Source organism: Panthera leo, chromosome B4, assembly GCF_018350215.1.
Source record: "Panthera leo isolate Ple1 chromosome B4, P.leo_Ple1_pat1.1, whole genome shotgun sequence".
Lineage (NCBI taxonomy): Eukaryota > Metazoa > Chordata > Mammalia > Carnivora > Felidae > Panthera > Panthera leo.
The window spans coordinates 47,807,436-47,951,614 of NC_056685.1; the positions used below are offsets into that span (position 1 = coordinate 47,807,436).

General features: G+C 37.9%; 1 protein-coding gene across 1 annotated transcript; it reads right to left on the reverse strand.

The window, feature by feature from the left end:
• Positions 1-13,106: 13,106 nt before the first annotated feature.
• GUCY2C (guanylate cyclase 2C) lies at positions 13,107-81,792 on the reverse strand. Its single transcript, XM_042945866.1, has 27 exons — positions 81,576-81,792; positions 74,998-75,110; positions 73,573-73,637; positions 70,798-71,013; positions 69,584-69,705; positions 67,801-67,897; positions 65,658-65,775; positions 63,334-63,469; positions 56,675-56,760; positions 54,135-54,246; positions 47,331-47,412; positions 44,135-44,240; positions 41,210-41,272; positions 40,566-40,637; positions 39,995-40,099; positions 35,343-35,429; positions 34,134-34,266; positions 31,949-32,086; positions 31,097-31,185; positions 29,316-29,407; positions 26,415-26,573; positions 22,292-22,484; positions 20,627-20,801; positions 18,050-18,148; positions 16,305-16,399; positions 14,790-14,866; positions 13,107-13,689 (listed from the first exon to the last, which is right to left on the reverse strand). Exons 1-27 carry the CDS (start codon positions 81,790-81,792, stop codon positions 13,515-13,517), a joined length of 3,222 nt encoding a protein of 1,073 aa, XP_042801800.1. The 3' UTR covers positions 13,107-13,514.
• Positions 81,793-144,179: the final 62,387 nt, after the last annotated feature.

The following is a 144,179-nucleotide window of genomic DNA, read 5'->3' on the forward strand; positions in this document are numbered from 1 at the left end:
CTCTTTCTCTCCTCTGCTCTTGTCCTCTGCTTGCAATCTCTCTCTAAAAAACAAAACAAAAAACCCCACAAAAAACAAAACAAAACATGATTTGTAGTGATACCTCTGATCCAATCTAGCTCTTCAAGGTTAATTCTAACATTCCCTCCTCATTTCTAACTTCTTTCTCTGAATGTGAAACCTGTTGTTCATATCTAAAATATATTTCCTTGTTTATTTAACCTCAGTATCCTTCAAAGGAGTTTCAAAATTTCTTGCCCATGCTTTTCTAGGGAAAGACTGATCAATTAGACTACAATGTTTTGTACAATCTTTTTGTTTTTAGCCTTAGAATATCCATTCAAAACATTGTTTTCTGAAGTTACTCATGTAAGCTCCTTCATTTACCACCTTCTTTAGTGAGATTATGCCATTCTGTGTAACAGATTCGTTTGTCTCAGTCTGCATTCACATATGGTTGCTTTTTAAAAAATTGCTCATAATAAAAGTCTTTCCTTTGTGCAACATAGTCCTAGGGTTTTGACAAATGCATAGAGTCATGTATTTACCACCACAGTAGCAAATAGGACAGTTACATCACCCTCGCCTTCACTCCAGTTCATTTGTTCTATCTCTTTGTGGTCAAATTCCCTCTCCACACAATTGACAATCACTGATCTGGTTTCTATCCCTGTAATAGTCTCTTTGTGGGGCACCTGGGTGGCTCAGTCGGTTAAGCGTCCAACTTCAGCTCAGGTCATGTCCTCACGATTTGTGAGTTCAAGCCCCGCTCCGGGTTCTGTGCTGACAGCTCAGAGCCTGGATTCCACTTCGGATTCTGTATCTCCCTCTCTCTCTGTTCCTCCTCCAGTCTAACTCTGTCTCACTGTCTCTCTCTGTGAAAAATAAATAAAGAATAAAAAAATTTAAAAATAGTCTCTTTGCCAGAATATCATATGAATGAAATCATATAATAGTCTTTTGGATCTAGTTTCTTTCACTTAAAAAGTTGCACTTTAAATTCATCCATGTTGTTATGTGAAATAGTAGTTCATTATTTCTTATTGCTGGGTGCTATTTCATTGAATGGCTTTTCCATAGTTTCTTAATCAATCCACCTATTGAACAAATCTCAGTTGTTTCCAGTTTTGATACTTATGAATAAAGCTAATAAAAACATTCAGAAACATGTATTTGTGTGAATGTAGTTTTCATTTCATTGGTATAATTATAAATTACGAGTGGGATAGTTGGACCCTATGGTAAATATTTAACATTATAAAACCTGACAAACTGTTTTCCAAAGTTTCTGTACCATTTTACATTGTTTCCAATGTGTGAGAGTTATATTTGTTCTGAGTCTTTGTCAGCACTTGACATTGTCATATTTTTAATTTTAGACATTTTAATAAGTGTGTAGGGTTATTTCATTGTGACTTTAAGTAGCTTTTACTAACGACTAATGATGTTGAATATCTTTGCATATACTTTTTAATTTATATATTTCCTTCAGTGAAAAGTCAAAAAGCAAATCAAAACAAAGTGGCAATTTTTCTAAATCTGTGCTATCCAATAGATCCAACAGAAAACTGAAAACAGAAGGTAAATACAAGAGTTTTAAAACAATTAAAAATAGGAAAAAAATTATGTACTTTTATATATTGCATTTCCAATACTCCTCATTTCTTTTTGAAGATCCAAGTTTCTATCTGGTATCATATTCATCTAACATGTATTGTAGAGGAGAAGAGTTTGGATGGTGGAGTAGTAAGCGGATCCTGGACTTGTTTTGTCCCTCAGACCCAGCTAGACCAACATCAAACCATTTTGAACACCTAGGAAATAGATCTGAGGATTAACAGAACAATCTGCATAATTTAAGGGAGAGAACATGGTAGGTATGTGGTGTGGAGAGGTAAACTGGGGGAGAGAAGAGCTGCAGTGCTGCAGAGGGGAGGGAGCCATTTTCACAGAGAGTAGAAAGAGTTGGGGGGAGAGAGAGCAGTATATCAGGTTTGTGCAAGAAAGCACCCCTCCTGAAAGCAGATAGAGAGAAAGAGTGAAAACATGCACAGGGGACTGACTGCACAAGAAAACTGATCCCCAAAACCATTGATGCAGAAAAAGGAGAGGGTTTCAATACTGCCAGGTTTTTATAAACAGTGGAACACAGAGTTGAAGTTTTAGAAGTCAGCCTCTGGTGGTGCTCTGGCAAGGAAGCAGGGCCAAGCCCCCCCGGAGTGGGCAGCATGGTCTGAAGATCTCCTGGGGCATATGGGGAGAAGCGCTTCCCCTGCTTGGAGGGCATTTGGTAGAGGTGATATGGCCTCTCTACAGGCAAAAGACCCAGCAGGTGCCATCAAGCCACCCATATAGGAACAAAGACACCAGCTAAGGGCAGCAAACCCTGGTGCCGGCTGTGTGTTGCAATTTACCATAAACTCGGAGCTGTTGCTGCTATGTGATGGTAAGACTGGTTACTGGAACAAGCCAGCCACAGTGAGGCAAAATCCTCCACCAGATCACTGTGGGTCTAAACTGCAAGACTGTCTGAAGTGTGAGGTTTTGAAACACAGCCGTACCTGAGATAAAACTATGGAGAAAGGCGCTCCCTGGTAGGCAGATAGCTCAGACACAGATGGGGAAGACAGGGAGCTGATGGAAGTTGGGGACACAGGAGGAGTGATTGGGCATCTGTGAGGGTATGAACTTCCTGCTCTGGAGACTAGAGAGCAAGGTGAAGCCATTTTCACTATTAGCCCAGCAACATTGACTGACCCCAGTGAGCTAAACAGCACCACCAAGTGGAGAATGGAATCCTTATTATACCAAAGCCTTCCCCCCCCCTCCTCCCCCCCCCCCCCCCCCCCCCCGCTATTTCCAAGAGGGAAAGTCTCCTGGGAATCAGAGCAGCAGGCCACTTCCTCAGCCAACCGGTACAAATCCCTTCTGCTGGCTTAGTCTAATGATCATAGAGTTGCTGCAAAGTTTCAGTTCTAGGGGAAACTGGATCTAGTTTTATTTGGGTTTTTGTTCATTTGTTTTTTGTTGTTGCTTCTGTTTTGTTTTGCTGTTATTGATTTTTTGTTTGTTTCTTGGATACAGAAAGAGCAAATTTTTAATTTCATTTAATTTATTATTTATTTTTAATTTTTAATTTTTTTCTCTTCTTTTCTCTTTTTTCTATCCAGGTTCTCTTAACAAGAAGACCAAAACACACCTAGGATCTGGCTTCCTTTATTTAATTTTTAAAATTTTTTTAAATTTTTATTTCATTCTATTATCATTATTGTTGGATTTGTTTTTTGTTCCTCCAAAATGACAAGATGGAAGAATTCACCTCAAAAGAAAGAACAAGAAAAAATGACAGTCAAGGATTTAGTCAATGCATATATAAGTAAGATGTCTGAACTAGAATTTAAAACAACAATTATAAGGATACTAGCTGGGCTTGAAAGACAGTATGGAAGACACCAGAGAATCCCCTTCTGCAAAGATAAAAGAACTAAAATCTAGTCAGGGCAAAATTAAGAATATTATAACCAAATGCCATAAAAACAAGGATAAATGAGGCAGAGGAGTGAATTAGTAATATAGAAGATAAAATTATGGAAAATATGAAGCTGAAAAGGAGGGAAACAAAGATCGGGGATATGAAAGCAGACTTAGGGAACTCATTGATTTACTAAAACATAGTAACAATTGCACCATAGGAATCCCGGAAGATGAAGAGAGAGATAGAAGGGGCAGACGGTTTATGTGAGCAAATTATAGCTGAAAACTTCTCTAAACTGGGGAAGGGCCTGGTCATCAAAATCCATGAAACACACACAACTCCCATTAAATTCAGTAAAAGCTAGCCATCGCCAAGATATATCATAGTCAAATTCACAAAATACACAGACAAGGAAAGATTCCTGAAAGCAGCAAGGAAAAAAAAAATCCTTAACCTACAAGGGAAGACAGATCAGGTTCACAGCAGATCTGTTCACAGAAACTTGGCAGGCCAGAAAGGAGTGGCAAGATATATTCTACATGTTGAATGGAAAAAATATGCAGCCAAGAATACTCTATCCAGCAAGGCAGTCACTCAAAATAGAAGGAGAGATAAAGAGTTTCCCAGACAAACAAAACCTAAAGGAGTTTGTGACCACTAAACCAGCCCTACAAGAATTTTAAGGGGGACTCTGGAGGAAAAAAAAAAAAAAGACCAAAAGCAACAAAGACTAGAAAGGACCATAAAGCATCACCAGAAACACCAACTCTACAGTTAACACAATGGCACTAAATTCGTATCTTTCAATAATCACTGTGAATGTAAATGGACTAAATGCTCCAATCAAAAGACATAAGGTATCAGTATGGATAAAAGAAAAAGATCCATCTATATGCTGCCTACAAGAGATTCATTTTAGACCTAAAGACACCTGCAGATTGAATGTGAAAGGATGAGAAACCATCTATCACGCTAATGGATGTCAAAAGAAAGTCAGAGTAGCCATATTTATATCAGACAAACTAAATTTTAAAAGAAAGACTATAACAAGAGATGAAGAGGGCATTGTGTCATAATGAATACTTCAAGAAAAGCTAAGAATTGTAAATATTTATGCCTTCCCCACTTGGGACACCCAAATATATAAATCAATTAATGACAAATATAAATAAATTCATTGATAATAATACAATAGTACTAGGGGACTTTAATACCCCACTTACAACAATGGACAGATCACCTAAAGCAGAAAATCAACAAGGAAGCAATGACTTTGAATGACACACTGGACCAGATGGACTGAACAGATATATTCAGAACATTTCATCCCAAAGCAGCAGAATACACATTCTTTTTAAGTGCACATGGGACATTCTCCAGAATAGATCACATACTTGGCCACAAATCAGCCCTCAACAAGTACAAAAAGATTGAGATCATACCATGCATATTTTCAGATCACAACGTGATGAAACTTGAAATAAACTACAAGAAAAAATTTGGACAGCTCTCAAATACATGGAGGTTAAAGAACATCCTACTAAAGAATGAATGGGTTAAAGAAATTAACAAATTAAAAAAGAAATTAAAAAACTCCCTGGAAGTATATTTAAATGAAAACACGACAGTCCAAAACCTTTGGGATGCAGCAAAGGCAGTCCTAAGGGGGAAGTATATTGCAATTTAGCCCTATCTCAGGAAGCAAGAAAGGTTTCAAATACACAACCTAATCTTACAGCTAAAGGAGCTAGAAAAGGAACAGAAAGTAAAGCCTAAAGCCAGTAGAAGAAGGGAAAGGAGCTAGAAAAGGAACAGAAAGTAAAGCCTAAAGCCAGTAGAAGAAGGGAAATAATAAAGATTAGAGCAGAAATAAATGATATAGAAACAAACAAACAACAAACAAAACCCCAGGAGAACAGCTCAATGAAACTAAGAACTCGTTCCTTGAAAGAATTAACAAATTGATAACCCCCTAGCCAGACTTATTAAAAAGAAAAGAGAAAGGACCCAAATAGATAAAATCATGAATGAAAGACGATAGATTACAACCAAAACAACAAAAATACAATTACAAGAGAATCCTATGAAAAATTATATGTCAATAAACTGGGCAATCTGGAAAAAATGGACAAATTTCTAGAAAGTCACAGACTACCAAAACTGAAACAGGGAGAGATACAAAATTTGAACAAGCCCACAGCCAGCCAAAAAAATTGAATCAGTAATTAAAAATCTCCCAAGAAACAAGAGTCCTGGGCCAGATGGCTTTCCAGAAGAATTCTACCAGACATTTAAAAAGAGTTATTACCTATTCTTTTCAAACTGTTCCAAGAAAATAGAAATAGAAGGAAAACTTCCAAACTCATTCTATGAAGTCAGTATTACCTTGATTCCAAAACCAGACAAAGACCCCACTAAAAAGGAGAATTACAGGCCAATGTCCTTGATAAAACTGGATGCAAAAATTCTCAACAAGATTACAAAATCCAATTCAACAGTATATTAAGAGAATTATTCATCACCATCAAGTGGGATTTATTCCTGGCCTGCAGGGATGGTTCAATATTTGGAAATCAATCAGTGTGATGCACCATGTTAATAAAAGAAAGGATAAGAACCATATGAGCCTGTCAAAGATGCAGACAAGGCATTTGACAAATTACAGCATCCATTCTTGATAAAAACCCTCAACAAAGTAGACATAGAGGGAACATAACTCAACATCATAAAGGCCATATATGAAAAACACACAGCTAATACCATCCTTGATGGAGAAAAGCTGAGAGCTTTTCCACTATGGACAGGAATAAGACAGGGATGTCCACTCTCACCATTGTTATTTAACATGGTACTGGAAGTCCTAGCCTCAGCAATCAGATCACAGAAAGAAATAAAAGGCACCTAGATTGGAAAAGAAGAAGTCAAACTTTCACTATTTGCAGATGACATGATACTCTATTTAGAAAACCCAAAAACGCCACCAAAAATTGGTAGAACTAATCTATGAATTCAGCAAAGTCACAGGATGTAAAATAAATGTACAGAAATATGTTGCATTTCTATACCCCAATAATGAAGCAGCAGAAAAAGAAATCAAGGAATTGATCCCATTTACAACTGCACCAAAACCCATAAGATACCCAGGAATAAACCTAACTAAAGAAGTAAAAGATCTATAATCTGAAAACTATAGAACACTTAAGAAAAAAATGGAAGAGGACACAAAGAAATGAAAAAGCATTCTATGCTCATGGATTGGAAGAACACACATTGTTAAAATGTCTATACTACCCAAAGCAATCTACACATTTAATTCAATCCCTATCAAAATACCAGCAGCATTTTTCTCAGAGCTAGAACAAACAATCTTAAAATTTTTATGGAACCACAAAATATCCTGAATATCCAAAGCAATCCTGAAAAAGAAAAACAAACTGGAGGCATCATGATTCTGGATTTCAAGCTATGTTACAAAGCAAGAGTCATCAAGACAGTATGGTACTGGCCAAAACACACAGATCAATGGAACAGATTAGAAAATCCATAAATGGACCCACAACCATATGGCCAACTAATCTTTGACAAAGCAGGAAAGAATATCCAATGGAAAAAAGTCTTTTCAACAAATAGTGTAGGGAAAACTGGACAGCCACACACAGAAGAATGAACATGGACCTCTTTCTTACACCATACACAAAAATAAACTCAAAATGGATAAAAGACCATTTGACCCCAGAACAACGACCTCTTTAACCTCAGCCACAGCAACTTCTTACTTGACATGTTGCTGAAAGCAAGGGAAATAAAAGCAAACATGAACTATTGAGACTTCATCAAGATAAAAAGCTTCTGCACAGAGAAGGAAACAATCAATGAAACTCAAAAGCAGCCTACAGAATGGGAAAACATATTTGCAAGTGACATATCTGATAAAGGGTTAGTATCCAAAATCTATAAAGAACTTACCAAACTCAACACTCAAAGAACAACCCAGTTAAGAAATGGGGAGAAGACTTGAATATATACTCTTTCAAAAAAGACATCCAGATGGCTAACAGACACATAAAAAATGCTCAACCATCAAGGAAATACAAATCAAAACTATGATGAGATACCAACTCACAATTATCAGAATAGCTAAAATTAACATTACAAGAAAAAACAGGTGTTGGCAAGGATGCAGAGAAAGAGAACCCTCTTGCACTGTTAGTGGGAATGCAAACTGGGGCAGCAATCCTGGAGAACAGTGTGGAGAGTCCTCAAGAAACTAAAAATAGAACTACCTTATGGTCCAGCAATTGCACTATTAGGTATTTACCCAAAGGATACAAAAATACAGATTTGAAGGGGTACGTGAACCCCAATGTTTATAGAAGTATTACCGACAATAACCCAATTATGGCGAGAGCTCAAATATCCACTGATTGATGAATTGATAAAGAAGATGTGGTATATATTATACAATGGAATATTACTCAGCCAATAAAAAGAATGAAATCTTGTCATTTGTAATGACATGGATGGAGCTAGAATGTATTATGCTAAGTGAAATAAGTCAACCAGAGAAAGATAAATACCATCTGATTTCATTCATATATGGAATTTAAAAAACAAGACAGATGAACATATGGGATAGGGGAGGAAAGAAGAGAGGGGAAACAAACACAAGAGACTCTTAATGATAGAGGAAAGCTGTGATAGAACAAACTGTGGGTGGATGGAGAGAGGTGGGTAGGAGATAGGCTGGATGGGTAATGGCTACTACGGAGGGCACTTGTAATGAACACTGGGTATTGTATGCAAGTGACGAATCACTAAATTCTATTTTGTGAAACCAGTATTATACTGTATGTTAACTAAAATTAAAAAAAAAAGAAAAAAGAAATCTGTAATGTAGAGTAGGACTACTGGCAATAAATTTTCACATTCTTTTTTTTAGAAAGTCTATTTTTTATTCACTTTTGAGTTTTGGGGGGGTACAGAATGCTATTTTTCTTCCTTCGACACTTTAAAGATGCCATTTTATTGTCTTTTAGTTCATGTAGTTTCAGAAGAAAAGCAGGTTGTATGTTTAAACTTTGTTCTTCCGTGTGTCATGTGTGTTCCCACCTCCACCAACCACAGGCTATTTTTACAATTTTTTCTTTATTTTCAGCAGTTTGAATGTAAGTGTAGTTTTGAGCATTTATCCTGTTTGATGTTCTTTGATATTCTTGGATCTGTAACTTGGTGTCTGTCATTACATTTGATCGATTTTTCGTCATTATTTTTTCAAATGTTTCTTCTGCATTGTTCTATAACTGGAATTTTACTTACATACCTGAGGCTATTTGATATTGTCCCCCAGTTTTTAGTAGTTCTATTTCAGTTTATATACTTCTTTTTCTAGTTTGCATGATTTCTTTAGTGCTACAAGTACACTGATTCTTTCTTCAGCAAGTCTAATTATGAGATATTAGGCATTCTTCCTCTCTGTCACTATGCTTCTTATTTGTAGTATTTCCATTTGATTATTTCCTTTTGTTTCCGACAGTATGCTGAATTGCCCATCTGAAACATGTTACCCATGTTTTCCTTCAGAACTTTTATTTTTTTTTTAATTTTTAACGTTTATTTATTTTTGAGAGACAGAGAATGAGTGGGGGATGGGCAGAGAGAGAAGGAGACACAGAATTTAAGCAGGCTCCGAGCTGTCAGGACAGAGGCTGGCACGGGGCTCGAACCCACAAACTGTGAGATCATGACCTGAGCCGAAGTCAGACGCTTAACCGACTGAGCCACCCAGGCGCCCCTTCCTTTAGAGCTTTTTATATACTAGTTACAGTTGTCTAAATTTCCCCATTATGTAGTTTCAACACATATGTCATGTGTGTATCTGGTTGTCTCTTAAGAGAGTGAACAAATCCTCTTACTCCCTCTCTTAATCTATAATTTCCTTTCCCTTCTTTGAAAAAGAATATCCTCCAGTTTGTGGCATTCTAAAGTGGTGCTGCCCAATTAGTAATGACTAGTGGTATGTGACTATTAAGCACTCTAAATATGACTAGTTTGAATTGAGATGTTCTGTAACTATAAAATATAGACTGTTTTTAAAGACTTACCACAAAAAATGAAAAATATCTAATAATTTTATATTGATTTCACGCAGCAATGATAACACTGGTTTACACTGGTTTAATTAAATATATTATTAAAGTAAGTTACCTGTTTCTTTTTACTTTTTAAAAATATAACTATTAGGACATTTAAATTGCATATGTAAAAGGAGAAATAAATAAATGGCAAGATATACCATGTTCATAAACTGGAAGACTCAACATAGCCAAGATGTCAATTCTCCCCAAATTGACATATTGGTTTGATGCAAATTATATCAAAAACCCTAGCAAGTTTTTTTAAAATTTTTTTTTTCAACGTTTTTAATTTATTTTTGGGACAGAGAGAGACAGAGCATGAACGGGCGAGGGGCAGAGAGAGAGGGAGACACAGAATCGGAAACAGGCTGCAGGCTCCGAGCCATCAGCCCAGAGCCTGACGCGGGGCTCGAACTCACGGACCGCGAGATCGTGACCTGGCTGAAGTCGGCCGCTTAACCGACTGCGCCACCCAGGCGCCCCCCCTAGCAAGTTTTATTATAGCTATATACAAGCTTATTCTAAAACTTATACGAAGAGGCAAAAAACTGTAATGGATGAAACAATTTTGTAAAAGAAGAATAAAGTGGGATGAAGCACTCCACCCGATTTTAAGATTGATTATATAGCTACAATAATCAAGACTATGTGACATGGGAGGAGGGATAAATGCCTGGATCAATGGCATAAAATAGAGAACCCAGAAGTAGAATCAGCCATGTATGGACAGCTGATTTTGACAAAGTTGCAAAGTAGTTTTGTTGATTGGTTAAAAGTCTAAAAATGCTGGGCCTGGCTTGCCTCATTTTGTTGGGTAGAGGGAAGCAAGACACTCTGTGGCAATGTTGTTCTGTCAGTCTTGATGTCCCTAACAAGTCTGTTTTCCTCTTCCCATCCTACTGGGTTCTCCTTTGATTGTGACTTGCATTATATTACGGATTTACATAACATTTAGAGAGGACATTTACATGTATTTAGAGAGGAAGATCAGGGAGAAATGTGTCTATGCCATCTTGTACTGTCTCTTGTACTATTTTTGCAACTTCCTATGAATCTGTTATTTTTTTTCAAAATAAAAATCTAAGAAATGTACATGTGAGGCTGACATATTTCTATTAGACTGCACTGAATGTTTCCATTGAATGGTTAATGTAATTCATATCTGAGCCTTTTAAAATTGCTACGGAAATGATTGTCTCCCCCTCCCTCCTTCCTCTGCTTCACTTCTGGCATCTCCTTCCAGTGGAATGGAAGGTCTTCAACATAGTTGAAGTTGAAGATCTTATGTCAACATAATTTCTATTTTCTCTGCCATTCTGAAGCTTTCAAATATTTAGGGTCATTTCCTGCTTGTTGGCCTAGATCTGTCTTGAGATCAGCCTTTTAGGATGTAATGTTAACTTTGAGGGAAATCTCTTTCCTGCTTGAGGTCTTGAGGAAGTAAGAGCTGGCTCAAGGTTTCTCCCTTATTTTTTTCCAGATGACAGTTATTGAACAGGTATGCATTTATGTGTTATATATTTTAAAATTGCTCATCTTTAATTGAAATTGAAGTTTAAAATCTTGAGTATTTCTTGCTTCTTTAGTTGTCTCCTCTATAGTCTGTTATTTTCATTGTTTTCTAGGGGGTTATAAAAAAGGAGAATAAGGTAAAATTGCCTTTCTCACTTAAATCCTAATTACTTTTTTGATACTGGATAGCTGGTACTAAACAGACAAAATGGATAGCTAATTGATTTAGTTGTATTATTATTTCAATACTTGTAAGTCCTATCTTTAGTTTTTAAGAGGAGTATACATCAAAGGTATAAAAGCATTGATTTTAGCATTTCCTGTATTCCTCTTGAATTTCTTTCCTGTTTAACAGAGTACTTCCTTTTGTACTTTTTTTCACATGGAATTCATGGATGGCAAACTTTCTGAACTATCTTGCATGTATGAGAATTCTTGCTTTACAAGCATACTTTTTTGTAATTGTAAAGCCAATGAGGTAGAGTGCTGAGACACAAGTTGTAAAACTCCAGATTCCAGGTTAAGGACCCATGCTACATATGAAGTGCTAAACATATAAATCAGAAGACTATATATTTTACTATTTTTGGTTTTATGTTTTTCCAGGTGATGGAGAAGACATAACATGTTTCCTAATCTCTGGAGTGGTTTTTGTGGTAGAGGCTGGGGTAGGAGTAATATGGTCGAAGCACCTGATTTCTGAAGGTTAAGTGGCAGAAGTGTTACATACTTGTTCTTGCCTTTGCCGATTCTACTCTACTCAACACCAGCTGTCTTTTGTCTTTCCCCCCGAGATTTTAAGCAAATGAGTCATGTTGGGGTGCCAGGAAAAGGGGGGAGAAGATGGCTGCTGGATGGCAGGAAGGGGATAGTTGCAGAGTTTAAAGTACAGTAAAACTTTGGTTTGCAAGCATAATTCGTTCTGGAAACACACTTGTAATCCAAAGCACTTGTATATCAAAGAGAATTTCCCCATAAGAAATAATGGAAACTCAGATGATTCGTTCCACAACCCAAAAATATTCATATAAAAATGATTACAATACTGTAATATAATACAATAAAGAAAATACAAAATATAAATAAACTTAAATTAACCTGTTCTTACCTTTGAAAACCTTCGTGGCTGGTATGAGGGAGACAAGATAGAGAAAGCCGATTGTGTAGGACGATTTTCACTATCAATAATGGATTCACTGCTATCTATTGGCTCAATGGAATCTTTTTCTTTGTATGTAACTTTAACAAGAAACCTATCCAATGACCTAGAATAAAGCAAAGCATTCCTAAGTTTACTCTTGTATGGAAAAGCAAAGGACTGTCCAAAGGTGCTTTGAAGTGACAAAAAAATATACTAGTGCCAGTTGTGGGCACCTTCCAATGTTCTGAAAAAGTCACTGATTTCTGCCAAACACTGAGCCCTGAGACTGAGCATCCAAGCATGGGGGACGGTCACCCACAATCCTGCAATGAGAGAGAGAGAGAAAAGAACCGTTGGCTCAGTTGTGATCAGGTGACATTGGGTGTCACGTACTACTTGTATTGCAAGATATCTCTTGTTTATCAAGTTAAAACTTATTAGAAATGCTTGCTCATCTGGTAGAACACATGCAGAACAAGTTAGTCACAATCCAAGGTTTTACTGGACTTTGTGTTTACCGGGAAGTAACATTTGATCTTTGTCTCAGACCGGAGACAACTGTAGGTCCCGCCTCCCGTGGTAGAAGGCTAGATGTAAAATCACCTCATGTGGAGCAGGTGATACTAACATCAAGGTTTTTGGCCCCGAGCAACAGTGCTGGTTTTGCCTGACTTCAGTGCTGGGGAATTTAGCAAGCACAGTTTTTCAGCAAGCACAAGACGATGGCTGTAGCATTTCAGGGAAATGGCTGGAGCAGGTGGAAACACATTCACAGACTCAGTAAATTTTTAACTTTTATTCCTGCCTAACATGTAGCATACTTTCTGCAAAAATTATGAGTTAAATATAGTTTAATGGAGAAAAGTTATTTAAGATATAATTGTGACAATTTAAAAAACTTCTCTCATGAATACAGAAGGAAAATGAGTCAGTAAACAAAACAAAAACGAAAACAAAACAGATGAAGAACACAATCTCTTCAACCTAGAGATAGTACATCCATTCCTCTTCTTTCCCAGGTGGAAGCTCCCTGGAGTCACTGTTGAGGTCAGACTCCAGAGTAAAAGGTAATTTTTGTGCTGAGAGCGCACATCTGATTCATAGAGGCAAGTCTGTGTTCCAGACAGGGCAGCCAAGGTGAAGCAGAGTGTAGTATCTAAGTCTTCTATTGCATTAGGTCTCTGGGACACTTGAGGCCGCTGTCTAAGTGAGGCTGTACTTAATTTGCGGAGTCCTGGGACTTCATTTTGGTTTAAAAATGGGTGCTCTCCTTGTCTGTTGTGTTCAGCTGCAAGTATTCCAGAGTGCCTTTTTTGTAGCTGGCCACCCGTGTTGGTTTTCGGCTTCTTATCCCCGCCGCCTGTCTTTTCTGCAAAGAGTTGGCAATCATGTCGGAAAATTCGGCTTGCAAGCGCTGCTGATTCTCCCTGGAAAGAGAGTGGGGAGAAAAAATGGCACTTCTCAGCAATTCACACAGAATATTCCTTAGCTCCAGAACAATCAGTTCAGTTTACACAAAAGAATGCTTATTTTATCGAATTCTTATTCGGAATGCTTATTCTGCACCAAACACCGGGAGTCCGGAGAATACAGAATGAGCCTTGCTTTTGACAAGTTTAAAAGAGCTGCCATCCCTGCTCTGTGTAATTGGAGAAAGAGCAGAATATATTTTGAGCGGAAAATTATATTTCAACTTCAAACTGAAACAACACGCTGCTTGATTTGGAAGTGCAGTGAGGTTTACGCAAGCCACCGCAGGGAGGAGAAAAGAAGCCACGACAATGCAAGGCCCCTGCAACATAAGCCTGAGGACTTGGTCCCACACATCCTGGAGCGTGGCTCTTGTCTGAGGAAGGCTTAGAAGGGATGGTGGGTTTCAAGACTTTGAAATGGACCTGGGGCCCAGAAAAGATCTGGGTTGTTTTGGCTTCTCTTCAGGCTGGCCGTCTATGTGGGTCCAGCATCTAGGGGTCTGCAAGACAGAGTCTCTGTGCCATAGCAAAAGCCACAGTAACAGCTGTATGACTTATTGCAGCAACGAAATGTGCAATTGGATGGTCATTTGAGTCATCTTCAAGGGAACTGAAACCTGTTCGTTAGACCTGAAACCTCATCTTCCTCCTCTCTGGGAGAACCCAAGCTCCACCTGAAAACGCAGAACTGCAGTCCTGGGGCTGGGAGAGGGCCCGTTTCCAGCAGCCCAGCAGAGAGCCGTTGGCAGCCGTAGAGAATAGGGTGCCTCTTTGCCCCAGCAATGCTCCACTCATGCCTGAACCTGTCATGCAGGAGGTGAGCGGTCAACTACCCTCTGTTCTGAGCATGCCTGAAACACCCCATTTCTGGCAGCCAGAGGGGGAGGTTTCTAAACTTCTCGTGTATGTAGTCCCTGGCCTCTTGTTCAATAGATCATTGCCACTAGCCAAGCTTTTTGCCCACAGTGAAATTCCTTGTATGTGGCACAGCTGTCAAAGCCAAGACTTCCACTCGCCTGTCCCCTCCCCACCACACCCACCCCCCAGCAGCTTACACAGTAGGAGGTGTTGGCAGGTTGTACTCCCGGTCCTTCACCCCCGTCAGCCAGTAGGTAGTCTCGGTTCCTCTTCCCTAGGGAGGCAAGCAAGGTGAGTGCCACAGAGGCCAGGGAGACAGGTCAGTTCCAGCCCACCATTCTGACAAATAGTCATTTCCAAGAGACCTTTCCCTTCCATGTTTCTTATCACTGCCTACATTTCAGCACAGCACATGTTCCTGATGTGATTCTCATCCTCTCTAGACAGATCTTCATTTCCAAGTGCCTTTTTGAAAATAAGCCTCTCACCCCCTAGACATGTTTGTTTTTTCCAAAGAAGAGTTCTCTTTTTTTCCCAAAGACATTTCAAAATGTCACTACAGGAACATCTTAAGAAGTCTAAATTAAAAAAGAAGGAAATTGAGGTACAATCCTGCTTCACCAAGAAATTCAACTGGTTTTCATCACCTACATTTTCTTCTAGCCCTTTTCGCCACAAGATTTTGTCACAAAAACTAGCCCTTTGCTAGTTACCCACCTTAAGCTTAAAAAAAATTAAAAATCACTCGTCTTTCAAGCCAGTAGTTTGCTGGCTGTGTTTGGACCACAGTAATCTAGACACCGCTTCTACTTGGGTGGCAATGTTCTGTATAGAAAGTGTATTTACGGAGGACTCAAAAAGTAAGTGTGATATTAGGACACGTCTACACGAAAGGAGGCTTTTCCAAGTTGCAGTCACAGTGTAAAGGCCAGAAGCACTGGGGCTCCTGGAGACAGATCATTTTAGAGTTGGTAGTTGGCTTCAGACCAATCGTGAAAAGATTCTAAGGACCTTTGAAAAGTGGCCTGAGAGCCAAGTGGAGACATCTGGTGGCTCTGGAGGGCAGCTGTTCTGAATGTGAGGAACATCGTGGAGAGGAGAGACCGGTGGTTCTCAAACTTTGGCGTACGACCGGATCACTGAGCACACTCATTAAAAATACAGATTCCTGATCTACATCCGCAGAGGGCCTTCCGCAGCAAGCCTGGTGGAGAGTCTGGGCATCTATATTTTAGAAAGCACCCAGATGACACTGGATCAGAAGTCTGGGGACCACAGCTGGTCCCCAGCTTCAGAATGGTGAAGCAATTCCTGGAGAGGTGGTTTTAGAGAGAAGCAGCATCTTGCAGTGAAAGCCTGGAAGTGAGTGAGGAGATGGGGGCTTTGACTTAAGTTAAATAAGTCCCGTCCCACACCTTAGCTCTCGGCTTTGCAGGAGGACTTGGGGACAAAACTTGGATGCATGTGGAAGAAATGATGGTGACATTTTATAACATATTGGCCCTAGTTCAAAATATTTAAAGGGTTCTGAGTTCACATTCTTTGGTGGTGGCTTCTCCTGCAGGGGATCATGGGTGATCACTCTGGGGAGGGCAGAAAAGGATTCTTCATCTTCATTGAAGATGACATTATTGACCACTGGATGTCCATTCTCCAAGGAGGTGGGCCAAAGTGAGTGCTTTTTCTGGGTCTTCTGCCTGCGGATCCCTTACCTTTAAATATGTTTCCCCTCTCACTTCATATAGGAACTGGCATTCAGTTCTCTTCAGGATGGCTATTGTGGAGCCGCTCACATGAATTCTCAAGGCTGGAAATGCAAAACTGATCAATGAAAATCTCAACCATTTTAAAGAATATTATACAAACACATTTGTTTCCACTTGATTCAGGACATTTGTTACAGATGTTCTTGACAGCTGAGATGGTTTAGTGAAAGAACACTTAAAAATACAATCAGTGAGATAAGTATCACACATGGGATGAAAGAGGGTCTGGCACTGCTTTTTGGGGTGCTGAGTGACAGGGTTCCTCAGGTTGTGCTCCACAGGTTCTCACTCTAGCACAGAGAGGTAGCCCCTGCACCTTGTCTTGGGTTTAGTTTGTGGTACGGAACTTGACAGCTGGAATTTGGTTTTGGGTCCCTGTGTATAAGTTCTAATAAGCAGCTTAAGTGTGGGCAGCAAGGTAGAGACTCAGGAGGGAGTTAGAGGGTCATGATTTTCTTAAGTTTTACCCTTTGAGGATACTATTATCCTTCTCATAAATAGTTGGTGAAGACATTCCCCGTTGTGGTCCACCATTGGTGCAGCACTTTCCCTCAATGGGTGCCACAGACAATGACAATAGTACGAATAATCACAATCCTATGTTGTCTGCCATGTATCAGAGGCTTAGCATACATCACATCAACTCCTTCCAGAAACCCTTCCAGCAAGCTTGGTATCCCATCCTCGATTTATTTCTTCAGCCTTCCGATGCCTAGAAAGATGAGGTAGATTCCTCCCCAGCTTAGATAATGACTTCTGTCATTATAATTATAACCAAATCCGTCTGGCCCCAACCTTATTCTTTCCTTTACACCATGATTTTCTAGTACAAATCAGTAGCAGGCTGTCGGTGGACTGCCCAAATACCACTCTACCACCTGTGTTTTTGTAAGTTCCACCCACGCCTATCAAAGCTTTCTTTCTCTCTTTTTTTAAATTGTATTTTTGAATACTTATTTATTTTTGAGAGAGAGCATGAGTGGGGGAGGGGCAGAGAGAGAAGGAGACACAGAATCTGAAGCAGGCTCCAGGCTCCGAGCTGTCAGCCCAGAGCCCGACGTGGGGCTCGAACCCATGAACCGTGAGATCATGACCTGAACCAAAGTCGGATGCATAACTGACTGAGCCATCCGGGTACCCCTCTTTCTCTCTTCTATATATTTCTGTTACTATCGCTGTCACCAATATTTATGGAGCATCTACTGCATGTAGCTCATGGTGTCTCTGCCCTGCCAGGCAAATGCATTATAGGCTTTTGCATATAATAAATACTTACATTTTTCTTTACGAAAACCAATTCTTGGGAAAACTAAATTGGAATAGGAAAGTGAACCAGTGTATGCTCCATATCTAGCCCATTGAATCTTTTTTTTTTAACTTGCATGGATCTATGCTAACTTTCATAACTATTCCAAGTAGCGCATACCTGAATGCATTTCAAATGAACCAAAACTAATGAAATAGCCTACCACTTAGCTAAAAAGTAAGAATACAATAATTCTCAGTAAATGGTAACAACAAAAGCAAATGCAGCAAGGACCGTATTGACACAGGCTCACGTCCAGTCATTGTGAAAGGTCATTCCTTCATCTCCCTTGTACTTTGTATGTCCCTATTGTGCATTTTATTTTGTAATTCCCCTCTGCTGGAAGCCACAAGCTTCCTCTAAGAAAAGCAATCTCCTTTCTTACGGAGGCCAGTGGATTCCATCCTAGAGGCTGTGTTGACGGTATCTCCAAATAGGCAATAACGAGGCATCTTGATTCCCACAACTCCAGCAGCACAGGGACCTGAAATGCACAGAAAGCAGGAAGTGGAAACGGCAGAAATCACAGTGTGGAGTTAAGGTGGATAAGCCTCTTTCTCAGGCACAGTGCCGAATCCTTCATTTTACATAGAAGTCGATGGCAGTATGAAAAAGGAGCTGTGGCTTTTGTTTTAAATGGATGTATTCAATGAGGAAAATATGGTTGGAACAAGACAAGCTTCTAGAAGGTGTTCTGCCCTAGCACAGAAAAGTACATTTGCACAAAACAAGAAGATATCCAGAGATCCACGCTGCAAATGTGGGAAGTTGTTTTTAGTATTTTCAATAGAAGGCTCTCAGGAAGAATGGAGACTCTCCCATACCACACTTCCCTGAGCTCTGAAATGCTGGAGGGCCTGGTACACTGGAAGGCTCAATGGCCAAATTTTGTTTTAGTTTATTTTTATTTACTCAGAGTAGCATTTCTTGGCCTGGTGAGCCAATGATGGAGAACCCGGAAGACAAGGACTTGGCATAATCATCTCTGAGCACTTCACACGTCACGTGAAATGCAGTGGGATGGGGGTGGGGAGGGCTGTGGCACAAGGGCATCCTGACAAGAACAGAACCCAAGGCAAGACTGGGCACAGCAGGATGTTAGGCAGGGAAGAAGGGTTGTTCATGAAGCATTTGTGTGAAATGACTGAATGCAAGGAGTTACACATTTTAGAAGTTCAAGATGAATCTAGAAACCGCAAAACTGGATTTTTGGATAACGGTAGCTATTGATTTTCTAGTTGGCTTATTGGGTTTTGATCTGTATGAGTTCCTTTGTAGATTTATCCTACAAATTCTCTGACCACACACATTGAAAAAGAATAAAAATACTGGATCTTCCTTTGAGTGCCGAGCCCTTCTTTGAGGTTCAATGCAAAACAGCACAAAATAGCCAACCGAAAAACAAACAAAAACACACAAAAACAGAACAACCTACAGAAGGCAAGGAGCAATAGAGGCTGCGACTTGGTCAGGAGATCTCTGATCTGTGCCTTCGGTGTGCTAGGTCTAATTACAGGTGACTCTTCACTTCAGAAATGGAGTAGATAAAGCTGGGGAAGGGCCTGGTAGCAGGAAATTCCTGCAGATATTAAGTCTTGTTTTCAATTATCAGTATTTAACCGCAACCTCCTAATTTCTTAGGCCTAAACCTCTCCAGGTATGTGTGCCTAATATCTATTATCATTCCAGCCCAATGTGGTGGCATGTGGGCCCAGGCGCTGAGCTCAGACATTGAGTTGGTCACAGGGGAAAAGAGATTGGGCCAGGAACCAGACTTGGTTGACTTGGTTCAGTCAGCCTCCTTGACTTGATTCAGTCAGCCTCCTTGACTTGGTTCAGTCAGCCCTGCTGCTGTCCCTCAGGCCTGGCATTTGTGATGGGTCAGAAAAGGGACCCCGTGCTGTTGCTGGCTAGGGAAATGCTCGAGAAGTCCCCTCCTGTGTACACAGAAACATCCCTAATACATGGTTGTGGACATGATTGGGGAAGAGTGAACATGGCAGAAATTTTTAACTTCCATTTACTGTTACTTTGAGAATATCACTGGTTCATTACTAAATCAAGAAATATTTACTGCCAGGCTCTGTGCTAGGCACTGTGGATACAGGATGACATTCGCAAATGCAGTGGTCTGGTTCTTGCCACAGAGTCTGGAGTGATCTTGGGTTTTCTGTAATTTGAGTCTTCTGTGAGCCTTGGAGGGCAGAAAAAAAGCAATGGCAAGAAAGTATAGGGAGGTGTGATTTAACACAAGGAAAGACTGTTAATCATTTTAACTATTTAATGATGGAGTGAGTTGGCTTTGGAAACTGAGTTTTGAGGGACTCCTGGGATTATTCTAAAAGTAGCGGTATTATTACTTGTCTTGGAATGTATAAAGATAATTTGTGCCCAATAAAAGATTAATCCAGATGACTTCTGAGTCCTCTCCAACTATATTTTTCTATAACATTTATAGCTCATGTTCTCAAATCTCTACATTCTTGGCTGAGTATCTTTCATGGTCTTTGAAGTGATCCATGTACTTTCAGTACTACTGAGGGGGTTGAGGCAGACACAAATGCCTTTCATTATAGGAATTTTACCAGCTATTTTTTCCCCTGTAGATAATCTAATCCATGAAAGATACTCTAAAAGTTTAGTGGGAAAAAAATGTGCAGAAGTTGGGGGCAGGAGACGGAAGGGATGGGGAGGAAATAAATAATATATATGAGGACTTAGGAAGAAATCTGGAGGCTGTTACTTCAGTCTGTGGTTGGTGTTTAGCATTCCAGGAGTCAGAGGTGCTGTAAAAGGTGGTGTTCCCTAGAACACTCAAAGGATTGTCTCATTATATCGGGATATGTAATGGGATGAACTTCATGTGAAAATCAATCACATCTTAAGACCCTTTATCCTTTCTTATTTAGTTGGTGCACAGAGGTTTATATGTTCCCATTTGCTACAATGCTTAACTCCATACCAGAATGAACGCCAATGCGAATCCATATTGGGAGACCGGGAAGATGCTCCAGCTCGAAGGTCCCCATGAAGCTGAGGATATCCAAGGCCATCTTGGCAATGTCTATTGCGTGCCTATTGCCATTCCTCTTAGGCAAACCACTGGCCACCATGTAGGCATCACCAATGGTTTCCACCTGTGGAAATAGTTTCTCATTAGTGATTCTATCCCTTCAAAAGGCACAAGAAATTAAAAACAAGTAGTTGACTACGTATCAAAACAAAAGCTTTTGAGAACCCAGTCGGAGCATAGCCCTGTACACTTTTTCTGGGACTAGTTCAAGACCAGATCTATGCAAATTTCTTCACGGTTTTATAGTCTAGTTAAATGAATGATAAGTAATTTTGACCATATGAGAGTACTTTATAATAACATAAGTAATCTAGATGTGGTAACAATTCTATAAAGTTTACATTATAATCTGAATGATGGCGTATAACATTTAATTACCAGAAAAGTCACCTTTAGCACTTAACATTTTATTTTTGATATCCTTTTGGACAAAAAAAAAATTAATTGTAGGTTCCTCCAAGATGTAATGCACATTCTTATAGCATGGTGATTCTAAACACTTTTCTTGTAATAAGCAAATTTGTATCAGCAGTATCCTACCAACATTATTCTTTGTAAATGACCTCTCTTTTAATGTTATTGTCATGGTCATATAGTTCACATTTGTTGACTAGTTAACTTCTCTTTGCCAACCGTCTCTGCAAGGCATAACCATTTTCTATCCAACAAGAACTGTTGTTAATATGGCTTTCTGGCCTACATAGGGTGAAGATGGGGCTAGGACAGATCCTAAAAGGGACACCCTCTATGTGGGTAATAACCATTATGACAGACTGTCACATGAGTGACCTTTAAACTTTACTTGTAAGGATACAGTATTTCAGGCATATGGTTTATTTCAATAGTCTTCACAATAACCCACTGAGTTCGGTGTTAGTATCATCCCGTTTTACAGATAGGTAAAATTAAATGTATTTTATGAGGTCGCAGTTAGGTAGGGCCAAGAGGGATTTGAATGAAGAGCTCTATTTCTAAAGTTATTTGCTCCATATGCTCTGCTACTTTTCCAACATGAAAATGGGGGAATTCAATTGTCCTTTACTCTTCTGACTCAGGCAGTATTAGCCCGAAACTGGTCAGCCCACTAGTCAGGTGACAGATCCAGTTCTGAACTTACAGGGTGTTCTCCCTGTTTTCCTTTAATCTTCTTTGAATGATGCTTGTTCTTTCAACAACAGCAACAACAACAACAACAAAAACAGATTCCTATTCTACTTGTTGTAACTCCAGTGTCTTCTCCGCTTCATTTGCAATCAGTCTAAACACTGTCCATTTCTTTAAAAGGTGATTTGAGAATACTAAATTTATTAGCTAAAATTCATTCCTGATGACCTTTATGTTGTTTCCTTCACAGTGCTTCTTAAAGTCATGTGGGCATTTTGACTTCTGACCCTTCTTATTCTTTCACTTCCCTTCACTTTTAGCTCGTGTTCAACCACAAATTCATTAAACCTTAGAGAGGATAAGAGCTGAGTAATAATAGGAACCAATCAACTCGGGCTCTGCTGACATGGGGTGGTACAATCATTTCAGCCTGGGAGGTCATGTGGTTACCTTGTACACATCGTGGTGATCAAGAATGTGGTCAAAACTCTTATAGATGTCATTGAGCATGTCCACCACTTCCATGGGGGTGCTGTATTTGCAGATGGTGGTAAAACCTACAATGTCACTGAAGTAGATTGTAACTTCCTCATACAATTCAGGCTCCACAATGCCTTTCTCCTTCAGAGACTTGACCACCAGCCTAGATGAGAAAGGGAAAAAAATGCCTTCAACTTCAGTAATTTTTTTTCTTATCTCGCATAAATCTGTGAGACAGTAGTAATTGTCCACAAAGCATCCTAGGACTTGGGATTTCCACTGAAAGGAGTGACTAGGAAGCAAAGATAGGCTGCACATACTGAATATAGGAATAGAATATATACATACACATATGATACATGTATTTGAACTCAGATGTATATATGCAGGTTTAGCATTAACTTAGTACTTGGCTATTAACCCTTATATGCATGTACATATAACTCTAGTACCTATGTAACCCTCATATGTATACATACTTGTCCACTTTTTACCACTTTGTTGATTGTCAGCTTCTTCTAGATGTTGCTCTACATCCAGAAGCTGAGGAGAGTGTGTCGTTAATGTAAGAGCTTAAATCACTACAGCTGTCAGATCTGGCTTTTTCATCAGAGCCAAGGGTTTTGCATCCCAAGCATATTTAACATGGTATTGTTTCATATCACTATAAAGGAACAATGCACTTAAAAATTAACTTTGATATGTTCTGAATGAGAACTTCTTTGATATATTTTTGGGTCCTTTAAAAAGCAAAGTCAGTCACCATGTAAACACATGTTAAAATTATGGCAAAACTGCAGAAGTCAAATAAAGCAACTTAGAATACCTCTGTTGCAGAGATAGAAGGAATGGTATATCAGACTCAGAATTAAGACAGAACCATAAGAAGGAACTGCACTTCCTTGATGTGCCAATTGCCTTTTCACTGAGAAAATGGAGTAGGACCGACATGAGGCTGGGTGCTCCCTGTCTGCCCTTGGGATGGCTCTGTAAAGGACTCAAGTATGGAACCATTAGAATAGAACATGGCTGCTGGGAGGTGCCATAGAGGTCACTGATAACCCTGAGGCTTAAAAAGTATGACTTTCACAAGGTCCCACAGCCAGTAATGGCAGAAGCAGTATTAGAACTCAGCAACATCCTCCCGCCTTTCAGTCTTTTTATTGCACGGCATCTCCTCCACGACCCAGACCTTGGATATTCATGGAGATGGGGATGATCTGGAAGCATGCCAATTGTGTCCAAATAGCAATGTCTTCCATTCCCCCAGAAAACAGCTCGTTAACCACAAGGACAGGCAACATTCCTTTTGAGAACCTCCAAAGCATCAAGGGAATTTTTTTCTATTGGTGTGATGACAAAGCCTGGGACCTTTAAGAAACACCCCTTTGGTGTGGCTGATTGGATTCTCAGAGGTCACTTCTGGGGTGGTTTTTCTTGACATGCCCAATATAAGGGTGCAAATTTTTTGAAGGATACATGAATGTAATCATAAAATTGGATATTTCACCGTTTTTGCTCTTCATATTACTGCTTATATCTGAAAAGTCATATAAGCTTGGGAAATAGTACGCAAAGAGAGGAACGAATGTTGGTAGATAAATGAAGGGCTGTGACTTAACACAGTGAGCTTTGGTAACAAGCTGTTGCTGACACAGATTAGCGAACACAGTAAATGTCTTAGAAAGGCCTCCCACAAGAAGAAAAAACTTCTATTTTAACATCTCAAAAGCCAAGAGGCACTGTTTAAGTAAGCAGTTAAGTAGAATCTGGTTCCTACATGCAGTCTTAGTTTATTGACAATCTTGCTGTAAATATTTCTTTTTGATTCTTCTAGGTATTGTTCATGTACATTTTAATTTTCTTTTACAAATATATTTTTACATAAATTACCAGACAGTTGCACTGGAATCATGGTGTACTGCAGCTATTGAAGAGATCTGTGTTATATAACCTGTGGCAATCCGATAAAACATCTACCCCTGGAGATGAAAAGTAGAGCATAGTGAATATAGTCAATCCTATCGTAACAATATGTCTACGGCCATACCACCCTGAACGCGCCCAATCTCGTCTGATCTCGGAAGCTAAGCAGGGTCGGGCCTGGTTAGTACGTGGATGGGAGACCTCTCGTGACAATAACGCTGTATGGTGACAGGTGGTAACTTCGCTTACTGTGGTGAGCACGGAGTACTACACAGAATCTCAAATCACTCTGTCCTACACCTGACGCTGGTATAACATTGTACGTCAACTATACTCAAAAGTTAAAACTACCATCTAGTGATCAAAGTGGCACATTACAGCAAAGGTGAGATAAAAATCTGAGGCAGCGAGCCAGCCGTTTCAAATCATTTGAGTAACAGTATTGGTTAAAACCACGGATGATGACACCCTGGGAAAGGCAGCCAGATTGTCTGGATGTTGTTTTTGTTACAACTCAGCACTGAAGGCCAGGCAAGGAATTATGCATCTTAAACCTAGCATTTATGAAGCTCTGACAGAAATTGCAATCTCTGATGGGAATATTAAGGGCTCCAGCCTATTACCAGGGCACCATTTCCAGGCTATTCTTTGGCATTCTGAGGGCACACAGGTCCTGCAGTAGGCCTCCTTCAGGCACAGATGACTGAACAGAGCATGTTGGTAACTCCTACCCTCGTCACTCGGGTTTGTCAAAGAGAAACTGTTCTATTGAGAGAACAGCTCATACAATCTCAAAATCATCCTTTTACTAACATAGAGCTGATACTCTAAATGAAGCATGGGTTCAAAATAAAACAATAATGAACACAAGTTATATTTAAAAGTCATGGCTATTATGTATGATAATAACAGCCATGGACATTCCAGACTCTGGGCTAAGTACTTTATATCCTGAGCACTATTTCAGGAAATTCTTAGGGCTAGCCTGTGAGGTACAAAAGAAACTGAGGCTTAGATCATGTAGGTAATTGTCCAAGACTGTACATTGGTAGTCAGTGGTGGGAACACAGTTTGAATTCAGGCCTAGCTGACCTCAGCTTCCATGATTTCACCCAATGCTGGACTGTCTAGCTTAGGCTTCCTCTAACAAAAGTTTATTCTACTTGAACGAGAAGAGAACATTACCGCTCACTTGTGACAGTTAAGGGCCCCTTGGCCAAAGTCTGTTTTCTAGCTCCATATTTTAACTTCTTGCTTCTCTTAACATTTCTTTGTTATTATCTGAGTACTAACACTCACAAAACTTTAAGCTGTATAGGGATTTCAACCTTACTTCCTTTCTCTTTATGTCATGGCTGTGATACTGTTTCACAAAACAGACGCCAGCCCACAGATGCCTCTGTGATGAGGCATCTGATATGTGGCCCCCACCTCCTCCACTAATGACTGTTCCTACTCCTTGTAATTTGGCTTCTACTTTGAGGTGAAAAGAAGAAAAGAAATGGGTAGTTAGTGCCTACAAGTGCCTTATGGCTCACAGAATCCAGAGGAAAATTTTAATTTCCATTTTGAGATTAGGGAGAGACAGACAGTGACCTGCCACAGGTCCCAGACTTAGTAAAAGTGGCAAAGTGTTAGAACCTTGGCCGTGCTAACTCCACTGCCCATGCTCTTTCTGGGGCAACACACAGCCGCTTGCAAATAACTTTTTTTGGGGCGCCTGTGTGGCTCAGTGGGTTGAGTGTCCAACTTTGGCTCAGGTCACGTCATGGGTTTGTGGGTTCGAGCCCTGCGTCAGGCTCTGTGCTGACAGCTCAAGAGCCTGAAGCCTGCTTCAGATTCTGTATCTCCCTCTCCCTCTGCCCCTCTCCTGCTCACACCCTCTCTCTCAAAAATCAATAAACGTTAAAAACAAAATTTAAATTTAAAATAAAATAATCTTTTTCTTCTAGATATTTACAGTACAAACCAGAACAAGTCTTAGCAAGGTATGTGTATTTTTTTTAACCGAATAATCTGTTGAAGAATGTGCAAAAGGGAACAATCTTATGTAGATACAAGGGAAACAAAACAATACTAGAAGAAAATGCTGACGCTTTCAGCTATAAGAAAGAAGGCATGGCTGTGGAATCATGAGAAACTACACCAGCAAGAGGACCTGCCTTACCTTGGAAGCAACATAAAATTGAGTCTGTCAGCTCTGTCCCTCTCTGCCTTGTACAGCTGCGTCCTTTCCTCCACCAGATGTTCCAGGTTTCGAGAATACAGCTGTAGACGTCGGATCAAGGTGTCCATATAACTTTCATTTTTTTTGTCGTGAAATAGGCTGTAGGTAGTAATAAAGAGTTGCTACAAATTATTAAAGCATAAACATCCAGTAAAATAGTGGACAAATGTGATTAAAAAGTTATAAAGCAAAAAATAAAATAAAAACGGTCAACACACGTTAAAAAAAAATTAGCCTCAGGAGAAATTAAAGAAATAGAAAGAGACATAAGATATATTTTTAAAGTTTATTTATTTATTTTGAGAGAGAGAGAATCCCAAGAAGGCTCTGTGCTGTCAATGAGGAGCCAGATGCGGGGCTCAATCTCATAAACCGTGAGATCACTACCTGAGCTGAAACCAAGTCGGTCACTTAACCGACTGAGCCGCCAAGGCGCCCCTAGAAATAGACACAAGATTTTTAAAAAAGAAAACCAAATGTTAGAGTAATGGTAATAGTGGAGGTAAGGAGGAAAAACATCCACTATGATCTTCCTGGAGGGCAGTGTGGCAAAATGTGTCACAAGCTTTAAAAGTACACACACTGATCAGTTCACCAGCACTTCTTCTAGGAACTAGCCACAGGAAACCACAAGAATGTGCTGAAAGGTAACTTCAGAAAAGTCACAGCAGTCTCTATAACAGCAAGTGTTTGAAAGTAACCCAAACGAGTAACAAAACGTAACGAAAATATTACGACACGAGGGAATATTCATGCGTTGTATAAAATACAAATTAGAACAGTTAAAGATACAGAAAGACGCTACCTCTATATTAAGTAGAAAAGTTGATAAAACAGCAAAAATTATAATTTTAATTTTTGAAAACCAGTAGCCATCTATTGATAAATAGGTGATGTTTTTCCTTTGTTTGCTTATTCCTATTTTCTAAAATTAAAAAATTTTAATAACGATTTACAATAAAGGGAGAATCTTTTTTTTTTTAAGGCGCTAGAGGTGATAAATACAAGTATAAGAGAAGGACTGAGAAAAGCAAAGCTGAGCCTTCTGTTTTCTCCTTAGAACAGAAAGCTTGGGTCCTCTGCTTTGGATTCTGTGTCTCCCTCTGCCAATCCCCCTCTCACATTCTCTTTCTCTCAAAAATAAACAAACATTAAAAAAAAAGAAAAAAGAAATGAAAAGAAAAAAAAAAAAAAGAAAGACTGGGTCCTAAAGCACAAAACCTAACTCTGGATGATCTTGTTAGGCCAAGGACACTTCGACAAGATGCAAGCTTTCTTCGACGCTGGGACACATTGCAAGCCTTGGTGCAGAGCTCAGTCAGGAGGTACATTGTCTGTCTGTAAGGTTGTTCAGTATCGAGATAATGTTTATACCATCTACAGCACCATAGAAGGGGTTGAATAAATACTACTATTGCATTATTACAACAACGATTTAAGTTACCACTTCTGCCCTCAAGGAGAAGGAGGTGGGGAGGGATGTTTGTTAAAATTTCAATACAATTCTGAGTCTACCTCAGACCTACAGAACTGGAAACCGCTAGGTCTGGGATTATGAAACAGTATTTTTTAACAAGTTCCCCAGGGAGTTCTCCTTGAAGCCACCAGTATAGAGTCTAGTTGGGTGAGGGAGCAGGTGTAAGGAATAAAGATAGATGATCTCCCTTTGTGATGAATTGATTCAATTAAAACAGTTTTCTCAACCCTGACTGCATATTCTAATCACCCAAGGAGCTATTATCAACCCCTATGCCAGCCTGCACCCCAGACCAATTACATCAGACTCTCTGGGGCAGGACTCAGGCACTGTTGTTGTTTTTTTTAACATTCCTGCCCCACCCCCTGCTGCCTGGTGATCTCAATGGGCAGCCAAGTTTGAGAACCACCCTATTAAAGGCTATGTATCAGGGGCCCAGTTTATCTTCATGAGTTTACATTTCACTTATCACATATACAGTCTCATCGGATCTTAGTAAAATGTCTGTGAAAAAATAAAAAAATGAGCAAGAATTACATCATTTGTTATTTTCTGCTCCTTCCACACAAATGACAGATTAGATGTACCCTTCAATGACCACTTTCATGATTTCACTTGACCTCATCTCAGCCCTGGGCTTTTAGGTTCAATAAGTATCTGAATCTTTGACTTAATGAGAAGTATGGAAAATAAGAGCTGGAAGGAATTGCAGAAATCATCCTATTCAAGTCCAGTTTTAATAAAAAGAAAATTGACATCCAGTTAGGGTAAGCACTTTGCCCAATGTCCTACAGCAAGCTATTATCAGACCCTCGTCTAGAAGCTGGATCTCCTGATCTCTTCACTGTTATTTTTTTCACTCTAACTGAAAACACGGAAAATCTAGAATTCAACCTTACTGGATAACTGTGTGCTTTTTTTGTTTTTTTTTTAAATTTTGGAAGCTGAATTAAAATCTGATTCATGGCACAAGGCTTAAGCACCTAGGGCCAAAGTTTCTGATTTTAAGAGCTTCTTGATCTTAAGAATGATCTAGTGGCTTTGCAAATACTCAGGACTCGTGCTAGACTTCTAATTACCTCCAGAAGGGTCAGGGAACTAGATTTTTAACAGACATATTTATGATCAGCCAGAGTTTATATATTAATCAGGCAAGTTTTGCCCTTGACTATTTAACTTTTCAAGTGATTATTCCCTGAGAAAATGGTCTGTTGGTCTCCATCTCATTTTAATTTTTTTGAGACAGGGGTTGCAGTCTGGGGTTTTTCATTAGAACAGGCATTCCATTCTGAGGTGCCACTGGATGTCAACTATTAATAGAAAAATCTGAAATAAGTGAGGAAAAGCAAAAATTTCAGCAATACCCAAATATCTTGGCCAACGTAGACTCAATTTTCTTGAAATCTGGTCTCTTCTCTGGATCTTCCTCCCAGCAGTTTTTTACAAGTAGATAGACCTGGAAGAAAGAAGGGGTTTGCTCAGGGGGTGGTATCCTCTCCTATTCTCTACCCTTGATGGGAGTAATTGAGGCAGGGACTATTTTTTTTTTTAAGTTTTTTTTTACTTTGAGAGAGTGAGAGCCTGAATCCAGGGTGAGGGGCAGAGAGAGAGAGAGAGATGGGAGAAGAGAATGTGAAGCAGGTTCTACACTGTCCGTGAGGAGCCCCACGCAGGTCCGAAACCAAGAGTAGGCCACTTAACCCGCAGAGCCACCCAGGCGCCCCGAGGTAGGGAGTATTTTTAAAACATCTCAACTCTGACAATGAGGCTGAGATTGCTTAGTTCCCCTCAGTCTGTCTCCACACCACCTTGCCTCACCCGTCCCTTGGGCCCTAAATTAATGAAAAATGTGATATGGGTTTGGATGGGGCTGGACTGTCGGCAGAAAATGCTTTACAGAAGTTTGCAGGGTTTATGTGCAATGGGTATGAGGCAGTGACTCTAATGTGAATCTCTTCCGCAAGGGCTTCCAACCACAGCGACCAGCGGAATCACCCCGAGAGGTTTCCAGTTTCCTGTGCTCACGCTCCACCCCAGAAGATTCCAATTCCCAGCAGTCCCGACTTGTCTGAGTCAACCATGGTCTGGAATCAAACGATCCTACTGCTGACAAATCGTCAGAAGGTCCATAGTAACCTAGTGAAACCTCACAAGGCCTGTGCGTGTGTCATTCACCTCACTTCATCTCGTCACGTGAGCACTTGATCATCTCACATCATCACAAGAAGGATGAGCACAGTACAAAAGGATATTTTGAGAATGAGACCATGTTCACATAACTTCTATTACAGTATATTGTTATATTGTTACAGTTGTTCTAGTTTATTATTAGTTATTCTTGTCAGTCTCTGACTGTGCCTAATTTAGAAATTAAACTCTCTCAAAGGTATGTATGTCTAGGAAAAAGCCTAGTATATAGAGGGTTCAGTACTATCTGCAGTTTCAGGTATCCACCGGGGGTCTTGGAATGTATCCCCTGTAGATAAGGGGGGACGACTATATACTTTTCTATTATTTTCAGATGTGGGCATATTCATTTTTTAATCAGTAGGTGGTATTTATAAGCCTAAGAAGTATATGACATGGACATCTTGATCTTTTAGCTCCTAAAAATTGAGAGGGCGATATGTGCTTCAGAAGCCAGATCTTGAGTTGGGAGAGGTGGAAAAGGACATGGGGCTGATGATGGTGCCCAAAGAGAATGTCTGAGTCCTGGCCCCTGGATCCAGTGCATGTCACCTTATTTGGAAAAGAGGTTTGTGCAGATGTGATTCAGTAAAGGACCTTGCAATGGGAACATTATTGTGGACCACCTTGGTAGGCTCAGTGTAGTCTCATGAATCCTCATACAGGAGGGAGGTAGAGGGAGAATAGACAGAAAAGATGAAAATGGAACCATGGAGGCAGAGATTGGAGTGTTGTGGCCACAAATCAAGGGAAGTCAGTAGCCATCAGAAGCTTCTGGAAGAAGCAAGAAATGGATTCTCCCCTAGAGCCTCTGAAGGAAGCATGACCTTGTTGACAACTTATTTCAGACTTCTGGCCTCCAGAACTATAAGGCATAAATTTCTGTTGTTTCAATCCACCAAGTTGCTGGCAATTTGTTATGGCAACACACAAAACTCATGTAGGGAAATGCACTCACTTCCAGTTCTTTCTCCTCTGCCGTTTCCAAGAACAGATCTGGGCGGAAGGGTTTTACTCCATTGGAATTCTCTACTCTGAAAATCTTCTCTGATGGGATGAGAATTATGCAAATTACAAGAAAGAATACAGCATGAACAAATTTTAGCAGCAGCCAGACCCTGAATTGGTTCACCCACCCTGGATGGGTACCCAGTGAGAATACGGCAGAGAACAGGCAAGCACTCAAAGAATGAATGACCACCAGGCGAGGGGTCTTATACCCACTTATACCCAGGGGGTTATTAGCTTAAGTTAAGGTTACTAAGTCTCTGAAACTTAACTCGAATACCACTACCTTTAGTACTTTTCCTCCAAGAGTCTAGCCTGCCCTCTTTACATCCCTTAGACCCCCACCGTCCAGAGAGTTAAGACCTGGGACATAATAATTACACAGTAAGCAAGGGTTGGATGAATGGAAGGAAGCATTTCCCCCTTGAGAAGACCTGTGACAAAAACTTCTCTCAGTAAGAACTAAAATACAGATGTTGTGCCACTAGAGTGATGTAGCTCAGGTGTTAAACAGACACACATCTTTTCTTAGAATCAGAAAGGAAGGGGGGAGACCGTAAGGCAAGAGTCTTCAACCGACAATAACACTGACAGTAACGACACCTGGTATGTAATATGCTTTTCAGAGCATTCTAACATTCTTACTGTCAACCCCTCCAATACCCCTGTGTGACGTGCAGTGGAGATATGCCATTACTTCTGCAGATGAGGGGACTGAGCTGTGGTCACAAAGAGATGAGGGTCTTGGTCAGCCTAGAATGCAGGCTCCCAGAGAGGGCAGATGGTTGAGTCCAACTCTTACCATTCTCATCCCGGCAGCTCAACGTGTAGAAGGTTTCTCTCCGCAGGATGATCTCCTGGGCAATGATCCCGTAGCTGTACACATCTCCTTTCTGGGAGATGCTGGCCTGGCGGAGGTGCTCCGGGGCTGTCCACAGGTCTGTGAGTTCAGCATTGAGATTGCAAAGTTGAGGGAGCTGAGTGGCTCGTAGGTCTCCAACCTGTTTTTGTTCTTTAAGTCCCTATCCCATGCACCCTGAATATGAGTGGCCCTGAACTTAAACGTCCCAAACTTTTGAGGGGTTTATGCTAATGCTGGTGATAGGGAGAGAATGCACACTTGCCTCTTGAGCTGACTATATAATGCCAGGATTTGGGTGAGGTCACATGGCAATGTGGTCCCTAAAACTTCTAGAATCATAGTCCTGAAAACCCTCGAGCCTACCTAGAATAGCACTTGGTGTATAGGAGTGCTCAGCAAATATTTGTAGAACGACTACAGTAGAATATGAAAGGCTGAGGATTTAATAGCTTGTGGTACATATGGCATAAACCTACGAAAGCCTTCATAAATAAAAAATACATAAATTTATATTTTTATTATAAAATGTAAAATACGTATACTATATGTATATTATGCAATATGGAACATATTATGTATAACATATATGCATACCCATTGAAACACATTTAAACAAAGAGCCTATCAGTGATATTTTGCAGGTTGGACATACTCACAGCCTCCAAATCAGCTATTGGCCACAGATGTGTTTTCTTGTGTTCCCACAGTATTCTTGAAAAAATAATGCATACAGTTTTCTCGCATTTTACTCTGTGCCTGCTACTCATTAATGCTTCACACAAGTGAAGTGCTCCTGTGTTCTGTGCTTGGTTCCTATAGACACTTGGGTTTTGGACCCTATCACCTAACTTAAATAGTAACACCAAGGGCATACATTCAATTTCTCTCCATCCCTTGCAAGTTTTCTAGGATCACCTAACTCCTTCTAAACTTTCTGAGATTTTCTTTTTCAATGAAAAAAATCTTTAAATTCATGTTTGAGGTATGATACACTTATGCTGAGGCACATTTCCCTTGTTTGGTTTTCCATCCAAATGTTCATTGCCTTTTTGAATTTATGTCTTGTTAATTTGTGTGATTTGTGATTCATATACAATTGATCCTTGTTGGTTTGGGGTAGAGGACAGGTAAGTGGATGAGCTTACGTTAAAACTTCAGGTAACTGACAGCACAGATTCGTAGGTATAACTGAGTGATGTTTAAGAGGATAGCATTTGATCGGCAATTTATCTGATTTTGTGTCGTGGTGAGTCATCTATTAAAGGAGACTTGTCCCACCACAGATGAACCATGCTTGACACATGGTAGGTCTTCATCAAGCACTTATTGGATTGAGTCCAATGTCATCCTACGCTTGATGTGACTGAAGAAGTAGGGGCGGAATTGTAATTTTACTTTTATTGAGAGAAAATGAAAGGATTGCAAAGTAGAATTAGAAATTGAATTTAGGTTTTTGGATCTAGGTGGTATTTTGAGGCTTTGTGGGAGTGCTAGATTTCTGAGGCTGTTTAACCCCGAGTTATAGTAAAGAATGGGTAAATGTTCAACATGAAAAGCTCTTTATACAAGATAAATCACTTTTCTTTGTGTTTCTCTTTTGGCCCTTATAACAATCCAGAAAGGGATATGTAAGAATATATTTTACTAATAAGAGTGTTTTTTTTTCCCATTATCATAATCACAGATAAATGAATGACAATTTGGAAATAGGTCTTCTGCCTTGTATTCTATCTTCTTGGGCAAATATCAGCCTCTGAGCCTCAATTCTGACTTATACAAAGGAAGAGAGTTAGACTAGATGATTTCTAAGGTCTCTCACTACCCTCACCTTCTCTATTTTTTCACCCTGTTCTGCTTCCACAGCCAGTAAGTTCTTCATGATTTCCTCACTGATATCAAGAAACAAATGGATGAAGGAAACCCACAGAAGAGATTTGTTCAACTCAAGAAGCACTTGTTGAAAACTGACAAAAACTGACAAGGGTGTAGTGCTGGAGAATGAGCCAGCTGTTTCCTCTTGTGGCTCCAAGTGTTCATTTTCTGATCAGTATCACCACTCCCTGACCACTTGTGAGAATTTTTTTTTTTAAGTGGGGAACTAGTAGAAATGTCATTCCTTACAGACCTTTTGTTGGAGGCAAAATGGAACTGCAGCCAAAATCAGTGATCTTTACCACCATTCTACTGTCTACCACACAGTTGGTGGATTTCAGACGGCCATGGACTTCGGTCTTACTGGAATGCAGGTATGACATGCCCTGTAATTTTTCAGATGGCAGGGAAACAAAGAGATATGACACTCTTCAGCTGCTTGATTATTTTAAAGAAAGTAATAACATTTTGAAAGCATTTCAGCATGCAGACAGGATCACACCACTAGAATTTAAATTTAGTTCCATTAATTCTACTTTTAAAATATTGTTAATGCCCTAATACTTGCCTAAGCACTGCATCTTAAAAGGCAATTGTCTAAAGACTCTGGTTAAACAGTTATGCAGAATATGAAACAAAGGGTTGATTCTAATTTTTTAAAAAGTGTTTCTGCTTACCACTTAGTCTGTGATCTTGGGTGTATTTCTGGTTTTCTACCTCAATAAAAATACAGACTTGCCCTTCTGAAGGAAGGGGTAATTGAATTACGAAAGGGCAAGCCTCCCCAACCCCGACCCTTTTTTTTTGGTGTGGGGGGGGTGGGGTGTGGTGCTGCTGTGCTTCCCTCTGGTGGCCAGAGGTGTCACTGCAGAAATTGGTCTTCAGCCTGGATCACAGGAGTGAAAAGTGGCAAAGAGGGTGGGTATCGTACAATACTTTTTAAAACCGATTCTGGTCCTAGATGACTTTCAGGCTATTTAAGGCTGTATCAAACAGCTCAATCTTGGGATTGACTTGTCTTCGTTCTTGAATGAGGCCGCTGGCAGCCACTTCCTTTTTCATATACTATCTGGGAATACACATGTCCAAATTCATTAGTGCCTTGAGCAAGAGGGTTGCCTGTCCTGAACTTTTTCTCTTAAAAAGATTGTTGTCTTGCCTGAAGCGTAATATGATTTTGATTTCCAGCAAGTCTATGAAAATGTGTACCCCAAGCTCAGAGCAGGAAAAACATAATAATAAAAAGTAATAGCTTGGATATCGAACATTTATTTATACCAAATATCACATGAAGTACGTGCATTATTTATGAAATCCTCACAACAACCCTCTGACATAGGTACTATTTTTATTATCATTTTATGGATAAAGAAACCAATGCTCAGAGAGGTTGAAAACTTGCTAGACCTGTTTTCCTATGTTTAATTTTCATAAATGTCTCTTTTGTTTGTAGGTCTCTTACCTTAGCAATGTCATACAAGACCGAGATCTTAAACTCCCAATCCATGAATGTACCATCAGGGTAGGAGATGGTGTCATTTAAAACTTCCTGAACAGCAGAAAAAGAAAAGGAAGAAATTGTTGGAAGGAAGGATCCTGTGGAGATTGTTATAGGCTAATAATGATCTTCTAATCATGAGGCCTGGGGCTCAGAAACAAACTGAAATGCCATTGTCCTCTTTTTCCTGAGCATGTATTTCTTTCCTTTCCTATGAAACATCAGGTGGCTGTCACCATAATAAAATGAGCAGGAGATACTCATCGTATTCCAAATCCTGGTTCTTCCGCCAGACAGGGGGAAAGGAATGAGCAGACACCTGCCTGGAGAATGGGCTATCACAGGTTGTGGGCTGCAGGTTCTGTTTCTCCGAAATCACACTGGTGATTAGCAGGAATTGCTATTAGGGAATCTCGTCCTCTTTTTTCCCTCACGGGATCAATTGCGTCCATTGGCTGACAGCTCTGAGTTTTCTTTACATTTACCAAGTACTCTGTCAATAAGAGCGAGTTCTTGGATTTTGTGTGAATTGTACCACCTAGAAATTTGAACTTACTATTTTAACACGATGATGGTTCTATGAAGATGCAGGGTTGTAGCTAAGCAATAACTATTCTTCACAGTAAAACTCTAATAACCTAATAATAGTTTCCTGTTTGGGGAAAAAGCCCAATTTGACCTTTAGTTTTAACTCAGGAACTGTATTAATGATTTCCAGTGAAGGGCGTGTAGTCATTAATCATTTCAGATAAGGCTGGTTTAGCTGCGGCTATCAGGCCCGGTTAAGGGAGGGAAATTATGGGCAGACAGTCTCTGAAGTAATTCTTTCCCTTAGCACATGATATATTTTATATTTTTATTTATTATCTCTTCTCCCTATGGAAATGTAAACTCTGTGATACTTTTTGTTCTGTATCTTCAATACCTAGTACAGTATCTAGCATATCTAGATGTTTCATGAGTATTTGTTGCATAAATGAATCAATTGTTCCTAAACAAGGTTAGCCAAGGTTGTTATATATTTATAAGATGGGAAGCATATTGTCTTTTATCTAGGGAAACACTTGCCTATTTGTTTCCTTACAATAGTAGGTTCTAATGGGATTTGCCAGGGACTGAAGCCTGGGGGCAGGAGGGGGATGGGACTGTAAAGTTTGCCCTGGCACAGCCTTTGCTTTGAGATTCAAGACACAAAGGAGCAGTTTCCTGTAGAAGCTTCTGTCCAACATGATGCTAGAAAGGGGCCCCAGAGCACTCAGATAAATGAAGTTTCCTGTCTTACACCAGAGAGCCCAAAACACTATCTAAACATTGACTGGGCATGTTAGGGATTAAAAGGCCATGTGAAACCCTTTGACCAGGCCCTATTAATTGGTATTCTAAAATTTCCTTTCACTGAAATCGAATGATCAGATTTGGTCTAGGCTTCATATGAAAAACATTTCTTTTTGTTGTTGTTGGTTGTTTTAAAGTTTATTGATTTTGAGAGAGAGAGAGAGAGAGAGAGAGAGAGAGCGCACGTGTGCACATGTAAGCAGGGGAGGGGCAGAAAGAGAGGGAGAGAGAATCCCAAGCAGGCTCTGCACGGTCAATGTGGAGCCCAAGGCAGGCCTCAGTCTGCAATCATGACCTGTGCTGAAATCAAGAGCTGGACACTCAACCAGCTGAGCCACCCAGATGCCCTGCCCGGAAAAACATTTCTATAGATGGCTGCTGACTTATGATGGCTTGACTTGCATTTTTTTTTTAACTTTACAATGGTGTGAAAATGATATGCATCAGTAGAGATAATACTTCAAATTTTGAATTGGTATCTTTTCCCAGGGCTGGCAATTATGATGCTGGGTGGGCAGTGAGGCTCAGCTCCCAGTGAGCCACTGGATCAGGAGGGTAAACAACCAATATACTTACAACCATTCTGTGTCCAAACAACCACCCTGTTTTTTACTTTCAGTACAGCGTTCAGTAAGTTACATGAGATATTCAACACTGTTGTAAATAGGCTTTGTGTTAAAAGATTTTGCCCAACTGTAAGCTAATGTAAGTGTTCTGAGTGTGTTTAAGGTAGGCCAGGCTAAACTCTGCTGTTTGGTAGGTTAGGGGGATTAAATGCATTTTTGACTTAAAGATTTTTTTAACTTATGGCTTTATGGGGACATAAGCCCATTGTAAATTGAGGAAGATCTGTAATTTTGAAAGAGTTGAGATTTTTATTATTAGGAATGTGTGTTTATTTTATATCAGCACCAATTTGAATGATAATTTTCAGCATCAATTACAATGACTATGAGTTTTCTATGACCTTTTGATATGATGCATTATAGTAATATTTTTTCCTTTCATAGAATTAATCCTATATGATTATATTATGGTTTTTATATACAACTGGCTTAGAGTTACTAGTATTTTATTTATATTTTTTCCATGTAATTTCATAAATGTAGTTAGTCTTTAATCATATTTTACTATCAACTTTATGCTACCTTGTTGAATGCTAAATGAATTTAGAAGATGTTCATTTTTCATTTAACATTGCAATAGTATTTACGTAGACAGTAAGGATTATTTTTTGAGGCTTAAAACAATTAAGCTGATCTGGTATTATCTGTAATGGAAATTATAATTTCTTGTATCATTATTGTCCTATTTAAGTTTTTGGTTTTTGAGTCAAATTTTCATGATTATATTGCCTCTGAAAATATTCCTTTTTTAAGATTTTATAATTTAAGTCAAATGAAGTATTCTTTTACAACTGAAAATATCTTTTTCACAGCTTTATTTTTTATTCTCACTTTTTTGTATTTTTGTTTTAAAAGTTTTAATTAGAAGTATGAGAGGCTTTTATTTTGTATTTTAAAAACCTAATGAATGCACCTTAAAATTCTACATTTTTAAAAAAAATTTTTTTTCATGTTTTTATTTATTTTTGAGGCAGAGAGAGACAGAGAATGAGCAGGGGAGAGGCAGAGAGAGAGGGAGACACAGAATCCGAAACAGGCTCCAGGCTCTGAGCTGTCAGCACAGAGCCCCACGCGGGGCTCGAACTCACGGACCACGAGGTCACGACCTGAGCCGAAGTAGGACGCTTAACCGACTGAGGCACCCAGGCGTCCCTACATTTTTTAATAATAATTAATTTTATAAATTTCCTTTCGTTAGGCCATCGTTATTCTTTTAAATTTTGGCATTGAATACTTAAATTATTTTTTTTTAAGAGAAAATAGCACTTAGAGCTAGTATTTTTTTTCCCCTGGAGGATACATTTGAGTTTATGCCGTACATTTTGAAAGCTACTATTCTTTTAATTGAAGGCTATTGAAAAAAAATCTAAGTGATTAATTTAAAATTTTTATTATTTTAAAATTTTATTGTATTATGAATATTTAGATTTTTGAAGTTGCTACTGCACCCAAACTTGGTAGTTTGGCTTTGTTATAGGGAGGATATGGAGGTGATTAAGAAATACTGGGTCTGAAAGTAGCCCAAAGGCAGAGTGACCACACATCCTTCTTGATTGGATCCAATTGCTTTCTATATCTGCTATTCTGACCTAATTGTTACAGTACCCCTTTCCTTCTCAAAATATTGTGATAAATTATATGCTCATTTCAAGGCATTTCAAGGACCAAAAGCTCTCATAACATATGCCCAGACAGTGCACAAGGTGAGGTGCAAACATTTCAATGCTCTTTGAAGCAGTTGCCCTGGACTCCTTTCTGCTCCTGCCCATTTCCCATTTCTAGTCCTGTTTCTGCTTGAAACCTCACTTTGTTTCTTGTACTTAATGGTTCTGTGTATGCCTGCACTTCTGGATGACCCAGTGATTTGATATTCCTAGCTTGATGCTTGGTTCTCCCTAAGAACTCATCCCTATCTTACTTTCTCTTTCTGCTGGACTTGCTCAGCCAGAATGCCCGGCCACATCTGGCAACACCTGGGCCAGTCTCAGTCTCTCCCAAGGGAGAGAAGGGCAGGAATTTAGAATGTAGCAGAACCAGGACTATGGACAAGTCTCTAATGCTTATTTGGTGCTATCATAAGGACTATCCATTTTTCTTTTAATGTTTATTTATTTTGAGAAAGAGAGGGAGAGTGTGTGTGAGGGGCAGAAGGGCAGAGCAAAGGAGAGAGAGAGAGAGTGAGGGAGAGAGAGAGAGAGAGAGAGAGAGAGAGAGAGAGAATCCTAAGAAGACTCCATACTGTCAGCGCAGAGCCTGACATGGGGCTCGAGCTCACGAACTGTGAGATCATGACCTGAGCCGAAATCAAGAGTCGGGTGCTCAACTGACTGAACCACCGGGTGCCCCTCCATTTTTCCCTTAACACAAAAAGAAGTGTGCGAGTAAAATAAAGTGAATTTAGAAGTTATCACTCACTTTTCCACATCTGTTCTCTGTTTTTTCAAGTCTATGCTCTTGACTATTTTTGTGTTGTTTTTTTTTTGTAAAATTGTAGTTAAGTTTGGTTGACAAAATCTAAGTGATCTAGTTAGTAAGCATATGGACATAATAATTCTCTGATGTTGTTTCACGGGTAAACATTTAAAATTTCTATGAAATCTTTTTTTTCCCATACGGTGACCAGTTAGGAAATTGGAAATGATCATGGCTCCTTACCCGGAGGGATCCTCTCTCACAGTACTCGATCACCCCAAAGATCATGGTATCAAGCTTCACGGTGCCGTAGAACTTGGTTAGGTTGTAATAGTCCATCTGAAGCAACTAAGATAACATGTTTATTTACAAAGCAAGTCAGGCAGGACGGAGCCCCACAGTACAATTAATATGCTAATAAAACACGTCATGTTTTAGGTCTTTGGGAAGATGTATTGTTCTTGTTACATTTGAATGTCAGTACATTTCTTACTGACGCTACATCGTACTCAACAGTTTTGCTTTTTTCAGCGAGGAGACTGGAATATGAACCTTTGACTATGCTCAAATCCTATCAGGGCCATTTTCCAGGACATGCTAATAGATTTCTAATATGTTTTACGCCATCAAACACCATTCTTCCACTTCTGCTGGTAGAATTTTCAACCAAGAGTAGTATAGTCACCCATTTCTTGGTCTGAGGGCTTATTTATCACCATCCCCAATAACATCTTGCGCCACTGGAGACTTTGGTGCTTAGGCAAGATGGAGTGAGCTATTTCTCATTTAAGGATTTCAAGTAGGAGACACATACCTTGTTCAATTCTATCTTCTGTTTCTCAGTGAAATTGCCATCATTGTGCTTCAGATCCTTTAGAATCACTCGCTACAAAGATCAATTGAATTAAGGAGATAATGTTGTAGCATGACCACCAATATGCATATTATAATAATTTGCTGTGGGTCTATCTTCCCAGCATACTGTAAGCTCTTGGGAGCAGTGACTATTTTATTGATATTTATATCTCAGGTGCCCAGTGCCTGCCTTAGGCTCAGGTTTGAATGTTTCTTTAAGAATAACTAAATGAAAAGGGAGGGAGGGAGAAAGGGAAGAAAGAAGATACAGAAGTCCCACATGGGACTGTTGTATTCCCACTGCAATGCGCCAAAGTAGAACACTAGGGTAGTTTGGACTGGTCTGAACTCTTCTATTTTTTTCTTTTCCTTCTTACACTCTACCACCTCTTAAAAATTCTATCTGTCTTTCAATTTTCCCACCATGGTGAGTTTGGTACCCTTGAAGCAGAGCCTTGCCCATCCCTGTGATAAGCTCCAAGAAGAGCCCCTCGGGCCAGCCCCCACCATTGCACTGCTACCATCTGGAGCCAGGGGAATGCTGGGCAGCAGGCCTGGAACATAGCCTATTGAGAGTTCAGAGAAGCAGAGGAGACTAGTCACCTTCTTGTCGTATTTGCACTGTCGGAGTCTCTGAATTGTGTCTCGTCTCTTGTCATCATCGATCTGGCACAAGAAAAGGCTAATTATTATGGAAACTTCGTATCTTGTCCCATCTACTACCAAAGGCAAAGTGACTCTACCAGGTGGGCCCTATCTATTGGTTCACAGCATCCTGGACAGGCTCCCTGTCACTACTCACATTCACTCTCCAACAGGGTCTTCTTTCCAGGGATCTGCTTCTCAAGCTTAACTCTGGGTCCTCCACCCTTTACCTCCCTGCTTGTGGCCTACTGCAGCCAGGGATTTCCTTTGCTTCCTTCTCTTCTGGCCCATTCTACTGGGAATCTTGGCCTGTAGCTATAGACAGGTGCTCTTAGAGAAGTGTGTTGTGCACTTGAGTTGCAAACTCGTGCCTCAGGCCCAATTAGCAATGCAAGTGAGGACGCTGGGCTGGGGGTCTAAGGAGGGCAGCTATGGGTTCAGCCTAGAGTTGCCAGATCATCTGATTTGTCAAAAGAAGCTGGTAATGTGGATTTTCTGTCCCATTCCAAAATTTTTATATTTGGAAACTAATTTGAAAAGATGTTAAATATTAAATGAAACACACACACACACACACACACACACACACACACACCCCTACAGGCTAGATATGGCTCTTGATCTGCCAGACTTCTGGTCCAAGGGCAGAAAAAAGATTGAAAACTATTGCCTCTTTCAATTTGGTTTGCATAAAAACCTGTGATGTATTATAATATTGGTTACAACCTATCTCATAGGACCTTTTGAAATGTGAGTGAAATAAAGTACATCAAATTCCAAGCATGATGGCTGGCACAATGCAGATTAACAAATGTCAGTTGTCTTCTCTTCCTCTTCTTATTTTACAAATGAGCTACATAAGGGTTAAATGGCACTAAGTGTCACATACGGACAGACAGCAGTATGTGAGCTTGCTGTCTGGTGTCATATTCTTTTTACTGAGCCCTTGATTAGGTCGCTTAAACTATTTGAACCTTAGTAACTTATCTGGGAAATCCTAACTGACAGGGATACTGGGTATCAAATGCAATAAAGTTCGTGAAATTGTCTTACAAGCTTAAGTGTTTTATCCTCAAATGAATTATCATCATCTTCATCTTTTTTTTTTTCATCTGTTACTCATCCCTTTGACTTTCCTGATTTCTCTTTTTGTCTGGCTACTTTGGTTTTCTCTTCCTTTCTGTTTTAGTACAGGAATGTGCTCTTTCTCATCCCATCCCTTGGTCTTGTTTCCTTATCCCTGCCTTCAGCGCATATACAGGATTTGAACCACTGCCTGTGTGGTGGTGTGGCATTTTCCTCTCTTGCTGACTTTGGCTGACCACCTGGGGCTTTCTCCCTGCTTCACATGACTCACGGCACTGGAAGACCTCTCCTTACAGCCAGTTCCTGGCCGCCTGCTCCCCAGCCTTCCTGAAATTCAGAGTGACTCTGACTCCCCATGCCCTGAATCACCTCTATTCTGTCCCAAAGACTTACTGTCCCAAAGACTTACTCCTTAGCCAGATGAGTGGGCTAATCTGATTGAATTAACACATAAAAAATTCTGTAATGTCTGATGAGGGATGGATGGGTTATATTTCTAGGAATACTTACGCCTCAAGAAGACAGACACGATATTTTAGGCTTCGTCAAAAAGAACAAACATGAAGCGTGGGGTTTGAGACAGTGGGGGAGGCTTGTGAGGAGTGGAGGCATGGCTGGATGTGTGCAGAGGTGGGCCACGTGGCAGCCTGTGCTGGTGTCATGAGAAGCAGAGGAGTACTCACTCCTTCTAGAGGTCTCCTCTCCCCTCCGGGGGTCCTGCCAATTAGTCATTTAGGTCCAAAAATTCTCTCTTGGGAAGCCCAATAGTCTTATGATCGTCTGTACCTTTCTGTGAATTACTGCAAGGTGGATTTTATCCTGACACTTGCCTGCGACAGAGTGGTCTTTGCGAATAGAAGTTTTATGTGTGAACTTCTGAATGCAACAGGAAGGATGTTCAGAGAAGGAGCATTACTGGAGGCAAGGGAGACCTAGTCCTCGTATAGTGTGAGGGGGTCCTAGCTCTCAGAGACAACATGCAGGAGCTGGGTGGAGTGACAAGAGCTGGTAGGGTGGCTCCAAGGACAAACCTGACCTGGCCCAAGGCTGAGGGACCCCACTCATCTCTTCACGTGGAGGTTCTGGGTCTCCTTCTTCTCTTAGTATGCTTTGGTATAAAAACTCTGATAAAAATACGGTCAAAGATAGGTTTTAGGATCTCAGCCTTCACAGTGAGATAGACTAGGTTCAAACTGTGGCCATGTTCCTGAAGTTAACCTGTTAACCTCACAAGACTCGGGCGAAGATGAAACGGGTCAATGCATCTGGCACAGGAGAAGTGCTCAGCGTCAGCTCTTATTGGCAGTAATCCTGCTCATTAGCTGTGTGTGTTCTTGCACCTGTTTCCTAACCCCACATCGTTCAGTTCCCTCATCAGCAAAGTTATGATAAAGTTTAACTCTTGAGTTCCTTGTCAGAAACACTGTGGATGAGATAATATGGATCCAGCATTGACAGCACTCAAGGGGGGCATTATTACTGGCTGCTGTGATATTTCCTGGCTGAGGGAGAGGGCAGGCAAATATCAGCAGAGGCCTCATTCTTCAGCAATGAGCAAGATAAGCCATACATCCTTAAGATGGGCAGAGTAGTAGCCAAGGTTACGTGGAACTCAAATTCTCTATCCTGACGTCTATGTTAGGGCAATGGAGGATCAATGAAAACATGGGAAGCTGAGAATTCGAAAATGTCTAAGTTCTAGACTCTCCAACAAATGATCCCTGCTTGGCCCATTTCTTACCACACTACCAGTCTTGTCAAATATCTGGCAGGTTGCACTAGCTCTAGCTTTCATACCTTCAGGCTAACATGGTTGGTTTCATTGGTCTCCAGAGGAAAGATATTTTCAGGAGGAATGTGGGACCATTTTTTCTGACGAAGTTCATATTCTTTCTTATATTTTCTGTGAAAGGAATAGAACCAGTCAATAGGTTTTTTATTAACATTCATGCCATTTAGCTTCTGAACACTAAGAGAAATTTAGAACACTGATATTCTCAGGTAGATATGCAGTGAGACAGGTTAGCCCCATGGTGTGACTCCATATTCTTTAGAGTGGTGAATTCTGGCTATTAGTGGAGCTATAAGGATTTCTGATGTGTTTCTCCCTTCCCTTCCCTTCCCTTCCCTTCCCTTCCCCATTGCCCCTTCCCCATCTTCCCTTCCCCACCTCCCCTTCCCTTCTCTCCTCTTCCCTCCCCTCCTCTCCCCTCTCCTCAGGTCCTTCACTAAGGCAGCTCTTCACTATAATGAAGAATCTGAACTGATGATATGGAAACAGTAAGGAAAAACCAAAAAAAAAAAAAAAATTAAGCTTGAAAAGCAAAAATGGTAATTTTTAAGCCACCAGAGAATATACTAGATTCCTAAACAAGCCAGTTCCTCTTATGCATTTGTGCCTTTAAAAAATAAATGTATAAAGAAAATAGAAAATCATAGAGAAAATGCAACACGCATTTCAGCATTCAAAATGTCACCTTTTTAAAGTGTTTCTCCCAGACAGTATAGATAAAGCAGAATTCTTGGGTTATAGGAAACACAACTTTTTGTAGATATTGACAAATTATTTCCCAAAGTGGTTACACCAGCTGACCCACCCATCATTAGAATTCCTGTTTCCTCCATATTCTTAACATTTGGTATTATTAAACTTTTTTTTTTTTTTTTACCATTATGATGTATGTGAAATGGTATTTAATTGTTGCTTTGTGCTTCATTTTTTCAAAATATAAGCTTTTCTTTTTAGAAAAAAAGGTGTTTATTTAATTTGAGAGAGAGAGCACATGCACACATGTAATCAGGGGAGGCATAGACAGGGAGAGAGAGAATCCCAAGGAGACTCTGTGCTGTCAGCATAGAGCCTGATGTGGGGCTCAAACTCACAAACCATGAGATCATGATGTGAGCTGAAATCAAGAGTTGGACGCTTACTGACTGAGCCACCCAGGAATTCCCATTTTTTTTGATTACTAGAGAGATTCAATGTCTTTTCAAACACTAGTTTATTGCTTATTTTAACTTTGTTGTATAGAAAGTTTAGTTTTCATTATGGCCACATTCATTTTTTTTCTTCTGTAACTTACCTTAACTGAGAAATATTTTCCTAGTTGAGATCACAAAGTCATATTCTATTAATTTCTTCTAAGTTTTGAAGTTTGAGTTTCACATTTAGGTCTTTATTCCATTTATAATCCATATGGAATGAACTCTATATTTGTGTATAGTTTCAGGTAGGATTTTAATTTCATTTTTTTTAGGATTTTAATTTCATTTTTTCCATGTTGCAAGCCTACTGTGCCAGTATCATTTCCCAATTGACTTGTAATATCACCTCTATCGTATTCCAAGTTCCATTGCTTGCTGTGTCTGATTCTAGAATCTGAATTTTTTCCATTGAGCTATTTGTCCTTGAGTTTGTCTTTGCTTGTGGTCATTTGACAAACTTCTACTCACCTTCTTAACCTCATCCGTGTGCCCTTATTAATGTCCCTTAAGCAGAAATGATTATTTTCTCCCTATGCTTTTCTGAGTATTCCTCTATTAAGTACATATAAAATAGTATATTACTGACCAATGATTATGATCCTAAGACCTGGAGGCAAAGTAGTCTTATAGCCTTGAAGGCTCTCATCTCTGCATTCCCAAAGACTCTTGGGACCCAAGAGAGCCAACTGTCATCCATATTGAATCAGAGGATGCCATAAATCATTCACTACTTTTCTTGTATAGGCAGCTGTAATGGAGAACTATGTGAATAACATCTGTCTACCAGATCTCATTTGGACACATCACTGCTCTGGCCATTGGGAAACCCTATCTCTGCCTCCTGTGTTTAAAGAAAATGGAAAATGCCTGTTCTGCACGTTATTGTCTCTTACCTTGTGATTTACCCCTATCTTAAGCTGACAATCATTTGGACTTGGTTTCTGAAGGACAACTGCCACATTGTGACCTTGCTATTGACTGGATTTATTATCCTCAAATTGTGGTTTCTGGTTACCTTCAACTAAATGACCGCAATACACTGTATATGTGTATATACATCTCAAATTTGGGGTAATGCAGTTACAGGACTCAAATTCTGCCTTCAGACTGAACAGAGAAATCTACTTCCTTTCCTGGAGAAAACTTTAACTGATATGGAACAGTTTGGATGCTCTCATAAGAAAGTATAGTGACACACAGATCAACACGTGTGATACACAGAGAAAAATTGTTATCTGGTTCAGTTGGGAAATGGGGATGATTCTGACAATATAATATGATAGAAAGTTTTGTGTGTTTAACATACACCAATTAAGAGGTAGTGTGATATTCACTCATTCATTTATATGTTCAACAAATATTTCTGAGTATACATTATGCCTCTGTCACTGTGCGAGGCAATCCATATGTCCAAATTGAGTAGAAAAACCAGGGAACTGATGGTCAGAAGGCCTGGCTGCTAGGCTTGGCCCTACACACTACCTGGTGGTATGATTAAAGACGAGCCATTAGGTTTTCTGGGTCCCTTTCCCCATGCGAAAACAGGAGGAGGTAGATGATTTCAAAGGACTCTTCCAGACTGAACATATAGAGACTTTGAAATTTCCCACAAAACGCCAATAAACAGCAGAATAGCTGTCTCTACCTATAGAGTGCCCATTATATGGTTGTCACTATACACACCTTATTTCAACTTCTCATAACAGGTCAGATGAGGATACCGAAGCTAAGTAACACATCATAATGCACTCAAAATCACACAACTAGTAAGTCACAGAACTGAGCTAGATAGGAGTTCAGGTCCCTCTGACACCAAGCTGTAAGTGATCTATTCAGTACCATTCTGCCCGTGATGTGGTCTTTGATGCAGAATGCCTTCATGATCTTCGATCTGTCTAGAAACCTTCTTGTGAATGTACATTATCATTGATGGCATCAGACTTCTCCCTCTCCCGCTCCCTCCCTCTCTGGATGGTGAGCACAGTGAGACAAAGAGGGTGACAGGTACCTCAGCACCAGAAGAGCGATGAGGAGGAGCAGAACCACAGCTCCTGTGAGGGTGAAGACCGCAATCAACAGGGCTTGAGGGCCTGTGGCAGAAAAGGCAGTGAAAAAATGCATTAGTAAGGATCTTTGAAGAGCGAATAAAAACATTTCAAAGACTCTAGTTGTATAATCTGATTTGAGGAAAGGGAAAGGAGAAACTTTTAAAAAATATTGATCTTTTATTAATCTCTTCATTGGTAGTTCAGGTCCTGCATCTGTGGTCTCTGAAGAAAATTATCTGGAATGTGCCAGGGGAAGTGGTTTAATTCCAGCTATCCTTATAATCTGCTCACTGTACTTCTTATGGGAATCACCAAATGTTACAAGAACATAAAATAGTTTTCAGTGCAGAGATAATTTTGGTAGGAAGCCCACCTAATCTCCTTGGAACTCCTATACCTAAGGAGGACTCATAGAGAAAGAGACAACTATTTTTTAAGAACAAGCACAAATCAGAAGAAAAGTCAGTCACTGTAGAATACCAAGTGACAGTGTTGCCTGCTGGTCCTTCCCAAGCACTACCAGGTCATTGAGGGAAGTCACTGAAGAATGTAAGTGACTTTATTTATTAGAACACTAGTTGTAGGTGGAGCTGTAAGGATGGAGGGATTTAAGAGACTCACAGAAGGGTAAGTGAAACCCAGGAAAATGTGGATCTAACCCAAGGAAGCATTGAAGCAGAATCTGAATCTACAAAGGAACAAGGCTTTATTGAGAAGGACAGCAGCAATAGTAAAACTGTGCAAGAAAGTCATGGTTCATATATGCCACAATGGATTCAGTTCAAGAAGGGGAAATGGAATGGATTCTAACCAATAGACAGAGTGCTATTTAGCTTTATATAAATAATGATGAAAATGTTTACTAATTTTCAACTTTTAGAATCAAATTGTAGGTAAATGGCAGAGGGCTTCATAGAGGTACAAAACAGATATTATCAACTATGAAAAATCAAAGAGAAATACAGGAGACTCTGGGAGATAAGAAGGAGGTAGAAGGAAGGATAGGGTCACTAGTTGGGAAGCAAGAAGTTTTGTATATAGTTGATAGAATAATACTAGAGGGGCGCCTGGGTGGCGCAGTCGGTTGAGCGGCCGACTTCAGCCAGGTAACGATCTCACGGTCCGTGAGTTCGAGCCCCGCGTCGGGCTCTGGGCTGATGGCTCGGAGCCTGGAGCCTGTTTCCGATTCTGTGTCTCCCTCTTTCTCTGTCCCTCCCCCGTTCATGCTCTGTCTCTCTCTGTCCCAAAAATAAATAAAAAAATTAAAAAAAAAAATAGAATAATACTAGAAACTTACGTGTATTAATTAAAACTACAAAGGCATCCAATAAATGAATTGACAAAAAATATATAGCTATATTGAGAAAAGGTTAGAAAAAAGTAGGGCTGGTGAAGATGAACCAAATCTTTCATCAGTACAAGAAATAAACAGATAACCTCTAATATTTATAAATCAAGAAAGATATTCATATTACTTAGAAATATGCAACAAACTAAAGTCAGAAGTGATTGAGAGACCAAAGTTGACAGAGACGGGACCAGGCACACTCACTTTCCACTATGAATATCTCTACTATTGGGTTTAAAAATCACATGAATGAATTTTTCGTCACTAAAATTTTCTCCGTGCTTTTTATAAGGGGTGGTGTTGAAGAATTTATGCTTTGCTGCTAATGTAGGATGTTGCCTCTGCTTGTTATCTTGTTTTCTGCTAAGGGAAAACCTACAACAAGTGAAAATTTGAGCGCTGGATTTCTGTTCTCATCAGGGAAGAAACTGATTAGTACTCTGGATTTGGAGTTGCAGTATGGGCATGTTTGACTGTGTGAATTCTGCTTATTACTGTGATCATCACTTCCCTCACCTAGCCACCACTGCCATTGCCATCACTCTCCAATTCCACACAAAAAACGAAGTCAACACAAGAAATACAATTCTACTCATCAATGATTCTACTCATCAGTCTACTAAGATTACACATTCCCCTAGACTAGAACATGAATTGGAGGGACTAGGGGGAGCTTCCGCTGGGTCATTGCCCATCTCAATTCCTATATGCCCCCTACAGTATGAACATCTCACTGCACCATATTTAAATATACTATATACTATTTAACTATAGCAGTTGTTAATTCAACATACTTTTCAGTTTTGCTTAAGTTAGTCAAGTCACAGTATTACATTAGTTCAAAGGTCAAGCTTCTGCTGCTGTGGTTATCACATTCTATTTAATTCCATTTACAGTGAAGGTAGAATGATTTTATAAGCCCACAGTCATATGATAGTTACAAAGAATCTTAGAGTTAGTTAACAGATGTCCTGATTTGAAGGAGGAAGAAACTAACACTTGGAGAAGTAAATTGACTGAAATTAACACAGGGTGGATTAGTGCTGAGTAGAAATGAATTTATAGTTATCTCATATTGTTCCTTCTTCCTTCCTTCCTTCCTTCCTTCCTTCCTTCCTTCCTTCCTTCCCTCCCTCCCTCCCTCCCTCTCCTCCCTTCCTCCCTCCCTTCCTCCCTCCATCTCTTCTAAGGCACTAAGTTGGGCAAGCAGACATGAATAAAGAATAGACCCTACACTCACACAGTATATGGTTTAAAAAGATGTGTAAACCAATAAGTGTGATATAAATTCTATGCTAGAAGTCTGGTGGGATTTGGGAAAGATCAATGGGAAGCTAAGAAAAAGCTTAGAAAAGATGAAATTCAAATTAAATGTTGAAGATGAGTGGCTGCTTACCAGTTGTATGGAGGAGTGATACATTTTAATCAGAGCGAGTAGCATCACTGAAGACACAAGGGCACGAGGTTGCAAGACCACCTCCCACTATTTTTTTAAGGAAATAGGAGGAAGTTGAGGGAGTAGGGAAGGGATTTCAGGCAAGATGAAAGAAAGATAAGTATGGAGAAGTAAGAAGATAAATGGACATTTTGTGCTGTAATAAGTCATTTAGACTTTATTCCATGGGTAAGGTAGAGCTGCCAATTGAGTGTTAGCAATAATGCAACAATATGACTGGATCCATGCTTTCATTCTGGTGGCACTGTTGGTTAGACTAGAGGTGGGCAGGAAGCAGGACTGAAGCAGGAAGTCAGGTGGATGTTATTGTAACCCAGGAGGCAGATGATGATGGTTTAGAACATTCCCTGGCATTAAGTAAATCTTTGTAGAATGAATGAAACCATAGTGATAGTGTTATCTCAGTTGAAACATTCTGACACTTAGTTGGCAGTTGTGTACCCAGATAAAAGACCAGATGAAATCTCTTTTACTATTTGAAAGATTGAATTACTTTATTTATAAAGTTTGAAGTTAAATGTAGTAACAGTTGAGTAATGAAAAGTTCTGGCTAACTGAATTTTCTGGCTAAATGAGGATGAAGTGAAGTTGCCCAGGATGATACAATGTCCCTGTAATATGAATATTTAATGTGATGTCTCTTAGGTAAATAATGAGAGTTCTCTCAAAAATTACTTTTTGAGAAGTTGAGCATTTTATAAAGCATAGATCCTTCTATTGAATAACCCAAATACCCCAAAACTCTTAAAGAAATATATTAAAAATACAAGCTGACATTGTTACCACAGGCTATAATTAAGGGAAAAGAAAAAATAGTTGTAACTCAAAAAGTTACAAAGGAAGGAAGTAAAGAGTTGCAAAAATCCATGAGAAAAGACATACATTTTAAAAGTTAAGTGTGGTTAAACCTAGGAAGCTTGCAGATGGTTCTAGAGATAATTTTAAAAAGCTTGCTCATGAAAAGAAATCAACTTTAAAAAGCAATGATAGTATGGTTTTACTTTTTCAAGATTGCTTTGGGTATATGGGGTCTTTTCTGCTTCCACACAAATTTTAACATTGTTTGGCCTACCTCTGTAAAAAAAGCTGTTGGTATTTTGACAGCGACTGCATTAAATGTATAGACTGCTTTGGGTAGTAAAGACATTTTAACAGTATTTGTTCTTCTAATCCATGAGCATGAAATGTCTTTCCATTTCTTTGTGTCATCTTGAATTTTGTCATCAGTATTTTAGAATTTTCAGAGTACAGATCTTTCACCTCTTTGGTTAAGTTTATTCCTAGGTATCTTATCTTATTATTTTGGGTAGGATTAAAGACCTAAATGTGAGACCGGAAACCACAAGAATCCTAGAAGAGAACTCAAGCAGTAACTTCTTTGACATCAGTCATAGCAACTTCTTTCTAGATATATCTCCTGAGGCAAGGGAAACAAAAGCAAAAATAATCTATTGGGACTATATGAAAATAAAAAGCTTCTGCACAGTGAAGAAAACAATCGACAAAACTAAAAGGCAACCCTACAGAATGGGGGGTGAGTATCCAAAATATATAAAGAACTTATAAAACACCCAAAAAACAATTAATCCAATTAAAACTGGACAGAAGACACAAACAGATATTTCTCCAAAGAAGACATCCAGACGGCCAACAGACACATGAAAAGATGCTCATCATTACTTATTATCAGGGAAATGCAAATCAAAACTATAATAAGATATCACTTCACATCTGTCAGAATGACTCAAGTCAAGAGCACAAGAAACAACAAATGTTGGTGAGGATGCGGAGAAAAAGGAACACTGATGCACTGTTGGTGGGAACGCAAACAGTATGAAAACAGTATGGAGGTTCCTCAAAAAGTTAAAAATAGGACTACTTTATGATCCAGCAATCACTTTACTGGGTGTTTACCCCCCAAAATATAAGAACACTAATTCAGAGGGATACATGCAGCCTTATGTTTATTGCACCATTATTTATAAGAGCCAAGATATGAAAGCAGCCCAAATGTCCATCAATTGATGAATGGATAAAGAAGTGGTATTTTACAAAGGAATATTTAGCCATCAAAAAGAATGAAATCTTGCCATTTCAATAACATGAATGAGGCTGGAGAGTATCATGCTAAATGAAATAAGTTAAGAAAAACAAATGTCATATGCTTTCACACATATGTAGAATTTAAGAAACAAAATGAAAAAGCAAAGGGAAAAAATGAGAGAGAGAGAGAGAGAGAGAGAGAGAGAGAGAAAGAAAGAAAGAAAGAAAGAAAGAAAGAAAGAAAGAAAGAGACTCTTACTTATAGAGAATGATCTGATGGTTACCAGAGGGGAGAGACTGGGGATGGGTGAAATAGGTGATGGGGATTAAGGACAGCCCTTGTCATGATGAGCACAGGGTGATGTTGGAAGTGTGGAATTATTATACGGCACACCTGAAACTAATATAACACCGTATATTAACTGGAATCAAAATAAAAACTTTAAAAAAGAGCAATGATAACAGTAAATCTGAAGTCAGTTCGGGATTATTGTTTAGAAGAATGGGATCCCCACTTCCCACATCCTTCTTTGCTTTAGTCAACTGCATATGGCTACTGAATAAAAACACAGGGATCATTTTTAACCATATACGACTCATGGAACACAAGAGGACTAAAAATATAGCAAGAACTTTAACACAAGCAAGTGCATCAAAACACAACTTTTCTCTTTAAGTCCTATTGACCTCAGTTTCTGGTTATTAGAACAGGGCTGCGAGACAAATATTTATAGTTTATTCTTTAGTATTTAAAAATGGTAAATTAATACAGAGTCATGGGAAAAATTGGAAAATTAAGAAAAACATAAAATGGCCAAAAAAAAATTCTCCTAGGATCCTACTATTCAGAAGCTATCACTGTTAACATTTTAGCATATTTCTTTACAGTCTATTTCTAACATAGTTTTACAAAGAATAGAATCTTATTAAATAAAAATTTGTTCACTTTCCTGTTAATTTACCTTGTGAGTTTTCCCATGTCATTTAAAATTCTTTGTAAATATTTTAATTGGTTTATGATGTACCATTTATGAATGTATCACTTTTTTCTAAATTATTTTATACATTTATGAATGTATCACTTTTTCTAAATTATTTTATTAATTTTATTAATTCTAAATTATTATTATATTAATAATAAATTTAATAAAAAAATTTATTATTATTATTATTTTTTGCATCTTGGGCATAAATATTTGTCCAAATTTAAACTTTTTTCCCTAAAAATAGATTAGTAATGTGAAATTACTTACTATTTATTGTAGTAATCCTTGGCTAAGCCAGACTGTCCTGAGACTTTGTTGCCCAGGAGATACTTAGCTGACCCTATACAGTGATGCCCAATGTTATATGGTCACATCGGAAGTTGCACGGGTGAAGTTATAGTCATGTTAGGGCTTTCCATGATATTATAGGATCTCATCTTAAGTAGATGGGTAATCATCATTATAACCCAAGTATATATCCTGTGAGGAAATGGGGGGAGACTTTTGAAGCCATGCTCACTGATGACTGACGGCTGCTGGCATCATGTGTTTCTTGCTGAAATATGTATACTTTGAGTTTATTGCAGTAAAACGGAGTAAGTGGCATTAAGAATATATGTCTTTGTGTTCACTTTGCCAGTTGTTGCAACTAATTTTCTATAGGTTAATTTTTGTCAGTGATTAGGTAGGACACATATTAAAGAGAGGTATAGCTAAATTAGAATAGGGATAGCTTCAGCATTTAATTAGAACTGTAATATCATTCATTGGGAAGGGAAGTCCACATTTTACAAGCCTAGCAAATCTAATTCAGACAACAGACAAAATAAACAAAAAAATAAAAGCAGGCTAATTGTATAAACCATAGAATGTGCTTACCTTACCAGAAAACCCATTTCAGGGAAAGAAAATTCACCAAAGGATATCTTACCCTCGCCTGGGATATCATTAGGAAGTTTGTGGTTCTTCCAGATGAATGTGGGGGTTTCTTCCTTTGGAGTAGTCCTATTTACATGGGTGTCATAGGTCAATAGAACGTTGTACTGTGCCAGGGCATGAAAAAGAAGAAGGATGAACAGAAAAAGACATTTTAGAATGACTTCTGATGAGACTGTCCTGCCCATTGACATTTGAATTTCATAGTAACACTTCTCAATGAAACAAGGTAATGTTTTGCAGCCAGGAGCTTAGCTAGGTAGCATCCACTTATTGGTTCACAGCATGAAGGTAGCTTTAAGCCCCATGTGGGTCAATTATTTTGTTTCTTTATGATCATACATCGTATGAGTAACTCCTACCCAATATAGAATCTTTGCATCTTTAGAGAATTAGTTCAAGCCTCTCATTTTACGAATGTTAAAAGAGAGACCAAAAGAAATTAATGGCTAACTCTAAGTCACATGACAAGTGAAGCACCAATGTTTTCCACAATATTAAGTTGCTTTGAAAACAATATATTGAGAAAATGCACCACAGGTAAAATCCATTATCTATTTTGATATAGGTCAAGGGGCTCTGAAATAATGCTACATTTAAATTCTATCAATTACATAATTTTCAAATATCTTCTATCCTTTTGCTCTAATATGCTGTCTTGTACATGATACTAATTAGACTTCTAAAAGAAAAGGTTTTTTTTTTCAAGCAATCCACCAATGGGATATATTAATATATCCTTACAATATTGCTGCATATATTGAGTCGGTTTTGTAAAAGACATCTGAAAAATGACCATCTTTCTAAATTCAACACCATTCCCTCAAAACTTTCTGGACAAAAGTTTTATATCTTTAGAAATATACTTTTAATTTTTTTAATGTTTATTTATTTTTGACAGAGAGAGAGACAGAGCATGAGCAGTAGAAATATACTTTTAACTTGAAAGTATGATCTATAATTGCATATATTGAGGATAGTAAATATCCTAACATTTGGGTACAGTACATTGACTTTCTATTGAGGCTTTCTCTGGATATAGAATAGCTTATCTATATCTCTGTGTTTTGAGAATTAATCCCTGGTTGCCTGTATATACATATTATACAGCACAACTGCTGGCACTAGATTATTGGAAAATTCAACTAGATTTACCTTTATTGAAAAATTCAGCTAGATTTTCCTTCAGAGAGAGTAAGTGTACAGAATATTTTTTATACTGAAGAGCAGTTATGAGGATGATATAGGATCGTCATGTATTTGCTTCTCTCCAAAGGAATCATTAGGTGCAAATGACTTAGAGGGGAGTATAGTTATCTTTGTAGTTACTATAATAACTGGAGCATTGGTGACACTTTTCTAAAGGTACTCCCATGAAATGTATGTGAAATATAGCATTATATTAAAGGTTTATATAGTAACTGTAAACTATGGAGTAGTTTTCTGAAATGCCGCCCTCAAATTTCTGGTTTAACTTTCTCAATCTGGACATCTTTTCTCTAGCTTTCCATATTTCCCATTACAGATATCTTTTACAAGGGGGGGGGTCAACATATATGCCAAATGTATGACTTAAAGATGCCATAATGATCACATTGTAAAATTACATGAAAAAATGAATAACTCTTTGTCTTAGATTCCTAGTTATGTGAGGACACAATGTCTTAAAGAAAAATACTTTCTACTGACCATTTGGTTGGCTAGAACAGTGGCTTTCATAGTTTGCGATGGGCACAATTTTGGGTGACATACAGATAGGTGTTTTGATTTTAAATTAAATGCTGATCAGCCATTAATTATATTCCAGATAAGAAGCTAAGCAAGCACTGGAAACATGGAAAAGTAAGACCCATTCCCTTTCTTTAAAGAACCTACATGGGGGTGCCTGGGTGGCTCAGTTGGTTAAGCTTCTCACTCTTGATTTTGGCTCAGGTCATGATCTCATGGTTTGTGAGACTGAGCCCTATGCTGTGCTGACAGGGTGGAGCCTGTTTGAGATTCTTTCTATGAATCTCTCTGCTCCTTCCTCTGCTCCCTTTCAAAACAAATAAACTTTAAAAAATAAAGAACCTATATGTAGGTGAGGAGAAAAGATACATGTAATGTGAATAAAAACATGACATTATAGGATGGCTTGTGCCAGAAATATTGCACAATTAGTGATTTTTATGAGTTCAGATGGAGAGAACAGGGAATGTTTCATTGAAATTTTTAGCTGTGTAAATGAATAAACAATTCTTAGGACAGAAGTGTCATCCTATCATTGATATCCCATCAACAGTCTGGTATTTATATCAATATATTCTGGCTAAGTATCTTATATAGAGTCAATAGAGTATGGATATTCTAAATAAGGTCTATCGGTCAAAATGCTTAAAGAATAGTCTCAAGTAGGGCATAATTGTGAATTTGAAAAAAATAACTTGCAGATTTTTAAACACAACTTCTCTAATTCCTTTTCTATCACTTGCCTTGTAGTTATCCTTCCTCACCTAGTCACTTCACCCCAAATTCCTGATAAGAAGTCAGACATACTTTGTTGGTATCCACGGAGGTATACAGAAGCATCATAGTGTTGTCAATATCCCCACAGTTGTCCAAAGTCACAGGACCTGCATGCCCTAGGGTAAAATCAGGAAAAGTTAGAGGTTATTTTTGACTTTTTGACAGAAGGTATGAAATAGGTTCAAATTGCTCTATTTTACTGAAAGATTGTCTTAATGAGCTAATCAGAAGGAATCTCCATTGGCTCCTAGCCCTGAGATCTCTGATGGATATTTATTTTAATGTTTATTGATTTGAGAGAGAGAGAGAGGTGGGGGAGGGGGAGAGAGAAAGAAAGCATGAGCAGAGGAGGGGCAGAGAAAGAGAACCCCAGGCAGGCTCCATGCTGTCAGCACAGAGCCCAATGTGGTGCATGAACTCAAAAACCATGCGATCATGACCTGAGCTGAAATCAAGAGTTGGATGCTTAACCGACTGAGCCACCCAGGCACCCCTCTCTGATGGATATTTTTGAGAGAAATGCTAATTAGTATTTAGTTAGAAGGGAATTTTTTTTCATTGCATTTAGGATGAAATAAAATATAATCAGCCAATAAATCCTTCTAATTATTAGTGAAAAGCTTTTGCTAAGAATATTTACTAAAGTAGTGAAAATTTCTCATATACCATGTGATTTCCTGTATTATCACATTATTAACTTCACATGTCCAGTTTTCAACAAAAATATCACAAGGCATAGTAGGAAACTGAAAAGTGTGGCCCAAATCAAAAGAAAAAATAAATAAGCCAGCAGAAACTAACTCTGAAAAAGACCTGATGGTGGATTTAATAGACAAATGCTTTAAAACACTTGTCTTAAAGATGTTCAAAGAATTTAAGGAAGAGATACATAAATCCAGGAGAATAATGTATGAACAAAATGGAAATAGCAATAAAGAGAAGGAAAACCTAAAAAGGAAACCAAAAGCAAATCCCAAAACTGAAAAGTACAATCACTGTAATGAAAAATTCACTAAGGAAATTCAAATGCAGATCTGAGCAGGTAGAAGAAAGAATCAGTGAACTTGAAGACAGGACAATGAAAATTATTAAGTCTACAGAACAGAAAAAAAAATTGAAATGAACAGAGCCTAAGGGACCTGTGCAACACCATCAAACAGACCACCATATGCATTGTGGAAGTGCCAGAAGAAGAAGAAGAGAGAGAAAGGGGTAGAGAAAGGGGTAGAGTCTAATCAAACTGACAAAAGCCAAAGACAGAATTTTGAAAGCAGCAAGAGAGAAGTGATTTATCACATCCAAGAGATACTCAATAAGGTTTTTAGCAGACTTCTCATTAGATGCTTTGAAGGCCAGAAGGTAGTGGGCTGATCAAAATGCCAAAAGAAAACCTTTCATCCAAGAATCCTTTATCCAATGAATCTGTCTGTCAAAAGTGAGGGTGAAAGTAAGACATCCCAAGATAAACAAAAGAGTTTGTAACCACTAGAACTTGATCTGCAAGAAATGTTAAAGGGAGTCCCATAGGTTGAAATGAAAGGACACTGTACAATAACTCAAAGCCATATGAAGAAATAAAGATCTCAATAAATGCAAATGCATGGGCAATTATAACATTTAGCATTATTATAACAATGGTGTGTAATTCCACTTTTTATTTTCTACATGATTTAAGGGATGAATGTGTTTTTAAAAATTAGTCCCCAAACTAGCATTATTATAACTGGTTTATAACGCTACATTTTGTTTTTGACATAATTTAGGACACTAATGCTTAAAATATCCACAGTTTATATTTTTGGACACACATGTATAAAGATGTAATTTTGCAACATCAATGTCTGAAAAAGGTGGGGATGGAAGTATTAAAGCTATAGAGTTTTTTTCAAACTTTATGTATTTATTTTTAGAGAGAGAGAGAGAGAGAGAGAGCACTCAAGCTGGAGAGGGGCAGAAAGAGAGGGAGAGAGAGAATTCCAAGCAGGCTCTGTGCTGTCAGCACAGAGCCCGATGTGGGGCTCGACCCTACAAACTGTCAGATCATGACCCAAGCCGAAATCAAGAGTTAGATGCTTAACTGACTGAGCCACCCAGGTACCCCTAAAACTGTAGAGTTTTTTAAAAATGTGATTGAAGTTAAACTGGTATAAAGTCAAATTAGAATGTAATAATCTTAGAGTGTTAACCATAATACCTATGGCAACCACAAAGGAAATAGTTAAAGAATATAAATAAAAAAATAAGACAGGAATTCAAACATTTCACTACAAAATAAATCAACTAAACACAGAAGAAGAAAATAATGCAGAAAATGAGAAACAAAAAAAAAAAAAAACAAATGAGAAACAAAAAAACAAACAAATCTCTTCTTCTCAGTAATTACTTTAAATATAAAATAGATTTTATTTTGATTGGAGAATCAAAGATAGAGATTTGAAGACTGTATTTTTAAAAAAATGATTCTATATGATATCTATAAAAGACTCATTTTAGATCCAAAAACATAAATAGTTTGAAAGAGAAACAATGGAAAAGGATATTCTATGCAAATAGTAACTGAAAGAGAGTGGCGGTGGATATACTAATATCAGACAAAATAGACTTTAAGTTAAAAATTTTATAAGAGAAAAAGGATAGTGTATATTAATAAAGGTTTCAATACAGCAAGAAGATATAACAATTATAAACATCTATGCACTTAATAACAGACTACCAATATACATGAAGCAAAAATTGGCAGAATTGAACAAAGAAATGGACAGTTCTACAATAATAGTTGAAAATTTCAATACTCCACTTTTTAAAAAATTTGTTTATTTTGAGAGAGAGGGAAGGAGGGGCAGAGATAGAGGGAGAAAGAGAATCCCAAGCAGGCTCTGCACTGTCATCACAGAGCCCAGTGTAGGGCTTGGACACACAAACTGTGAGATCATGAACTGAAGTGAAATCAAAAGTCAGACGCTTAACTGACTGAGCCACCCAGGTGCCCCTCAATATTCCACTTTCAATGGTGGATAGAATAACAAGACAAAAGAAGTTTGGAAATAGAAGACTTGAACAAATACATCAACTAGATCCAATAGACAAACACAGAACAATATAATACACATTGTCTACCCGACAATAGAATACACATTATTCTTAAATGCACATAAGGCATTTTCCAGGATAGATCATATGTTAGGCCACGATTAAGTCTGAATAGATTTAAAGCGATAGATGTTTTACAAAATATCTTCTCTGACCATAAAGTCAGACTTCAATAATAGAAGGAAAGCTGGAAAATTCACCAATTTGTGGACATAAAAAAATCACTCTCTTAAACAATTAATGGATCAAAGAAGAAATCACAAAGGAAAAGTTTGAAAACCTAAAGACAAATACAAATGAAAACATAAAATACCAAAGCTATGGGACACAGCAAGAGCAGTGCTAAGGGGGGAATTTATAGATGTAAATGTTCACACTAAAAAACAAAAACATATGCAAATCAAAAATCTAACTTTACAACTTAAGAAACCAGAAAAAGAAGAACAAACTTAACCCAAAGCTAGCAGAAGGAAGGAAATTATAAAGATTAAAGTAGAGGTAAATGAAATGCAGAAGAGAAAAACAACAGAAAAAAGTCAATGAAACTAAAAGTTGGTTCTTCAAAAACAGCAACAAAATTGACAAACTTTTAGCTAAGTAGATAAGAAAATGACTCAAATTACGAAAATAAAACATGAAAGTTGGGGACCTTATCAATTCTACAAAAAAAAAATTATTATAAGCAATTCTATAGCAACAAATTGGATACCTTAGATTAAATGGGCAAATTTCTAGAAACATAAAACTTACCATGACTAAACCATGAAGAAATAGAAAATTTGAATAGATCTATAAGTAGTAAGGAGATTGAATCAGTAATCAAAAATCTCCTGACCAAACAGAAAAAAAAAAATCTGGATCTAATTGCTTTATTGATCAATTCTACAAACATTTAAAGAATAATTAACACCAATACTTCTCAAATTCAAACTTAAAAAAAAAAAACCTGAAGAGGAGGAAACATTCCCTAACTCATTCTATATGGCCAGATATCTGATATCAAAGCCAGAAAATGACACTAAGAAAAGAAAACTATATCAATATTCCTAATAAACACTGATTTAAAAGTCCTCAACAAAATACTGGCAAACAGAATTCAGCAGCATATTAAAAGAAATATACACTAGGACCAAGTAAGATTTATTCCTTGAATGCAAGGATAGCTCAACATATAAAAGTTGAGAAAGTTGATATATTATATTGATAATATACCACAAATAACAGAATGAAGGAAAAAATGCATGACCTTATCAATCTGATGAAAAGAAAGCATTTTACAAAATTAAATACTTTTCATGATAAAACATAACAAACTAGGAATAGAAGGAAACTATCTCAACATAATAAAATCCATCTATGAAGAACCTATAACCACATCATACTTGATGGTGACAGACTGAAAGCTTTTCCTGTAAGATCAGGAACAAAGCAAGGATTCCCATTCTTGCCACTTTTATTAAACGTAGTACTAGAATACCTAGCCAGAGCACTTAGGCAAGAAAGAAAGAAATATAAGTATCCAAATTGGAAAGGAAGAAGTGAAGTTATCTCTAATCACAGATGATAAGACCTTATATGTTGAAAATTTTCAATATTCCACAAAAAACTGTTAAAACTAATAAAAGAGCAAAGTAGCAGGATAAAAAGTCAACAGTCAAAACTCAGTTGCATTTTTATACAGTAACAATGAACATTCAGAAAAGGATATTAAGAATACAATTCCAGTGGCAGTTACAGGCTTCCATTTATGGAATGAATAGGTCATACCGAAAAACGATACAGGAAATATAGTCAATGTATAGTCAAAGGTATAGAGAATATGGTCATTGGTACTGTAATAGCGTTGTATGGTAACAGATGGTAGGCATACTTGTGGCAAGCATAGCATAAAGTATAGACTTGTGGAATCACCATGTTATATGGCTGAAACTAAGGTAACATTGTGTGTCAACTATACTTCAATAAAAAAGAATACAATTCCATTTATGATAGTATCAAAAAGAATAAAATACTTAAGAATTTACTTAACCAAGGTGAAAGACTTGTACAAAAAAAAACCTCCAAAACATTTCTGCAAAAAATTAAATATAAATAAATGGAAACTTCCCATGTTTATGTAATAGAAGAATTAATATCATTAAGAAATCGGTATTACCCAAAGCAGCCTATAAATTTAATGCAATCCCTGTCAAAATCTCAATAATTTTTTTTGCAGAAATAGGAAAAGCCATCTTAAAATTCATATGGAATTTCAAGAGATGCTAAATAGCCAAAACAATTGAAAAAGAAGAACAAAGCTGAAGGACTCACGTCTTAATGTCAAAACTTACTACAAAGCTACAGTAATCAATAGTATGGTATTGGCATAAACTCGGATGTATACACAAATGGAATGGAATAGGATGTTCAGAAATAAACCCTTACATATATGGTCAAATAATTTTCACTAAGGGTGACAAGACCATTCAATGGGGGGAAAGAGTCTTTTCAGCAAATGGTGCTGGGAAAATTAGATATCCACATAGCTCAAAATCCATCCTGACTTAAATGTAAGGCCTACAACTATAAAACTTAGAAGAAAACACAGAGCAAAAGTTTCATGACATTAGATTTGGCAGTGATTTCTTAGATATGATACCAAAGGCAAAGGCAACCAGTGAAAAATTAGGCACACTGGACTTCATGAAGATTTAAAAACTTTGTGCATGAAGACATTATCAACAGAGTAAAAAGGCAACTCACAATATAGGAGAAAATATTTGCAAATCATATATCTGATTCACTATTAATAGCTAGACAAAAAAAAAACAATTCAAAAAGGAGCAAAAAGACTGAAGAGACAATTTCTAAAGAACATATGCAAACATACACATTATCAACAGAGTAAAAAGGCATCTCACAAAATAGGAGAAAATATTTGCAAATCATACATCTGATTAGCTATTAATATCCAGACAAAAAACCCAAACAATTCAATTCAAAAAGGGGCAAAGGACTGAAGACACATTTTCTAAAGAACATATACAAATGGCCAATAAGGCCAATAAGCACATGAAAAGGTGCTTGATATTGCTAATCATTAGGGAAATGTAAATCAAAATTACAATAAGATGCTACTTCACACTCAGGAACATGTGTTGGGAGCTTTGGGATGGTGTTGTTATGAGAGGTTATGGTAGTTTGAGTGGTGACACAGGGTCCCAGATCCCTAAATGATAGAAAGGAGATATGGAAGGACCAAAATCAAATGGCAGAGATTTCTCTTCTCCCTAGTCTCTAAGCATTTTCGGGACATCACTGCCCAAAATGCCCTGTGATGAGCCTGTTATAAATACAAAGTCCAAGCCATTTGCCCTTTCTTTGGGATTGAAAAATTCTGAAATCCTAAAGCATCACCTGGGGTCCAAGATATTGAGAACAGCAACCCCAAAATTTATGCAGTGATGTTTGCCTCCAAGTTCAAAGTTATTTAGCTGTTGATCCATCTATTGCCAAACCCCCTCTTTGTTTCCCTAAGTCCATCCACAAAGCCCATATTTCTCCAGCTTTCTGTAAAGTGTAAGTTTTGTTGCTGTTGTTTGCTCTTAGGAGACCAGTACCTTCAAAAGTGAGGTTCTTGAAGGCATGAGCAAATTTGGGGGTGGTAATAGCTTCTCCATTTTCAAGAAATATCTTCAGCATGTGTCCAAAGAGCAAGATTCCATTCAAGTAGGCAAGAGCAAAGCCATTTTTTGCCTGAATGAGAAAGAAAAATCTTTTGAGTCCCAAAAAAGAGATTCTGGTCTTGAACCTGGAACAAAACATTCTTGGGGTCAGCAGAGTAACCGGAAAGGTAAAGGCATATTAGGAGAATTATAGGGATGGTAGTAAAAGTAATCTTTTGGAAAATATGTCCTTGAACCAGGGTTCTTTTATTATCCTTGTGTCAAAATTTTGCATTTCCTTGGGATCAATAAACCTGAAACACTTCCTTTAGGGAGGTACTTCCTTCCCATGATGGTGAAATCTATTATTTCAACCAGGAAGAAAAACAGACAACATTTTCATAATTCTTATGGGATTTTATACAGAAAAAAATGCTTGCTTGTACTTTAATGTTTTCACAGAGAGTAAAAGAGAACAACAGTAAAAACAATTCCCTGCCCTTCAGTACCCTGAATAGAACAGGAAGAGTTTTGATTGGATACCAATGAACCTGCTTTGGAAACGATTCTCGACAGTTGCAATCTTCACAGAGTTGGGCTATGGATTAAAAGTCTTGTGCCCCCTGAGACTAAGTGAATTCTGTCAGCTTGGGCATTTTGGACTGTCCACCTGTTAAGAATCACACTTTCAACAGAGCCTAGAAGCTGCGTGAGTGATATCTGAATATTACACACAGAAGTGCATTTGCTGGAAAATATAAAGAGAAAAAATAAAACGCCTCTCATTGGTTTCAGTGTCTTTTGCTGAAATCATCATTTGATGAGATAAAAAGAATCCAGTTAAGACCCAATCCCCGGGGGGTCTGGGTGGCTCAGTAGGTTAAGCATCCGACTTTGGCTCAGGTTATGATCTCGTGGTCCATGAGTTCAAGCCCTGCATCAGGCTCTGTGTTGACAGCTCAGAGTCTGGAGCCTGCTTCAGATTCTGTGTCTCCCTCTCTCTCTTCTCCCCACTCTGCTTATGCTCTGTCTCTGTCTCTCTCAAAAATTAAAATAAAGATTAAAAAAAATTTAAAAAAACCCCCAACTTCCAAAGTGGTTGCAGCTCCAAATTTTTGCAGCATTGTGAAAAAGAGGGTTTAGAATTTCTAGTCTAGGAAAAAACCGTTGTACTCCCCAAGGTACCCAACTTCCCTTATAGCTCTTCAGGTCTGGCCCATGGCTTGCCATCCCAAGGTTGTTCAGGGTCCTCGGGACTGCTTCTTCCCTCTTCTTCCCAGTCCTAACCTGCTCTCAACTGACTCTGAGGGCAGAATACATTTGATGAATTTAATCAAGCTAAGGTATAGTGACTGACAAGGCCTAATGGAGTATTAGGGTCAGGGGCCCCTGTATTATAATAAGGTGGCCATGATTTAATGTCCAATTGGAGGTTTTCTTTTCTTTTTTTCTTCCTTTCTTTCTTTCTTTCTCTCTTTCTTTCTTTCTTTCTTTCTTGCTTTCTTGCTTTCTTTCTTTCTTTTTTTTCTGGAATCAGTGCTAAACCAGATGAAATGCTGGATAAGAGGAATAAACATGACTCTCCTGGACAAATTTAAACAATGGCCAACTTAATTATAATAGAGGACAATGTCTTAACCTAGGAATATATATCTTTAAAGGTAGAATTTTGATATCGGCCCCAGCGGAAAGTTGCTTTAGGTACATTGTTTAGTTTCTACCTTCCCTAAGTTAGTGGGGCTTCTTCCTGTCTTCCCACATTGTCACTTCCATTCCAATATTACAGAGTGTGCATTGTTGTGCTGGTCCAAAGCCCAGCACAGTGACCTATAGTAAGAGAGGTTTTTGTTTGTTTGTTTGTTTGTTTGTTTGTTTTAATTAAAAAAATTTTTTTAAATGTTTTTATTTATTTTTGAGACAGAGAGAGGCAGAGCATGAGCAAGGGAGGGGCAGAGAGAGAGGGAGACACAGAATCCGAAGCAGGCTCCAGGCTCTGCGCTGTCAGCACAGAGCCCAACGCGGGGCTTGAACTCACAGACTGTGAGATCATGACCTGAGCCGAAGCCGGACGCTTAACCGACTGAGCCACCCAGGCGCCCCTATAGTAAGAGTTTTAATATCAGTAATCCTGCTATTGCATGTAGTTGGTCTCAGTTAATATCTGTTGAGTGAATGAGAGTAAAAAAAAAAATTGCTTACTTTAGAATTTGGGTCCTACATAGGAGAATAATATATTACCCTTGACAAAGAAAAGAATAGTATATACCCATGAAACTTACCCATGATAAACTTTTGGAGAAAGAGCTATTTGAGGTGGAATTCTCAGGATGCAATGTCAGGACAAGGACATTTTTCATATAGTCTGGGGCGGTGACATTATCCGCAAAGTATACGTTACTGTATTAAGAAGCACAAGTTCCTCATGAAAATTAGGTTCCTCCAAAACCAGATATGGAGCTTCCACAATTCCCACAAACTATAGCATCAGCCTAGAAATAGTTTAAAACATTTTTTTCCAGTAGCCTGAAAAACTTTCTGCTTTCCCCCAGATAGGTTTATTTTCTCCTAACATGCTAAGTTGAGTAAGAGGGCTTAGGCAGCTGTCATTCACATACACAAGTGGAAAGGAAGATCAGAACACAGATACCTCTTTGAAGGAGTTTTTTAGGCTCTGGACATGCGAGCTAGGGCTCACTTTCAAGGCTTACTGACCTTTGGTTTATGTGTGGAGTCTTTCTTTTCTTTAAGAAAGACTAAACATTTTCTCTAACACTGTCAGCTCCTTGATAATAGTGTATTGATCCTCGTATCCTCAGCTCCTAGGTGATATTTGGCACATTGTGGACCCTCAATACTGTCTGAGATTGTGCTGCAAGTCGTATGGTTTCTAAGCTTCCAAATCATTTGAATGTTTTAATATGCAAAGAATCTAACATGTTGGAACTGCTATAACTAAGATGACCATCATTTACTATTCAAACGGTAGGTGAACACATCTATGCACTGAGGACTAGGTTGAATATTTTCCTCATATTATCACATCTAATCCTAAGAGCACTCCTATGAAGTGAGTATCTTTATTCTCAGTTTACAAATGAGAAGATTTAATCTCAAGATTAAGTAATACCCAAGAGTCAAATGAACCACAAGTGTCAGAATTAGAATTTGAGACCAAGTTATGTCTATTTTCAAATGAAGCTCATGATCTACCAAAAACATAGCCAGGTGTCCTTAAAGACCAGTGACAAAGGAAGGCCTACACTTTTGCCCTGGGTTGAGGATTCGCTGATAGTAAAATCACACCAGCTTGGCTACATTGAGAACTCCTACCACAGAGCAAAGCAACTGCCAGAGCAGCTGTCGATGTGGTTGTAGGAGTGAAATGTTGATAACTTTGTCCTCTTTCCTGTATTTTGCAACTAAAAGGCTAAGTTGATTGATAAGACTATCTTAGTGAACAAATAGTAGTCAAACAGACCTGCAGTCCCTATGTTTCCTTCCTCTTAACACTGTGACACGTACATTTAGTGTGGGTGAAATGACTAGGCAAATATGGGAAATATGCAGTGCAGTAACATTGTCTAGGCTAAGTACAGACAGGTAATGATTAATGGTGCAGGCAGATAAGTGATGTCATACGATCTAGCTGATGGGGCAAGAAGCACAGGTGTACCGGTGACAACTTCTATAAGTTTAATCTGACTCAGATACTACCTTGGCAAGGTTTGTAGGGTCTCCAACCATATTAGAAGATGAGTGGTAAAATATAACACTGCATATTATTTATATTTGAATTTAAAAAATAAAAATTGAGAAAGAAAGAAAGAAAGAAAGAACAGTATCTCTGTACTACATTTATGTTTTAAAGAAAAAAGAAAGAAAGAAAGTATCTATCCTCCAGAATTTTCTCTCCTTTGCTCTAGAGAATTACAGAGAATAAAATTGCCACCCATGACTAAACCACACAGGGCAGAGAAGCAGTCATTTAATTGGAACTTTCCTCTTACAAAGGTGGCAAAGGATAAGTCATCTAGGATCAAAGGCCATTAGCAAAAGAAAGCAGAGATATGTCCCACATTCCTGAAAATAATGCTATTGGATTGGGTTATTAGTTGATTTATCACGGCCTGGAAAGACCTTAAAATCAGGCTGGGGACCAAGATCCTTGTAGATGAATGGACATGTAGATTTAACGGGTCATGAAATTTCTGTATTTAGACATGATAGTGATATCAAAGATATGCATATCTGCTAAGGTTACAATCAATTAAACAAAAATGAGGCTGTGATGCAAGAATGAAACTTGATCATACCGAATCCCATGTAAGTCAGTGCAAAACCAGAGAAAAGAGAATGTCTCTTCTGGAAATCCTGGGAGTATTTCCTTTCTGAAAAGAGAATTCTTTCCAATATTACACCTACTTGAATAGATCCACTAGAATAATCACAATATCTTCAGCCACTGCCCGGTCACCCTTGAGGGAGTTGATCGTGTCTGGTGTACCACACACAACAATCACTAGAGAAGAGACAGCAAAACAAGGAGAGAAATACACAATGGTCTACATTCAAACACATGGGAACCAGGCGCCTGAATCTGAACCCAGTAAGTCTGTGCTACATTTATGTTTCAAGGTTAACACCAATTCCTCAATTACTCTCTCCCTTGCTTTTTTCCGTTTACAGTCATAGAGTCTGAGTAGAGCTGCATGGAATCTTAAAAAGAATCCTCTAGTCCATTCCCTTAACTTTATTGATTTAAAGAGCCTGGAAGACAAGATGTTAAAGGGTTAAAGAACTAGTAGATGGCAGAGCCCTAATATGCAAGTTTATGAATCCAGCTCAGTGTTTATTCCATTATACCAGGTTACAGGAGTTACATAAACTATTTTCATTGATAAGTGCACCTCACCAATTGTTAAGTGCTTCAAAAAGTTATAGAAAAATTAATGGGTGAATTTATGTCATGTTCCTGAACAAGCCCATGTTCCTTGGGCTTTGCTTGTAGCTTCTTAACTCAGAACTCAGTCTTAGTGATTTCAGTGGCAGGGTTCAATCTGTTCTGTGAGCTCTCGTACTCATTGGAATCAGATTTCCCAAATGCATGACTCTATGAGAAAGAGGAGTTGGGGTACATTGGATTTTTTTATATACTATGTTGTCCAATAAACTCCTTAGAGACATGAATACTTCTTTTTAGGGACATCTATACTTCTTTCTCCCCACATCTTGCCAATGATTTGTACATGGAGGGTTCTGATTATGGCAAATACTTAAATAATGACAGTAGATGATGATTTGAGTGATGCTAGGAATTCTTACCACACAAGCACGTTCCCTCATAAGAAATGTCCATAGTTGATCCCTTTGCTTCTGATTTATTCTTATTTGTAAAGAGAATTCTTGGAAAGTGAAACAAATCACCTCACAGCTTAGTGAGCATGATTTTATCCCACATTTGACCTGTCACTGGGAGATCACTAGGCATGTGGGATATACATTAGAGGAAAATGAGATGATATGCTAACCTTGTAGTTTTGCTTTAGGCCAGATAATCAGTAAACATATCCTCTTGGTCATCAGGGGACCAGGGTTCAGAATGTGTGAGGATTAGTCATAAATCCAATAATAGATTAGATTGAGGTGAATTTAAAAAGCAGTTTATCGGGGCACCTGGGTGGCTCAGTCTGTTAAGCGTCCGACTTCAGCTCAGGTCATGATCTCACAGTCCGTGAGTTTGAGCCCCTCATCGGGCTCTGTGCTGATGGCTCAGAGCCTGGAGACTGCTCCAGATTCTGTGTCTCCCTCCCTCTCTCTCTGCCCCTCCCCTGCTCATGCTCTCTCTCTGTCTCAAAAATAAATTTAAAAAAACATTAAAAAATAAATAAATAAAAAGCAGTTTATCGATGGTGGGTCATGATATCATTTTGGTTTATACAAGCTAGACTTTAGCATCATTATTACTTTCATGATGCTAATGTATTTATTCAACACTACTTTTCTCCTTTCTCTCATAGGAAAAGGTTTTAATTGGCAGAAGGACCAATATAATGGAGTTGCATGCAACTGCCGATCTCCCCAGATAAACAAAATATATAGAGGTAATGATGATAACTCTGTACTCGTAGATTTGGCAAAATGACTCTTAAAGATGTAGTAGTTGTGAGGAAGAAGTTGGCAAAAAATTATCTCCATGTCCCCTTACCATTGCTTTTCCTGTTCTGGTTCATTAAGATATCCTGAAACTGGTCATTTCCCCTCAACATATCCTTGAAGCTAAGTTCCTGAGAAAAATAGGAAACTCCAGCCTCCAGAGCATTGAGGTACCTAGAACAGAGAAAAGAGAAACTCTAAGAAACAAGTTTGGTTTCTGCATGACCTTCCATGTTGTTTGCTCATTGTTTACAGATCTGTTGTGGGACTTGTTCATCTAAACTTCATTTCCACAATCAACGCAACCGATGATACACATCATGATATCAATAGTTTGGATGGTGGGATCTAGTTTGGTAAAGATATAAGGATAAGTTTTAGGGCATCTTCATGTATATATACAAATAGGAGACATTTGGTGGGTTGTTTATAATAGCTTCCTGCTATCTGCAGAAGGAAGGCTACTTTGTTCTATAAACCCCATTATCACAGATAAGTTGAAACCTTTGAGTCGACAGTGCAAAAATTCAGAGTTGATAGGAATCATTTATCTTCCCAATGAAATGGACCTTTATGGGCTCTAAGCTTACCTCGAAATTTCCAGGATGAGGCCTTAAGGTTGACTTTTTAGGTCCCTAGATGTGCATTCCCAGTGGTACCCTTACTATTCCACATACTTCGGTGGAGAGAGACTGCAGAAGCAAGCACCATCGTGGTGGTGTAGACAGTAACACAACCAAAAGATTCCTTCTGCCACCTGTGCTGGAGTTGTGTGAACCTTGTAATTTTATTTTAGCAATGGTGCCTGATATCCTGCTCTCCTCCCGCTCCACTTATTCCTCTGAGCGATCGTGAGACAAATTATTTCTAACTAGCTGTAGGTATTGGCAGAATGCATATTCTCTGGTATCACATCTTTCACAGTAATGTGAAAGCAGTAACCATTGTTTTTCACTTTCCTTATCTGTAAAATGGAACTTGTACTTGTTTTCCTTTCTTTAGAGGATTTACTATAGGGGATCAATAAAAGTAATGTGAAAGTACTTTGAAAGCTAGAGTGCTGCAAATGTGATACATGTTGATTGTATTTATACCATGTTTCCTTTGGCCCTTTTGCGTTTATTTGTGTGTTAGAAAGTGGGCTGGTGTCCATTCCCAGTGCTGCTTCAGATGGAAGGTGCATCTGATAATAACCGGATGGCCTGCCAGGATTCTGTGGCCTCTCTCTATGGCAAGTACCAGAAGCATATTAATGGTCCTGCTCACCAGAAACAGTCCTCAGTCTCGGTGCCATTTTTGAAAACATACGCAGTGTTCCAAGAAAAATTTTTGAATGGCAAATTATTGGCCTTCCAAAAGTTAACCAAGAAGTATATCAGCTTCCTAGCTGGAGACAGCAGCCTGGTTAAAGTCTCTTTGTAGTCACAAGATAATCCAAAACTCCCAGCTGAAATCATGGGATAGTTCAAATCTGTGTCAAGGCTATGCCAAGAAGTGAGAAAGAAACAAACATCAGGATTAACTTCAGTAGCACAAATACAATCCCTCTTTAAACTGTTTCAAACTGTTTCCTGTGGTTGGTTATAAGCGGTAAGAATGAAATAGGGTCACTCAAGCAGGTTTCTAATTTAAATAGGTGTCCCTCCCACACAGGTAAATTTTAAAACGTTTATTGAGCATATGTTATGTTTTAAGATACTCTGCATATTTTCATGTATAATGTGGCTTGGTTCCAATTTATTCTAAAAGGAGGGGGTGGTCATAACATCGGGGCTGGGACATATGGCCTTTGGGGAGTAGGGCTAAGAAAACAGAGGATGGGCCATCATCAGGGCCTTGACATATGCCAGAAATGCTGGTCCCCTTGGCTCTTTGCCTGGCTGACTCTCATTCATGCATCGGGTCCTGGATTAAAGATCCCTTCAGCCATCAGAAAAACCTTTCACTGACACCTGCGACCAGGTAATTTTTGGGTCAGTATGTGTTTACTATCTGCCTCCTCCACTAGACTGCAAGCTCCATGAAGGCACAGATCACGTCTGGCTTATGCACCTCCATATCTCCAGTCTGCCTGGGTCATATGTGCACCGTCAATGTGCACTTGATAAAGGAAGGAAAACAAAACCTCCCTTTCATCTTGAGCGCTAGGTGTCCTGCTTGCACTTAAACTCCCTATGTTCACAGTCAAATGTATCTTTTCTTTTCATTTTTCAAAACCATTCTTCATTTCTTTTAGTGTTTTTTGAACACTTTCCATCCCTCACTCTGACATCCAATCAGGTATCAAATCAGTTGTCAGTTATTCTACCCTTAAATATCTTTAAAGGTTCTCCTTCCTTTCCAGGTCAACTGTTTGCATGCTAATTCAGCTCTCCTCCTCCCCTGATGACTTTCCCCATCAGTGTCTCCTGTGTGCTCTAGTCTTTCCTGTACACTGTTATCACTTATTCTTCCCGAAGTTGAGCTGCTTCTTATGGCACTTCCCCGCACCATCTAAGTTGTTTCTGATGCAAATCTAATTAAATCTGCTTCCCTCGCCTGGAACTCGTGACCTCCCCAATAGAGCCCTACTTAATTTTTCTAGTTTTATCTGTTATCCCCCTACTCATCTCTTGCACACTGGTTGATACTGACTTTCACAAAATGTCTACACTTCTCTGCTTCTTTGCTTTTACACCCACTTACCCTCTGCCTGGCTGGGATCCTTAACTCCTCATCTCTACTCATTAAAATCTCATCTATGCTTCAACACTCAACTCGTATTCCATCTCCTTCAAGAAATCCTTCCCCTCTTGAGCTAAACTCTTCCAACCAGAGGGAGCTCCTTTCTTCTCTGAACCCCACAGCTTCTTGTTTGTGTTTCTTCAATTGAGCTTATTATACTCTGCCTTGTACTGGTTACCAATGCTCTTGTTGTCTTCTCTATTTTACTGGGCAGGGGGCTGTGTTTTACTTAATTTCTCTACTCAGACAAAACCAAAGTGCTTCTTTGCACACAAAAGGTTTCATAAATAGTCAATCAATTTTCCTACTCCTCCTTTCCTTCTGAGCACATTCTATGGCAAAGCAACAAGTGGTCAGATTAGATGACGACTGGGAATGAATGGAAGAAGAATCTGTATTTGCCTGTATTTTAGTAGGGAAGATGAGCTGAGAAAGTGCTTCCGTGGCATGCAGTGGGTGTGAACATCTCAGAGTATTTGTACAGCTGGTAGGAGGTGTCAGAGGCAGACTTTGCAACAGAAATTTCAGAAATTTAATGTGACCTTCCAAAATCTGTTGCATGGGGGTCCTTTAGTGTAGTTTTCTCTGTGTAGACAAAGGTGATCCTTGATTCAGGGGAAGACTGAACAGATGAAACACAGGCAAAGAAGAGGGCTTTAGATTTAGGGAAGGTGTGATCCGGCAGAACAAAATGTTTCATGGTGGCGAGAATTACACTGAGTAAAATGAATGGAAGAATGAGGGTGATTTTCGCCAAGGCAGAAAAATGTTTTTATTATAGAATATATTGGAAGTGTTTTTTTTTCCCTAAGCTGAAAAAGGCACTGTGCAAGGTACTTTAATATGTTAATTATATAATCCTCAGTGCTGTGAATTGAGTACCTTTCTACTTCCCTTATTCTGAGGACCTAAGGATAGAACCAAGCCCTGCTAATGCCCAGGGTGTTGTACTTTCCTGTGTGTTTCCTCTGCTCATACTTTAGTAAAGATTTCCTTCATTAACTCCTCAAATTATCCAAGTTAATTGTCTTCTCTGTTCCCTGTCAGGACTCTTTTTACCTATACCATGTTGCCTCTCAGGCTCAGATGTTAGTAACTGGATGTGAATAGCTACTGTCCTTCACCTCATGGTAAGCAAAGGTAGAGCTACCTGGACAAGGGAATGACACTTACAGAGAAGTAGAAAAATGTGAGGGTTCCAACACCTCTGATTGTGTTGCCTTGACTAGACTTCTGTTTGATAAATCATTTAAATAGTGATACCATGTCCTGACTTCAACTTACGGTGGCATTAAAACAACAAACCAAACTACTTACTACATCTGGAAGGTGGAATATGTACACGAGGGCCCCACAAGGACACAGCCCATCTGTTTTTTATTCTGTAGGGGAAAAAAAGAAAAAGAAAACTCAGTCTCTGAAATAAAAGCAATGAGTAAATGGATAGGAAAGAAGTGGCAATGAAAAAGGCCTCTAGAAGGTTAGAAAGTAGGCCTCTCAAGAAAGGAGCAACTCATGGTGCCTTGGGTTGGGCACGGGACACTAAGGGATAAAGAAATCTGAGAAAGAGAAGGTGCTGCAGGTGGAAGGAAGGGTATTCTGCTGAAGGTAAGAAGGATGAAGGTGAACCTGGGTTCTTTGTCAAGAGGAGGATGCAGGGCGGGATAGGAAGGACTGATAGACTGTACCATGAGACATACCTGTGGGCCAGACTGAGGAGAGGCTAGATTTGGAGGCGCTTTGGGGGATGAGGGCAAGTTTTACTTTTAGGGAGGGCTATGAAACAGGGCTAAAGAGAACAAAATGCAGTGTGACCAGTTGGGTGACTATAGATCGTGTCTTGTACTATTTATCAAGAGGAACGTGATTAGGAACATCCCATCCCTAGTCTTAGAAACCCAGGGTATGCCTCCCTCTCAAGAGGTGGAAGGAAGAAATGCACACTCCTAGCATCATAAAGTGGAGTTTGTTAAACTCCCCCCGCTCATCCCTGGCCCTCCCAAGATTGAGAATGACTGCTGTTATCAACCACTCTTCCCCATGTGAGTCTACCTGTCTGGTTGGTGTAATGCTATCGATTAAAGATTTAGAGCCATGGTTCTATGTCCAGTGCTCTGCTTCTAGAACCTTTCCCTGGGTTTCTGGTAGTAAAACGGTCTTCTCACACACCTTGCGGCCTCTGGAGAGGTTAGGACATTCTTTTGCTCCATAAAGCCCGGGCTGAGGTGGGGAGTTAGGAGGAGGGAGTAGGCAAGAATCTTTCCCCTCCCATTTCCACCCTTTAACGTTACAGTTACTACTTTAAAATTAGGTTTCAGATTCAGCTCTTAAGCAATTAACCCGTGACTGCATCTACGGTTATGACCTGAAACAGAGACCTCTGGTACAGGGCTTTAGAATCCCTCAGGTATTTCCCGAGGGACACAGAAGAAAACCAATTAATGCCAACATTCACATTTTTAAAAGGTTTTGGAAACAATTTAAAACAAAATAAGTCCCCTCCATAACACTGAAAGTGTAGAGCTAGAACACAGTAGATTCTCCCGACTTTCCTGTATTCCCAGAGGGCCCTCATCTCTTGGGAAATATACGGGGATAAAGTCAGATTACCCTGTCTCCAAAACACTCAGCTATGTGGCTAGAGATGACATAAGAAATGCTCACAGACGGGTGCTCAAGTCTCACACCGTGATCTCCCTGTACTAAGAGGTGTGAGCTACACCTACAAAAGCATTTACTTACTGAAATTTCCCTGAGTAGGTCAAGACCTTCACAGGTGCTACTCCGGCAGTCACTTGACTTGTAAATCAAACTATTCGAATAGATAAAGGTAGCATTCACAGTCACATTTATGCCTGTTATCCAGAAATGAGGGAAAAGAGAAAACATGTTATTTTTCGGTAGTTTATAGCCATGAGATTTACCTTTTGTCAGCTGATCCCGGGAAAAAAATGGATATGCATCTTCAGGCCCAGGAATATTTGAGTTCTGAGTTCTTATATCACTACCTGTCACTTCTTTCCTCTCTCTGTCTCTTTTATTTCTGCCTCTCTGTCTCTGTCTCTCTGTCTCTCTCTCAACAGCTTTATTGAGGTATAATTTACCCTCCATAAATGCCACCCATTTTAAGTGTACAATTGAATGATTTTTAGTAAATGTGTATCTGTGCAACCATCCCACAACCCAGCTTGACAACATTTTCATTACGTTCAAGGCTCTCCTCTTTTCACAACTGCAGACTCAGCAAGTTTCCTATACAGTTCTGGAGAGTGTTAGGAAAACAAAAATGTAGCCACTACAATATCTGTTCTTTCATGTTCCAAGGTGCTTGTTCTGTTTCCTGCCAATGTGCACACTGGAACCTCTGTGCTCTGTCCCCAAAGCCAAAGTGAACTGTGTACATCATGGTCTAGGATCTTGGGATAACAGATCGCCTTCAGATCAAGGCAAGAGCCTTGGTAATATCCCTTGGTATTGCTAGATACCATATTTTGGACGAGAATAAAAAGACAGCGGAACCATGTGACCAAGCTCTATCCCTTACATTTTGTCTCCTTCCGATAAAAAATATTCCACAGAAATGTTTGATTCCTAAGAGAGGCATCCTAATAGTGCCAAGCCCTTATACAGGAAGTCTGGAAACCTCAGCTGCTAGTTATACTGCTGGTTGCAGGGAGTGACGTTCTGAGTGTTCTTGCACCAGCCATTTGAATTTCTCTAACTTGGTTCCCTCAAATGTAAAATGGGATTAAAACCAGAATTATCAAATGTAATAATGTTGATACTTTTAAAAGAGTAAAGCATGTCAACAACAGAAGTTATTGTTCTTCTGAACATCCGAATAAGAATGTTTATTTAAAAAAAAAATATTTATTTTGAGAGAGAGAGGGAATAAGTGGGGGAGGGGCAGAGAGAGAGGGCGAGACGGAATCTCAAGCAGGCTCCACACTCAGCATGGAGCCCAGTGCGGGGCTCAACTGGAGAGATCATGACCTGAACCGAAATTAAGAGTCTGCTGCTTAACTGGCTGAGCCACCCAAGCACTCCCCAAATAAGAATATTTTTAAAGACAGAGATCTGTTCTTTCAAAGAATGAAAGTATCTTTGCATGTCTATAGCCACCTCAGAGGTGGGTCTAAGACTAGGAAGCATTTTACTTCTTGTCTTTTTTTTTGGGTGCGGGGAGGGTTAATTCAAGAACACTTTCCTGAGACTGTTCAGTAAGAGATCTAAATAAGAGTTGCCAAGTAGGAGAGGTCAATGTAATAAGACCAAAGAAAATTAATAGAAGAGGTGGGACCAGTGAGGGATTTAATAGCAACTAACACTTGCGAATAGCCATATGTCAGTCGTAATACTGCACATTTTACACCCTTTTTGTTACCTAATTCTTACAGCGGTAGGGAGCATATGGGGTCAATGAAACCAGGAAAATAGTATGAGTGAGGCTGTTGGGGACCAAGAAGAAAAGGAGAGGGCATGTGGGCACCAGGAGAAAATAGGGCTTGAGCCTGTCTTAGAAAGCAGCAAGAGGACTCAGGGAGTAAAGTGCAGTCTCGTACACAGTCACATGATGAAAACAGGGCTTTCAGAAGACGACCACACCTGCAGCTGTTAATGTATACATTAGCTCCTCCTCCTCAACCTCTGTGAGGGCTCTGCTCCCTCTTGCCACCATGAGGAGCACTGAAGATGACTCACTTAAAAATCCTACTGTCCAGGCAGCCCATGTTGGATGGGCACGGCAAAACCCAAGTATAAATCCTGCACAGGACCTAGGAGAAGGGAAATTCACATCCACTGAGTGTGATCTCAGACAAATGACTTCATCTATGGGGCCCCGGTTCCTCATCCATTGGTTGGTAGAACAGAACTGGATGATCTCTGTCACTAGATGCCTAGCATCAGGCTGTGTTTTTCGGCATGCATTATTTCAATCCTTAATCCTCCCCTGAATCCTATGAGGTTAATTGATATTTTGTCTTCCTAGTTTAAAAATCAGAAAATGGAGGTCTGGAGAGGTAGACTAACTTGCTTAGGGGGACACAGCTGGGGTTCTGAACCTAGGACGGTCTGATTCCAGAATCTGATATGCTATAGAATAGCAGTTTGCAAAGTGTAGACCATAGACTCCAGAGATAACCTGCAGGAGGGCCAGGAGGCCAAAGCTATTCTCATAAGCGTATTAAGACCTTCTTTGTTTTTTCCACTCTCCTCTTACGAGCATATAGTAGAGTTTTCCAGAGGCTACATAATATGTATTATTGCAACAGATTAAATGTAGAAGTAGATATGAGAATCCAGCCATTTTTTTTATTAAGGCTGACATTAAAGATGTACAAAAATATAAATCAATACCATTTTCCCCACTATTTTTATTTTTTTGGTTTGAGAAATACAGGTTTTCTTTAATAAGAAATTTTATTTTATGTTACCAGATAAAGTGTTTCTAATTATTTTAAGTGAATCAATAAACAACTATTTACAACATTTCTCAGCCTTAATTTCCAATATAGTAACTGTCGATACATGTAACCATGTAAACAAAACTCCACAGAGCTCACAATTATTTTTAAGAGCATAAAGAGGTCTTGAAATCAAAAAGTTTGAGAGCCACTTCTGTAGAACATGCTGTACAGTATGCTGCTGCCTCTCATCATTTTATGGCTAAGTGAAAACTGTGTTTGCTTTTGTTTTTTAATTTGGTAGAGGAAGAGGAGGATCTCTTCCTCTTTATCTCCCCAAATCCCAAGTGATTTCTCAAGAAAATACTGAAAAATTTTCAGACAACATAGTGACGTCATATCGAAGCTCAACTTTTAAACTTAACAATTCCCAAACCCAAGTGCTGTTTCTCATCTTTCTCCTGCCTGCACCTCCACCCCAGCATGATATCTCAAGGCTGGGAAGATGGACGGAATGCCAAGGCATACAGAGTAATCTCAGAACCTTTGTCTTCTACCTAGGGCTTTGAGGAAGGAGTTGGACCAAAGGGAATCTGAATATAGGTGCTGGAGCCTAGGAAAGCGGCCCCCTTGGCACATGAGATCATTTGGAGGGTATGAACTGGGTGTGCTTAACCATGAAACATACATCCTTGAGAAGGTGATGTCCTAAGGCGGAAGGAGTCTCTTTTTGCATGTTGTCTATCAAATCCCAGGTATTCTTCAAAACTCACAGACATTTCCTAAGTACTAGGAAAAAATATTGTTTTCTTACATTTGGACATCACCCACAACATTTGAACTCTTAATTTTCTTCAGTTTAGCCCTTAAGTATATGTCTTAGAATTTCCCCCAAATAATAATGCTCAGTATGTTTAGAACATGAACATATCTTTCCATCACAACCTGTACTTCTTGAGTTTCTCATGCATGAACATCCATCTAACAAAATGCATCATTAAATACAAAACTCTGGGCATCACTGTTTATTCTTTCATCCCCCTCAAAATTGTCCACTCATTTAATCTATTCAGCCACCTCACCACTCATCCATTCATGACTCTATTATATATGAGTATATGTATTATACATATAATATATATGGTTTTTATTTTAGAGTGAGTGCACACAAGCAAGGGAGAAGGACACAGGGAGAGGGAGAGAGAGAGAGAGAGAGAGAGAGAGAGAGAGAGAGAGTCTTAAGCAGCCTCCACACTCAGCCAAGAGCCAGATGCAGGGCTCGATCCCACAACCCTGGGATCATGACCTGAACCGAAATCAAGAACTAGACGCTCAACCAACTGAGCCACCCAGGCGCTCCATGAATCTATTTTATAAATGAGATGAGTAGAACTTAGAATAAATAACTCACTTGATAAAGTGTTTATAATTAAACTAGTGATAGGTGGATCAGGAATTCAAATTCAGGTTATATGAGTCCAGAGATCAAAATCTTACCACTATACTACACTCTTTGTTTTATATCCTGGTAACTTGTTCAGGTAACAGTGGCAACAGCACAGTAATAACACAACTTTAACATCCTCAACAAAAACGACAACAGGGATGACAGTAAAACCGCCGCTACTTATTGAATTCCTAATTATGTTTCAGTCTGTGTACTGGGTACTTTATATGAATTTCCTCATTTAATTCATACCATATCCACACGAGGTAACTACTATCTATCGGGATTTTATAGCTAAGGGGATTGAGGCTCAGAAAACTTAAGTAATTTGCTCCAGGTCACTGATGATAAATGGTTGGACACAAAGCTGGAATATGAACAAAGAGCTGTCTGGTTCCAAATCTCTGCTTCTCACCATCGTGTTTCACTGGCTCATTTTAATGAGAAAGTTAGTTCATGGTGGGTAAAGATTATACAGCGTCCAGACAGCTGGAACCAGACAGATAGGGGTTGGAATTTCGTATCAAATAGACAGCCTGTATGACTTCAGCAAAGTTATGAAGCTTCCACTGTGAAACCGTGTCAATAATGCCAATCTTACAGAGCTGTGGTGACAAAGGACGCTATATATCTTACCTGGGACATGATGGGTACTCAATAAACAAGGAAGCCAAAGCTCAGAGAGACTAAGGGAAAAAGCTCACCCAGGGTCACAAAAAGAGAAAGGTCTGGGGCCAGGACTCCAATACAGGTCCCCAGAATTCAAATCAAATTTTCTTCCCATGATGCCACAGTCTTGGTAAATAAGGGGATTTTATTAAATCCTTCTAGTTCCATTACAGCTCTAGATCAGATCTAGCTATTTACATCTGAACTGGTCTCGGACAAGATTGAAGAAATGTATACTGCACAGCAAAAAGGTATCACAGATATGTGATACATGATACCTCTTGCTATATTACCAAAGAATTTTACTGTATTTTTCATGGTCATATGAATTTTATTTGTGACAACTTCTTGGAACACACACATCCAGTCTAGGAACAGAAAGGTACAGCATGAAGCTTAAATAACATCCATAGACAGTTGTGCAGCCTTCGGCAGAGGTACCAAACATATATATACCTTGTGTTGGCCACATGGGGAGGAGAGCATGAACCTAATGAACCGGTGCAGCTTGGGCACTAGAAAAGAGCTTATTAGCACAGAGTTTTACATGGAGAAAATCAAGACATACCCTCTTTAGAACCATAAGTAAACATTAAGACGTATGAAATAGTCCTTGACTCAGTAATTATACTTTCGGCAATCTAGTCTCAAAGAATGGAAAAAACTGTATATTTGAAAATGCTTATTGTAGTAATTTTAAATAACCATGAGAAATTAAAAACAATGGGAAATCAAACAGTAGGGAATAACTGGATGATTTGGGAGGATATCTACTCCAAAGAATATTACATATCCACTCACATCACATAAAGATTATGCAGTTATAGGAAAGTCATTTGCAGAATAATGTGAAGTAAAATCGGGATAGAAAATTGTTTCTTTTTTTTTTTTTTAATAATTTTTTTAGTTTTGGTTTATCTTTTTTTTTTAAAGTTTATTTATTTATTTAGAGAGCATGAGTGGGGGAGGGGCCAAGAGAGAGAGGGAGAGACAGAATCTCAAGCAGACTCCCAGCATGGAGCCTGATGTGGGCATGAACTGTGAGACCATGATCTGAGCTGAAACCAGGAGTTGGAAGCTTAACCACCTGAGCCATCCAAGCACCCCTAGAAAATTGTTTGTACGCCATAGTGATCCTAATCGTGTTCTTAAAAACAAGAACCTGAGAGCATATGAAAGACACTGGAGATATCCAGGCGGCTGAAAATGATCAGGGGTGATTTTTTCTCTTTATTCTACATATTTTATCTAATGCTATAAAGTTTATTTTAATAATTAATAGATACAATGAAGAACTGTAACACTGAATTTGGTTGCAAATTTACTGGACTATGTCTTATGTAATAGCCAGCCGAGATGTCAAGAGTGAACAGATGGATTAAAAATCCCAGAAATAGATGCAGCATCTGTCTGAATTTAACTCTCTTAATTCATGTTCTTGACCGGTAACCCTGTGAACTCTCAGGTCCAGATCAAATATTGCCTCTGAAGAGTTACAGAAAGGAACATGATGCCTCCCTGAAACGGAGCCATCAATCCAGTTGCGTGTGGGGCATTTCACTGCTGGGAACATCTGGCATTCTCTGGACTGGGGTCATTCCAAGAGCAGGGTGAATTATGACGGAGCATAACACAGTAGGACTTAAATCCTTCTCTCTGAGGACCTACTGCCTTGCAATAGAAAGGGGTTGTCTGACAAGCCCGTAGAGGAGAGTGGGTGATTAGGCAAAGAATGCAAGCGACCCTTTGACCCCAGAGGGGTAACAGGGAGGAGGTGGATCCTGTGACCATATTCTTACCGGCATTGAGCAGACGCTGTCTCACTATTTGCACTCCCTCATTCACCGCTTCTTTCAAGGTATCCAAGGTCTCTGGGAAGGCCGAGTTGTTCATCATCAGGACGCTGATCTCATAGCTGCCATTGTTGCAGTTCTGACTGATCTGGGAGGTCCAGAACATCAGCCCTGGATGGAGGAGCAGTGACCACAAAACTAAGCCCAGCAGTGTCATCTTCATGACTTTGCTTACCTCAGAACCATACTCCTTGTGCTTGCTTGTTTTACTCTGCACTTTGAGGGAGGCAGGAACTCTGGCTAGACAGCCTCTAGCTGGGTCCCTCAGTCCACTCTTCCCCACGCTCCTTTCTGATCATGCCCCACTGGTCACGTGGCCCATGGGACACAGCCTGCCTGCCAGCAATTAGCAGCTACATTATGGTAGGAGATAAACCAAAGTTCACTTTGTGTGTTTGCTCACAGAAAGGCCAGAGTTATAAACAGGGAGATTACCTGGGCCTCACCCAATAAAAATACATCAATTTGTGACACATCACTGGGAAGAGGAAAAAGGGGAAGAGGGAAGTGTAGTATATACATAAAAAGATTTGTAAAATGAAAAATAAAGGTCAAAGGGCTTAAGGATATAGTGGACTATGTGGTGTTTAGGTTATACCTGCACACTGGAACTGAATCCTCAATTAGAAGAACTGTTTCAATCACCCAGTCAGCAACTATTTGTTGAGATTTGACGGGGTGTTAGGCATTAGCAAAGCACTAGGTATACAGCTATAAGTGGTGTGAATATATTAGTGTCCTCATGGAACATGCATTCTGGCGACGAAGACACACATTAAATAAATAATTGTGATGTCTGACTCTTGATTTCAGCTCAGGTCATGATCCCAGGGTCATGGGATTGAGCCTCACATGGGGCTTTGCATTGAGTGTGGAGCCCACTTAGGATTCTCTCTCTCCCTCTGCCCCTCTGCCAGGCTCATGGGCTCTGTCTCTAAAATAAAAAAAATTGAAAAATAAAAAAAAATTATGAATAAACTCAACCATGGAAAAAAGTACAGAGTGCTGTGTGGCACATGGCAGATTAATATAACCTATTCTAGAAAGTTGAGGAAACTTCCCTGAGAAAGTGTCTTTGAGCTACCCAGAAGGATGAACTGAAGTTAGCTGAATGGAAAAAGAAGAGAAGGAGTGTGGGAGGCAGGGGAACAGCTTTTGTAAAGGCCCAGGGGTGGGAAGTGACATGAATGTTTGTGGAACTGAGAGAGACACAGCATGGTTGGAGTGGAGAGAGCTAGGCGTCTAGTGGCAATAAAGGTTGACAATGGAGTAGACAGGGGTAGGCCATGGGGTTTCCTATATGCCATCAGGATTTGGAACTTCACACTAATGGTCAAGAAAGGAACATGATCAGATTAATTTTGTAAAGACTACTTAAGCTGCCATGGAATGAATGACTTAGAGAGAGTGGGGACACGTAGCAAATTAGGAGGGTATTTCTGTGGTCCGAATGAGAGGTAAAGGAGACCCAGATGAGGGCAGTGGCAGTGGATATGTGTGTTCAAGAGGTATCTAAGAGGTAAAATAGATGAGACTTGACATTTTATTGGATTTGAGGCATTAGAGAGTGGGAGAAGTCAAGGGTGACCCCTGAGATTCTCAGTTGGGTAGATGGGAAAGCTGTTTACTAAACTCTAGAATTCTGGAAGAGCAGCAGGGTTAATGAAGATCATGACTTCTGTTTTTGGACATGTTGATTTTAGGAGCCTGTGTAGGTGTGGGAATAGCCAGGATTTGGGGGGAAGAGGACCTGGATCTAAATGGAGATTTGGAAATAGAGATATAGTATGACTAACCAAGTAATGTCATTATTTACATCATTGGCTTGACGACCACTTCAGGCAAAATTCTGTTTTAAACTTAAAGTGAGTGACATCAACAAGATGGAGGGCTAGGGGCCCCAGCTTTCATCCTTCCTGGAAAACAACAAATTAACAACTGCCCACTGATGAAAATAGCTCTGGGAGAGCTTTGGAGTACAATGAAGATGCAGTGACCCAGTGGAGCACAAAAACCAAGATGGCCCCACAGGAAAACACAAGCATTTTATGTGTGTCATTCCATCCCTCGGTCTGGCACTGCGCCACACCAACAGGGATCCCCATTGGCCATGACCTCCCACTGTGGGGCAAGGAGGGCAAGAGGACCCTTACCACTGCAGTTTTTGCCACTGAGGATCTCTATAGTCTTTGCCAACACTGACTCCAGCTGACAGAGTTGCCTCGGGTATGTGCTGATGTGCTTTCTTTGAGAAGGAGACGCTGGTGCACCTTCTTGGACTGGAGACACTGCACCACCCTGCTCCAGTGCCTCAGTGCCTGGAGCCCAGACCAAGAGGGATCTTGTTGGCCAGGACTTCCCCTGTGGGGTAGAAGGAGAGCAGGAGGAGGCTAGCAGCCCCTGCCATCAAGGACTGCGGCAGATCCTGCCGCTGCCACATACACCTGCAGTTTTGGTGCCAAGGGTGCTTACAGTCTTCACCAACACTGACCTCAGCTGACAGAATTACCTGCTTTAAAAAATTTTTTTAAATGTTTACTTATTTTTGAGAGAGAGAGAGAGACAAAGCATGGGAGGGGAGGGACAGAAAAAGAGGGAGACGCATAGTCTGAAGCAGGTTCCAGGCTCTGAGCTGTCAGCACAGAGTCCTACGCGGGTGACAAACCCACAAATCGCAAGATCATGACCTGAGCCGAAGTTAGACGCTTAACCAACTGAGCCGCCCAGGCGCCCCCAGAATTACCTGTTTTTAATGAGTACATGATATAAAAAGAAGCACTCTGACTATAAGAACACAAAATGTAGGGAGAGGAGAATAAAAGTATAAAGTTTTTGTATCCAAATAAAATTAAAATAAATCAAGAAAGAGAGGGAAAAATAAAAGCAAATCACTACCAAAAAAAGCATCAACTAGCAAAGAAGAAAAAAAGAGAGGAAGAGAGGTACAGAACAGGAGCAAAACAACAGAAAACAAAAAACAAAATGGCAATAGCAAATCCTCTCATATCAGTAATTACTTTAAGTGTAAATGCACTAAACTCACCAATCAAAAGCATAGAGTGCTGGCTAAACAGATAAAAAAAACAAAACCCAAAACACCTATTAACACACTATGTACAAGAGATTTGCTTTAGATTTAAAGACACAGGCTGAACGTGAAGAAATGGGAAAAGATATCCCATGCAAATGGTAACCAAGAGAAAGAAGGGGGCTATACTTACATCAAACAAAATATACACAGAAGGACATCATATAACATACAAGGATCAATTCAACAGGAAAATATAACAATTATAAATATATATGCACCAACATGAGAGCACTTACATATATAAAGCAAATACCAATACATCTGAAGGAAGAAATTGACAACAACTGCCAAATTGTCAACAATACAGAAACAGTTGGGGACTTCAACACTCCACTTACAATAATGGATAAAATGTCCAGACAAAAAAAATCAATTTAAAAAGCAGCTGATTTGAACAATACTACAGAACAAGTGGATTTAACAGACATATACAGAACTTTGCATCCAATAGCAGAAAAGTCCATATGCTTCTAAAGTGCACAAGGTTCATTTTTCAGGATATATCACATGTTACATCACAAAATAAGTCTTAACAATTTTAAGAAGCTTAAAACTATTCCAAGAATTTTTTCTGACCACAGCGGAATAAAACTAGACATCAATAACAGCAAAATAAATGCATACATACATGCATTCATTCATAAATAAATAAATAAATAACAGAGAATTAATGAATATGTGGAAATGAAACAACACATTTTTAAATAACTCTTGGGTAAAAGTGGAAATGATAAAAGAACTTAAAAAGTATTTTGAAACAAACAAACAAAAATGAAACCTATACCAAAACTTTAGGGATGGGGCAGAAGCGTTGTTAAAGGGGAAATTTGTAGCAATGAATATCTACATTAAAAAAGATCTCAAATCAACAGTCTCATTCTATACATCAAGAAACTAGAAGAGAAGAACGAACTGAACCAAATTTTGCAGACAGAACAAAGTATTAAAGATTAGAGGAGAAATAAGTCAAATAGGAAGTTAAAAAAATCAATAAAACTGATAATTGGTTTTTTAAAAAAAAATTTTTTTTTAACGTTTATTTATTTTTAAGACAGAGAGACAGAGCATGAACGGGGGAGGGTCAGAGAGAGGGAGACACAGAATCTGAAACAGGCTCCAGGTTCTGAGCTGTCAGCACAGAGCTCGACGCGGGGCTCGAACTCACGGACCACGAGATCATGACCTGAGCCGAAGTCGGCCGCTTAACCGACTGAGCCACCCAGGCGCCCCAACAATTGGTTTTTTGAAAAGATAAAATTGACAAACCCTCTTAGCTAAGGAAACAAGAGAAAAGACCCATATAAATAAAATAAGAAGTGAAAGAGTGGGCATTACAAAGGATATCTCAGAAATAACAAAGATCATAAGGGACAATTATACACAATTATACATGAACAAATTGGGTAACCTAGAAGAATTGCATACGTTTATAGAAACATACAACTTTCCAAAACTGAATGAAGAAAAAAATTAAAAGCCTGAAAGAAATAACAAATAAAGAGATTGAATCAGCAATTGAAAACCCCAACAAAGAAGCCCAGGACCAGGTATCTTCATGGGTAAATTCCACCAAGTATTCAAAGAAGAATTAATACCAATCCTTTTTAAACTCCTTCAAAAAACAGAAAATGAGGGAACACTTCCAAACTCATTTTATGAGTTTAGCATCATCCTAATACCAAACCAGATAAAGAGATCAAAAAAGAAAATTATTGGCCAATATTCCTGATGAACATAGGTGAAAAATCCTCAATAAAATAAGCAAACTGAGTTCAATATCATAAAAGGATCATACCCCATGATCAAATGGAATTTATCTCTGAGATGCAAGGATAGTTCGATATATTCAAATCAATGTGATATACCACATTACCAAATGAAAGGAAAAAAAATATGATCATCTCAATAGATGTAGGAAAAGCATTTGACAAAGTACACCGATTCATGACTAAAATTCTCAATAAAACAGGGAAAAGGAAGCCTACCTCAACACAATAAAGGCCATCTATGAAAATCCCACAGCTAACATATTCAATAGGGAAAACCTGAAAGCTTTCCCTTGAAGATACAAGGCAAGAATGCCCACTCTTGCCACTTTTTTTCAGAATAGCAATGGAAGTCCTACAAAGAGCAATTAGGCAAGAAAAGGAAAGAAAAGGCGTCTGTAAAAGAAAAACTCCCTTGTATTTCTCCTTTATTTGCACAGTACTCCCATACTTCACTTCATCTGACACCAGATCTGTGAATTTTCCATACATCAAGCAATTCTCTGATATCAGATAGGTGCCCTATAATTTAACTCAATTCTGGCACTGTCTATCTGGAGAGAGCATCAGATTCCACAGGTTAAAAGCTCAACCCCACAAGACTGCTGCCCCAACTTCATATACCAGTCATAAGTCCCATGTTGTCACCTGTAATCCTGGCCAACTAGCTATAAATTGGGGTTCTTATAACCCTTTCCTTCGGTTTGATAATTCGCTAGAATGACTCACAGTACCCAGGGAAATACTTACATTTACTGATTTATTATATAATAAAGAATATGACAAAGGATACAGATGAACAGCCAGATGAAGGGATACATAGGAGAGGTCTGAAAGTGTCCTCAGTGCAAGAGCTTCTGTCCCCATGGAGTTGGGTTGCACCACCTAATTCACATGTAGATGTGTTTACCAACACAGACACTCTCCTAACCCTATACTTTGGGGATTTTTATGGAGGTTTCATCGCAAGTTCATTAACTCAATTTCCAGTCCCTCTCCCCTTCCCAGAGGATGGGGATTGGGAAAAAAAGTTCCAAGCTTCTAATCATGGTTTTGCTTGGTCTGTTTGGTATCAGCCCCCATCCTGAAGCTGTTCAGGAGCCCACAAAGAATTGTTTCATTAGAACAAAAGCCACTCTTATCACCCAGGAAATTCAAAGTATTTTGGAGCTCTGTGTCAGGAACCAGGGGATAAAGATCAATATATATACACTATTAATGCACAACATCCAAATCAGAAAGGAGGAAGTAAAATGATCTTTGTTTGTAGATGACCTGATCATATTTCTAGAAAACCCTAAAGACTAAAAAAAATAAACAAACAAACCAAACATCAGAACCAAGAAATTAACTCAGTAAAGTTGCAGAATACAAAATCAACATACAAAAATAAGTTGCATTTTTATACATAAATAAGAAACTATCTGAAAAGAAAATTAAGAAACAACCCCATTCAGAATAGCAACTAAAATAATGAAATACTTAGGAATAAACATAAACAAAGAGGTGAACAATTTGTACACTGAAATTATAAAACATTGATGAAGAAAATTACAGAGACACACATAAATGGAAAGACATCCCATGTTCATGAATTGAAAGAATTAATATTGTTAAAATGTCCATACTACCCAAATTATCTACAGATTCAATGTAATCCCTACCAAAATCTCAATGGCATTCTTTAAAGAAATAGAAAAGCAATCCTAAAATTCATATGAAACAACATAAGAGTAAATAGCTAAAGCAATCTTGAGAAAGAACAGAGTTGGAGACATCATACTTCCTGAATTAAAAATATATTACAAAGCTATAGTCATCAAAACAGTGTAGTACTGGCATAAAACTATCTTTATAGACCAACGGAACCCAATAGACAACCGAGAAATAAATTCATGCAACTGCCATCAATTGATCATTGACGAGGGTGCCAAGAACATACAATGGGGAAAGGATGTGTCTTCAGTAAGTGGTGTTGGGAAACTGGATTCCTACCCATAAAGAATGAAATTGGAACCTTACCTCACGTCATCTCCAAAAATAAACTCAAAGTGGATTAAAGACTTAAATGTAAGACCTGAGATTGTAAACCTACTAGAAGAAAACATAGGGGAAAAAAAATCTTTGAATTGGTCTAGATAATGATTGTTTGGATGTGACACCAGAAGCACAGGCAACAAAAGCAAAAATACATAAGTGGGATTGTATCAAACTAAAATGCTTTTGCATAGGTAAGGAAATAACAGAGGGAAGAGGCAACTTATAGAATGGGAGAAATGCTTGCAAACCATATTGTCTGATAAGAGGTTGCTATCCAAAATACATAAAGAACTCCTAAAACTCAATAGCAATAAATATAAAATAATAAAATTAAATAAAATTAAAAGCCAGATTAGAAAGAGATCAGGCTGCCATTCATCCACAGAAGGCTGCCTTTGAGTAAACTGAAACAAGATGCTCTCAGTGGACTCTGCAAAGCAGAGGGGGCCAAAGTCTTGGTCCTCAATCTCCCCCAGAAGTGCTAGCCCAATGAAGGGAATTTACTGTATTCATCATTCAGCCCTGACTCCGTATCTCCTTGTCTACAGTTGGCAGTTTTTCTCTATGACAGGATAAATGGATTAAAAATATTAAATCACATCTAAAAACTGTAGGCAAACAATCTGAATATAGAGTGCTTTAAAAAAGGCATAAAAATGGCTACCAGGGGCACCTGGGTGGCTCAGTCGGTTAAGCGTCTGACTTTGACTCAGGTCATGATCTCACGGTTTGAGGGTTTGAGCCCCACCTTGGGCTTTGCACTGACAGTGTAGAACCTGATGGGAATTCACTCTCTCCCTCTCTCTCTGCCCCTCCCCCACTCATGCTTTCTCTCTCTCAAAATAAATAAATTTGTTTAAAAAAATGGCTAACAGTTATAAGGTTCCCAACATTACTAATCAGGGAGATGCAAATCAAAATCACATTGAGATTCCACTTCACATCTTTATAAATGGCTACCACCAAAAAGTCAAAAGGTAACAAGTGTTGGGAAGAATGTGGAGAAAAAGGGAATGCTTGTAAACTGTTGATGGGAATGGAAATTGGTACAGTCATGAGAATTGGTATAGAGCTTCCTCAAAAAATTAAAAGTAGAAGTACTTGATGATCCAGCAATCCCAGCTCTGGGTATATATCCAAAGGAAATGAAATCAGCATCTCAAAGGGATAGTTGCACTACCATGTTCTTTGCAGCATTAGTCATAATAGCTAAGATATGGAAATGACCTAAATGTCCATCGATGCATGAATGGATAAAGAAAATGTGATAACACACACACACACACACACACACACACGTGAGTATATATATGTGTATATATATATATATGTATACACATATATACACACACACATATATATACATATATATACACACATATGTATGTATACACATATATACATATATTATTACATTATATATTTATATATAAATAAATGTATAAATGTGTATGTATATATACACACACAATGGAATATTATTCAGACATAGGAAAGAAGGAAATCCTGCCATTTGCAATAGTACAGATGAACTTAGAGGATGTCATGCTGAGTGAAGTAAGCCAGACACGGAAAGACAAATACATGAACTCACTTATATGTGTAATCTAAAATAGTCAAACTCATAGAAGCAGAGAGTAGGATGGTGTTTTCCAGGGACCAAGGGAAGGGGGAAATGAGGAGCTCTTGGTCGGGAAACACAAAGTCCCAGTTATCCAACATGAACAAGTCTTGAAGATCTAATGTACAGCAATGTAACTACAGTTAACAATATAGTATTGTATACTTGAAGTGTGCTAAGAAGATAAATCTTTTAAGTGTTCTCACCATACATACACACACACACACACACACACACACACACACACACGCCCACACACAAAGAAAGAAAATGATTATTACGTGTGGTGATGGATATGTTAACTAGCTTGATTGTGGTGATGACTTCACAATGATATATCAAAACACCACGTTGTAAACTTTAAATACATATACTTCTTATTTGTTAACTATACCTCAATAAAGCTGGGGAAAAAAACTTCAAGTTTTGAAAAGTAAGTGTTAACTAGCACTTCTGTAACTTTTCACCAGAAGCAACACTATTTACAGTTTAAAAGTCACCAAATATAATATGTGAATTGCTGACAAATTCAAAGTAGTGGTGAGCTTCCCCCCTCCAAAATTTTTTTTTTATAAAATCTGAAGTGTAGGTAACTTTAGGTAAATGGAGTGGTCCTCTAGTCGAGCTGATGATACCTTAGCACTGGGAGTTAATCCCTATTGCACAGGCTTATAGGGAGCATGGACTTCCTCCAGACATGGCTTGAGAGAGATCCTGTGAGTGATTATGAGAAGAATGTCTTCAGACCTCCTTGGACAGGACAGGGATTGCCTGGGGTAACACTCTGGTTCCCTTGAGTTAGCCTAGCTAGTTCCACTGTTCATCCCGGGTAAAATAAGAAATGCATTTTGGGTACTCAATGAACCAAACCTCAATAGAAGGGATTAGAAAAAACTGAATGGTTCAGTAGTCATGATTTTCATCATTTTATAGGAGACTGGAACCCAAAGGTTAGGCTGGTTCTAGAAATCTACTCAGTTATTGAAAACAACCAATAGTTATGCTTCCCTTACCAGAGGCAGAGGGAAGAAATAAGAGTGGTAACCAGAAGAGGGTAGGGTTATGGGAGGATCTATTCATGGAACAATAAATGAGGGAGAACAACCAGGACTTGAGCACTTGACAGTGGCTGACAAAGAGGGATGAAGGGTACCATGGCTGGATGGTGTCTGCCTCAAAGAAACAGGGGTCGTTTTTTTTTTTTAAAGTTAAATTATGAAGTAGTGCATGTAAAGGCATATCTGTAATGAATATATACAAATTAAAAGAATGATAAAATTGGGGCACCTGGATGGCTCAGTTGGTTGAGCGTCTGACTGCTAGTTTGGGCTCAGGCCATGATCTCATAGTTCGTGAGATCAAGCCCTGCATTGGGCTACACGCTCACAGTGTGGAGCCTGCTTGGAATTCTCTCTCTCCCTTTCTCTCTGCCCCTCCCCCACTTGCTCTGTCTATCTAAATAAATAAATAAACTTAAAAAAATAAGAAAAAGAATAATAAAATGAATATTTGTTTTAATCTACGTTATAGCGTAAAATACAAGATATTACTAAGGACTTTGCACCTGTGTGTACCCCATCCCTAAGATATCACCCCACCTAATCCCAGGATAGCCAGGAGATGGTAGCGAAGAGCCCATGAAGACATCGAAGATATTGAGGCATTTGTTGATCATGGCATATCAGTATGGGGATTGAAAAAAATGCTGGAGAAGATAAAACACCAAAGGCTCATGTTGGTGGGATGGCTGATGTGGAACAGGACAAGTTCAATCTTGGTGTCTCCTGGAGGGGTGATACTCTGACTTCACAGAAGTCAGCTTTGATTATTTTGTGGGGTGGGGTAGGTGGTGGTTCGTGACTCAAAGAGGTCAGGAGTGGGTATTCCCTGGAGGCCTAGTGGATGTCAGGAAGAATGGAACACCAGGCTGCAGAGAGGCACATGGCCACCACAAGGGTGATTAACCCTTGCTACAGGTAACGATTTTATATGTTGCACATTTGGTAGCCAAGCTTGGACTCAACAGTGGTTTTCTAACTGTTAATTTGTTGCGACTGCTACTTCCTGCGGTAGCAGAAAGCGTAGACTTTCTGCTTTCATTTAATTTGGTCTGGAAATGGTAAACGTGAAATTAAGCCAGGCCAGGGGTGTGGATGAGGTAGATAACTGCCTGGTGCTTTTAATTCAGATATGAAGCCAGAAGGTACATGCAGTTCTGGGAATCCTCTGATTATGGCATGTAACCAGGAAAGGACTTCCAAATGTGAAGACCCAAGATAATTGCCCTTCCTGGATCCTAAAACTAATAATAGCATGTAGATCATAACTAAAGGGAGGCAGGTTTGCTGGGAGAGTTTCAAGGGTCAAAAGCAAATAATAAAACACCTGAGATGGCCGATTTAAAGACACACTCCTCAACAAAACCTCTCAGAGGAGGAAGGCAAATTAGTCCACATGTGAAGGGGTGAGTGAACAAGCTGCTTGCATGGGCCGGCCACTCTTTCATTTCTAGCAATACTTTGGGTCTCCTTGCACACTTCCTAATAAGCTCCCCTTCTCCCTTTCGAGCCTGGAGGACCCCTGCATCTCTGTGCCCCACAGCAGCCTGAGGCTTTCTCTGCCTTGTTTTCTCTCTCATGGAGATGGAAAAATGAGTTTTTCAAAAAGAATTTTACCAACTAAGGGAACTAAAACGTGAATTTTTTTTGTCTTTTTTTTACTAAGCACAAAGTTAGAAATTCTGACCTGGATTTATTGAGGAAAAATGGCTACAGTGAAGTCTTTCTTTTAACTGATGACTAAATGGACTCCTCAGATAAACTGAAACTAAAAAAAATTGCTGTGGCAAGACTGCTATAAAACACTGAGGAATAACATAAAAAATATAAAAATAGTCTTCCCTTAGGCACTTTGTCAATTGTCTTCAGACGGCAAACACCAAAAATAGTAGAAAATACTCTAGGGGTTTGGTTTACTTAAGAAAGCTGATTCAGAGCTCCATGCAGGGGACTCTGCTCAAAGAAAATTCCTTGGCCTAACATTACCCAAGTGGTGAATAAATGAAAATGAATATGCTTTGACATAAAATTAAAAATTTAAGGTGTAAGTATATAATTTTTAATGATTCCTGCCTTCTCCAATTTTTTTTTCCCGCACAGCAAATACTTCCTGGTCCTATTCACAAGGGATAACAGAATGCAGGAGGATTCCAGTAACTAAAAGGCTAGGAGGTTTTGTTGAGTACTCGGATAGTTTTGGATATACAAACCTTCTGAGTTAAGCATAGAGAAATATAAATTGCTTTGCATAATATAATGAGGGAAATTTGAAGTTCCCAGGGCCAATCCAGGAGGTGGAGAGTGAGGAGGAACCATGGAAAGAAAAGAGGGAAAGAGGAACCAGAAGATGGCAAGAGGCTGGAAGCAACATAGAAAGAAATGGCTAGTGAGAAAGCCTAGTGCGATGGGGCTGAAGACTTTTCAGAACAAAGATGTACAGGGGAGCCTGGGTGGCTCAAGTCAGTTAAGCTGAGGTTATGATCTCACGGTTGGTGAGTTTGAGCCCTGCTTTGGGCTCTCCACTGACAGCGCGGAGCCTGCTTTGGATCCTCTGTCTTCCTCTTTGCCCCTCCCCCACTCATTCTCTCTCCCTCTGTCTCTCTCTCTCTTTCTCTCTCTCTCCCTCTCTCAAATAGACACTTAAAAAGAATAACAAAGGTGTATAAAATAGAGGTTGCTTGTATTTTCTTTGAGGAAAGGATGCCTTATTCTATCCATACAACCAATATTCACTGAGGGTTCTCTCAGCTGTTTTCAGCACTGGAGCTATTGCATGACTGAACAAATGTCTGCTTTTGTGATAACTGTATTCTACTAGAATACAACCGATGCAACTGGTTAAATTCTTCCCGAACCTTCAGTCAAGTCTGTGCCATAGACAGCTTGCCCAGTTTGTGGGAATTACGGAAAGGTGCTTGGCTCTGCGGCCAGAGTGATGGGGTAAGAACAGAAACAGGATGGTTAGATGATCTGCAGGTGCAGAAGTCTGAAGTCAAAGATGATCACAGCTCAAGACTTCAGGATTTCATGAAATATTCGGGAGGAATTTTGGACTTTCGACAAGTATGAGATTCAAAATAATCTCATCTAGATCACATGGTAGGGTGACCCTACTGATAACCTGAATCACTATTGTAGACTAGGGCTGCATATCCAAATCTAGCACCCGTGCCTGGGATGCTTCAGGCTGATCAGTTTGTCTCTCCTTCCATGGAGTCTTCCCCCTTCCCCATTCTAAGAGAAACTCTGTTTAATCCTTGAGTAATGTCTTCCTCTTCCGCCTCCCCAAGCCCATTTTGTACCGTATTCCTCTGTGCTCAGGAAGGACTGGAATAGATTGTTATATTCCTGCCAGGGGTAGTTAGAAATCTGTTAAATTTCCTCATGACCCCTGGATTTGCATCTCTGTCCTGGGGGCTGTGTTTGTATACTAAGGGAGGTAAGTGTTGGAGACAGCAGTAGTGTATCTCAGCTATAATAAAGTCCTCTGTGTCTGCAAACAGCTTGATTTGTCTTCTCTTACCTCAAACACAACCAAAGAAAAAAAGGCACGGTCCATTATCTAGGCTTCCAAAGAGGGGTTAATGGGGCTGATGTTTTAATCCTGAAAGAGGAACTGTATTTTTCTATAGAGAAGTCAAATATTACTCATTTTTTCTCCCCTCGGGTGGCTGAGGGATTACTTCCTCATTGTTATATAGGTTAAAATAATAGCTTGGGGAAGAAGGAAAGAAGAGAGTGCTCAAATCCCTGAAGTGTAAACTCCTAATGAACAGAGACTGCCAGTTTCATTTATTGGTGCCTCCTTAGCAGGTAGTTGGAAAGGCAGGAAAAGCATTGAAAGAACAGAATGGTATATCTGAGGTAAAGAAGAGCTTCTCTGAGTTCCAGGAAGTAGCTTGATATTGTTAAACAAAAAACCACAAAACTTGCAGCTGGATTTTGAATCTTGTTTTGGTTATGTGCTATGCATCTGAACTTGGGCAGATTACCCACATTTGCTGATCTTTGTTTTTCTCATTCCTAAAATAAATTTAATTTCTCTTCTAGCAAATAAGCCCAAGCTGCGACCCTTGTTGGAGTTTGGACGTGGATAGATAGGCCAGATGATTGATGGGGTTTGCCCAAACAATATCCACTTACCTGGTGTTGAAGAGCCATGTTGAAGGGAATTCCTTCCCAGGGACACTGCCAAGCTTTGAAATGTAGAGCTTAGTTGCCATATTACTCAAATCCGTTTCTGGTCTGGCCCAGAATGCATGTTTTATTTCAGGGGAGAAAAAGGCCTGGAATGAAAAAGTGAAACAGTTTGGCAAAGCGCTTAGTAGAATATTAAGTCACAGATATCATTGCCTAGTGGCCCTCGAATAGACTCCATCACCGAAAGGGGAGGGATGCTATTCCCCACTTGGTCAAAGATTGGCACCCTGCTCTGGCACCTTAAGGATCCTGCATGGTTGTGTCAGGGCCTGCTGGAGCTGTGGAAGCACCCAGAGAGGGACTTCTGTGTACTAGCAAATTGCACTTGCTAGAGGGCAGAACCCTCACGCACCGTGGGTCTGTAGCAGCACCCAGCACAAGCAGGCTTATTGGACAATATGCAAGACATGACCAGCAACTTTTAGAAACACTCACAGGAGCAATAATAAGTAAAAATTCAGCTACTGTTGCTGTGAACTTTGCAGATTCCAGTGTGGAGACGTGTGGGTTAATTAAAATGGTATTAGGAAGTTCTTGTCACACGCTCAGTACTCAATAGCTGTTATTGTTGTTCCTCTATGCCTTCTCCAAGTGGCAGAATTGATTGCTCCTACCTTTATGCTGCTTTTCTGCGCAGTAGGTATTTCTCCTCTAACTTCAGTTAAAACCGTATTTAACTGGGGCTCAGTCAGTTGAGCGTCTGACTCTTGATTTCTGCTCGGGTCATGATCCCAGGATTGTGGGATTGAGCCCAATGTCAGGCTCTGCAGTGAGCATAGAGTCTGTTAAGATTTTCTCTGTCTCCCTCTCTCTCTCCCCACTCCATCTCCCTCTCTGTCTCCCTCTCTCCCCCTCTGTCCCTCTCCCCTGCTCATGCACCTTCTCTCTCTCTAAAAATAAAAAAAAATTTTTTTTTTAAATTGTACTTAAATGCAATTAACTGAAAATGTTAAGCATATGCCAACTTTACTATATTAGAAAAGAATGGCAGTGGGAAGAAATTCCAGTTGTATCCAAGACACTACGGTAGAGCTGAACATGATTTAGAAATTATCCCTAAAACAAATTTATGGAAATCTACCGGAGGAACAAAAGTTTAAACTACATCTATTTAGATATACTTCCTTATTGACTGCAGTATATTTAAAGTGGACCCAAAGGATATGTGTGAAAGAACGAAACAGAAGTTATGAAATGTAGAGTAGAGTGGTAGATATTTCTTTTCATGTTATATATGAGGAAAAATTAATTTGTCAAATGTTTAAGATTTGGCAAAATTATTTGAAGGATGACCAAGTGTCTGAGGAAATAGGATTGGATTTAAAGTGATAACAGAAGATCAAGGGGGAAAAGTGTCTTCTTAATCCTTCAAGAATGTAAAAATTAGTTGCCCAGTGACACAACATATCAAATTTGTTAAATGGAACCATGTTGCACACATATCATTTTTCTTTTTTTTTTTGTTGTTAATGTTTATTTATTTTTGAGAGCGAGAGAGAGGCAGAACGTGAGCAGGGGAGGGGCAAAGAGAGGGAGACACAGAATCTGAAGCAGGCTCCAGGCTCCAAGCTGTCAGCACAGAGCCCAACGCGGGGCTTGAACCCACAGACCGTGAGATCATGACCTGAGCCGAAGTCAGACGCTTAACCGACTGAGCCACCCAGACACCCCACATATCATTTTTCTTTTAAAACTGGAAAGAAGTGGGGCGCCTGGGTGGCTCAGTCAGTTGAGTGTCCGACTCTTGATTTCGGCTCAGGTCATGATCGCAGGGTCGTGGAATCAAGCCCCATGTTGGGACCCATGCTGAGCTTGGATCCTACTTATGATTCTCTCTTCTCTCTCGGCCCCTCTCCCCTGCTTAAGTGGACTCTCTCTAAAAACCAAAACCAAAAACAAAAACAAAAAACAACCCTCCCCAAAAAAAACAAAACCAAATACAAAAAAATTTCAGAGAACTTTTATAGTTTTGCTAACCGGAATAAAAGATCAGTTTTGACTTCAAAGTTTTGTTTGTTTGTTTTTTTAATTTCAGAGCCAAGATTCTTTTCGCTCAGATCTCAAACAAACATCCTTATTAGACTTTTAAACTCTCAGAGATCTAGATAGTGACTGAATGACCCTGATAACTAAGGGTGTAAAATAAACAGTAAGAAAGAAGCCAAGCCCATTTACAGCTGGCACCCACAACATTCCTGTGAAATAAAAAGCAAGAGTGTTTAAGGTGTTCGCCAGAGAAACAGAAGTTAAGACAACGAAACAAAGTACAAAACTGCAGATATGTCTGGAAAGAAAACACAATCATTCTCAAGATGTGAATGGGAAAGTTAGTAGGAATCCTTGGCAAAAATTTAGAAAGCTTTAAGGGTAGATTGAAACATAAGCATGAAATTAGCAGGAGTGACAACAATGACACAAGAGGTTGGGATTTTATCATGAGAAAATGGAGGAAGTCAGATCAAGTTTCTGGTGTCAATTTTCTTGGTGTTACTTATTGCTATATAACTGTCACTCAGGATATGTGTGGTGCGGCTGATGGAAACTTGAGTGTAATTATAAACTAATTTGAGATACACATTTCAAATTCCCCTGGTCCAAGTTGAAAGTTTTCTGAAATGGTGTACTCAGATGAAGAGAAAGAAATTCCCAAATTGGAACATTTGAAAAGTATGGTGAAGGATGGAGAGGGTTGAGGGCTTAGGATAGAAGCTCAGGAAAGACCAAAAGAAAAAAAAAAAAAAAAAAAAAGGATGAAAATACGAAGGTCTGAGTGGAGGACAGAGTTGGACTTCATCCACCAGTTTTGCCTCCTTTGCTGGTAAGTGTTCACTTAATAAATTTCCTTATGTGAGGGGCACTCATGGCTCAGTCGATTAAACACCCAACTTTGGCTCAGGTCATGATTTCACAGTTTCTGAGTTCAAGCCCTGCTGTCAGCTCAGAGCCTGGAACCTGCTTTGAATTCTGTGTCTCTGTCTCTCTCTGCCCCTCCCCCGCTCGCAATCTCTCTCTCTCTCTCTCTCTCAAAAAAATAAACATTAAAAAAATAATAAATAAATTTCCATATATTAGGCAGACAACAAACAAACAGCATATCTATAATAACTATTAGTATAGTTTGGTGCCTTGATCTGTGCTGAGGTTACAGTAGTCTTACCTACCCTTGCTTTTGAGCTATTAACACTAATGTCAACAAAAGAGAAAAGAGGAAAGGGAAATGACATCTTGGTATTATTATGAAAACGGTTTTGCCTTTGCTGACCCCTTAAAGTGTCTGGTGGGCCCTTATCCAAATGCACCAGACTTTGAGAACCACTACTCTACGGGATAATCATCTTGCCACATTGCAGATCTCACCTCTTATCACTCTCTGCCTTGGTGAGAAAGTTCCACCCACTGAAGGGTATTTGCATTAGCTGTTCCCTTGCCTACAACTCTCCAACTCTCCGTAGGATGGTGTCCTTACTGTTATCAGATTTCCGCTCAAATGGCACCTCCTAGAGGCATTTCTTTTGATTGCTTAGTTTAAAAAACATCTCTTTCCCCTATTCATTCTCTATTACATTACCTTGCTTTCTTTTCTTTATAAAAGTTATCATTTAATACTGTCTTGTTAGTTAATTAATTAAGTCCCCCCCATTAGAATTTAATTTCTATGAATTCAAGGAACACACTTACTCATTTCTGTATCTCCATCTCCTAAAACAATATAGTCAAAATTCAATAAATATTTATTAAATAAATAGATTTTTAAGAGGATCTTGAAGAATTAAAAGAAAAGGTGGATTTGGCAGTAATGTGAAAAGTGCAAAGCCTTATCTGGTGGTTTATTATAGTTTTCAGTATTAATTTCCTGATGACCATAATTTTCTGAAAGTTATCTCCGATTTTTAAATATTATTATAATCAGACTTTAATATTTTTTTCTTTTTTTTCAACTTTTTTTATTTTTTTATTTTTGGGACAGAGAGAGACAGAGCATGAACGGGGGAGGGGCAGAGAGAGAAGGAGACACAGAATCGGAAACAGGCTCCAGGCTCCGAGCCATCAGCACAGAGCCTGACGCGGGGCTCGAACTCACAGACCGCGAGATCGTGACCTGGCTGAAGTCGGACGCTTAACCGACTGCGCCACCCAGGCGCCCCTAATCAGACTTTAATATTGCCTCTAAACCAATATAGAACTTGTATTCTTCTATTTTCCCCTTCTCATTATTACACTTGAGTGAAGTGCAAATTATTTTAGGATTTAGATGAAGCAGCTAGAAAGACAATATAATCCTCCTTACTTGTTAAAAAAAAAAAAAAGTTAATTTCTTCCATAGTGTCTTTAGAGGATAGTGTAAAGTTTAAAAACTATGAACATGATCAACATGGGGATTTTTGAAATCCTTACAATAATGAGACTTCTTATTCAGGAACATGGTAAGTCTGTCCCTTTACTTGACATCTTTATTGATGTAACTAAACGAAGTTTTACGATTACATACATAAGAATAGTGTACATTATTTATAAGAATTATTCATAACTCCTATATTTTTATACATGTTTGTTATTATAAGTAAATTATAAGTTGTACTTTTTAAATGTTTATTTATTTTTGAGAGAGAGAGAGACGCACACACACACAAAGTGCAAGCAGGGGAGGGGCAGAGAGAGAGGAAGACACAGAATCCAAAGCAGGCTCCAGGTTCCGAGCTGTCAGCACAGAGCCCGACGTGGGCTCGAACTCACGGACCTCGAGATCATGACCTGAGCCAAAGTTGGATGCCCAACCAACTGAGCCACCCAGGTGCCCTTAAGTTGTATTTTTTAAATCTGTAATTGTTTATGGATAGAAATGAAAAGGTTTTTGTATTGATCTTGTATCTGACAACCTGCTAAACTCTTTTATTACATACTAGTAATGTAGTAGATAAAATAAATTTTCAGTATAGGAAAACATTATTTACTAAATGATATTTTTCTCCTTTTTCTTTTTTTAAATGTTTATTTATTTTGAAAGAGAGATAGAGAGCAGGGAGAGGCGGAAAGAGAGGGAGACAAAGAATCCCAAGCAGGCTCGACACTGTCAGCACAGAGCCCAATGCAAACCATGAAGTCATGACCTGAGCTGAAACCAAGAGTCAAATGCTTTATGGCTTAACCAATTGAGCAACCCAGGTGCCCCTTTATTGTGTTGTTTTAAACAGGAGTAGGGAGACTGAATTTTAGTTTGCTTAGGTGGAAAGGTAAGACTGTTTTTATATTATTCCCCCTCCTTTCTTATTTCCTGTTTTCAACTAACAGTATATATCTTGTTATGTTTCTTATTTTGAAGATAATGCTTTTTAACATTTTACCAGTAAGTGTGATATTCACTCTAAGGATTTGGTTTTGATGTTATTTTATTCAGATTCTTTTATGTTAGTGACATTTCCTTCTATTTCAAGTTTTCCAAGTTTTTCATCATAAAAGAATGCTTTAATTGTATTGTTTTTCTGCATCTACTGAGATGATCAAATGCCTTTCTACTTTTATTTTTATTTTATTTTATTTTATTTACTTCTTTGTGTTTTTTAAGGGGGGGAGGGGGGGAGAGAGAGAGAGAGAGAGAGAGAGAGAGAGAGAGAGAGAGAGTATCCCAAGCTCCATGCTGAGCATGGAGCCTGACATGTGGCTTGATTCCATGACTCTGGGATCGTGACCTGAGCTGAAATCAAGAGTCCAACACTCAACTGACTGAGCCACCCAGATGTCCCTACTTTTATTTTTTAATGAGAAAATTATATTAGCATATTTTATCATGCATTCCTGTAATATACTCCACTTGGTCATGATATATTTATTTTTTTATTTATATGTCGCTGGATTTGGTTTGCTAATATTTATTTGGATTTTTGGATTTTGGATTTTTGCAGTATGTCTTGAGTAATATTGGCCTGTAATTTACCTTCATTCCTTTGTCTGGTTTGGATGCCAAGGTTGTACTAATCCCATAACATGCGTTGAAGACTTATTATTTCTTTTTCTATTCTTTGAAAGAGTTGTATAAAGCTGGAATGATCTGTTTTTAATTGTTCATAGAGGGTGTTTTGTAAAACAGATACAAAAATGTAAAAATTATAAAGGGAAAGCTAGAATGTTATGTAAGTGGAGATATACAGTATATATATAAGCTTTCGGGATTTTTTTTTTTTTTTTCTATCAGCTTAATTCTCTGGAGATTCCCGCAGGTTGTTGTATACATTAGTTTCTTCTTCTTATTGCTGAGCATGGTATAAATGTACCATAATTTGTTTAACCATTTGTCTATTTAAAGATATCTGCATCGTTCCAGTTTTAGACTACCATAAGAAAAGCTGCTATGAACAATCATGTACAGGTTTTTTGTGCATACCAATTTTCATTTCTCTGGGATAAATGTCAATGAGTACAACTGCTGGGTAGCATGATATTTGTATATTTCATTTTGTAAGAAACTGCCAAGCTGTTTCTAGAATGGCTATACCATTTTATAGTCCCATCAACAACGTACCAGTGATCCAATTTCTCTGCATCCTCACCAGCATTCACTGTTCCCACTATTTTTAGTTTTAGCCATTCTAACTGGTATGTAGTAATAGCTCACTGTTGCTTTAATTTTCATCTCCCTAATAGCTATAGATGTTGAACATCTTTTCCTATGTACATTTTCCATTTGCATATCTTTGGTGAAATGTCTGTTCATGTCTTTTGCCCATGACCTAATTGTATTATCTATAATTTTACAGTTGAATTTTGAGATTTCTTTATATATTTTCATATATTACTCTCCTGTCAAATACGTGGTTTGCAAATATTTTCCCCATTCTGTAGCTTTTTCTTTTCATCCTCTTTAAAAGTATCTCTCACAGAAAAAAAGTTTTAAATTTGATTAAGTCCAGTTTATGGAACTTTCCTTTTATGGATAACACTTTGTGTTGTGTCTAAGATCTCTTTGCCTAGCTGTAGATCCCAAAGATTTTCCCTTATGTTTTTTTCTAATAGTTTTATAGTTTTAAATTTATGCTTAAGTTGATGATCCATTTTGAGTTAATTTTTTTATAAGTGCCACTGAGATAGAGCGTCATGATGTTCATTCATTCATTCAATCATTCATTCATCATTCATTTGCCTATGATTGTCCAATTGCTCCCATACCATTTGTTGAAAAGGCTGTGTTTCCTCCATTGTATTGCTTTCCATTATTGCCAAAAATCATATTTGTGTAGGTTTATCTCTGGATTCTCTGTTTGGTTATAGTGATGGATGGATTTGTTTCTACCTGTGACAAACAGTCTTGATGACTGCACTTATATAATAAATCTTGAAACTGCATAGACTGATTCTTCCTTCCTTTTTTCTTTTTTTAAAAATTGTTTTAGCTATTGTACTCTTTTATCTCTCCGCATAAAATTTAAGGTAATATTGTTTATGCCTTCAGAAAATCTTGCTAATATTTTGATAGAAATTTTGGGGAGGACTGATACTTTTAAGACGTTGCATCTTCCGATCCATGAATACATGTCTCTCCATTTACTTAGATCTTACTTGATTTCTTTCATTAGAGTTTTGTAGTTTTCAGTCCACAAGGAATATGTGTGCTTTGTTAGATTTACACCAAAGTATTTATTTCTTGAGTGATTATGAGCAGTATTGTAATTTAAAGTTTAATCTGTTTTTTTCTCTTCACCTTTCAGAGCCTTCTTTTGTTTGTTTTATATATAATGTCCAAGGTTTTTGGTGTACTTACCAGGGAACAAGTACATTCTATCCTACCTTCCTGGAACTGAAAGTCTACCATTGAATTTTGTCTTTAATTTTCTTCCTTTACCTCATGACTATATTGGTTCCCAGATCCTCAGTTCATAGCTTGCCCAGGTGGGAAGGCCAGATAATTTTTCCCCCCTGGGCCAGCTCATTTTTATATGGCACTCAAATAACTGAGCAATAAACAGTTAATGACCTGATATGGCAGGAGCTGCTGTCCAATTTCGTGAGGGTAAAAGGAAGGTGGTTAGCCTTAAGTGTTGTTATTGGCCCAGTGCAAAGCTGTTCTGTGTGTATGAGAGTTAAAGAAAAGAAAGGGAATAATGAGGAAAGTGTACAATACATGTTTATCTGTATACCTTCTCTACACTACGGAAGGAACACTTGAATTGTGAATAATGCAAGTCTCTTATTCTGTCAAGAAGTTCTATTATTTAGTCTAATTTATATATGAAACAGAAAACCAATTTCGTGTCAACGGTGTAACAATAATGCAACAACTAGAAGACAAAAGGAAAAAAAAGACAACTTCATACGTAGGTATCTAACTTTCTGTACGTTTTTTCCAGAATCAAATTAAGGTAGGTGATGAAAGCTTTGATTTCATAGCACAATGCTTTGTGGAAAGTTACTTAAATAATTTATACCTAGAATTACTTATTAACTGTCAAAACAACCCAGTCAAGGCAAGAATAAACCTAGCTTAGTATACGTAAAAAATGATGGATTCATAATAAACGAAGTTTACTATACTCAAATGAGATACCAATTAGAGGTTAGCTCGTGGAAATATTTAATACATAGTCAACTGCCACAAAAGTGTCTCATTTTTCACTGTAACGTGGCACACTTTCTTTCTCTTTCTGTTGGCAGCAGAAGAAAGCTGAAAAGGATGTGATAACAGTAAATACCATAAAAAAATATAAGAGAAAGGTTGCTGGCAAGACTCCCAACTGCTGGGAGAAGGAAGAAAATGACAGAAGTTTAAAAGCACCCATTTAAATTTCATCTCTCTGTTGCTAAAGATACCTATAATGACCTTAAGTCCCTTCCCTTTTCCGCCCAGAAGCATAATTTGTTCCGGGATCTGCTAATTCTGAACATGAGCTTCTGGGGAGGCATGGCTCCTGCCCCGTTCCAGGGGTGACCCCTGAGTGGCTGATTGAGCTGTGTTATCATTACTTGTTATCATTACTTGAGGCCCGGCCATGTGATACAATTTTGGCCAATGAGATATGTGGGGAGGTCTTTCAGGGACCTCGCCAAAGTTTTCTTTGCGCTTAAAGAAGAGTAGGAGGGAAACGATGGTCTCTCTGTGACTCCGGACATCAGCCCGTCCAGGTGACATACCTGGACCTGCCACAGCCATCTCACCACTGCCTGAGATGAAGCCAGCACTGATGATGCCACTGCACCACCGACCCCAGTGCCACTGTACCTTCGTATGTCATGTTATGTCAGGTGCTTACTTCCTTATTGTTTAAGATACTTTGACTTGGGTGTTCTTACCAATTGACTCAGTTTCCAAACCTACTTTGCTTCAATACAGGAGGCTGTGGTATATGCAACAAGTAAATCAGCTGTAGGCAGAGGAGCCAGTAGGTGAGTTAAGAGAACACTATGTTATTGCTAGAGAGCAGTAACACTGGGAACTCTTTCTTGGTGGCGGAATATTATGTTGCTTTTTTCCTTTTTAACTTAAGTTTTTAATCTTCTAGAATCCCCTCTTCATTTATTCATCCATCCATTCATGAATTCATTCGTTCACTCACTCACTCATCCATTATTCATCCAATATATATCAACAACAAGGAAGATCCTGGTGGCCATTCCAACATTTTAAATAATTTTCAGAATGTTCAAACTCTTCTTATTTTCCAGGGCCAGGAAACAAAGGGCCATGGACACATAAGCCGCATTTTCTAAAATGATCTCCCCACATTTTTCTCCAAATCAAAAGAGGATATATTTTCCATCTTAAACAAGAATCGGGGCACTGGGGTGACTTAGTTGGTTAAGTGTCTGACTCTTGATTTTGGACCAGGTCATGATCTCATGGTGGGGGGATCAAGCCCCCTCCCCCCAAACAGGCTCTGTGCTGGGCATAGAGCCTGCCTGAGATTCTCTCTCTCCCTCTCCCTCTGCCCCTCCCTTGCTGGTACTCTCTCTCTCTCAGAAAAACTTCTTTTTGTTTTAATGGAGTATCAAACTAATAATCAAACACTAATAAAGTGTTCTTGCAAGTTTTTAGCATTTAGAGGATTTGCCTGTTCTGACTGCTGATTCAATCCTCTGATTGAACTGTGTTATTCTGATGGATCTCAGTCACATTTCATATAGCTTAAAAAGAAACACTACTTTAAACTAACAGGATACATATTTATAGAAAAGATAGTTGTGTGTAAAAAAATTTACCTTGGTTAAAAGAAGAAAATAAAAATTCTCTAAAATCTTGCCATAAAAAGATAAACACCATTAAGATTTCAGTGTACATAAGATTTTTCCATACAGAAACACATATAAATACATATTTTTCTATCAACAGACTACTTATCTAAATACACACACAATTTTGAACTTGTTTTCACTTGGTAAATTGCAAACATTTAAAAATTTATATATCTATAAATATATCTCTATATATGTACCTAAATACATATATATGTATATATATTTAGCTATATATGTGTATATATATATATAATTTTGTAAATATATATAAATTTGTACATTTATATGTATATAAATATATATTCATATACCTCTATCATTTTCAGGGGTTGAAAATTACTTATTTAACTGATTCCTTGTTATTGGAAATTTAAATTGCTTCCAATTTTTCACTATTATGTATGCTTCAGATCCTATTTATTTTTCTGACCTCACATGTACACTCTTCACCTTGCCCTCTGTGTGCCGAATGCATTGTACTTTCATCAATTTCTTAAATACTCTCTTTCCTCAATAAAAAGCAACTCTGGGAGGGTAGAAACAGCATTGTTCTTTTGTTCATCCCAAGAGCTCTCCATATTTACCAATAGCACATAAATATGACTTTTCTTCCATGCCATATCACATGAGAAGTAGCACGCCTGAAATGTAGCTGCGTATATAGTCTATTACCCCACTTAGCTCAACCCTCAAATCGCTGTATAAGACTAAGGTTGCCTTGACTAACACCAACAGACACTAATTATTATCATCACCCTTGCTGCAATTGCCGATGAATATCGTTTTTTCTTTTCATGTGTTTTGCCACAGTTAATTAATCCTGATCTACCTCGGTAGTAAACTTACCTTTTTGATAATCCACCAATTATGGGGAAAATATAAGTGACATTTTTGTTGATGTTGGTAGAGTATCAGTTTACGCGTCACTCAGCTGCAACTAAATTAGGTATAAATTTTTGAATAACGTCCTTTATTTGTTGATTAAAAGTAGTCAACACTTTGATGTTGAAGAGAGAAGAAAGTCCTACACTATAAATTTTTGAATAACGTCCTTTATTTGTTGATTAAAAGTAGTCCTACACTTTGATGTTGAAGAGAGAAGAAAGTCCTACACCGGTTTTTATAGGTAATATAAACAATTTCGCATGAAGTGTCAATATAATACAATGAAAGTAATTGTGGAAATTCCCTTCATAATTTCCATTTCTTCCCTCGATTACATTGATATTTAATGTGAAATTATTTACGTTACCAAGTTAATGTTAAATTAAAATCTGGATTTAATATCTGGGGTTCAATGGGCCATCTTTCTCAGATGGACTCTCCAACCAGAATTATAGCCTCTTACAGATTTTCGTGGCAAAAGTCTGCGCTGTCGATGGCTGAAATATAGTTGACAACACGTAGTGAGCCCAAATGTACCATCTGACATGGGTCATCCTCCAATTCTGTTTGAATGCAAGAGCCTTCGTAGATTCATCTATGGCTCCTTCAGAGGATCTGGAGTCACTGAAGGTGCTGAGCTGTGAAGTTATTTGACCCTGGGACAGAATCACGTTGATGCAGCTCTTCTAATTTCATTATATTCTAATTCTTGAATATACATCGTATCTCCAAATCAGTGAAAACAAAAAAAGGTAAACATATGGTCCTTCTAGAATTCAAAACTTGGATTCATACCTGGGATTTAATGTGGCACAATATTCACATTAATCTCCGACTTGGGGCACCTGGGGGGCTCAGTCGGTCAAGCGTCTATCTGACTCTGGCTCAGGTCACGACCTTGCGGTTCGTGAGTTCAAGCCCTGCATCGGGCTCTGTGCTGACAGCTCAGAGCCTGGAGCCTGCTTCAGATTCTGTGTCTCCGTCTCTCTCTGCCCCTCTCCTGCTCACGCTCTGTCTGTCTCTCTCTCAAAAATAAATAAACATTAAAAAAAATTAATCTCCAGCTAGAATCATAGATTGCTTCATTTATTTCTTCCTGGCAACAATCTCTTTGTTTGCTGAGTAACAAATTTTGCTGGAAAGGCCAAATCCACCATTCAACAGGAAATTAGTCTCTTAATAGGTCAGAATATACATAACTTTACCAAAGACGATGGCTTTTTGAAAAGATCTAGACAGATTCAAGGTATTGGACTGGGTTGTATCTACCCTATGAGGCAGTACTGGAGATACTTCTGAAATATTAAATATGCAGATAATTAATGACCAGAGGAAATTAAAATTCATTGTAAAGAGTTCACAGATAACAATAAAAGGGAAATTTTATATACTTCTGGGTAATTACTACATCACTCTCATTTAAATCATGAATTGTTATGTTTCTCCAAGTGGATCTTTTTTAAAAAGTTAACAAAGTAATATGAGTGTATGGTAGCAAATCAAATAGGAAAAAAAAAATCTTATGTCGCTGCTTTGCAAATTGAGACTGTTATTGCCTCTTTCACTGCCTCTATGCTTCCTGCGTATCTTTCACTTCATCTGTGTAAAAGTTATATTGTCAAGATTGCTAATCTGTCTCTTCTATGTTCCAAAAACAAAGAAAAAGACTCACTGTATCACTACTATAAGAATCTAGGTTCCGGTATCAATTTTGCAGGAAACCACCTGCCTTATGGATACAAATGGGATTATCTACATTCCTCACATTACTCGAGCTTAAGATACATGAAAAGGTAAATTTTATGGTTAAATAGAGTTGACATACCTAGCTTACATCTAGAGCTGGTACTACATATTTATTTTTTCATTCTAGAAAAAGTTACAGTATTTAATTATATGGTATCAACTGCTTGGATTATTTTGGCCGAATTAATTAATTATTTCAATCAAATTACCGGTAAATCTTATGAAATGCTCATGTTAACTTCATTCTTTTTACCTCAAGGAAGGGTTCCCTTTTAGCACATTGAAACATCAACTTAAATACATTAAATGTTCATTTGAGAATAGCGTATCTGTTTCCATATACCTAGATGATACAGATATCTTTGTCTACAGTTGATTCTCCAAACTACAATGAGAGAAAAGAACTACTGCTGCATGGGCATAAACCGATATAAACACTTACTGAGTTATTTAGTTGTTATTTTTGAAGCTTAAAGTTTCGATCTTTACCTGGAATTTGTTTTGCCATTGTAAGCAGGTGAGTGTCCAGGCCGAACAACAGCTCCTTTTCTCTTCATGACCCATTCTTCTCAGTTGGTGGATGACACAATGGCCACAGCCCAAGGGGAACCCAGATCCGTGATCCACCAGGGTTCAGTCTCTTTTGGGGTCTGAATACAAGGGATTTTATCAAAGTCACTCATGAAAGATCCATCAATAGCTTGTCAGGATATATCAAAGGATCACAGAGATTGTTGGGTAGATGTTTCCCCCGAGATAGTATTGGACCTGAAATGCCAAAGTATAGCCAAAATGAGCTATACACCAAAAGAAAAGTGCAATGTACTGCTGGCAGAATGGGAAGTGACTTTTTTTTAAGGGGAAGTAATGGGGAAAAATATTTCCATTTCTTGAAAAGTTGATATATAAACTATACCTCATATCTATTGATCTGGCTAAAATGTACCATTGTTACTATTATGAATTCAAACTACCAGTCATCTCCTGATTCTCTACAAATGGCTTCATGCAAAAGAGAATTGATTCCCATGATTCATATTTAGATTCCAAGTTTTAAATTAATTCTGTTGTCAGAATATGGCTTGGGACGAATGGCAATTTTAATGGTTTTCTACATTGCTTCTGATTTTTCCTATTTATAGTATAAACAAGGGAAAGAAAGGTGATATTTTATGTGATCTTTATTTCTATTGCCTTCTTTACATATTTATTTTTCTGATCATTAACCACAGGTACTGTTATAGAAATGGACTTAACATTAAAGGTTATTTTAGTCAAAGAAAAGATTTATTACATTATAAAGGTATGTTCACTGAGTATTTTTAATCCTAAGATAATTTTGACTTCTAGGGATAAGAAATTAAATAGATAAAGAAAGACAATCACTAAATGAGAGGTTTAGATCTTGTTTGTAAAATGAAGTGTGGTCTTTGATGCAGAAGTACAAAATGAGTTAACTTAATTTTTTTTCTGATTTTACTAATTTTATATTAAAAGTTAATATATGAATTCATGGCTATTCAGTGCAGCATCTATGGATGAAAAAATAAAAATAAACTTTTACCCCTTCCTAAATACCACCCCTCTTCTCAAAGTAGAAATGACTAATAGTTAAATTCTTTCAGGTCTTTTTTATATTTATATTTAGGTATTTTTCTATTTACCCTTATTTCCACTTTCTACCCGTAATTCCCTTTCTAATTATGCCAAGAATTTTTTTTCCCTGAGGGAACAATACCATATTCAAAAACTTGGCAGTATATTTACTTAGCAAGCAGATGTATTAGATGGATGCTACCTTTGTATGTATCAATATTCAAGCTACTTAGACAAAGTAGGATAATTGTATACAATAAATTATTTTTAGTCAGTGGTATCTTAAATCATTTTGAAGTGTTCTAGTAAGTGAATTGATCTGCCAAAATAATGGATCAGTCTTTAACAAAATGTGTATAGTTAAAAAAGGAAAATAAAAATGGTGATGATAATAACTTGAAAAATGTTCCAAGTAAAGCCAAATAGTCAAGTTGAACATAAGTAAAATATCTTTTTTTTTTTTGCTCTTTATGGTTTATTTGCAGCAAAACATCTTCCCAGTCCCTCTAAACTTTGTTAACAATATGATTTATAGTTCTTTTGGTAATTAATTTATCAATTAGGTTTTGTTTTATAGTTTTTAAATAAGAAACATAAGCATAAAAAGTAAATATCTCATTGTTTGTTGGCATTTATTTAAGCAACATGAACTAAGGAAATAAACTAATACAGGGAATCTATGAGAAATTTTTCCCTTCACTCAAATATGAGAAGTCCTAGGTTCACATAATCTTTAACAAAAATAAATCGACAAGTGGAAAATATAAAACAAGAAAGAAAATACTGAATAAATAAGACAACAGAGGAAATGGACAGTGAAGAGAAATGAAACAATACTCTGAGGAAGATTATGAGGTCAGAGTCGCAGCATCGTTAGATATTTCAATTTCCATATTATTTAATATGAAGAATGTTGTCCTCCCTTCTGTATTTCATGATATAATGAAATAACTGAATAAAAATAATGAAATGTCATGGGGCGCCTGGGTGGCTCAATAGGTTAAGCGTCTGACTCTTGGTTTCAGCTCAGGTCATGATTTCATGGTTCATGAGTTCAAGCCCCCCTATCAGGCTCTGCACTGAAGGCATGGAGCCTGCTTGGGATTCTGTCTCCCTCTCTGTGTCCCTCCCTTGCTCACTATCTCTCTATCTCCCCAGAATAAATAAACTTAAAAAAATAAATGAAATGTCCTATTAATCAGGAAAATATATGTAACACCCACTGACCCATGTGGCTTTTGATATAGGCAAAACTGGGCATGGACCAAAGACTTGCATCTCACACAAAGTTGAGGATATGTTTCTTACCTGGAGTGTTGACAATCACATATCTTCCTCTCATTCTCCCACATCTAACAGATTCTAATTTTCCAGGTTCTACAGAGTTAATGATAGCATATCTGAAGAGAAAAAAAGTTAATTTCAGGCTTGATTTTGTTAGTGTGATCAAAGAAATCACATAAATTAAATTAGAAATCAATGAAGTGTCAATAAAATACTTTGAAATCAGATGTTCTATTCTTTCCTTATCAGGTAGTTGGAAAGCAATGACTGAATTCATAACAGTTATTGTGACTATTATGGCAATTTTACAGTCAGCATTGGTTTTCTGGCATTGATAGCTTCACTTTTCTCCAGCTACATTTTATAAATGATGTCCATTGTCTTCACTTCTTTGGTAAGTTATTTTACTATGAAAAAAAAAAATCACTGATACTTGTTACTTTGCAACATCTTTCTATACATACATAAATTATTTCTACAAAATGTCAGATGTTATTTTTAGCATGAATTTTTACAAAATAAACTCAATAATAAACATATAGTTTGTTCCAAATCCCCTAACAAACTTCCTTCTGCAGTTTGGGGGGATTGTATTAAATGTATAGAATAATCTATAATAATTTGTTTGTTTATAGTATCAGATATTTTTGAAAAAGATCAAGGTACATCATTTAAAGTATTCAAATCATTCAAGTATTTGAGAGGTCCTAGGTTGGTATAGTTTTGAGTTGATGTCCCTCCATAAATTTAATTTAAAAATATCCATGTTCAATATATTTTGTATTAATTTTCTCCTAAGTATTAAAATTATTTGTTGCTGTTGAAAATGGGATTTTTTCTCTTATTTATGCTTTCATTATATGTTCCAATTGATTATTATTTATATCCAACAACATATTACTTATTGTATTTTAATTTTTAACAAGTCAGAATATTGAATGATCTTATTTTTCCTAGTTGTTTTTAACTTGATTCCTTTGGTTTTGTAGATTTACAATGACATAATCTGAAAAGTTACTTTGCCTTCTTCCTTGCAGAATTTTATGTCTCTAATTCATATCACCTGGCTAATTGCATAGACTAGTAATTTCAGACACTGTTAAGTAACAATTGGTGATTTAAGTAACATGTATTTTGTTTTAGTTTTCTTCTCAGTATTTAAACTTCAGACAAAGAGACAATTTTTAAAGCAGCTAGAGAAAAGAATTCTCACATACAAGGGAAATGCCATAGGGCTTTTCAGTGGATTTCTCAGCAGAAATCTTTCAGGCCAGGAAAGAGTGGGATGATATAATCAAAGTGCTGAAAGAAAAAACCTGCCAAACAAGAATAGTTTACATAGCAAAGTTGTCCTTCAAAAATGAAGGAGAGATAAAGACTCTTGAGATACACACAAAACGGGAGAATTTATGATCACTAGACCAGCCTTACAAGAAATACTGAAAGCAGTCCTTAAAGCTGAAATATAAAATACATTGGTAAAGGTAAGTATAACATTAAATTTAGAATATTTTAATACTGTAATATAATAGTATGTTAATCACTTAACTTTAGTATGAAGATCAAAAAACAAAAGTATTAAAAATAACTATAGCTACAATAATTTGTTAATGGACACACAATATAAAATAATGTAAGTTGTGGGCACTTGGGTGGTTCAGTCAGCTAAGTGTCCGACTTTGGCTCAGGTCATGATCTCACAGTTTGTGGGTTCGAGCCCCATGTCAGGCTCTGTGATGACAGCTGGGAGCCTGGAGCCTGCTTCTGATTCTGTGTCTCCCTCTCCACCCCTCCCCTGCTCACACTCTGTCTCTCTCTGTGTCTCAAAAATAAATAAATATAAAAAAAATTAAAGAAATATACGTTGTGACAACAAAAACAAAAAATATGCAGGGAGAAGTAAAAGAGAATAATTTTTGTAAGTAATCAAAGTTACATCATTATTTGCTTAAAATAGACTATTATATCTATGTTATGTTATGATGTTAAAATGGTATGTAAACCCTATGAATCACAAAGCAAAAACCTACAGTAGGTACAAAAGATAAAGAGAAGGTAATCAAAGCATATTGCTATAGAAAATCATCAATTCACAAAGAATGACAAGAAGAGAAGAAAACGAAACAAAGGAACTGGAAAACTAATAAGATGTCACTAGTAAGTCCTTACAAATTGATAATTACTTTAAATGTAAATGAATTGGTTTTTCTAATCCAAAGAGTGGCTAAAAAGATTACAATGACAAAAAAAAAAGGCCAACTATATTCTGCCTATAAGAGACTCACTTCAGCTTTAAAAACACACAGACTCAAAGTGAAGGGATGGAAAAAATATTCCATATAAATATTCCAAATAAAAGAGAAAAGAGATAGCTATACTTCTCTTAGACCAAATAGACTTTAGGTCAAAAACTCAAACAAGAGAAAAAGGTCACTGTATAATGATAAAGGGGTCAATTCACAAGGGGACTTGACAACTGTAAACACATATGCATACAACATTGGAACGCCTAAATATATTAAGAAAATGCCAACAGATTGGCAAATGCCAACAGCAGATTTGAAGGGAGAAGTAGCCAACAATACAGTAATAGTAGGGGACTTCAATACCCCACCTTCAATAATGAACAGATCATCCAGGAAGAAAATCAATAAGGAGACACTGGACTTGAACTATACTTTAGACCAAATGAATCTAACGGATAAATATAGAAGATTCCATCCAACAGCATTCTCCAGGACAGATGATGTTATGTCAGAAAATAGGTCTTAGCAAATTTAAAGATTCAAGTCATTCCAAGTATCTTCTCCAACCACAATAGTATGGAACTAGAAATAAATAACAGAAAGAAAACTGGAAAACTCATAAATATGTGTAAGTTGCTCATTCCTAAGCAACCTATGGGCCAAAGAAGAAATCAAAAGGAAAATCATAAATATCTTGAATCAAATGAAAGTGGAAACACAAATGAAAGTGGAAATACCAAAACTTATAGATACAGCAAAAGCTGATCGAAGGGTGAAGTTTATAGCAATAAATGCCTATTTTTAAAAAAGAAAGATCCCAAATCAACAAACTGACTTTACACCTCTAGAAACTAGGAAAAGAAAAAGAAACTAAACCCAAATTTAGCAGAAGGAAGGGAATAACAAAGATTAAAAAATAGAAAAGATCATTGAAAGTAAGAGTTGGTTTTTTGAAAAGAAAAATAGAATTGACAATTTTAGCTAGGCTAAATAAGAAAAGAAAAAAATGAAGTAAAATTAGAGAGAGGAAGTATTACAACTGATACTGCAGAAATACAAAAGATTGTAAGAGACCATTATGAACATTATACACCAACAGATTGGATAACCTTGAAGAAAAGGATAAATTACTGGAAACATACAACCTAGCAAGACTGAATCAGGAAGAAATAGAAAATATGAACAGACCAAGAACAAGTAAGGAGATTAAATCAGTAGCCATAAACCTCCCAAGAAAGAAAAGTCCCGGATCAGATGATTTCACTGGTGAATTCTATGAAACACGTGAAGTACTAATACCAATCGTCACACTCTTCCAGAAAGTCGAAGAGGAGGGAACACTCCCAGACTCACAAAGCCAGCATTACCCTGACACCAAAGCCAGATAAGGGCACTACAAGAAAAGAAAACTGAAGGCTAATATTCCTGGTGAATCCAGAGGCAAAAATTTTCAACAAAATACTAACAAACCAACAGTACATTAAATGAATCATACACCATGATCGAGTGAGATTTATCCCTCGCATGAAAGTATGGTTCAATACATGCAAATCAATAAATATAATATACCACATTAATAGAATGAAAAATAAAAAGTCACCTTAGGATCATCTCAACAGATGCAGAAAAAGCATTTGACAAAATTCAACATCTTTTCATGGTTAAAACTCTCAACAAATTTGGTATAAACAGACCCCAACATGATAAAGGCCATATACGACAAGCTTATGGCTAACATTATACCATGGTGAAAGCTGAAAGCTCTTCTTCTAAGATCAGGAACAAGACAAGGGTGCCCACTTTCACCAAGTTTATTCAACATAGTACCGGAATTTCTAGCTAGAGCAATTAGGTAAGAAACAGGAATAAAAGGCATCCAAACTGGAAAGGAAACAAAGTAATATTCTTTCAGTTTGCAGATGATATGATCCTATATAAAGAAACTCCTAAAGGCTCCACCAAAAAACTGTTAGAACTAATAAACAAATTCAGGAAAGTTGCAGGACACAAAATCAACATACAAAAACCAGTTGCATGTCCGTGCACTAACACCAAACTATCTGCAAAGGATATAAAGAATATAATCCTATTTATAGTGGCATCAAAAACAATAAAATACTTAGGAATAAATTTAATCAAGGAAGCAAAAGATCTATACCCTTAAAACTAGAAAACACTGATGAGAGAAATTAAAAAATGATGCAAATGGAAAGATATCGTTTTGTTGGATCAAAAGAATTAATATTGTTAAAATATTCATTCTACCCCAAATCTTCTATAGATTCAATGCAATCAAAATTCCAATGGCACTTTTTCACAGAAATTATATATATATATATATATATATATATATATATATATATATATCCCAAAATTTGTATAGAACAACAAAAGACCTCAAATAGCAAAAGCAGGAGGTATCACAGTTCCTGATTTCAAACTATATTACAAAGCTATAGTAATCCAAACAGTATGGTACTGGAATAAAAACCAATGCATTGGCCAAACAAACAGAACTGAGAGCACAGATTTGATGCATGTATGATCAACCAATATTTGAAAAGGGAATCAAGAATACTTGATGGAAAAAGATTAGTCTCTTCAATAAATGGTGCTGGGAAAACTGGATATTCACAGGAAAAATAACGAACTTGACCCCTATCTCGCACCACACACAAAAATTAAGATGGATTAAAGACTTTAATGTAAGACCTGATAATGTAAAACTTTTAGAATAAAACAGAGAGAAAAGGCTCCTTGACATTGGTCTTGGCAATGATTTTTGGATGTGACACCAAAACCACAAGTGACAAAAGCAAAATAAACATCAAACTACAAAGCTTCTGCACAGAAAAAAATAAAATAAAGTCAGTCAATCAAGAAAGAAAATGAAAAGGCCATCTATAGAATGAAAATATTTACAAAAAAGTTATCTGATAAGGGACTGGCATCCAAAATACATAAAGAACTCTTACAGCTTAATAGCAAAAAAAATAAAACCCCAAATAATCCATTTATAAAACAGGGGGGGAACCTGAAAAGACATTTTTCTAAAGAAGATATCCAAATGTCTAACAGGTACATGAGAAGATGCTGAACATCACTAACCATCAGGGAAATGAAGATCAAAACCATAATGAGATACCACCTTATGCCTGTTAGAATGGCTAGTATCAAAAAAACAAGAGATAACAAGGGTTGGCGAGGATGTGGAGAAAAGGGCATACTTGTGCTCTGTTGGTTGGAATATAAATTGGGGAAGCCACATTAGAAAACAGCATGGAAGTTCTTTAAAATATTCAAAATAGAATTACCATATTATTGTGACTTTATTAAATTGATGTCTGTTAAGTACAGCCCTGGGATGTCAGATGGTGAGCTATGGTTCCACAAAAACCACAGAGAATTAAAACAGAATACTACTCACAGGTTTCAGGGAAAACACAGCATGCCTCGAGGGGCCACATGGGAAGTCAAGGCCTGGTGTAGGCAGAGAGTGGCAGAACCTAGGGCACTTGCTTACAGAAAGATCCTGGTCTAAGGCCAGATTGGTCGATTCAAACCACAAGAGTAGGGTTTTGGTTAGCTTTGCAGGGGTTTTATCTAAGGAGCACATAAAGGAAAGGCCCCAGGAAGAGGGGAGATTTTTATCACAAGGCCATTGAGGAAAGTCACCATAGGAACTTACATTTACTTACGACTGCCCGCTGCTATCTGAGGCAGAAACTTGCATGAGGAACTAATGTCAGTTTAAGGCCTCTGCAGTCTGCCTGGCCAAACAAGATGGATGCCCAGGCAGCAATATTACGGAGTAGACTAGCTAACCTCTTGATATATGTAATTCAGCAATCCTATTTCTGGGTATGCATCCAAAGAACATGAAATCACTATCTCAAAGAAACATCTACACTCCCACGTTCACTGTGGCATTATTCACAATACCCAAAACATGGAAACAACCTAAGCTGCCACTGATGAATGAATGGGTAAGGAAAACACCTACAATGGAACATTATTCAGCCATAAAAACAAGGAAATCCTGCTATTTGTGACACATGGATGGATACTGAGGAAATGATGCAGAATGAAATAAGGGAGAGAAAGACAAATACTGTTTCACCTCATTTATATGTAGAATCTAAAAAAGCCAAACTCATAACAATACAGAGTAGAGGTTGCCAAAGGCTGGGTGTCAGAGAAATGGGGAGATGTTGGTCAAAGGGTATAATCTTCTAGTTTTAGATGATAAGATGTGGGGATCTAGTACACAGCATGATTACAGTTCTCGATACTGTATTATAGACTTGAAAGTTGCTAAGAGAATATAACTTAAATGTTCTCACTATTTTAAAAAAAGGTAATTATGAGAGGTGATGGATGTATTAAGTAACTTTTTGTGGTAATCATTTTATTTATTTTGTTTTATTTTTAAATGTTTTATTTATTTTTGAGAGACAGAGAGAAAGAGAGAGAGAAAGAGAGTGAGAGAATGTGAATGGGGGAAGGGCAGAGAGAGACAGGGATGGAGGATCCAAAATGGGTTCCGTGCTGAGCGGACAGCCTGATGGGGGGCTCGAACTCACGAACTGTGAGATCATGACCTGAGCCAAAGTTGGATGCTTAGCCAAACTGAGCCACCCAGGTGCCCCTTTGTGGTAATCATTTTACAATGTATACATGTACCAAATAATCACACTGTACATGTTAAACTTACATAGTGTTACAGTTCAGTTCTATCTCAATAAATCTTGGTTAACAAAAATCTATTAAAAGTAGCTGGTTTGTGATGAGCTACCAAGAGATCTGGGTGGAAGGGCCACTTACTATATCTTTTTATAAAGAAATTTTTTTAACATGATCATGTACTAAATTTTCCAAAAAAAACATTACACAAACATAGTAGGCAAAATAATATTTTGTATATGAGTGACTGAAAAGATGCTTTAACTCAACCAGTGACTACAATATTAAAGAAGAAAGTAGCATTTAAACATATGAGTAGAAAGATTCTACTATTGCTTACTTTAAAAATAAAGTTTAACAAAAAAAATTTTCATTAGGTCAGTGACCCTCCAAAATATTGATTCAATCATTTTTGAAAAATAAGTTTCCTTAAATACCTAAGATTTAACTTCTCCCAGTTACCAGGTGAGTCTCCAACCAGTCATGGCTTTATTAGTCTCCTCCTGACAGCAGTCCCTTAGGTTGATAATCACACTGTTTCCTGTCTCTGTAGATCCCAGATCTACCACCTACCAGGGGTCAGCCTCCAGTCACATTTGAATATAGGAGCCCTTGTCAAAGTTACTTGCTGGAGACCCATCCACTGCTTTCTTGGGTTCCCAAAGATCTTGTGGTGCTGGACTGAGTGGCTGGCTTCCATTTCGATAGGACTGAATCTGAGAAAAAGACAAGCAATGTGAGAATACCATCTAGTTGTATCATGAACTCATTATTCTTATGCAACCCAGTGTTGATGCCAATACACTCTGATATATACCATGAATAACAGGTAAAATAGTTACCTGGACCCAACAGATTCTCACTGAGCTCCCTGAATATGGGGCCCATCTATCTTCCTACTTTATTTTCTCTTTCGCAGAGAACCAATCAAGGAGACAAATGAAACACTCTGCTGCAGTTCACTACTCTTAGGCATTTCAGCCCCGTATGTGGAACAAAGTTTCCAAATTTTTTAAAGATCAGGCCTAATATAATGTTTTGTAGGTTTAAGAGACTTCTAAATGGATGTGAAGTTCAAAAAGGGAGAAATAAAAGAGGAGGAATATGGTGGCCACAAAGGTATAGCAGTATATAAAAAATAACACATTTTACAAAATAAAGTTCAAATGATATTGTGTTGAATCTCAATTGTTTTGAAAAATAATGAAATTGAAAATGTTTCAGAGGAAGAAAGCATAGAAACCAATAGAACTTTCTTCTCCATTGGGAAGAAACTGGGGATCTTCAGATCTGGGAATCAAAAAGCTTCCAGTACCTTCTTCTACTAGCCCTGGCCCAATGACTTGCACTTCACAAAAAGTCAAAAGCTTTCCTTTCCCCTGAATGGTCAGAGTTACATGTTGCTCACTCATTCCCCTAGAGGTGAGACATTGTTCTCTCAGGACTGAGGCAAAAATGGTCATACCTGAAAGGAAAATCGTATTATCTTCATCCATAATGGCTATGACCACATTTTGATTTAGGCTTCTGGATTTGTGTGAAATAATGATTGTCTTCTCTTGCTTCTCTCAATATCTTTCTTAATTTGTTTCAATTCATGGGCAACAGAGAAACTATTCAGACTTGCTATCAATAATATGAATCAATTCAATAGGCTGTTTTCAAATATAATTATTGATTTGTCTTTCACAGAGGCCCTCAGTCTATCACAGATTTTTCCAAGACGGGTATGCTCATTGCTGATATTCTTTCTTGCTTCCAAAACTGTAAATCCTCTGCTGTACAAAGCTACACTCATAATCACAAACAAGATGCTTTCACTATTTTCTGCCTTATTTATGATTTTCTAAAATGATACCTACCATTCATCTAACTCTTGAACTTTCAGTTGTTTCAACATCAATTACATATTTTTATGCCTCCTAAGCTGCCAGTTTCAGAAAAAAGTGGCTAGCTACTTTCTTCCGAGTATACTTTGGACTTAGTGCTATTGTAATTCTTATATATACTGTGTGTAGGTGTATATGTGTGTGTGTGTGTGTGTGTGTGTGTGTGTGTGTATAGTATAGTATAGTATTTCCATACTTGCACATTGTTAATTACACCCAAATGCTAAATCATGTCTTTTGAGGAAATTACTAATATTGGTTTGAATGGAAGGGAAAGTTACAAAACAGGATTTAAATGTAACAAAAATATGAGTAAATTATAATTACTGGAAACACTCAAAATTCATGTAATTTCATAAGAAAACCATAAATCTTTTTCTACTTAAGATATATCTTAAGAATGAAGTTGAAGTCCAAACCTGAAATTTTAGGTACCATTTGGTACCAAATTCTCCGACTAGGATTCATGGCTCCATTGAGTGCCTCATGATAGTAGTCCCTTAAGGTGGTAATCATCACCACCTCCAGTTTTTGTGGATCCCAGATCCACCTAGAGTCCATCTTCCATAGTGATTAAAAACAGTTCTTGACAAAATCAGTTTCTGGAGACCCATCCACTGCTTTCTTAGGGGGATCCCAAGGGACTGTTGGTGCTGACCTGGGTGGCTGATTTCAATTTTGAAAGAACTGGGTGTGGGAAGAAGAGACATGGAATGTCATCCTATAGGATGTAGCACGAATTTGGTACAATTGCATAATCAAGAGTTCACTCTATCACAGTCTAACACATCCCATGAAAACCGGGGAGATGTTAAACCTAGCCCATCCTGTTCTTATTTGATTTATTTAAAGTGAAACCATTCCGCCATTTCTACATCTTAATCTCATTCAAAACAAATTTCTACAATATATTCCCATTCAATTCTAAATTTTAAAAAACATAAAATTTAATGTTCTGAACACTTATGCCCCATGTTCTTGTGTAACAAAAAAAGCACAGCTGAGTGAAGGTCAAACGCATACTCTCGAAATAGAAGCCTACATAAAATAATTCCCTACAATATCAAATTCAAATCAAACCTCCTAAATAGCATTGTGGTAAACCTCAATTGCTTCAGAGACTGGAATAAGCCGAAAATATTTACAGACACACACAGAGGCATACTGACCAAAGTAATTTCCTTGTTCTTCAGGGCTCCCTGAGGGGAAAGAAATGGCATTCTCAGAACTGAGTTCCAAAGGGCTTCCAGCATATTCTGCTGTCCTGTGACCCATTGGTTGTTTTGCACTTCACAAAACAACAGAAGCCCTGTTCTCCCGTTAATGATAACATTCACATATCCTCCTTTCTTTCCTCCACAGTTGAAAGCCTCTGTTTCCCCAGGGCTCAGGAAAGAAATGGTTGACACCTGAACGTAAAACTGCATTGTCACCATGGATAATTCTTTAATGATTATTTTGGCCTGGATTATTTGTTTATGCTCTTTGACAATGTTAATTAATAATTGTGTTTCCTCTGCCATTTCAAATATTATTTTTTTATTTTATTTCAATTTACTCATTAGGCACACAGAAGTATTCCCAGACCATCTGTCAAAAATATGGTTCAATTCAGAACACTCTTTTTTAAATTTTTAATTTTTTTCTTTTTTTAAGTGTTTATTTATTTTGAGAGGGGGCTAGGGGCAGAAGGAGAGAGAGAGGAATCCCAAGCAAGGTTCCATGCTCAGTGTGGATCCTGACGAGGGACTCAATCCCACAACCCTGGGATTATGATCTGAGTTGAAATAAGGAGTCAGTCACTCAACCAGTTGAGCCACCCAGGCACCCCCAGAACACTCCTTTAAAATAGTTATTGGTTGTATTTTTCCAGCAAGTTCATGGGCTGTCAAGTATTTTGAAGAAAATTCTATTCATCCCTAATCCTTTTTTCCCTTATTTATAGATTTATAAAGACTTCACTGCAAAAGAACCAATTCATAGTCAAATAATTACTTAGAAACTTTCTGCACTTTTAATCTTGTTTACAAGTTTCCAGACTGCATAACCATTACTCATTTAGTCCTTGAAAGTTTAATCTGCTTTCAAGCCAAGCACACATTTTTTAACTTCTCTGAAAAAGTCAGTAACTGATATTATCAGACACAGTTGTTGCCAAATCTTTCTGCTGTATACCACTATGACAGTTCTCATGTTTTTTATATTCTTTAATTTTTTACTCATTAGCTTTTTGTCATTAACTGAAATCTAGAGAAAAGAATGCTTTATTCAGCTTTATAGCCTCTGTTACTAGGACAGTCTCTTAAATACAAGAGTTCAATAATATTTTAGAGAAAGTACCTATATTAGTAAAATAAAACATATAGGAACTGATTTTAAATGTAACTTGATGAAATTTATTTCTATGAATACTCTAAAATTTGTATTTGTTTTTATTTTTGCAAAGCCCATAAATGTTTAAGTTCCCTGTTTTAATTTAAGATGAATTTCAAGAATAAAATCTTATCTATTGCTAAGATTTTCCTTCCCTTTGGTAGGTGCTCTCCAATCAGATTCACAGCTTCCCTTGATCTCCTCATGAGAGCAATTTCTTCATTTGAAAATCACCATCATTTGCATTGTCTTTGTGGATCCCAGATCTCCCATCTACCAGTGTCAATCTCTCACCATGTTTGAGTACAAGAACCTTTGTCAGAGTAATTTTCTGGAGACCTATCCATTGACTTCTCAGGGGACCCCAAGAGATTCTCAGTCCTAGACTGGTAACTGGTTTGATTTTGATGGAATTGGAGGTAAGCATATAAAAGATGATGCAAACAAATTTCAGTTAAAATGCAGACTTCATGTCTATACATGAAATGTATTCAATGAATGACTCTGGTCACTACATACAGTTATGACACCAAATTTGATACTCTGGAAACTGTGTCAAGAGTTGAAGAGTGAGAGATATTTTTGTTTGCAGGGGAAAGACTGAGAGATAAACTGATAGCTCTATCCAAATAGGTTTAGGGTATTTCTTTCATTGAAAGTCAGTGCGACAGAATTAGAATTAGAAGAAATGTTTTCAACATACAAATGTGAAAATTTAGGTCACCACAGAGAAAAACTTATATTTTTAATCATGAGCTCTAGCCCATAAAGACATATTATGCCTCAAAACATTGCATATTTACCTTATCTATAAATATTCAGATAGAAGCTAGTGGCTATTTCTTGGAGATAGGGAGAAAATATCACTACATTACAAAATCTGCTAAACTAGAAAAACTGTAAGTATCCATATAACTTTAAAATTTGAAGATTTTTGCAAATTCAATTTTATGTTTTATTTCAATCTTTAAATTTTAAATTGGTGTCAGTTTCTTGGAAGGTCAGTCATATTATAACTATGAAATCATTGTGTTGATTGATTTTTCATGTGAATTGACTATGTTTTTTAATATGTAATTTTTTTAAAATACAAAAAAATCCTTCGTAAATGAAGTTTTGAAAACCTTGAGATTCATAGACACTATCTTGCTATTTAAAAGTGCATTAATAGGGCACCTGGGTCGCTCAGTCGGTTAAGCAACCGACTCTTGACTTCGGCTCAGGTCATGATCTCATGGTTCGTGAGTTCAGGCCCCTGCATCAAGCCCTGTGCTGACAGTGTGGAGCCTGCTTGGGATTCTGTCTCCTTCTCTCTCTGCCCCTCACCCGTTTGCTCTCTATCTCTCTCTCAAATAAAAACAAAAACTTAAAAAAAAAAGTAGATTAATAAATCTTCAAATCATTTAACAAAAAAAAAAATTAGAGGATTCTTTGATGAGATATATTTTCAAAGCTTGGTATCTACCAAACAATACCAGATTCATTGTAAACCTTTGGTGTGAACACAGATCTGCCTCTTCACTATTTAACAGAATATAAGCCTATAATCAGTAAAGACTAAAGTTGAGAACTCATCAGTAGGCCTGTGAACTGGTTAGATATTGAGACAATTACATATTCCATGTACAAGGTTATGGATTTTAATCTTGAAATCCAACTGCCTAGTTCAATTCTTGGCTGTACTACATAAGACTTTAGTGGGGATTAAATAAATTAAGATTTGTAAAGTACTAAGAACAGTGTCTTGCACATAATAAATATCATATTAAGTAGTTTTGCTTTTTTTTTTTTTTTTTTGAAATACAATTAGGAGCGCCTGGGTGGCTCAGTTGGTTGAGCATCTGACTTTGGCTCAGGTCATGATCTCAAGGCTTGTGAATTTGAGCCTCGCATGGGGCTCGATGCTGTCAGCACAGAGCCTACTTCAGATTTTCTGCATCTCTCTCTGCTTCGTCCCCACTTGTGCTCTCTCTCTCAAAAATAAATCTTTTAAAAAAATACAATTAAAAAATAAAACTTCCTGTTTGATACTAATAGAAAACTTGTCAGCAGAAATTTTTAATGGAAATGGGGTCAGAGCAATTTTTGGGTTCATTTAGATCATATTTCACACTATCTTTATTTCACTCTATTAATTAAGAACAGTTAAATAGGGGATCTGAGTGAAAGGCAGCTACCAACTGGATGAGCAAGATGCGTAGATGTTTCTACCTGAATCAAAGGGTTAATTCTATCAAGCAATCTGTATGGTCCCCAAAATAACTATGTTATTTCTTTACAGAAAATTATATGGATTAGGTTTTTAAAGACTGAATCACAGAAACTATTAAAACTCCTCAAATTAATTAGAATCTCCACACTTTACCATTCACTGGGCCAAAAATAAATTCTTTCCTCTTAAAACTGCAGTTAGCATCTATCTAGTAGAGACAAACTGTTGGAAGAAAATATACTTAATGTCATAATCAACAGCAACATATTTTAAAATATTTTAACTATAATTTTTAAAGGTGGTTTATGGCTCATTATTTATGCTTATTGTAGAAAATTGGAAAATATAGGAAAAGTATAAAGAAGAAGTAAAAATTTCGACCTAATGCTACTCCTCAGAAAAAATAAACTTTAACATTCACTGGATTTTTATGTAACTTTTTTCCTATGCTTATTTTTATGATTTCACTTGAAATCATACTATGTGCCCAATTTTCCATATGGCCTTTTTAATCTGAAACTATAATTATCTGGTTATTAATAATAATGATAAAAATTTCATAACTATTAAACTATTGCAGTTTATTCTATGAAGCACTATAATTTATTTATCATTTTCCTTAATGTAGTATTTAGATGGTCTTTTTTTTTTTCTTTTTAAAATACTGCTGCAGAAAAATTATAACATGTGGAGAAAAGCTTCTACCTGTATTTTGGATCCTTTCCCTACAGCCGATCCCCAAAACTAGAATATTTAAGGCTTGTGATGTTCATTACAAATTTTAGTTGTGACTCAGTTAAATAGATTTCCTGTCATATGATTAATATTTCATGTGATCTAACTAATAATTAGAACCTTAAAATACAGCTAATAGTTTTTATTATGTGATTTCTGCTTTGACATGTGAATTCTGTCTTCTTTATACTTAAGGAATCAGCTTCTCAGGTTGGAAGGAGATATGTTCACAAGTCTAATCAGACTTAATATCTGTTATTAAATTATTTAGAGGAATCAGATTTAATATTTCCACAAATTTCTATTAATTATCCAAAGAAACCTAAAAGAGGAAGACTAAATCATGGCAGGATATGAAGAGAGAAAGTGGAATGGATGATTTGGGCTCCCAATGTCTTCATTTAAATATATTTGGATAGATTATGATACTGATAAAGAAGTCAATAATAATAAAGATAACGGGAGGATAAACAGCATCACCTTTACCCTGACATTCATAATCAACAAAGCATTTCCTAAAAGAGCTCTGTGCTCTCTCAACTGCAGTAACCAGCTTGGGCTCTGATTATATGAATAATTATATGCATGATTGCATGTACTTTGGACCTTAAATGGTATTTATGGAAGATTTCATATTCAACAAAAATGGGAAATGAGAAGAGTAATAAATTTTGATCATAAAAATGCAACAATCTGGCTTCTGTTAAATCAGTGTGAAATAAGAGGATTCGCTGATGAGATGGTGACAGCTGTCACCATCCATTGCTAAGTGACCAATAAAAGCTTTAGAAATGTGCTTCATTCTCATCACAGATCCTTCCTCTGAAAGAAGAGCAAGACCTTGATGTGAAATCTACTGGTGAGACAACTACTTAACGATTTTCATTAGTTTCTATTTAAATTAGCAGAAGTGTGGACATCTCTAAAGTGGTCAAACCTACAATCTGTTTGGAGCAGAAATCAAAACTTCTGACTAGAAGTTTAAAAAAAGGTAAAGGGAAAAACAAATTCCTCAAGAATTCAACAAATTGAGGAGGGAATTAAAATATTTATGAAACATGATTCATTTTAAAAATCAGAAGTACAGATGTTGTGTGAGGGTACAAACTTGGAATGAGTATTTACAAGCCCTAGAGGTCTAAGGCACAGTATAGTGAATGTGGACAATATTGTATTATAATCATCAAACTTGCTAAGAGACTGGTACTTAAGTACTCCAACCACTAAAAAAAGGATAATATGCAACATAATTGAGGTGCTAACTGCATTAACATGTGCCTTAAATTACACAATATGTCAAATATATTTGTATAAAGTGGCATTTTTGAAAAAAGAAAAGAAAATGAAGAGTAATAATTCCATTAGTAGAGGAAGAAAGCAAGCGGTAGAGGGAGAAAGAATATAGAAGTGGTATAAGGAAGAAGATTCTTTGCCAGCCCCCTATCCAAGAGGATAAGATTCAAACCCCATCCTTTGGAAATGAATTTTGCCGCTGACTTGAAAATGTTGCTTAACGAATTCCTAAAATTACAAGTGAAAACAACACTTCTATGTGAAACATACTGTGGTAAAGTCTTTTTGACAACAGCTAACATTTGAATCACAAGTAATGTCAAGCTGCTCTATAAACTTTACATGTTGTCAAAGGTAAACACAAGAAGATTGCAACAGATATATGTTTTCGAACTAAAATTACGGTTCTAAATAGCGTTTTTTTTTTTCCTGATCTCGATGTAAATGCGAAGGAAATTTCCATATTTCAAACTCCATTTAATCATGCAATTGAGGAGTGTCCACCTTTACTTCAACTGGAAGTGATTAATGGGCAATGCAGTGATATGCTGAAAGGCAAAAGATGCCATCCAAATGATGAGTGTGCTCAACTAAAATCATATGCTTGTGAGTTAATACCTGTATTTGGTGTATCTATGTGAAAAGTAAATTCTCAAAATTGAAATATATAAAATTTTAAAACACACTAGCCTTAACAGATGAACATTCACAATTAACTTTGATGAGAATATTGACTTTGAACCCCAAATAAGCAAAAGGTTATCTCCCTTGTTCCAAAATTCCATTCTTCTCCTAAGTAGCATACACTATCAAAATATTTTAATCCATTGTTATTATATTATCTTTTGAGTTTCATCAATAAAAAATTGTGGAAATTTATTTTTTCTTTTTATATGAATATTTACATAATATCCTTGATTTTTATTCTTATTCACCCTTCATATCCTGAAATAGGTACTATCTGGACCTTCCCAAAAGTTTGTCAATCCCTAATATAAATTATAGTCATACTGTGATTATAGTGTAATTCTCTTATCAAGTATACGCATTGGGGTGCCTGGCTGGTTCAGCCAGTAGAGCATATGACTCTTGATCTCAGGGTTTTGAGTTCAAGCCCCATGTTGGGTGTGGAGCCTAGTTAAAAAAAAAAAAAAGTATGTGCATTGATTCTAGTATTAAACATGAACATATTGCTAATCTAGTCATTGTCAAGAGATTGATAATTTCTAGTGATTATTCTTCTATGTTCCTTGTATTTCTATGAATATTTTATGCAGAGACCAGGAGTTATACCTATAGCTATTTAAACCTTTATTTAGTAAATATTTGCTATTTTATTATTTTATTTTTATTTTTTAAGAGTATACAACTCTTTTAATGTTTATTTTTGAGAGAAAGAGATAGAGGGCAAGCAGAGAGAGAGTGGGAGACCAGAATCTGAAACAGGCTCCAGGTTCTAAACTGTCAGCACAGAGCCCAACGTGGGGCTTGAACTCTGGAACCACGAGACCTCAGTCTGAGCTTAGGTTGGATGCTTAACCGACTGAGCCACCCAGGTGCCACAATATTTATTATTTTAAATAATGATATAATTAAATTATTTTTCCTGCCAAACAATATGAACAAATTTTTACATTAAAAATGAAGGCATAGGGGTGCCTGGGTGGCTCAGTCAGTTAAATGTCCGACTTCAGCTTGGGTCATGATCTCACAGTTCGTGAGTTCGAGCCCCTCGTCAGACTCTGTGCCAACAGCTCAAAGCCTGGAGTCTGCTTCGGATTCTGTGTCTCCCTCTCTCTCTGCCCCTCCCCTGCTTGCACTCTATCTCTCTCTCAAAAAATAAATACACATTAAAAAACATTTTTTAAATAAAAAAAAGAAATGAAGGCATAACATTGATACAGGATAGAATGGAGATGCAGTAGCCTAAACAACTACAACAGTAGAGAATAGAATAAAATATACTTGAAAAAATTTTGCAAGTTTTAAATAAAAATAAATGGAAGTTATATTTTGCTGTGACAAAGCAGAACCAAAAATCTATCTTTTGTGTTAAGAAAAATAAAGTTTATAATACTAAGACACATTTTCAGCAAATACATAGTAAAGCTGACAAGTTACTTCCTCTCAAAAGTTAAAAAGAATTGATAAAATTTGTCTGCTAGAACTAGAATTAAATATGTGAAAAGGTTTTAAAAAATAATTTTAAAAGAATCCAAGCTTTTAACTTTAGCCAACTATAAAATAGCTCTTTTTTTTAAAGTTTATTTATTTATTTATTTCTGAGAGAGACAGAGTATGAGCAAGGGAGGGGCAGAGAGAGAGAGACACAGAATCTGAAGCAGGTTCCACGCTCCAAGCTGTCAGCGCAGAGTGCACTGCGACTCGAACCTATGAATCAGGAAATCATGACCTGAGCCAAAGTCAGACATTTAATGGACTGAGCCACCCAGGCGCCCCTAAAATAGCTTGGTTCTTACACACACACAAAATAATTTTTAGATGAAGAAATTGGAAAATATATTATTTCAATTATGAAAACTTTGTTAGAAAATTATGAGAAAAAGACTTTAAAAAAGATATTTGACAAAAAGTTGAAGATTTCAATTAAGCCAAACAATTGCCCATGGAATGCAAGACCTCTATAACACCAAAGATCAACTGATTCAAACTTTGAAAAGCTGCAGGAACTTGTCTTTAGCTTCTTATCTGTAGGTGAGCCATGTGATGTAAAAAGCCCTGCCAAATTAACATTCGATGTGTATTTCTCAAAGGACATCCATATTTATGAAGAAAGGTGGTCAATTTATGGCTTAAATGGAAGTCATAACAGAGATTTTGTTTAAGTTTATTGATTTATTTTGAGAGAGAGAGAGAGAGAGGGAGAGCAATTGGGGGGGAGGCAGAGAGACAGGGAGAGAGAGAAAAGCCCAAGTAGGTTCCATGCTGTCAAAGTGGAGCCCAACACGGGACTTGATCTCAGGAACCGTAAGATCATGACCTGAGCCGAAACCAAGATTTGGATGCTTAACTGACTGAGCCACCCAGCAGCCCCAAGATATTTTTAATTTCATATGTCTGCCAAAGAATTTTTGATATGAAATATTAGTTTCTATCACAACAGAGGATGCTCCAACTCTATTAAGCCAAAAGTCTTGATTTATTGAAATTTTAAGACAAGAAACATGTTTCCCTTCCTGCTTTGTTTCTACCTGTGATGCATACTGAAAACATATATGCCCCAGTTTTCTGAAGCAAACTATGAAAGTTGCCATAGATGCATTTAACATTATTCAGGGAATATGTGCAAATGCTATGAGCCATCAAATTATTTTGGAATTACTGAAAGAAATAGAAGACAATGAATTTAATCATCTTGTGTTCTTCACCAGTGTTTGTTGGTTAAATTGTGGAAGAGTTGTACAAGGATTAACTGCACTGTTAATTCCAATTCAATGTTTTTCTTGAAAGAAAAGGAATACTTGGCAAATATTCAAAATCCAAACACAAAACTTGGAAGTCTGATCTATATTTTTTTTACTGCTATATCACATTGCCTATCAATGAGTTAGATTTGAAGTTATAAGAAAGAAAAAGCTTGTCTGTGAACTAGCTAGACAAGTACAAGAACATATGTTGAAGTTGAGTCTTTGCATAATGTAAATCAATAATAATGATTTTATATACTATTTAACATAAATCAATAAGAAGAAGCTTTAAACTATGATTCAGAACACTATGAAAATTGACTATAAAAATTACAAGAAATATTTGAAGGATACCTTGTGGATATTTGTAAATTAAGAGTTGATTTTCAATTTATTCAGTATTTCTTTCAATTCAATGTTAGTAATAGTGGGTTAACAGAGGAGTTAGTGAATTTACTTCTTTTGGATGCAAGTAGTTTTTAAACCGATATGTTTTTCTTTAAAGTTATATCAATTTTGGGGGCACCCAGGTGGCTCAGTCAGTTCAGATTCTGACTTCGGCTTAGGTCATGATCTCATGGTTCATGAGTTTGAGCCCCGCATCGGGCTCTGTGAGGACAGCTCAGAGCCTGGAGCCTGCTTTGGATTCTGTGTCTCCCTCTCTCTGCCCTTCCCCTGCTCATGCTCTGTCTGTCTCTCTCTCTCTCTCTCTCAAAAATAAATAAACATTAAAAAAATTAAAATAAATAAATAAGCATTAAAAAAATTATCAAATTTTTTAAAAGATGAACAAGTTTTTTCAATATAAAAGCACATGATAAACGAACAATTCTTGGCACTGGATTCAGTTATTGGAGAATTGTTAAGTTTGGAACTTGGATATGTGAAACTATGTTTTTCTTTGGTTGTTAAGTTCAACCTTCTTATTTTTATTTATTTATTTCTAATTTTATTTATTTATTTATTTATTTATTTATTTATTTATTTATATTTGAGCCAAAATCAAGAGTTGTTTGCCCAACCAACTGAGCCACCCAGGCACCCCAAAACGCAGACTCTTAACTATAGAGAACAAATTAATGGTTACCAGAGTGGGGGGGGTGATGGGGCAGTGGGTTAAATAGGTGATAGGGTTTGTTATGATGAGCACAGGGTGATGTATGGAATTGTTGAATCATTATATTGTACACCTGAAGCTAATAGAACACTATGTTAACTATACTGGAATTAAAGAAAAAAGAATAAGAGGGATAAGGAGTGCATTTGTACCATTTTCAACAATGAGGAGAAGATTTTTAATAATATTATTGCAAAGTAACTGAATGTGTTTTCCCATAGAACCACATATACTGCTTATTAGCTTATTTTCTTATAGAAATAAAACAGTGGACAATAATGAAACTTCAGCACTTGGTTAAAATGTTTCTCTAGAAGAAACAGCCTTAAAAAAAAAGTGTAAACCCTAATTCCTCACTGTGGACTCTTTGTGATCACCTCATTTATTTTCCTAATGAATAATTTGTTTCTTTCAGTTGTGTTACAGTCTCTACCCTAAAGTCTAGAAGAACACAGACCTTCCCAGGTCAAGAATGAAAGAAACAGGTGACCATCACCATGCCCACTGGCCCAGAATTTTTTAACTCTGTAGAATTTAATCACCAGGTGGTGCATTGTTAGACACTCCTTGACCCCTCTCCCTCTGGATTTGGACAGGGACGACTTGGTGAGTATATTTTTGTATTTTCTTTTCTTCCACAAATTTGGGGGCATGCAGGGGAATTCATCCCTCCTCGGTTTTTATTTTTTCTATTTGTCCTTCTATTCCTATTCAGTCTATTCTCCAGGCTCCTCTTCATCTGCCCTCCTTTTAGATGTCAAGATTCCAAATTTCCTTGCACAGCTAGCTTGTCTTTTCATTGTGTTCCCACTCAACAATTTCCCTGGGCAATTTCATACCTCTTCATGGCTCCACCCACCACCCCTCACCATGGATTCTGTCTCTATTGAGGATTCAGACCTATCGTAGCAACAAAACTAAATTTCTTACCTAACCATCGTCTCCTCTTAAATTTCCACAGTCACCCAATCCTCAATGTTTAAAACTGAACTCATAATTTTCACCACAGATTTAATCTTCCTCCTTGTTTCCTGCAGGGCAGAAATTTGAGATTTATCCCATCCTCATTCCTCCCTCTTTTCTCCACCTGGGATGTCTAGCGTCCATGTTGAACTTTCTAAGAATACATCTCCTCCTCTTACTGATTTCCAATTTTAATCATTGGATTAAATTTAGGGGCAGCTAAATTAAATTAAATAAATGTGCTGAGCACATTATCTGGCCTACTTTGACCCTCACAACAACCCTACAAAATAGACGTATTATTCACAAGATGTTAATAAACTTGACAAAGGACATAAAGCTAGTAGGTTGAGGAACCTCCATTTGAATCCACATGAGTTTTATTTCTCGCTTCCATTAGCTCTTTTTTGTAAAGGAAGAAAAAGTGACTTTCAAAGTAACCAGTTGCTAGATTCAGTTAACTGATTGTCTTCAAAACAGTTTATGTGTTGTGTGGAGCCAGCCATAAACTAATGGAGAGCCGAGCTGCTCCAGAGAACTGTTAATGCTATCGTGGGAACCACGTATGCGATTTCAAACTTTCTCCTAGCCATGTTAAGAAGTGAAAAAGAAACAGGTGACAGTAATTTTAAGAACGTATCTTATTTAACCCAACGTGTCACCGTTTTATCATTTCAACACTTATCCAGTACAAAAATTACCAAGATGTTTCACATTCACATCAAACACAAACACCTAGTGCTTGAAATCTCTTGTGTATTTTACATTTACAGCCCACCTCAGCCAGGATGCTACCTTTTCCATTTACTTGCTCTGTATGTAGATTCCATAAAATATATAGCTCAAAACTAGTTTAATGGGGCACCTGGGTGGCTCAGTCGGTTAAGCGTTTTGACTCTTTGTTTGAGCTCAGGTCATGATTTCTCAGTGGGTGGGATAGAGCCCTGGGTCAGGCTCTGCACTGACAGCATAGAGTCCGCTTGGGAGCTCTCTCTTTCCCTCTCTCTCCCCTCCCTGCTCGTGCTCACTCTCACCCTCTCATTCTTTCAAAATAAACAAATAAACTAAAAAAAAAAAAAAAAAAAAGAGTCTGTGTTTTGGTTTGTCTCTGTTTTTCTTTGTTCATTTGTTGCCCAAATTCCACATTTGAGTGAAATCATATGGTATGTGTCTTTCTCTGGCTGATAAACTCCTACTCTGCCATTTTCCCCAGAAGTCTATTCCTCTGATTCTTTAACACATCTCTGTCTTTTGCTTCTTTTTTTTTTTTTTAATTTTTTTTTTAACGTTTATTTATTTTTGGGACAGAGAGAGACAGAGCATGAACAGGGGAGGGACAGAGAGAGAGGGAGACACAGAATCAGAAGCAGGCTCCAGGCTCTGAGCCATCAGCCCAGAGCCCGACGCGGGGCTCGAACCCACGGACAGCGAGATCATGACCTGAGCCGAAGTCGGACGCTTAACTGACTGAGCCACCCAGGCGCCCCTGTCTTTTGCTTTTTGATGTGTTCCATCAATATTTTTTCTCCAAATGCCATCTTAGTTCAAACCTTTATCACCTCATGTGGTTACAAACAGCAGCTTTTGAATTGGTTTGCTAACGTCCTCTAACGTCAGCTTCATTTGTACACAGCTACCTGTATCACTTTTCAAAAATGTAATTAGATTAAATAATCAAAGCAAAATGTATCATTTATAATATGGCTGCTAATTTGCTGAATTCCAGTTATCATAATGTCATTTCTTAAAATAAAGAAATATAGTATGGACATTTGGAAAACCTGAATTGAAGTCCCTGTGATTTATATATGACCTTGAAGAAATTGCTTAACTTCTGGGCTTTAGTTCCCTCATTTGTAACATAAATTGGTATATATGATCTCTGAAACTTCTCAATTCTGATTTTGAACAAAGTTTTACTAGTCTGCAGGCATTCAGGTCTTTGCATTGTACTCCACATTGTATTTCCTGAGACGTTTTCTCACTCATCAATGATTAAGGAACATTAATCAGTGACAGGCATTATGTTAGACTCTACGTATAGCTAAATTCTCTGCCCAGAGAAACAGGACAGAGCCATCTACCTAAATATTTGTACTACATCAGTACATAATCAAGGCCATACTAGGGGATTTATATACAGCACAATGGAAGGGGGAATGATAAGAAACAAAATCTAACTCTGCCTAGGGAAGCTAAATAAAGAGGATAGGAAACCTTAAGAGAAAATTATAGATATAAGAAGAAAAAAAGAAATGAAAAGCAAAGAGGTCATTGATGACCATAGAATGGAAAAATTCAATGAAGTATTAAATAGAAATCTTACTAAAGTAGGTTGAAAATTAAATATAAACTATTAGGGGCACCTTGGTGGCTCAGTCTGTTGAATGTCCAACTTCAGCTCAGGTCATGATCTAATGGTTTGTGAATTCCAGCCCTGTATCGGGTTTACTGTTGTCAGCACAGAGCCTGCTTCAGGTCCTCTGTCCCCCTTTCTCTCCTTCTGCCCCTCCCCCCATTCACACACTCTCTCGAAAATGAATAAACATTTATAAAAAACCTATAAACTACTAGTTAATGCATTGAGTTAAGTCGATATGCTTATCTCTCTTCCTTCTTCATACTTTTGAAAAAAAAAAAAAAGGGTACAAACCTCCACAGAAAAACAATAAGGAGAACACAGCTGATCAGACAAATCAACAACATTGGGAAGGTCAAAAGATACAAACTTCCACCTATAAAACAAATAATTGTGGGGATATAACGTACAGCATGGTGGCCATAGCTAGTAATACTGTAGTGAATATTTGAAAGTTGTTAAGAGAGTAGACCTTAAAAGTTCTCATCACAAGAAAAAAAATTTATAACTATGTTAACTAGACTTATTCTGGTAATCATTTCATAATATATACAAATATTGAATCATTATGTTGTACACCTGAAAGTAATATAATATTATGTGACAATTATACTCCAATAAAAAAAGCGAGCAAGGGAACTTACATATGAGACTTGTCCTGGTGGCTGCAAGACAAGTAGCTCTTTACGTTTGCCTACCAGAATCTTGAAAGTTTATACAAAGGCCTTAATGTGTTCAGTCACATAACCAGTCCACATGGTCTCAACAATACATTACTCTCTCAAGGCTGTGTCCTTGAAATGGCTGCTAGGATAGGGATAGTAGGTAGAATGTACATTCCAAGGACAGGGAAGGAGTAGGGAGACTTCAGTTGCCTGAAGTCAGTGGGCAGTCATGTCCTCTTGGTGACTTCCTCTAACAAGTGTTTTCGAAAAAAATTACACCTTTTTTTTTTTAATTTTTTTTTTTTAACGTTTATTTATTTTAGAGACAGAGAGAGACAGAGCATGAACGGGGGAGGGGCAGAGAGAGAGGGAGACACAGAATCGGAAGCAGGCTCCAGGCTCTGAGCCATCAGCCCAGAGCCAGACGCGGGGCTCGAACTCACGGACCGTGAGATCGTGACCTGAGCCGAAGTCGGATGCTTAACTGACTGAACCACCCAGGCGCCCCAAAAATTACACCTTTAGATCCTACGATATGTTTAAATACATTGGGACACACTTTGATTTCTTTTTTGTTTTTAATGTTTATTTACTTTTGAGAGAGAGAGAGAGACAGACAGAGTGTGAGTGGAGGAGGAGCAGAGAGAGAGGGAGACACAGAATCCGAAGCAGGCTCCAGGTTCTGAGCTATCAGCGCAGAGCCCAATGCGGGGCTTGAACACAAGAACTGTGAGATCATGACCTGAGTGGAAGTCAGATGCTTAACCAACTGAGCCACCCAGGTGCCCCGAGACAGAGTTTGATTTCTGTGGGGAAATGTGGGGATCAACCACGACAAGTAATTTTTAACTACAAGGAAAGAAAAAATTTGTCCAAGAAATGTAATCATAGAGTATATGGCTCAGTTAGGAATAATGTTAATGTATGTATAATAATGTAACTACTTGAATACTAACAACCAAAGAATTTTAAATAATTATACTTGATGGATGGGGGTCAGAAAAGTTTATGAGTAGGTAGGAGGGAGGGATATGTGAATTCTCCTCCTCCATGGTAGGAAATGAATAGGTAACATCCTAAACTTAAAAGTTTAGATACAGCAGTATTAGCATGTTATTTAGAAATACAGAGATGTCACCGGAAGAAAAAGCTGATTTCTGGAAAGCAGAAATTGGGGGGAAGAGAGGAACAGCAGGGGATTTCTGCTTTCCAATATACATTTTATGGAACAATTACATTTTAAAACTAAATAAATGTTTTATTTTGATTAAAAAGTTAAAATTAACTTACAAAAATAAACATTGACTAAGAGTAAATGGAGAATTTCTGCTGAAATAAGTTTGCATATTCCCAGTAATCTTCCAGATTCCAAGAAAGTATAGAAAATAAAAAATTAGGGGCGCCTGGGTGGCTCAGTAAGTTAAGCATCCAACTTCAGCTCAGGCCACGATCTCATAGTTCAAGGGTTCGAGCCCCGCATCAGGTGCTGTGCTGACAGTTCAGAGCCTGGAGCCTGCTTCGGATTCTGTGTCTCCCTCTCTCTCTGCCCCTGCCCCGCTCACACTCGGTCTCTCTCTCAAAAATAAATAAATATTTTTAAAAATTTTTAAAAAGAAAAGAAAAATTAAACAACAGTTTTAAAAAGAGCTAAAGAACAAATGACAATCATAAAAAACTGGTAATTGCAAATACGGTTCCAGGACCTAGAGAGATAAATTTGAGAGTCAGCTTTATATAAGTGGTAATTTAATCCACTAAGTTGAACAAACTCATTTTAGGCTGAATAATGAATGAGAGGAAAATGAGCCTTTCTGCTAGAAACAGACTCAAGATCCAAAAACTCAAATACTAGGCTAGGGGTGGCATGAAAGGGGAGGTGCGAAGTCCCTAGTGCCTCGCATCTGGTGAGAAACTAGAACCATGAAAAGGGTCACCAAGAGGGGACCTTCTCACTTTCGAAAGAATGCCTGAAAAGAATCATGGCACCTGCTGGGGAAAGTGGCCTGTGTCAAGTCTTGCTCAGAGAGGGAAGAGAGAAAGTGTCAGCCTCCATACTGGACCAGGGCACATTGGCCATTTTTGTTTGTTTGTTTGTTTGTTTTAGTAGGCTTCACTCCAATGGGGAGCCGGACTCAGGGCTTGAACTCATGACCCTGAAATGAAGAACTGAGCTGAGATCAAGAGTCAGACGCTTAACTGACTGAGCTACCCAGGAGGCTCGAAAATTTTTTTCTTTTCTTTTTTCAAGTAAGCTCTACACACTCAGAGTGGGGTTTGAACTCACAACCCCAAGATCAAGAGTCACATGCTTTATCAGCTAAGCCAGCTAGGTGCCCATGTGTAAGATGTGCAATATCTCTACAGAGCATTAAACATAGGCTACCAATTCAGGACCTGGGACTGAACTGAGAAGCCCAGTCAGTGATGTGTATATAACCTTAAAATTATCAGAGATATGGTAAAATTAAACAGTGTATTGAATCACTGACCCAGAATGCCAGGGAGATAAGAAGATGCTGAATCAAGTAGCTTTGGGCCATGAGGGACTGACTGACTGTCCCCATGAGGGACACTTTGTTAGGGGTAAATAACGCAAGCTCCACAGCTCCATTGCCATGATTCAAATCTTGAGTCTGCCCTTTACTGACTATGTGACTTTGGGCCAGTTTTGCTACCTGCCCAAGTCTCAGTTTGCTTAGTTTTCTAAATAAAAATAGCATCTACTTCATAGGATTTTTGTAAACCATCCTTAGAAAAGAGTAGGCAGTCAAATGACATATCTGATAAAAGTTTAGTATCCAAAATATATAAAGAACTTATCAGCTCAACACCAGAAAAAAACAAATAATCCAATTAAATGGGCCAAAGATGTGAACAGACATTTCTCTAAAGAAGACATATAGGTGACCAACAGACACATGAAAAGATGCTCGATGTCACTCATCATCAGGGAAATACAAGTCTAAACCACAATGAGGTATCACCAGACACGTGTCAGAATGGCTAAAATCAAGAAGACAAGAAAGAAGTGTTGGCGAGGATGTGGGGAAAAAGGAACACTCGTGTGCTACTGGTAGGACTGCAAACTGATACAGCCACTCTGGAAAACAGTGTAGAAGTTCCTCAAAAAACTAAAAGTAGACTTACCATATGATACAGGGTCGCCTGGGTGGCTCAGATGGATGAGTGTCCAACACCTGATTTCGGCTCAAGCCACGATCTCGCGGTTTGTGGGTTCGAGCCCCACATCAGGCTCTGTGTTGACAGTGCAGAGCCTGCTTAGGATCCTCTCTCTCTCCTTCTCTTTCGAAAATAAATAAATAAACTTTATTAAAGAAATATTACCATATGATCCAGTTATTCCAGTACTGGACATTTACCCAAAGAATGCAAAAACACTAATTTGAAAAGATATGTGCAGCCCATGTTTATTGCAGCATTATAGCCAAATTATGGAGCAGCCAAGTGTCCATCAATAGATGAATGGATAAAGAAGACATGGTGTGTGTGTGTGTGTGTGTGTGTGTGTGTGTGTGTGTGTAATGGAATATTACTTAGTCATAAAAAGGAATGAAATCTTGCCATTTGTAATAATATGAATAAATCTAGAGGGTATAATGCTATGTGAAAAGTCAGTCAGAGAAAGACAAATACCATGTGATTTCACTCATATGTGGAGTTTAAGAAACAATACAAACAGGGGCGCCTATGTGGCTCAGTCTGTTAAGTTGGCTTAGGACATGATCTCACGGTTCATGGGTTCAAGCCCTGTGTCAGGTTCTGTGCTGACAGCTCAGAGCCTGGAGCCTGCTTTGGATTCTGTGTCTTCCTCTCTCTCTGTTCCTCCCCTGCTCATGCTCTGTCTCTCTCAAAAATAAAATAAACATAAGAAAACCAAAGTGGGAGGCATCACAATCCCAGACTGTAGCTTCTACTACAAAGCTGTAATCATCAAGACAGTATGGTATTGGCACAAAAATGACACATAGACCAATGGAACAGAATAGAGAACCCAGCATTGGACCCATAAATGTATGGCCAACTAATCTTTGACAAAGCAGGAAAGAGTATCCAATGGAAAAAAAGTCTCTTTAGCAAATAGTGGTGGGAGAACTGGACAGCAACATGCAGAAAAATGAAACTAGACCACTTTCTTACACCATTCACAAAAATAAACTCAAAATAGATGAAAGACCTAAATGTGAGACAGGAAACTATCAAAACCCTAGAAGAGGAAGCAGGCAACAACCTCTTTGACCTCAGCCGCAGCAATTTCTTGCTTGACACACCTCCCAAGGCAAGGGAATTAAAAGCAAAAGTGAACTACTGGGACCTCATCAAGATAAAAAGCTTCTGCACTGCAAAGGAAACAATCAACAAAACTAAAAAGCAACATGGAATGGGAAAAGATATTTGCAAGTGACATATTGGATAAAGGGTTAGTATCCAAAATCTATAAAGAATCAACACCTGAAAAACAAATAATCCAGTGAAGAAATGGGCAGAAGACATGAATAGAAACTTTTCCAAAGAAGACATCCAGATGGCCAACAGACACATGAAAAGATGCTCAACATTACTCATCATTAGGGAAATACAAATCAAAACCACACTGAGATACCACCTCACACAGGTCAGAGTGGCTAAAATTAACAACTCAGGAAAACAGATGCTGGTGAGGATGTGGAGAAACGGGAACCCTCTAGCACTGTTGGTAGGAATTCGAACTTGTGCAGCAGTTCTGGAAAACAGTGTGAGGTTCCTCAAAAAATTAAAACTAGAACTACCCTATGACCCAGTAATAGCACTACTAGGAATTTATCCAAAGGATACAGGAGTGCTGATTCATAGGAGCATATGTACCCCAATGTTTATAGCAGCGCTTTCAACAATTGCCAAATTATGGAAAAAGCCTAAATGTCCATCAACTGATGAATGGATAAAGATGTGGTTTATATATACAATGGAATACTACTTGGCAATGAGAAAGAATGAAATCATGCCATTTGCAGCAATGTGGATGGACTGGAAGGTATTATGCTAATTAAATAAGTCAGTCAGAGAAAGACAGATATCATATGTTTTCACTCATATGTGGATCTTAAGAAACTTATCAGAAGACCATGGGGGAAGGTAAGGGTAAAAAAAATAGTTACAAACAGAGAGGGAGGGAGGCAAACCATAAGAGACTCTTAAATACAGAGAACAAACTGAGGGCTGATGGGGGGGGGGTGTGGAGAGGGGAAAATGGGTGATGGGCATTGAGGAGAGCACTTGCTGGGATGAGCACCGGGTGTTGTATGTAAGTGATGAACCACAGGAATCCACCCCCAAAACCAAGAGCACACTTCACACACTGTATGTTAGCCAATTTGACAACAAATTATATTTAAAAAAATAAATAAACATGAACATTTTTTTAAAAAAAGAAACAATAGAAACAAAGAAAAAAAAAGAGACAAACCAAAAAACAAACTGTTAACTATAGAGAACAAACTGATGGTTACTAGAAGGGAGATGGGGAGGGGAGGTGAAATAGGTAATGGGGGTTAAGAAAGGCACTTGTGATGAGCATCATGTGTTGTATGGAAGTGTTGAATCACTATATTATACACCTGAAACTAATTTTGCACTGTATGTTAACTACATTGAAATTAAAATTTAAAAATCTTTTATTATACTTTCTTTGGATTAATTCCATTTTTCCTAATATTTTAAGTTGAATACTTAGCTCATTAATTGTCACTCTTTTTTCTCATGAAGAAACTTATGTATAAATATTTCAGCCTATAAATTTTCCTCTAAGTAGTACTTTGGATGCATTTCAGCTATGCTTTGTTCTCTATACGGTACAACTATCTTTATAAAGGGTAAAATAGAACAGGCCGCTTTCTAGATTAAAATCTTTTATTGATTTTCAATTACACTTACAAGAAAACCCCCAATCTTTTTGGAGCTAGTGTGCCACCCTCTCCAGCCTCATCCTGTCCCACTCTCTTCCTCCTTCATGGCGGCTTAGCCACACCAGCTTCCACTCTTTCTTAGATGTGCCACATTCTTTCCCCTTAAGTCTCATTTCTGTTCTTTAGCACTAGGCTTAACTGCTATATCCATGAGAAGTCCCTAACCACTCTAAGTTAGCTCCCTAAGTCCACAGGGAAATAGTCTTTATCACATCCCTTATCTCCTTCATAACATTTATCACAATTGTATATATTTATGTTTAGTAACGTGGTTTTTTTCTGTCTTTCCAACTAAATTGTAACTTGCATGAGGAAATAGCTAGCAAACAGACTGAAATTAATGGAGTAATAATAGTAACATTAATTGCATAGAATATCAACACTATAACAAGGCATGTGAATACTGAGATTAAATACATACTTTTTCTTAAATTATTGAAGACTGTTCAAGTTATCTAAATCTGTTATAATAGAGATAACATATATAGTAGAGATAACATATATAATAGAGATAAAAATGGATTTTTTTGCCCCAAGAATATTTTTTTTTCTGAAAGATTAAATTCTGCTATCATTGTCTGGGATTCCACTTGCCACCATCATCGGATGAGGCACCAACCAGAACCATAGATCCTTCTTATCCTTCTTTCTAGTCAGAGCACCAAACTGTTGGTTGGTGATGGCCATAGAGTCCACAGTGGAGGCCACATGCAAATCCACCAACCTCCACAGACCCACTTCCTGCTGTGTTCAGTCAAGCCCTTGTTGTAGTCAAGAAAGGACCACTGACAGCCTTCTCAGGCTTGGAGACTTTTTTTCCAGATATTACAAGATATATAAAGGTAGCCATAAGCTAAGATATGCAATATCATGTGATTATTTCACACCATGGAATTATCTCTAACTTTTGTACTTTTGCCTTGTCTATAGATGATACTTTTGAGGATTTATTTAAAGGTCAAGTGTTGATGGCTCATATATATTAAAGGAATTTATTAAGTAGCAAAAGTCCTTGAGACACAGAGAGAATACTTAAAACTTGAATCAAAATCTCTGAAAGAACTAGAAAAAGATGATAGACTGTGTAAAAACTATCGTTGAAATATTAAAAATAACAGAGGAAGAAAAGAAAATAGAAAAGAAATTTGCCATATTCTATTCAATGAACAAAGTACTAAGGAACAAAAAAAAATACATGAAATATACAATTTAAGCGATGATGTTTTAACTTTTGAATAAAGTAATTTTTATTTTTAGTAAAATGTGAAAAACCGTATGTTATTACCATGATCACTTAAAGTTATTGACATATTTTATATTATTTTCCAAGATTTGATACAATCAATCAATATATATTTTATTTTACTAAAAACTTACAGACAACTGACCAAAAACCTGGCTCATGTGGTGTATACTAGAAGCAGTAAAATTGTTTGGCAAATACATTGAAACACGTCCAAATACATACAAAAGTTACAACTGTTCTTTGATAAGTCTCCTTAGATGATATTTAAAACGTGGATAGTTATCAGGCCATTTCAGTTTAAAATTTTTCATGAGAGAGAGCCAAAGCATAAGAGACCCTTAAAAACTGAGAACAAACTGAGGGTTGATGGGGGGTGGGAGGGAGGGGAGGGGAGGTGATTGGTATTGAAAAGGGCATCTTTTGGGATGAGCACTGGGTGCTTTATGGAAACCAATTTGACGATAAATTTCATATATTAAAAAATAAAAAAAAATTATTCATGAGAGAAGCATCACAAAGCAGAAAATGAATGTCCTCAAATACATCTGTATGTCGTAGTCCCTGTCTCCCCTTTTCAGCCCCTCGTTGATGACTGTGCATCAGGAGTCTGGGGACTGTCGTGCTATCAAGTGAACTCATCCTCCAGGCCCTCAGCCTTTGTCTAATCTGCTCTCCTGCCTTTGCTCCACCCACTTCACCTTGTGAATGGTACCACCAGGGGTGCCCTGCCAAGTGTGAGAATCCCTCTACCATCTCTTCACCACCTTTACCTGACTATCACCAGGTCCAGTCAAATCTAGCTTGTTAATGTAGCATTAATTTACCCTTTCGCATCCATTTTCCACCCTTCCTTCCCTGGTTCTTACCTTTCTCTTGGGTGATGACATCATATTTACTGCAGTAACCTCCCATCTTGACACTCTCAAATTCACTTGTGATTGCTTCCCAAAGGATCTTTTTAAAAGACACATTTGACTAGAGGACCCTCTCTGATTATTCATAAATAACTTGCAAATTATTTCAGCTGAAAACCCAAATTTCTTAACCGTCATGATATAGCCTTTCCTGTACTAGTCCAGTCGCTCAGGTCCCACCATTGGAGACTAGATTGGAGACAGAGTACATATCCTCTAGAATATTTTTCCTCACTCTTCCCAGCAAAATGTATTATGCTTTGTGCTTCTGAATAGCTGTACTTTTTTCATATTTCTGGAGTCATATTTCTAAAACAGTTTAGTAAGTACTCATTTTTATAATATATAATGTTACAGACCCTGAGACCCGTGACTTTGTTTCCCTGGAGTCTAAGATCATGCTTGCCACACATGAAATGCACAATCAGGGTGCAAATTATAATGTATTGCAAGAATGATAGCCCCACCCCTTCTTCTCTTCCTCTGAGTCAGTACCTGGGATTTTCCCAGACCTGAACACTGCAGTGCAGTTTCCGGCAATGGTATATGGCAATGAAACATCATAACAATGGCATTATTTCATTATCAGGAACTATTTTCCAAACAATAATCATAAGTCTCCCCACAGTTTTCTAAATAATTTATTTTTAGATAGATATACATTAAAGGTTTATTTTTTGATATTCTATTAGTTCTGTCTTTAAATATTCCAAAGGATTAAGCACTTAGGTGTGTTGGGAATGGCAGGGATGAATTCCCTAGTGGAATATAAATTTGGTAAATTACAGAGTGGTCATATAACCTGTATCATCATGCCTTCAAGTTTGCTTTTGATTTTTCAGTAAGCCTCTCATAAAAAACAAAGCTTTAATCGTACTATATTGAACAGCCTCATCCCAGACCTCTGTAGATTTCATGGCATTACCCCCCAAAATTGTATGGCTGTAGTACCTCCA

What these genes read in the sequence shown, in the direction of transcription:
- GUCY2C (XM_042945866.1), bottom strand. Translation starts at nt 81,792, where the DNA reads ATGAAGATGACACTGCTGGGCTTAGTTTTGTGGTCACTGCTCCTCCAT. An exon ending in CCAACCATGTTAGCCTGAAG is followed by an intron (nt 41,273 to 44,134) that starts GTATGAAAGCTA and finishes TTCTTGTGCCAG; the next exon opens with ATCGATGATGACAAGAGACG. An exon ending in CAGAGGAGAAAGAACTGGAA is followed by an intron (nt 29,408 to 31,096) that starts GTGAGTGCATTT and finishes TCTTTCTTCCAG; the next exon opens with GTCTATCTACTTGTAAAAAA.